This window comes from Petromyzon marinus, chromosome 6 (genome assembly GCF_048934315.1).
Source record: "Petromyzon marinus isolate PM22_M1 ecotype Great Lakes invasive population chromosome 6, UKy_Petmar_22M1.pri1.0, whole genome shotgun sequence".
Lineage (NCBI taxonomy): Eukaryota > Metazoa > Chordata > Hyperoartia > Petromyzontiformes > Petromyzontidae > Petromyzon > Petromyzon marinus.
Genome location: NC_133672.1, coordinates 3163900 through 3308078, shown reverse-complemented (window position 1 = coordinate 3308078; position 144179 = coordinate 3163900). Strand labels below are relative to the sequence as shown.

The following is a 144179-nucleotide window of genomic DNA, read 5'->3' as shown; positions in this document are numbered from 1 at the left end:
GGTTGAACATTAACCGATGGGAAGGGTGTACAGGTGCAGCCCTGTAATTTACTGCTTGCTCCCTGCACCGCAGAGGAAAACTCGGGAGGGGGGGGGGGACGATATTTGACCGGCTGTTCAACGGTAACCAGAATCAGAACTTTGTATTTATCCGAGAGGAATCCGATGGGCGACAAAGCTCTTTGTTCACGGATGTCCAGGTGGGGGAGCACCCCCATTTTACCCCACCTGTCGGTCGAAACACCTGTGGTGTTACCTGTTCGATGCCATGCCCTGGCTCGCCAGGAGAAGGCAGTACAGCGAGTGGACTCATCGCCATATATTTCCATCTGTACGGCGATTGGGTGTCGGCCCCTTCTCACGCTACGCTGCGGCCCCTTCCCCAGTCACAGTATAATGAACACACCTCATCATTAGTCGACTCGAAACATCTTACAATAGAAACCCAATTGAGGACCCCCCCTAAGAAAAGAAAAAAACAACCCATGCGACTTCGTGTGGCTCTCACGCGTGAATAAGTAACGGCTCTTATTATCGTGGACGACGTGGACACTTTCTCCATGAATGGAAAATGAACGAGAGTCCAGTTTGTGACTGGTGGTGGTGGTGCGACACCTTGGAACGTGCGACACATCAGCGAACGACTGCCTCCAATAGAATAATTCATCGGCGGTCTGAAACAAATCCACGCGGCCACTCCTGAATCAATCGAACAGGATATCAAAATCTCCACGTCGATTTGTAATCTGTTGCAATCCCCAAAAATGCCCATACGAAAGAATGTCATTGTCTATTTACACTTATACTGCCGGCTGAATTGACGAAGGTGGAGCAGGAGGAGGAAAGGGGGAATTGTTTAATCTTCAGCCGCCGGGAGATGGAATCGAACCCGGCAGGCGAAATTCTTCGCATTGCAAGCGCCCTGCGCTTCCGACGGTCAACGCCGCTCCTGGCAGCAACCCTCCCGCGCACGTCGCGATGGACGGTGGCGCTGCTGGTTGGTGGCGAGTTAGCGGCGGGGGGGGTCAGAGGTCAGGCGTCAGCACGCACGCTTGCCCAAGCGCTAAGCTGATTTTTCTCTCTCTCTCTCTCGCTCGCTCTTTTCTTATCGAGCCTTGGGCATCCGGGCGTACGCACGTAGTAGCAGAATCAGCAACAACACCTCTCATTGTACGTGTTGGGGGGGGGGGGCAATGAGAGATGAGGCTAGTGGGAGATTTGAGCCGCTCAGACAGAACGTCATAATTCATGAAGCCATTTAGGGACCTTGCAAGAGTAATCATTGCCTTTAGATGTGTAACAGGGGGTGGCGGGCTATGCTTAATGTATTTCTCAGCAGCAGCAGTTGAATGTAAACAACAACAACAGCAGCCACCGAATTAGAGTGAATCTGTTGCACGCGCGCGCGGACGCGGTGAGCGGAATCATTGGAAGAAGCGAAGCCGCGCGGTGTTTTACTGTCACGCTCTCCTCCTGTGGACGATGTTGCGGCGTTGAATCACCCGGTCGTGTGTCGCGGTGTCGCTTTTTTAGAAATGCAGAGCAGATGATTCGTTGTTGATTTGAAGCTTTCGTGACTGCAGGAAGACATACTCTTTGGCTCGTTCGGTAAATTCGCGTAGGTATAAAGAATGATAATGGAGCACGACGTTTCGATCGCAACACAAGCGACCGTCTTCACCTCACTTCTCTCTTTTTTATTTACCGAAAGAACCAAAGAGTATGATCCATTGTGTTGCTGTTTTGCCATTATCGGCCTATAGTTTAGAATGAGTACAGTCAGGCCAGTACCCACGTGTTTCAGCCGAAGGCAGTCTATGTTTACTTAGTTATTGATTTAATGTGGTATAGAATAATCTGTTAAAAGTTTTAACAAATGTTCAGACATGCACCGACTGACGCCCGTTACTCTTTGGTTCTATTCAGTAAAGTCACGTTGGTAAAAAATAAAACAACAAAAATCACGACGTCCAGAGCACAGTCCTCTGGACAGTCTGGTCCCTTCACCTGATGAAGGTCACTTGTGTTGTAGCCGAAACGTCGTGATTCTTGTTGTTTTATTTTTTACCTACGTGACTTCACCGAATAGAACCAAAGAGTATGGATCCTTGCAGTCACGAAAGCTTCAAATCTAGAATTGACGCCCATTAGTTATTTCTTTCTTCATTTACGAAAATAAGTACTCAGTGAGATGTATTAATTGACTTTTAAAGAAACAATAAGTAGCTGCGTACTTGCACATTTGTCATCGCCACGACTGAATCGTGAACAGCATCTGGCCAATCCACTGCTGGATGAACAAATGCACCTTCACCGTACTCCTCGTTCGGTTACCAGCGCCATTTCATTATCAGGACAGGGAGCGTTCGTGCGCTGCGTTCTATGCAAATCGAGCACGTTGTTTGAGGGCCCGGCTAGAAGGATTTTACAGTTGTTCGAGATGCTTCTGGTGTTGTGTTTAGGGTTTTACGTTTTTGTTATCGCATTAACTATATTTTTTTATTTGCATTCTGACCACAAGTATTGTGGTGAATGCAGTTTGGTGTTGTAACATCTTAACACCTGTTTTGTTGCCAGAAAAAAGGGGAAAACCTATTCTCATATTTTGGTACTGCCAAAGGAGGTCCCATGATGTAGATGCTCACCCCGAGCTCTCATTACTCTGATAGTGGCATTGTCTTTGTGCTGTGTGACGCCTTTTGGCGTCCTCTGATCTTACACTGTTTTGAGACGAGGCTCAAAAGAAAGCTGTCTCTGGTGTGGACCAATCAGTTTAAAAGGCAATGCATATGTTATCAGAGTACGTTTTTTAATTTGTATTCTGACCACAAGTAGTGTGGTCAATGCAGACATGATTCCTTGTAAAAGGTTTCAAATTGGTGTTTTAACATCGTAACACCTGTTTTGTTTGCCAGAAAACAGGGGAAACCCTATTCTCTTATATTCACCCCGTGAATACAACTCGCTAAGGTATTGTGCTCAATGGACAACACAGCAGTGGGGCAGTAGTTGGCACACTGCACCATGAACTCGCCACTAATGCTATCTTATTATATCCGTGGCCAGGATTCGAATCCTGGCGACGGATAACATCAGTAACGAGTTATTTAAAAACCTCTTCTGGGCATCCACCACTCACCAGTCCGCACTGACCAGCGTGGTGATGTATGCTCAAACGGTGCTCGTAAATGGATGAATGTAGCTATATTATAGTTTTTTTTGCTTCGTGTATTTACCTTTTTTTCAATTACATTGTATGTGTGCCATGGGTGTCAAGTGATGAAATGAAGACACGTCCATTCACAACTCTCGCAGAGAACACGAGAAGAGGCGCACGCGGATCAGTCAATATGTAATTTTACCCTTGTGTATACTGTACGATATTTACAGGTCAAAAGCAGCGTCACTTTTTAAGTCGTGTATTTACCATAAAATACATAAAGCCACGTTTTCGATGCGTCGGGACGCTGCCCGGGCGGGAATGTCAGCACACCGGACTTGCAATGCAGAGGTGGCTGGTTCCATTCGATCTCCCGGCCCCGGCAGTTGAAACAGTGGAGGGGCAAAGTTAAGTCTTCTCCACCCAGCAGTCCGACTGTAGAAATTGATTCGTCTACCGCCAGGTCGCGTGTGGTGGAGTAAATTGTGGGTACTCACCTCCAATTCCAAGACAGTTATAGCCACTGTAAAAAAAAAGAGTAGGCCAACATAACCCCGTCTAGAGAACCTCTCCAAAGCTCTCTCCAGTCGGGGCTCTTCCCGCCAGCATTGGCGCGAGCGAGCAGTTTCAGGGCTGCGCCTTTAACTTTATTTTGTTGACGCACCTGACGTGCAAACCTCACCTCTACCCTTCCGCTCCACGCCTCACCGCGTTGAATGCAGCACCTGCACACCCGTGATGTATTGTTTAATTGTGCAGATGGCACAGTATTGCAGACCAACTCATAAAACTAAAGTGTCACTCACTGCTCGTGCAAACTCCATGATCTCGCAACCCTTTTTATTTTAATAACGCGTGGAGATGCTTGCCTCTTCCTGCATCACACACACACACAAGTACAATTCACAGAGCTCGCTTTTATTGCTCTGATCATAGGCTGCATTTGGGTGCATTGCAGACTCGGTCCGCGGGCGTTCACGCACGATGCCAAAGTCTGATCTTTTCAAACGGAAAAATAGCTGTGAAATAACCAACCCTCCGAACAGGCCAGAGCCCACCCCGGCTGCAGCAGCAGCAGAAACCCAAAACCCGCAGGGGCTGAGTTCGATTCTAAGCACCAACGCACCCTTGTTAATTATCTCTGAGCTCATATGGAATATTGGAAAGGTCCGCCGGAACATGGTTTATTGAAGCGAGTTGCAAGCTATCTGTGCTTTTCGAGGGTCTAATGCATAATGGTCAGCATGCTGGACTTGCAATACAGAGGTCGGCGGTTCGATCTTCCGGCGCGGCAGCTGAAACAATGGTGCAACTTTGTTGGGATTCCCCCCTCCCAACCCAAACCCCCATTGCCGTCTCTGTCCACCCAGCAATTAGTCGCTCGGCAGGTCGCCTGTAGTTGGGTAAAGTGTTAGCATTCCCCACCTTTTCCAGGCCGTCTGCCGGTGTGGAAGACTAAACCAAACTTCCTCGAGAGGGGGTCTCTAGAGGCGTCCTCTAGGGAAGGCCCTTCCGACAGCAGTGACGTGAGCGAGACAGTTGTAGGGCTGCGCCTGTACCTCCTTTCCCCTTTTACAGCACACCACCAGAAACGCACGTGAAGCAGCATTCGTCATCAGATTATTAATATATAATACAGCTACAACGCCGTGGAATGTTATTTTTTTTATCAATTACATATAGTGCGTGACCAAAAGTACAGTTTTTTGCACATTTTTTATTAGATACAAAAATAATGATTCACGTCTTTGCGCACGATATATGTATGTACATATAACAACATAGAGAGGGAGATAATCCCCTCCATCCTCTTTCTGTCCCCCCAAATGAAACATTTTATCGTATTTTTTCTTTACACATCCCATCAGCCACGTCGAAACCGTCCCAGGGTTTTTCTTTTGCTGGCCCAATCTCTCCTGAAAATACGCTCAGTAACGTGTGTATGTTGAACTTCTTTCGCACCGTACGTAGCCAACCGTGCCAATCGGAGGTTCGCGGATAATGCTCTGCCAGAAAGCCGTGTGGTTGATGGGATGGGCAGAAACATCATCGTGTTTCTTCACGTCTTCATGCGGAGGAACAGATACGTGAAGAAGGAGGTGACGTACTGTTGGCGTATTTGTTTTTGTTTTTCAAATTAATAGCCACATATTTCATGCATGCAACAAATGTTGGAGCTCGCGTGACCAAAAGCTTTCATTAATTTGGCTATTGCTACCGTGACACGTGAGCACACGGTGGGAGGGTGGGTGGGTGATTGGGTGCCATAGAGAAAGGAGAGAGATACAGTCCAACACAATCTTTCCTCTTGCGATTGTGTCTCTTGCGATGCGCACTCACTGTCACTACGGCCCGACAGCCGCGCGAACTGCGCTAGGAACGGTCCCGAAACGTCAAGCTTTTTAAATATATTTGTACGAAAAAGTACCTACGGATATTGTCTGGTAAATGAAATCCATAACAAAGTTTTTTTTTTGGGGTGAAATCGCGTAAGTAAAAATGCGTCGTTAAAATCCGCCACCGCGCGACACAGCCAATCAGCAAGTTTTGTCATGTAAACAAAACGTGCCAATTAGTTAATACTTCAATAAAATACCAATTTTTCAGGATCTCGAGCGGGGGGAGGAGGGGGAGATGGTGGGGGGGGGTCCTTGTCCCCCAATCGCCCCCTCCCCCGGGGGTCATCCACAAGCGATGCTTGCAGCGCGCAGAGAGGAGAAAATCTCCGCTCGCTCGATGACTCACACCTGCCTTTTACGGCGGCCAAACGCGAGTCGCTCGGTAGCAATGTTGTTTCGAGCGTCGTGCTGTTATGAGAGGCGCACGAGATTGTTAAGAAGCCACTCGCTACAATGTTAAAATAAATAAATAAAATTTGTTTAAAACCCCGCCCGTGTGTTGTTATGGGAGCGCATACTTAAAATAATGGAAACAAACGGAATCGAATTTCCATTTTCTTCAACGACTGCAGCGCACAACGGCCGATACCGCAGCGCCGTGTTTGGACGAATGCGCTCGCTCGCCCGCCCAGCGGACTTGCGGTGGCCGTGAACTCGCAACTCAGGGCCCTAATAAAGCAACGAATAACGTGGGTCACAACCTAGCCACGCAGCAAAGGCAGCTCACACAGGCGCCTCACTTGGCACCTGCTCATAATCACCAGGTGTTCCACGCCGCCTCGTGCTACCTGCAACAGTGTAGGGAACCGTTCACACACACACGCGCGCGCACAAACAATTACAGTTGTGTTTCTTTCTGTGTGTCTGTGTTGTCTCTCTCTCTCTGCTTGTGTATCTGTCTGTGTGTCTCCGTGTCTGTGTTTTGTCTCTCTCTCAAATGTAGTTCTACCCGATGACGGTTGCTTGTGTTGCAATCGAAACGTCGTACTCTATTATTTAATTTGTTTTCTTTCTACGTGACATTGCCGAAAGAACCAAAGAGTACTATACAGGGAACCCCACTAAAATAAAAGTGGAGACAGTATACAGAAGACGATATTTTAATTCAACGCATCTTCGCGTCTACCACCAACCTCAACACGACTTATTTAATCTGATAACACCCTGCTGATACACTTTGTCCAACATAACCGCTCGTGATGCGATTACCGCCCTGCTAATGCGACCTATTGGTCAGCCGCTGTTCATCGAGCGCACGAGAAAAACAGTGCAGATAGCGACTCTATTTCCTCCTTCTCTATTCGTTGCCCTTTGAGAAATAGATTTTTAAACAACAAATAAACTACCTTTCGCTCCCCCGCCCCTCCCACCACTGCAAGGTCATCGTTGCAATAAAAGAGTTGGTAACCAACTGTCTGTGCAGCCGGGCTCACACTTTGGCTACGCAGGTACAAAGTCTCTCAAATTCGAATAAAACATGCACGGGTGAGAGCCATTGCACAATGTGTGCATAAACAAATATCATTATCCTCATTCTCAGCAACTCGATAAAGGCCTTCACAAGCTGTCACCAACTCTCACCATCATTCGATGTAACAATCCACCTTGTAGCTGCACACACGAGCTGATTTCACGGCTCCATCTCCTTTCGGACGATGTGTCCCCATGCCTCTGGCTGCCACTCCACTAATATTCTAATGACAGTCCATCATCACCCCCGCTCCCTCACCGTTCGAGCCGCAACGTGTCCTGTGCAAGGCCGCTGACTTCTCTACCAACAATGCAAAGGAAACGTCACATGTCAATAATAATACTAATAATACAGTCGCGTACCGAGTAGGAAGCGTGACTGTCACGTGTCCGTGTATTTTGATGGGGGGGGAGGGGGGTTCCCATTGTGACGTTCGAAACAATGGCCTCGGCACTGTGGCCATTGCACGTGCACATCAGTGCGTTTCAGTCTCGCTATTCAAGGGCAGTCAATGGGCCCGGGCCCCCATGCTGTCAACAAAAGCAGTCAATGAGATGATGTGAACAAAACACACACCAAAACAAGTGTTGTCAGTAGACAATGGTTCCGTTGTTTTTTTTTGTTGTTGCGCCAATTATCTTGACCTTGCTAAGTAGATTAACAAATGGTTAAAACGAATAACTTTGTAGAAATTCAATTCGATCTTCCATGGTGTGGAATGCTACTGCGGTGCAATGGTCAGTACGCCGGACTGGCAACGCAGAGGTCATCGGTGAACACAATAGCTTTACATGTGGGAGGAAGCCGGAGCATGCGAGGGGGAAACACTCTATCCCCATACGGACGGTGCGGCGGACCCACCAACCCTGGCTGCTGCCTCCGCAGTGCCGGATTACGGGCAGCCAGGTGCAGCGGCGTGGCCACCAAAGCGATCGCGAGACGCGAGGGTGTCCATTGCTTGGTGTGTCTCACGGGCGACTCGCCGTGCCCCGCTGGACGCTGGGGACAAGCGAATAGCGAAACGCGCCGAGTGAGCGAGAGGCACTGCTGCAGCAGCGGCGGCGGTGGTGGTGATGGTGACGACGATGATGACGATGATGATGATGACGATGATGACCACGACGATGATGACGACAACGACGATGATGACGATGATGATGATAACGACGATGATGATGACGGCGATTATTATGATGATATTATTTGCTTCTTTCGGTAAAGTCATGCAGATATAAATAAAAATAGAAAATAAAGTGAATGAAAATGAAAACAAAAACCACGACGTTTCGATCGCAACACAAGCGGTCGTCATCAGGAAAAGGGGGATGATGATGCATGCAACGTTATCTGCAGCCCTGCCTGCGCGCGCCTGCTCCACGCTCGTATTAACCATCGCAGACATCCAACCTTCGTCCCACTCTCATCCATTCAAATAATGAGAGAAGAACGGGGCTAGGGTGTAGTGCCGGGGAGGGGGGGGGGGTGATAAAAATCAATCAAAATTAATCACGGGGATGTTGTTTTTTTTTACTTCTCCGCCTCTCCCACACACCGGAGGCAATTACATCGAGAAGATACCATATACCGCGTGAGTCATGAAATTCGATGTCGTAACAGCACAGTGCAATTTTTGCGCATTAAACATTTACGGCATTCAACCGGCTGCCATTGCGGCTCCCACTTTAAACAGTCGGGAGATTGCAAAAGTGTGCGAATGAGGAGCACATTCATGCTGACATTTGACGCGCAGGTTTCTTCCCGCTGTAATGTGAGTGAGTGTGTTTGTGTGCGCGTGTGTGCGTGTGTGCGGGGGAGCGGTAGTGTAGCGGTTAGCGCGCTGCGTTACCAACCTGGCGACCCAGATTCGATTTCCGTTCACGGCCAACACCAGTCACGATTATTTGAGCCGGTCCTGGGCATCCCATAGGTCGACTCAGCCTCAAATGAGTACCTGGTGCGATGTAAACATCGCCACTAGGGAGACAAAGGCGGCCAGGCGTGGTGTTGGCCACCCACTCCCTCGTGTGCCGTGCCGGCCTTAAATAGGTGCTGCTCGCTTACAGCACTTGCCCAAACAGTCTGTTCAGGCTATACAGGTGATCTCTGTCTTATTGTGCGGGGGAGAAATTATATTTATTGCATTTTTTAAATCATCATCATCTGCCATGGTCAGTCCGCTGATGGATGAATATCTCTCAACGTTACCACCACTACCACCACCACAACTATTCACGATGAGTACATTGTAATAACCCATTGAATTTCAAAACAATAGAAAAACTAAAATCTGCCCTCGTGATAAGTGAATACTTGAACATGACGCAATGTGATGAATAAAAGACACAAGTTTTGCTGGCTGGCGAGAGGGCGGGCCATTGCCCGCTGGTGACGTCACCTCGCGCATTTACGTGATGACATCACCCAAATCCCTCCCCCCGCCCCCCTTTGTACGCATGTTACATTTATTTCGCACCGTACGTAGCCACCACTGCTAATCGGAGGTGCGGGCAAAGGTGTACGAAGCACGGACTTGATCTGTCCGCTAAATGTCCGTGTTGTAGTCCTCTTGGAACGTCGCTCGCATAGACACGAGGTGCCGTGACGCGAGGTTCCAGCACAGCCCCGGTGTGCGAGACAAGAGGGAGAGCCGCTGTCTCGTCACGTGCACACTGACTGCGGGAGTGGCACCGGTTAGAGAGAGAGGGGGGGGGGGGCGGTGAGAGCGGCGATTGTTTGCGAGCACCTGCTGCTGGAGAGCACAACAACGCCCTCGACACACTCACCCCAGCGAGGGGGGAGGTGTGGAGAGGTGGGGGGGGGGCTGCCACGTGGAGCTACGGCCAACGACCTCTGTGCTATCACCCGGACCCCGATGCAAGCTCCTACCGGGAATCAGTGCCCCGTTAAGTCAGCAGTTATTGCATTTTGGTCATGGTCGGGAATCGAACTTAGGTTAAGGGTCCATTGCGCCGCTCGCTAACCCACTTTTCCATCGAACCGCCCATTGCAAAGTCGTTTTGTGCGGATCCCAAATGCCATTTTACTTGATTACTTTCGTCCACCCAGGTCTCATCGTTGGCAAAAAATAAACCACCTGCTATCGTTTATAAAACACAATGATTAACGGAATGAAACCCTCTCTGTCCATCGCCCCGTTCGCGTGGTTGAGGCGGCACTGGCCGCGAGTCGACCAATGCAGACAACGGGAGTCTCGAATCCAGACGGGGAATTGACAGCGAGATTTAGCTAAAAGCGCGCCCCCCCTCCCCCCTCGAGCAGCGCAGGATTCGAGTCGAGCGGCAGCGCGAGGCACACCTCGAACGGCACTTGCCCCAACAGGCTACTACGGCTATCTGGGGGATCTTTGCCTTTGTATGTTGCTGCGTGTTGCGGTCGTAGTATTTTGTTTTTGCTTTCCAACGCCGGTTAAGCATGAGAAAGGTGACGATCAGCATGCGCGATGAGACAGTACACGCGTGCTGTGTTTGGATTGGCAAGTCAGACGGCCATAAAATTAACTGAAACAAGTCAACTGACTGCCCCAGTAAATGCTTGCCGTTGAACATTTGATCGCCTTATTTTGAATCTTGAGTTAAGGATTTCGTGACTGCAGGAATTCCTATTCTTTTGGGTCTTTCGGTAAAGTCACGTAGATAGGTTCAAAGAAAATAACAAAATAACAAACAAAAAACTCCGACGTATTGATCGCAACACAATCGGTCGTCATCTTTCCCTTTTTAGTTATTTTGTTAATTTCTTAGAACCTATCTACGTGACTTACCGAAAAACCCAAAGAATATGCCTTATTTTGATGGTATTTTTTTATTTTTTTGAACGTAGCAATAAGCACTTTTGTTTCAAATAGGATGAAGCATTTTTAAACCATTATTTGTTTATTAATGTTTATTTTTTTTGCCCAGTTTATATATTTTTTGTTGCTATGTTTACTCCAGGCATTATTTTTAAAGTTGTCATGCCATCATGAATTGTCCGTTCAACACTTTGTCCACACACTCTACTCCGATTAGCGCAGTTGACTACCTACGGTGCAAAAGGGGTTCAACGTACATGATAGCCCTTCTTTTTGTTGATGGGATCCGCAGTCAAACTGATATTTTAATTCTCACACTTGCAATGTCACCAAATTAAGCGCAGCAGACGACGCTTTCCCACCTGATGACGGACGCTTGTGTTGCGCCCGAAACGTCGTGATTTATTTTATTTTACACTTACGTGACTTTACCGAAAGAACCAAAGAGTATGAATTTTATAGTCACCATTTTTACGTACGGAGATTCTCTTTAGTGGCCCAGGCCGAGACCATCAACTCACGAATCTTGAGAATCCCGTTATATGAAAGGACGCTAGCCCACCTGGATTACATCCCAGGTGTCTTCGCAGTGCCAGGCTCAGCTCTCTGACCTCTCTTGAGACAACCCCGGGCCACCTCGCCCAGGTTCATTGATAACAGTCACTTTCAAACAACTCCAACGTTCCACGCCGATTACGGTATACGTGTGGATTGCACCCTGCCCTGTAGCGTGCACTTCACAAGGCTTCTCTTTGAACGAGTAGCGAACTGTCACCGAGGTGCGATGGTTATGATCAAAACAACCAGCAGAGACTCATCGCCACCAAAGCAATAACAACAGTGGGAAGGAAGTGGCTACATCTATGTGTGTGTGTGTATCCCCCCACCACGTGATAGCTGACAAGGTTGGCTTGTGCCATGGGACTGTGACTGCGTGTCGACACGAGCGGGCGTGATTCAGCCTGATCGTGACTGGCGCACTGTGAGCGGTGACACCCACAGCGTGCAGTGGGTGTCGTTGCTGATCTCAGTGTAGGGGGCTGTCGTTGACAAGTACTACTGAAGTTCTCATTTCACTCATCATCAGCAGCAGCAGTAGCAGTCACTGCTGCTTTGTTTGTTGTTGTTGTTATATAGTTTGTTTGTTGTTGTATAGTTTGTGTTATGGTCGAAACGTCGTGAGAATTTTTATTGTTTTATATATATTTTATTATTTTATTGTTTCCCTTCAACGTGACTTTACCGAAAGAGCTAAGAATATGAATTACTGCAGTCACGAAAGCTTTAAATCAAAAGTTATATTGTTTGTTTGTTGGTATATAGTGTGTTTGTTGTATAGTTTGTTTGTTGTTGTTATATTGTTTGTTGTTGTCATATTGTTTGTTGTTGTTATATAGTGTGTTGTTGTTTATGTTGTCCTCACGCACCACGGATCTCCCGTGTAAAATAGCCGGGCAACTGGTGCAACTGCATCGTCCGTGTAACAAACCAAATGAGCTCAATCTCAAACTATTTTGTCGATATTCTTGGTTCTTTCGGTAAAGTCACGTATGATGTAAATAATAAAATAATACTTTGTATTATTTAATAAAATGACACTTTGCATTATTTTATTATTTCCCTTCTACGTGACTTTACCGAAAGAACCAAGAATATGAATCCCTGCAGTCACGAAATTCTTTCAATCGATATTTTGTTTATTTTACCAGGTAAGGCCCACTGAGCTATGTAGCTCTTTTTTTCAGAAGCTACCTGGCCACAAGTGATAAGCTCACCAAAGTGGCTAATCACGTGGACATCTACAGCAGCCAAATACTCTAAACGCATGCTGATTCTAAATGTGGAGGGGAAAACCGGAGGACCCGGTGAAAAAAAATCTACGCGATCACGAGGAGAACGTACAAACTCCAAATGTGCAGGCATCAGAGTCGGGATCGATTCGACGACCTCCTGCGTACCAGGCGAGAGAAATAACATCTCGCCACCGTGACACCTTCAAAAACTCAAACTCGGCCATGTATGAGATGTTTACTTAAACCTTTCCCAAATCGAGTTGAGCGAATGTAATCGGAGGTGTCGGGAAAGGACAAGAAACTAAACACAAACAGCAGTTCTAAATAAAACAGTTTTTTTTTTATCTAAATTTAAAACTTCATAACTCCAGTTGCTTCCTAATACCGGAAAAGAGAGCGTTCCAGACGGCCGCAGAAGCACATCTGAAAGTGATACGAATCCGACGACTCGAGTTCGATTCCTGCTCACGAACAACACCAGTGACGATTATTTGAACCAGTGCTGGGCCTCGCGAGGTCGACTCAGCCTCAAATGATTACCTGTTGCAATGTGAAAACATTGCCACTAGGAAGACAAAGGCGGCCGAGAGTGGTGTCGGCCAGCCACCCCCTCGTGTGCCGTGCCAGCCTTCATAGGTGTTTGCTAACAGGACTTGCCCCAAAAGCTTGTTGAGGCTATAGGGGGATCTTTGTATTTGTCTTTCTGATGTTACGTCATGGGGAGTGCTGGTGTAGTAGTTTTCACAACCTACGCTACGAACCTAGCGACCGCCGCACAGACTTTCATAGCTGCTCGCTAACCACACTTGCTCCGGTAGCCGGAAACCACTGTATGGGTGATCTTTATATTGTCCTTGTGTGTACAAATACGTACACGTATACACACGTACAAGCTCGTACGTGTGTTCTTTCTGGCGCGATGGTGTTATAATTAAGGCGAGGAGGAGGAGTGGTGGGTGACCCAGCCCGGACTTACAAAAGCACAAAGCAGGGCCGAGCATCGGCGGCACTGGGGGCCTGGAATTTGGCACGCGGGCGCAACCCGGCTCCTGCTGCTGCTACTGGTGGTGGTGATGATGATGCCGGCTCCGTGTGGAGTTGAATACCCATTGAGTCAGAATTCGTGCACGCGGCGTGACCCAATAAGTCATGCCCGCTGGGGTTTTAAAAAATGTTCATTCACAGGAACTTAAAGGACATGTATGTATGCGCATGCTTTTGTTATAGTTGCAGCGTAATCTCTATCATTTTTCTCGAGACACTCGCGTCACAGTGGAACAAGGACCATCAATTTCATCCCGGTCAGAGGATTCATCAGCGGCCTGCGTAGGGCGGTGTCTGTCCTGGTTTTCCAAGGATCATCCTCTAGATGAGATCGTTGTCGAGGAAAATTTAGAAGTCTTCACCGGGACTTTTGTCAGTTGTGTAATAATTATTATAATTGTAATTCACCGCCTACGATACATGTTGTTCTCCGTCCTTCCGGTCATGACAGATATTTATTGTTTCCAAATTATATATGTCCTGGGGTTTTTTTGCACCTCTGTCTTGGCGATCTCAGTTAATCCCATCTCAAGGCATTACCCAAGTAAAACATTTTGACATGTAAATAAAAAACCCGCCCTGGACGGCGGTATCATTTACATGAGATGTCCCAAGTGGGGGACGTCCTATATGGGGCCGAACAGATGGAGAGGTGAGGGTCTCATATCTGGGCTGTACAATGAAAGGGGCGGAAGCACAGTCCAGCCAAGCAGAGCAATGCCCTTTCTGTGGTCTGCCATATGTCTTGCTACGGTACAAGGAAGGGCTTCTGTCAACGCGTTGGGATGTGTGCTTGCGTTCGCCAAATTAAACTAAATTTAAAATATTATTTTATTTTTACCAGGTAAGGCCCAGTGAGCTGTATAGCTCTTTTTTTAGAAGCGACCTGGCTACAAGTGATAGCTCAACGAAGTGGCTTATCATGTGAAAATGTACAGCCGCCAAATAATCTAATCGCGTGTTTCTAAATGTGGAGGGAAAACCCGAAGGATCCGGTGAAAAATCCACGCGACTACGGGGAGAGAGGCATGCAAACTCCACATATACAGCAGCAGACGTCAGGGTCAGTATCAAACCCACGACCTCCTGTGTATCTGGCGAGGTAATTAACATTTCGCCACCGATCGATGTTTCTTCGGCGTCTCTCTGGTTGCTGGGTTGTCCAACGCCACCGCTTGCGCATAGGGCTTCCACTGGAGGCCCCCTCTGGGGAGGTGATTTCACCTCTTCGTTCACGCTGGCCGAGATGTTTCGCAATAGGTGGGAGTGCCCACACTTTACCCCACCACACGCCCCCTGACAATCGACGAACTGCGGTGAACTCAGTCGCACTGCATCCGGGTGGCCAGAGGTCGGGGGGCAAGGATTAAAAAAAACTTGCCCCATTGTTTCAACATTTCCACTCGGGGGAGATGGAAGTGCGACTGGCGACCTCGGGATTGCAAGTTTCAACGTGCAAGGATGACAGTGATCAAGCAATAAAAGGTGATTGAGAAAACTTACAGCGGGCATCACTCATAGAGGAGGACTTGGCCACATCAAGTCAAAAGTAAAAATTGGCCGTGTTTCTTGCAGTCGTAATTTGTTTTTGCAAGTTTTATGCTTTATTGGCATCGTCATTAAACTTGAATCATCATCAGCCGTGATCAATCAACTGCTGGATGAAGGCCTCCCCAAATCCATCACCGTGCCTCACGGTCCTACAAAAGTGACAATCCATCTCGCTGCTACGACATTAACTAATCTATGGTCAAGCAAAAAAAATAATAAACCCTCGCGTACGATATATATCCTACTTTTGTTTTACACCACGAATACAAATCAGTGTTACATTCTGTTTAAATCTACCCCTGCTGCTGCAGACTGTGGGTCGGGGCGGGGTGGGGGAGGACTCATGAAATACGTGGCGGAACAATCGACCGCTCCGTCATACGTGGCGCAGTTCACTCAGCGGCGTGAAAAAGGCACAGCAATCATCTTGTGGCAGGTCAGGCTGTACAATAGATTACTACTACACCACCACCACCACCACCCCCCTGCCGCCCCTTCCTCTTTCTACAGACCGAGACCCACAGTACAAATCCCGCTCCCTTTTATTGTTGCCTGGAAACAGCTCCACTTGGGTGTTCCGACGTCCCTTCTTTTGCTCCCTTTTCTCTCTTTTGCTCCCTCTCCATTGCTCTCTCACTGCCTCGCTCTCTCTTTTGCACGCTCACTCGCTCTCTCCCTCTCTCTCACGTTTGCTCTCTCATTCTCCCTAGCTCCCTCTCCATTGCTCTCTCACTGCCTCGCTCTCCCTTTTGCACTCCCTAACCCGTGCACACACACACTCGCACATACACTCACATACATACACTCACACACTCTCACATACACACACTCACATACACATACACACACTCACATACACACACACACTTACACACACACACTCACACACGCACAGGCCACGTGCATCCATCATCACATTCCTCTACAGGGGAGCTCTACAACATTAATTCAAATGGTTCGCCGCGCTGTTTCCCACTTTAAACGACGTTGGTCGCCCTTCAGCTCAGGTCTAGACATTCACAGCAACAACAACAACAACAAACTTGCATTTTGATTATAACGTTTGAGTGTAAAAATACGAAAACATCTTTCGATAAATGATCAGTGGCTGCTGCGGCGGCGGCGGTGGTGGTGGTGATTAGTAAGGCGCGGTGTAGCAGTGGTAGTGTGAGCAGTAGTAAGACTCGTTCAATAGCGGAATGATTAATATCTATGATGATATCTATACAAAGTCATAGCCATGCGTGGCACATTTTGAAGATGTGCTCCGCCTACCAACGCACCCCCAATGTCTCTCTGAGCACGACGAATGCTGAATGATTGACGTGAAGGTAACGTGCATGTGGCGTGAGTGACGAGCAGTGATGGTAAAAACATAAGAATTTCACTCCATCAGCCGTAGGGAGTAAGATGATGATCATCACGACTTCATTTGTATCGTCACGCGTCTAATATGAATATACATCTTGAATTTTAGAAATGTTAATTTCGCTAATCTTTTTCTCTTACCAACGAGGCATGCTTATTACCGTTTTCTCTGGATTATCAGACGCTCTGGAAAGTAAGGCGCGCTCCAAACGTTTTTAACTGTGTTTAAATACACATGCACACCTAACAAGACGTAACTCCAGCCTTTTGATTGAAAATACAGAAGGACAAGTGCGTCGTATAATCCGGAAAATACGGTAAATGCCGTGTGAGTAGTTTGAGTGGTTGTGGATTGTTACATCGCGGGATCGCTAGAGATAGCGACGGCTTGGGGGAGACCTTTATCCAGCAGTGGATTGATCATGGCCGATGAATGCAGCGATGTGATTCGCGTGATTTACGTGCAAATCGCGCATGGCCGTTGCGTTTCACGGGAACGTGCATGCAGCCCATCACCACCACCATCACCACCATCACCACCATCATCCCTACCACCATCACCACCACCATCGCCACCACCATCACGACCACCACCATCACGACCACCATCACCACCACCATCCCTACCACCATCACCACCACCATCACCACCACCATCGCCACCACCACCACCATCGCCACCACCATCCCTATCACCATCACCACCACCATCACCACCACCATCACCACCATCACCACCACAATCCCTACCACCATCACCACCACCATCGCCACCACCATCACGACCACCACCATCACGACCACCGCCATCACCACCACCATCACCTCCACAATCACAACCACCATCAGCACCACCACCAGCATCACCACCATCGCCACCACCATCCCTACCACCATCACCACCACCATCACCACCATCACCACCACCATCCCTACCACCATCACCACCACCATCGCCACCACCATCACGACCACCACCATCACGACCACCGCCATCACCACCACCATCACCTCCACAATCACAACCACCATCAGCACCACCACCACCAGCATCACCACCAGTACCATCAGAATCACCACCACCAGCAGCATCACCGCCAGTACCATCAGCATCGCCACCAGCAGCATCACCACCAGCATCACCACCAGCATTACCACCACAACCAGCATCGTCGTCAGCATCAATGACACGCGGCTGATCGATGTATCTCGCAGACAAAGAGATCACACAGGTAGTGAACTCACTTTGAACGCTCTTTAATGAACAAGGAATTACAAGATCCGAGGGATCAGAATGGGATGAGGGCAAAGGGGGGGGGGGGGGATGAGGAAGAGGGGGTTGAGGGGGCGGGAGGGGGGGGATTTATCCCTCGTGTTGTCTCCATGGCGACACGACAGCCCCTGCGTCTTCACTTCTGCATCTCACATCTTGGGACAAGCACCCGTCCTGTGTTCGTAGCGGACCCACCACGTGACACCACTACACTCGGACCACCACCACCACCACCCAATGTCTTCAGAGCTGCTGTTTTGTGTTTTTAAATCCCTTGTCCTCCCTGCCGCTCCTCCGATTAGCACGGTCGGCTACGTACGGTGCGAAAGAAGTTCAACGTAAATACGCACACACAGACAGCAACCCAAGCAATGCAGTTCCATGCCCCTCACCCTCCCCCCCCTCCCATTTACCTCCCCCTATATCACGCCTCTCACCACCGCCCTCCCCACGTCTCGGCACAGTTGACATGCCTCTCGTTTCCTCCAGCTTTCAATTGCGTTTTCATGGACTGCTGTAAATGCATTCACGTTGAAGAAAAGGGGGCTCCTGGTGCCTTCACAGAACACCAGCTGTCTGCCCATATGGTTCAATAGAAACTACTTCATTGAAGATGTGCCCCCCCCCCCCCCCCCGTTCTCTCCTCTTCTCGCCCGCCGGGCCCTGTGGAGGGGGTATCACTTTGCGCTTTTCGTCGGGAGCGGACAATCGCGTTATTGGCCGATAATTAATTCAATCCCCATCAAAAGGCATTAGCGGTGGGCGCGGAGGCCCTTTGGAGCGAGCCGGGTTCGAAACGGCAATGCATAAAATGAGACCCGGCCGCGTCAGTGGCTTGCGATCCCTCGGAAAGGCCAAAGTTTGAAGTCCACGGCACTAAAATTGGTCTGTGGGGAGTGCGGGTGGGTGGGGTGGGTGGGTGAGGTGGGTGAGGTGGGTGGGGTGGGTGGGGGGGTAACAAGAGAACGATGTTCACGGGACGGGCGGTGGAGACGCATGCACACACTCTGACACACACACACACACTCTGACACATACACACACACACTGACACGCACACACACATATTCTGACACGCACACACACACTGACACATACACACACACACTCTGACACATACACACACACTGACACGCATACACACACACACTGACACACACATACTCTGACACGCACACACACACACTGACACACACACACACGCTCTGACACGCACACACACACACTCTGACACAAACACACACACACTGACACGCACACACACATACTCTGATACGCACACACACACACACACTGACACACACACACTCTGACACGCACACACGCACACTCTGACACGCACACACACACTCTGATACTTTTCAGTTTCAGTTTATTTATTTGGTATAGCCCTGTGAGTCATTCGGCTCTTGAATCGGGTGCAACCACAACAAACAAAAACACGAACAAGAAAAACATCTTAAAGTGACTATGTGACTGTGCAAACAGAAAATCCATAAAAAAACAGCAAAATATTCCTGAAAAAGCACCGTACACCAACGGTGTGTGCAAAAATTCCAGTGGGATGCAAGTCAAACAACAACAACCACAAGAAAACTAAGATTACGGCCATCAGTCTAACTCCGTACTACAACAAAACAAACCTGTCAAAACCAAAAAACTTTTCGAAATCACTAAAGAATAAAGCCATCATTGCAATGTAACAGTGATCATAGGGACTGTGACCGAATTTTTTTTACAATAAAGTACATAAATAACATGTAACACCAAACCCTAGAGCCATAGCTGGCTGCATGAGTTACTCCACAACAACAGAAGCATCAGTCGGAGTATCACATTTTTCAATGCACCTTTAATATCAGCATGCTAAATCAAAACACAGATAATACTTTGCAGCGTCATCCGGAGCGAAACATTTTATTTTACGCCAATGAATAGCAGTGGCAGCTAGGGGTGTACAACTCCTCTAGAGCAGTTTTGAGAGAAGATCTCATTGATAGCGATTCAAGTTGCAGTTTATTGGCAATAGCATTCCAGACCCTGGGGGCATCAATAGCAAAGGCCCTTCCCCCAGTTTTTGTACGGCAATAGGGAATGTGAAGCTGGTAAATGAACGAAGACCTGAGGTCAAATTTGTTCTTTGAAACAGAGAGGAGATCCAGCAGGTAGTCAGCGGATTTCTTTGTAAGTACATCGTGAATAAATACGATCTGGTGCACAAGCCGTCGAACATTAAGAGATGGTAAGTTTGACCCAATGTAGAGATCACAGTGGTGAGTCCTATATGGGCAGTTCAATGTAAATCTTAAGGCCGAGTGATAGATGGAATCAAGCTTCTTCAGTACAGTACTTGGGGCTGATTTATACACGATGTCACAGTAGCCAAGTAGAGGCAGTATGGTAGCTTTTATCAATTCCAAACGGGACATATGGGGGAAGCAGTGCTCGTGTCGATACAGAAAACCAATTTTTATTTTTGTCTTTTTACCAATATAATCAATGTGATCTTCAAAATTCAGTTTTGAATCCAGGATGACCCCAAGATACTTATAAATCTTGACTTGCTCTATTTGATAATTATTTAAGGAATGTAATTGGGGAAAAATAACTTCCTGCTTTAGTCCTGGTGAGAAGCATAGCACCTTGGTTTTGGAGGTATTCAGGACTAGTTTAAGAGAAACTAGCTGATGTTGTAGTTTGTTGAAATCACCATGGAGCTTAGCAATCACGTCATCCAGAGAGCGGCCAGCAGTAAGCAGTATCGTGTCATCTGCAAAAAGATTTACCCTGGAATGATCCAGGTCAGTGCCCAAGTCATTGACATAAAGAGAGAACAAAAGGGGGCCGAGGATGGAACCCTTTTGTTATCTTAACACTGTTTGACCTCCAACCATCTGTGAATACAGTTTGGGTGCGAGAAAAGAGGTAATTTTTTTAACCATTTTACTGCGTTTTCGGAAAATCCGAGGCAACTTAGTTTACTAAGCAGGGTGTTGTGGTCTACTGTATCAAAAGCTTTGGACAGGTCAAGAAAAAGACAGGCACTTATTATCAAGGCTACTGTAAATTTGATTCAGAGAGCCTAATGCAGCATATGTGGTGAGGTATTTTTTCGGAACCCAGATTGTTTTAGATGTAGTAGATTGTTGGTGGACATGAAACTGCTAATTTAATAGTTCAATAATTTTTCAAAATGTTTCATCAACGGGGACAAAATTGAGATAGGTCGGTAGTTATTTGGATCATCTTAAGGGCCCCCTTTGTGAAGTAGACGGACATAGGAATGTTTCCATTCGAGAGGAACTGATGCTCCTTTGATGGACAGGTTGAAAATATGGGATATAGGTTTGTATATTAGGTGACCAACAGTTAGTAGAGCAAAGACGGGAATACTATCTGCTCCGGTAGAGGAGGACCCTTTGAGGTAGGACAGTTGTTTCAGAACATTACTTTCGTGGATTGGCTGGAAACTAAATTCGTTGAATGTTTGGACAGGGGTGTAGAAATTTGCATGAGCAGGGGTGACTCCCAAAACATTATCAAAAAGATTACCAGCTTCAGAAAAATGAAGGTTAAAATTGTCAACCATTTTTTTGGGGATCTAAAATATATTCCCCATTTCGATTAAGCTCAACGGGCAGATTGTCTGTTTTGGATGCCTTTTCGATACATTTGATTGTTTTCCAGAAAATCCTGGCATTTCCATGTGATTCCAGGAGAGTGGAGAAAAAGTAGGCATTTTTTGCATGCCGCACACACACACTCTCTGATACGCACACACACACACACTCTGACACGCACACACGCACACACTCTGACACGCACACACGCACACACTCTGACACGCAGGGGAAAATACAAATCCTGACAACGTCGCCTTGCGTGCCAATCGAAGCATCAAACGCGAGCGCGACCGTAATCCGCCTCCCTCGTTCGCTCAGTGTTGGCCAACAAAGAGGAACAACCAGAGCGACTTTGGTGACGCCTCGATGCGGCACAAATTGGTCCCGTGCGCCGAGTGGAACCGATCTCGGAGCGACCCCCGACGGTCACGACGACGACGGAGGACGACCACGTGCATCAGAGACGCCGCCCCATTGTTGCCCTGCGCGTCACAAACAATGCGCACGCGCTGACACACACACACGTGTGTGTGTGTCAGCGTGTGCGTGCGCTCGTGTGTGTATGTGTGTGTGTCAGTGTGTCTGCACGTGTGAGTGTGCTCGTGTGCGTGCTCGTGTGTGTCAGTGTGTGCGTGTGTGTTTGCGCGTGTGTACTACGAACCCGGCGACCCGGGTTCGATTCCCACTCACGGTCGACAACAGTGACGATTATCTGAACCGGTCCTGGGCCTCCCCTAGGTCGGCTCAGCCTCAAATGAGTTCCCGGTGCGATGTGTAAACATCGCCACTGGGGAGACAAAGGCGGTCGGGCGTGGTGCTGGCCACCCACCCCCTCGTGTGCCGGGTCGGCCTTTATAGGTGCTAGTCGCTAACAGCGCTTTCCCCAACAGTCTGTTCAGGCTATACGCGGGATCTTTGTCTTTGTGTAAACCTGTGTGCGTGTGTGTGCGTGCGTGTACGCGCGTGCAACGGGTAGAGGAGGCTTTAGAAGGACGCTGCTGGGTAGTTGGAGGCAGTCGCCCCCCCAAAAGCAACGGAGCGCGGAGGAGCGACGCCCACAACAACGAGCGGAGCGCCGAGCGGTTAAAATAAAAAAAACTCAGCAAGTTGGCACAGGAGGGACGCATCTGCCAGTCACCTCAGTTCGCCAACTCGTGGCACCTCGGTCTGTCTCGTAACCTCCTACCACCGAACCTTTTACACTTCACGTGTCCTTTTAGTGCACCTAGCCTGGCACAAGCGCCGTGATGACGTTGACGAACGGCGGTTATCAGAGTATGTGTGCGCGTGTGTGTACGTGTGCGCGTGTGTGTTCGTGAGTGTTTGCACGTGTGTATACGTGAGTGTGTGTGCGTGTGTGTACGTGAGTGTGTGCGCGTGTGTATACGTGAGTGTGTGTGCGTGTGTGTACGTGAGTGTGTGCGCGTGTGTACGTGAGTGTGTGCGCGTGTGTGCGCGTGAGTGTGTGCGCGTGTGTGTACGTGAGTGTGTGCGCGTGTGTGTACGTGAGTGTGTGCGCGTGTGTGCGCGTGAGTGTGTGCGCGTGTGTGTACGTGAGTGTGTGCGCGTGTGTGTACGTGAGTGTGTGCGCGTTTGTGTACGCGTGAGTGTGTGTGCGTGTGTGTACGTGAGTGTGTGTGCGTGTGTGCACGTGAGTGTGTACGTGAGTGTGTACGCGTGAGTGTGTGTGTGTACGTGAGTGTGTGTGCGTGTGTGCGCGTGAGTGTGTGCGCGTGTGTGTACGTGAGTGTGTGCGTGTGTGTACGTGAGTGTGTACGCGTGAGTGTGCGCGTGAGTGTGTACGCGTGTGTGTACGCGTGTGTGTACGTGAGTGTGTGTACGTGAGTGTGTGTGCGTGTGTGTACGTGAGTGTGTGCGTGTGTGTACGTGAGTGTGTGTGCGTGTGTGTACGCGTGAGTGTGTGTGCGTGTGTGTACGTGAGTGTGTGCGTGTGTGTACGTGAGTGTGTACGCGTGAGTGTACGCGTGAGTGTGTGCGAATGCTGTGGCCTAGGGAGCAGCGCGCTGCTCTACGGACCCCGGCGACCCGAGTTCAATTCCCGCTCACGGCCACCACCAACACTCGTGACGATCATCTGAACCGGTCCTGGGCCTCCCCTAGGTCGGCTCAGCCTCAAATGAGTACCTGGTGCTGTGTGTGAACATCCCCACTTGGGGAACAGATACGGCATGGCGTGGTGCTGACCAACTCCCTCTAGCGTGGCGTTCCCGCCTTAATAGGTGCTCGCAAAACAACAACACTTGCCCCAGCACACCGTGGAGGCTACACGGGGGATCTTTGTCGGTCAGCGCCTCTGCCATGCGGTGTCTTTAAATAAATGTTCTCTTTCCGTCGATCAAAGCTCACGAGCTGCTGCTGCTGCTAAACCCACGATGTTGTTGTAGTCGCTGTCTGTATACACGCCGTGCTTTTATTCGCAATGGGAGTTGGCCTATAGCGTACAGAGCGATATTAATCTGCTCAGCCCTCAACATTTAATCATATGTTATGTTAGTATATCTGTATGTATGTATACATATGAGGCGTATGTTTGACCACATACATATGTAATATTCGTATACGCGTGTATACTATAGAGCATGTATATCAATTTATGAGGTGATCGACGCATATCTCTCCGTTATGTCTCTCCACGTGTGAATAAAACTTATGGTTTGTTTAGTCAGCCTATTTATTGGCTCTCCAGACAAATATTATCAAGCAAACGATGCTGTTGCGCTGGCAGTGGTGCACAATCACATGGGAACATCACAAAACCTAGACAATGTTCATCAATAACAACATTGCCTTAACATATAAAAAAAATACCGCGTTTCGGGCAACGGGCCTTCTTCACAAGCACACACACACACAGAGATGGAGAGGTATAATCGAGCAGGCATTGTCGAAGCCAGCTCACTCTCGAACGATTTCTCATCAGCAGTGTCGCGGCTTGTTGAACAAATGCAGTCAAAGGGCTGATGGGCTGACGGGCGTCTCTCTGCGTTCACGTCTGCGGACTTACAGGACGAGGTTCCGCTTGTGTTTGCACAGCAACACGCGAGGAGTTTGTGCTGGGCATTTATCGTCTGCCATTGAGCTGCGTTTACCGTAACATCCCCATGATCCGTTGGTGATCTGTTATATTTGTTTCCCCTCGCTCTCTGCCTTAGTAGTAGCAGTTGTAGTAGATGCGTTCTAAAAAAAAAGAGTGGCGCACAAAGCGAAACCGCACGAGGAGGCAGCAGCCCGCCGAGTAGCGCACACAACACAGACAGTACAGACAGTACACATGCAGTACACATACAGTACACACAGTACGCACACAGTACACACAGTGCAACCAGTACACACACAGTACACACACAGTACACATACAGTACACACACAGTACACACAATTCGCACACAGTACACACAGTGCAACCAGTACACACACAGTACACACGCAGTACACATATAGTACACATACAGTACAGACAGTACACATACAGTATACACACACAGTACACACAGTTCGCACACAGTACACACAGTGCAACCAGTATACACACAGTACACATACAGTGCACATACAGTACACACACAGTACACACAGTACACACACAGTACACACACAGTGCAACCAGTACACATAAAGTACACAACACAATGTTATCCCATTTCCGACCGCATAGCCGCACACGATTCACACCGTATATAGCGAATGTTGGGTAGAAACAGGTTAGCCGCATTTACGCGAAATCGCGAGGGAAACGCGCATTGGTATCTGACTGTTTGGATATTGTTTTTTTGTTGTTACATGATTCATGTTAGACGTCGGTGACTGCTGCGTGGCCAGTTTAATGTCTTGAAGAAAGCGCGAGAAATCTGCAAGGTGTCACCCACATACGGGCATGACTCTGCTTGTGACTGGGAGTCTTCAAGTGGTACCATTTGGTGAACACGCGGTGAGAACTCGCGACACCAGAATCGCGTCTCACCGGCAACATTTGCCTGGGCCACCAATGTGACAAAACCAAGCAACACAAATGAGTTTAACACGCAGGGGGCTTTCGCGACCAATATCATTCATAATACTGGGTTTTTTTGGGGGGGGGTTAGATCATATAAATATATAAATGTTGTGTCGTTAAACCCGCCACCACCCGACACAGCCAACTAGTAAAGGGTTTTAAATTTTGATGTAAAGCTTTCGTGACTGCAGTAATTCATATTCTTAGTTTTTTCGGTAAAGTCACGTTGAAGAGAAACAACAAAATAGTAAAGGGTTGTCACGTAAACAGAACGTGCCAATTCGTTACTAGTACAGCACGCCAGTGTGTTGGAGAGAAAAACCACAACATTTACAATCTGAGGACGACTTTTCGCCAGTAATTACAACTAGCATCATCAGGTGACAGCCAGATTTGTGTAAAAATTATCCTGGTCGTGATGGTGGTGGTGATGGTGGTGGTGATGCTGATAGTGGTGATGCTGACGGTGGTCGTGATGGTGGTGATTGTATTGGTGTTGGTGGTCGTGATGGTGGTGGTGATGGTTGTCGTGATGGTGGTGATGCTGATGGTGGTGATGCTGATGGTGGTGATGCTGATGGTGGTCGTGATGGTGATGATGGTGATGGTATTGGTGAGGGTGGTCGTGATGGTGGTGGTGATGGTGGTGGTGATGCTGATGGTGGTCGTGATGGTAGTCGTGATGGTGGTGATGGTATTGGTGAGGGTGGTCGTGATGGTGATGGTGGTGGTGATGCTGATGGTGGTGATGGTATTGGTGAGGGTGGTCGTGATGGTGGTGGTGATGGTGGTGATGATGGTGGTCGTGATGGTGATGGTGGTGGTGATGCTGATGGTGGTGATGGTATTGGTGAGGGTGGTCGTGATGGTGATGGTGGTCGTGATGGTGGTGGTGATGGTGGTGGTGATGGTGGTGCCTTCAAAACACCAGTGTGCGGTAGGCTTTGCTCTCCAACACATCGGTGTTGCTGTACTAGTAACGAATTGCCGTGTTCTGTTTACGTGACAACCCTCACAAATTGGCTATGTCGGGTGGTGGCGGGTTTAACGACACTTTTATATATGTTTATGCGACCTAACCCCAAATCGACAGCATTCAAGAACATCTTAGAGAGGACGCATTTTGGATTAATTCACTCGTAGCAGGGCGAGCCTAAAAGAGTTAATTAATTTAGTTGCGTGCTGAACAGTTACATATATAAGATCCCCATCATAAGTGGAACAAATCACTCGTAGCTATAATTGGTATTACTTTGTTATACGAATCATTCTCATACATTTGCAACGGATTAAAACGTTGCCTCGTGAAAATGAAGGGCGGTCAGTGAAAGTATATGCGTGCCAGATGCGATGTTTAATAGTTACACCAACCATATCTCATGCGATGTTTAAGCCTGTGCCTTATTTATTCATTTGTATAACAATAATAATAACTACGGTCACATTGTGTTAGTCATGGGGTGTGAATGACCATACTTCACCATGCTGTTCAGTGCTGGTGAAGTGGGGGATGGGTGGGGAGGGCGAGTCGAGCAACAGTGAGGATAACACTCGCCACTGATGTGAGCCGTGGCCTGGAGTGGAACTCGCGTGTAGCTGGATTCGTAGCGCGGTGGCCCTAACCGCAGCGCCACCGCTCTACCCTCCGTGTATGATGTCACCATCGTGTGATATTGCAGTGCATTGGTGCGGCGGGAGCTAACACTGAAATAGCAAAGTAATGCCGATGAGTGTGGGTCTATGAGTGCTAAATGCTGTTTATTTCGGACATACGTCCAAACGTTTCAGTGCCATCACGCGTATACAGTTTAGGTTAATGTATATGTCCGAATATCGTACGTTTATTAATCATAACAAAAAATCACGTACAGCTCCTTTGTCAAGCCCACGATGTGGCCGGTCATGGGGAGTGATTTGACCATACTTCACCACGCTGGTCTGGGCTTGATTGGGCAAGGAGAGGGAGGGGCCGAGGATTTAGGTTCGGATGTCAGCCGTGGCCACGAAATGCCCACAGTATCTGAACGATGATAAAAATGGACTCTGCAGATATTTAACAACAAAATCAATACACAAGTTAATAACACTGTCATTTAAATAAATACATTTATCGGTGACGTTTTGGGCAATGGCCCTTCCTCATGGCACATCATTTAAGACGATGTGCTATGAAGGTATTTGAAATGTTGTTATTATTATGCATAATACAACTTTTACTGACAAACTGGTGTGAGTATAATCCACGATATCGCCACAGGCGATATTGTAAAAATAAAACCACAAAGCGCTCTGAATCTTGAACCATGTCATCTGAAGACTTCTCTATCTTCAAACGGAAATAATGTTCACACGTGACAATAAAGACATCCTAAGGAGGCCTCGTGCACCCCACTGGAGAATACGACATTGAATACAAGATTACGGGCACTCGAATTATGTGGCCCTCGGGTGATAAAATCTGCAACCAAATTTTTTGCGTGAAAACGCGTGGCCCCATCGCAAGGCATCGCGTAGCCCGTAGCGTTACGAGAACCACGGTGCCTTGCACTCCGTGTCGGGCTGAAACGCACACGGGGAATATACCCGTCACCGAGTGAACGGGCGATGTAGATGACGTACGTTCCGATGACGTTCTCGGAGGGGCGAGAAGAAAAAAAGGAGATAGACATTTTGGGGGCACAATTGTAATCGACTAAATTATATGGTGCTATGAAGAAGAGCCTTTTGCCGAAACGTCGCCTGATATATACAGTGAGGGAAAAAAGTATTTGATCCCCAGCTGATTTTGGACGTTTGCCCACTGCAGATATGATCAGTCTGTAATTTTAATGGTAGGTTTATTTGAACAGTGAGAGACAGAATAACAACAAAAAAATGAAGAAAAACGCATGTCAAAATGTTATAAATTGATTTGCATTTTAATGAGGGAAATAAGTATTTGACTCCTCTACAAAACATGACTTAGTACTTGGTGGCAAACCCTTGTTGGCAATCACAGAGGTCAGACGTTTCTTGTAGTTGGCCACCAGGTTTGCACACATCTCAGGCGGGATTTTGTCCCACTCCTCTTTGCAGATTTTCTCCAAGTCATTAAGGTTTCGAGGCTGACGTTTGGCAACTCGAACCTTCAGCTCCCTCCACAGATTTTCTATGGGATTAAGGTCTGGAGACTGGCTAGGCCACTCCAGGACCTTAATGTGCTTCTTCTTGAGCCACTCCTTTGTTGCCTTGGCCATGTGTTTTGGGTCATTGTCATACTGGAATACCCATCCACGACCCATTTTCAATGCCCTGGCTGAGGGAAGGAGGTTCTCACCCAAGATTTGACGGTACATGGCCCCGTCCATCGTCCCTTTGATGCAGTGAAGTTGTCCTGTCCCCTTAGCAGACGGTACATGGCCCCGTCCATCGTCCCTTTGATGCAGTGAAGTTGTCCTGTCCCCTTAGCAGAAAAACACCCTCAAAGCATAATGTTTCCACCTCCATGTTTGACGGTGGGGATGGTGTTCTTGGGGTCATAGGCAGCATTCCTCCTCTTCCAAACACGGTGAGTTGAGTTGATGCTAAAGAGCTCCATTTTGGTATCATCTGACCACAACACTTTCACCCAGTTGTCCTCTGAATCATTCAGATGTTCATTGGCAAACTTCAGACGGGCATGTATATGTGCTTTCTTGAGCAGGGGGACCTTGCAGGCGCTGCAGGATTTCAGTCCTTCACGGCGTAGTGTGTTACCAATTGTTTTCTTGGTGACTATGGTCCCAGCTGCCTTGAGATCATTGACAAGATCCTCCCGTGTAGTTCTGGGCTGATACCTCACCGTTCTCATGATCATTGCAACTCCACGAGGTGAGACCTTGCATGGAGCCCCAGGCTGAGGGAGATTCACAGTTCTTTTGTGATTCTTCCATTTACGAATAATCGCACCAACTGTTGTCACCTTCTCACCAAGCTGCTTGGCAATGGTTTTGTAGCCTATTCCAGCCTTGTGTAGGTCTACAATCTTGTCCCTTACATCTTTGGAGAGCTCTTTGTTCTTGGCCATGGTGGAGAGTTTGGAATCTGATTGATTGATTGATTGCTTCTGTGGACAGGTGTCTTTTATATAGGTAACGAGCTGAGATTAGGAGCACACTCTTAAACACCTGGGAGCCAGAAATATTTCTGATTGAGATGGGGTCAAATACTTATTTCCTTCATAAAAATGCAAATCAATTTATACATTTTTTGGCATGCGTTTTTCTGGATTTTGTTGTTGTTATTCTGTATCTCACTGTTCCAATAAACCTACCATTAAAATTATAAACTGATCATTTCTTTGTCAGTGGGCAAAAGTACAAAATCAGCAGGAGATCAAAGACTTTTTTTCCTCACTGTATACATGTTTTCCTTTTAATATCAAAGCTTTTTTGTTGTTGTTGTTGTTGCTATTCACGGATGTGTTCCGTTGTTGTTGTGAATGTTGTTGTTATTTGCGCTTGTGCACCAGCAGCACCACAGGAGGTACTGTTAAATAATGTGTTGTAGACTGTTTCCTAGGCCTAAACAAATAAATTTCATCAAGGACTGCATACTGATGTACCCCCCCTGGTGAGACATTGCTTAACCAACACATACTTCACCTGGAATGGAACTTTCTACAAACAAACTGAGGGCGCCCCAAAAGGCTCCCCCCTATCTCCGGTTGTAGCCAACGTATTCATGGAAAAACTTGAAACTGACGCCATCCAGACTGCCACTCTACGCCCGACCTTATGGAAGAGGTACGTGGATGAAACTTTTGTCATCTGGCCACATGGCCAGCCTGCTCTAGACCAATTCCGCGACCACATCAATTCCATACACCCAGCCATCAGATTTACCATGGAGGTCGAAAAAGATGGCAAACTACCCTTTTTGGATGTCTTAATTAAAAGGAGACATGATGGTTCAATGAGCCACTCTGTCTACAGGAAAGCTACCCATACAGATGCTTACTTGAAACCGGATTCCCACCACCATCCATCCCAGAAGAACTCCCTCATCAAGACTCTATACCATAGAGCCCAATGCATTTCCGACCAGGAACACATTACCAGTGAACTCAAGCACGTACACCAGGCTCTCAGGGCGAATGGTTACTCCGACTACACAATCCGCAAAGCCATCACTCCAGTCATGAAGACGGATCCTCTTGTGGAGCCACTCAAAACCATCACTTTACCCTACATTGCAGGGGTCACTAAAAAGATCTCCAAAATCCTGAATAAACACAAGATCCAGGTCCGATTCAACACAGTACATAAAATCCGTGATCTGGTTCCATCTGTAAAAGATGCTGTTCCAGACATACAGTACCCAGGCGTTTACAAACTAAAGTGCCTCTGTGGTAGTAGCTACATTGGAGAAACCAAACGACATATCTCGGACCGCATCCGCGAACATAAAGCAGACTTGAAACACGGTAGAACGAACTCCTCTGCCGTGGCAGATCACTGTTATAATTCAGTGGGCTCACATGACATTTACTTCTCCAAGACGGAGGTTCTTTGCAAACCAACCGGCTACCATGAGAGATTCGTTCATGAGGTCATTCACATATACAAGCACAGAGACAATTTCAACCGAGAAGATGGATTCTGGCTTAGTAACCATTGGAAAGATGTTTTAAACCATTTCGGTTCTTAATTAATTGTATTTTACGATGACCTTCAGACCGCAGGTCTTTTGCTGGCATTGACTCTTAATACCTCTCACACCACGGTTAATGGTATGGTTTACAACATGGAGTATAATAGCGCCTCGCAGCTGTCTCTCTCCCCCTCCTCCGTTCCGACCATGGATGAACTCGTCCGTCTGAACGGGGCTCGTAGCTATCCGTGGTGCTGAAGTTGAGGGTAAGAATCCACCCATTTTTTCGCCATATAGCATTGTGATATATAACGACTTATTGTTGGTAGCTTAGCTGATTGGAGAATATATAGAGTTTATTGATAACATTGAGGTATATTCTTAGTTTTTTCGGTAAAGTCACGTTGAAGAGAAACAACAAAATAACAAAATATATATAAAACAATAAAAAATTCTCACGACGTTTCGACCATAACTCAAACGGTCATCATCAGGTGTGTCGGTTTGCATAAATTTATTTCGAAAACGGCATATTTATTTATATATATATAAAAAAAATAACGTTTGCGTCACGCGCAACGATTGGCAGTTTGCCCAGGACTAGTCCATCTATTTTTTGAAAAGAGGAGGGGGGAGACGAAATTTGTTTTTATGTATGCTGTCTGAAAGCCACTGTAAGCGTGAACAGACAGCATACATAAAAACAAATTTCGTCTCCCCCCTCCTCTTTTCAAAAAATAGATGGACTAGTCCTGGGCAAACTGCCAATCGTTGCGCGTGACGCAAACGTTATTTTTTTATATATATATATAAATAAATGTGCCGTTTTCAAAATAAATTTATGCAAACCGACACACCTGATGATGACCGTTTGAGTTATGGTCGAAACGTCGTGAGAATTTTTTATTGTTTTATATATATTTTGTTATTTTGTTGTTTCTCTTCAACGTGACTTTACCGAAAAAACTAAGAATATGAATTACTGCAGTCACGAAAGCTTTAAATCAAAACATTGAGGTAGTTTATATTTTAGTTTTTATTGGTTTACTATATGGTATTCATTATATAGTGTAGTGTATACCCAGTTACTGTTAATAGCTCAGCTTATTGAAGAATATATTGAGTACATTTATTATATTGATGTAATTTAGACTTAGGTTTTTTCACATCGGTTTACTATATGATAGTCGAGTTGTTGCAGCCCCTTTGGCGTACATGTACTAGGTGCCTCTGTAGATGTGTAGGCTTTGACTTTAACATAGCTATTTCTATGACCAGTCACAAGCTAATCCCTCAGTTATTTCAATGCTAAATTCTCTTGTTTTGATTTATACTAGGTGCCTCTGTGGATGTGTAGGTTTTGACTTTAACATAGCCATTTCTGTGACCAGTCACAAGCTAATCACTCAGCTATTTCAATGCTAAATTCTCCTGTTTGATTTGTACTAGGTGCCTCTGTGGATGTGTAGGCTTTGGCTTTAACATAGCCATTTCTGTGACCAGTCACAAGCTAATCACTCAGCTATTTCAATGCTAAATTTTCCTGTTTGATATGTAAACCCCTTTGTCAAGGTGCCTCACTTCACTAAACCAGCTTAAAAGACGCTACGAATCTTAACGTTCAGTGAAGCTCTGTCGTCCCGACAGGTCTGTTCTTTTCACCTGAAAGCCACTTGTGTTGTGGCCGAAACGTCGTGAGAATTTTATCGTGTTATTTTATTATTTTTTTATTTTATTCTCATTCTACGTGACTTTACCGAAAGAACCAAAGAAGATGGAACCTAAACAAATAGATGACCGGCACGAAGTGATGCAAATTCCATTGATGTTATCGAACGGCTAGAAAGACGACACGTACCACACATTATCTAGCTTATGCTTATAATTGCAAAACCATATATTGTATTTTTTGAGTCCAGACGTTGATTGGAGTGAATTATATTATGTACGGTAGGGTTCTATACGTTACGTTATTACGAATAGCTTTTTTTTGTTAAAGCCCGGCCGCGAAGGCAATAAAAAACGTAAATAAATGACTAGGTAGATAAATAAGCAGCGAAGTAAATAAATAATGCGTTGGTAAATAGATAGAAATAGATGCGCCATCCCCATCATCGCCGGGTGAGCCCTCCAGCGCTAGGTGTGACGCTAAAGCCAATAAAGAGCGCGCAAACAGCCACCGCTCCCCGCGACTGTTCACTGGCGCACGCGTGCAGCGATAGGAACACATCCACGTGCCAGCACATACACGCGACATATTATGACAACATTGTGACAGGCAGATCTCTCGCACCGATAGCGCAGCCGAGCAATGATTTCACGTCAGTTACCAGTGTTACCAAATACCATCGAGGGGGGCGTGGGGTGACAGTAGCCGTGCCTGCACGTTCAGTTGTGCGATCCTCGTGTCGTTTCGCGACTGAACGAAACTGCGCCGCTCTACGGCTACTAGCATCGTGTGGAATAGCAACTTCAATGGCTATCCTAACATGCTGTGCTGATGTTGGTTTCGTCAATGACCGATACGAGTATTAGTTAAGTCAAGGTCTGTACTAATATACGATACCAATATTAGTAAGTCAAGGTCTGCACTCATATAATATACTGATGTTGGTATAGTCAATGGCAGAACCAATATACTTTACTAATATTGTAGGAGCATTGTCAATGTGTATACTAATGCCCAATACTAATATTGGTAAAGTCAATGAGTAGGCGGTGGGAAAGTAAGGGCTGGTGGAGAGTGTCCCCTCCCTTCCCAACAAAGATAAAGGTATAGCTCCCCCGTGTAGCCTCTAACAGGCTGTTTGGGACAAGTGCTCTCAGCGAGCACCTATTAGCGTAAAGTTGCTACGGTGCGCGGACCGTTTGTCTCCCCATAATTAATGTTTACACACCGCACCAGTTACTTACTTAATGCTGAGCCAATTTATGGGAGGTACAGAACCTATTCGGATATCACTCGCCACGAGACGTTGTTGACCTTGGCCGGGAATCGAGCTCACATCCCTGCAGTGTGCTGACGACTACGCCACCACTCCCCAACAAAACAAAGACTCCCTCGTGTTGCCCTTAACAGACTGTTGGGGCACATGCTGCTAGCGGTCACCTATGAAAGCCGGCATAGCACACGGAGGGGTAGGTGTCCGACACCACGCCCGGCCGCCTTTGTCTCCCCAGTGCTGATGTTTACAAACCGCACCATGCACTAATTTGAGGCAGAGTTGACCTAGGGGAGGCCCAGGACCGGTTCAAATAATCGTCACTGGCGTTGGTGGCCGCGAGCGGGAATCCAACTCAGGTCGCCGGGTTCGTAGCGTGGCGCGCTAACCGCTACACCACCGCTCCCAAACACACACACACACAAACGCCCACACACACGTACGCACACATCCAGAGAGAAAGGGGGGGGGGGCTACGCATCCCCTAAATAATCTGCAGCGTCGCCCTTTGTCTTTCCGCGTGAATTGCGGGGGGAACCTGCGTGTCCTGCGTGTGCTGTTTGCACAGTCGAGTGTTAACATGCCGTGCAAAAACACAAGGTAAACGAGACACTCTCCACGCCGAGCTAAAGATTTGCTCCAACGGACTGGAAGAATGGACTGCAGTGAGAAGCGACACAAACACTCTCGCACTCACACACGCGCGCTCACTCACGCACTCACGTACGCTCTCACTCACATGCACGCTCACTCACATGCACGCTCACTCACGCATGCTCACGCACGCACAGACAGATACAACAAATCCTCACATCGCCTTTGCAGACTGTTGGGGTAAGTGCTGTTAGCAAGCACCTTACACGGTACACGAAGGGGTGGGTGCCCAGAATCACACCCGACCGCCTTTGTCTCCCCAGTGGCGATGTTTACACACCAGATACTCATTTGAGGCTGAGTCGACCTCAAAGAGGCCCAGGACCGGTTCAGATGATCGTCACCGGTGTTGACCGTGAGCCGGAATCGAACTCGGACGGCCGGGTTCGGAGATCAGCGAGCTAACCTCTACCGCTCCCCACTCATGCACGCACATTCACACTCATGCACGCACGCACACTCACTCACGTACACGCACACTCACACCCACGCACACACTCGCACGCACGCACACTCATTCACTCACACCCAAACACACACACGCACGCTCACTCATGCACGCACACCCACACGCATGCACGCACGGCAGGCACACTCACACCCACACTCACGCACACACACTCACACACACCCACACACACTCACACACACCCACACGCACACACACACACTCACATACACACGCACGCCCACACGCATGCACGCACGGCAGGCACACTCACGCACACACACACACACTCACATACACACGCACACCCACACTCACGCACACACCCACACACACTCACATACACACGCACACTCGTGGACGCGCGCGCGCCTGCGGAGCTGTCAGGCCTGGAGAGGCTGCGCTGTAATTGAGGCTCGCGGGTGATTGCCTCGCGTTATGGCCGCGCCACTTGACTTGCGAGCAGCGCCTGGGGGGTCCTTGACCGCTTCACGGTGAAATTCCTCCAGCAGCCGACAACAAGGCAGGGTGCATTACACACGCGCAACAAGGCTGCGCGTGCGTACGCGCGTGTATATACACAAGGCTGCGCGTGCGTACGCTGCCTTGTGTATATACACATACTGCCTTGTTGCGCGTGTGCGCACGTTCACATAAGTACACGTGCACGCATGCATACACACAGACACGCGCATACGCGTGCACGTGCGCGCGCTCATGCACACACAAAGATCTTTCACAGATTTTGATTTAAAGCTTTCGTTACTGCAGGGATTCGTATTCTTTGTTCTTTCGGTAAAGTCACGTAGAAGGGAAACAATAAAATAATAAAAATATAAAACAATAAATTCTCACGACGTTTCTAATGCAACACAAGCAGTCATCATCAGGTGTGAAAACCACAGCAAGAAAATTTGAAAAAAGTGGCGGTTTTTTAACGTTAGCACCACGGAGAGCGATTTGTCAAATCACGGATCGCTCTCCGTGGTGCTAACGTTAAAAAACCGCCACTTTTTTCAAATTTTCTTGCTGTGCTTTTCACACCTGATGATGACTGCTTGTGTTGCATTCGAAACGTCGTGAGAATGTATTGTTTTATATTTTTATGATTTAATTGTTTCCCTTCTACGTGACTTTACCGAAAGAACCAACAATATATATCTTTCACAGACTATTGGAGAAAATGCTGTTAGCGAGCACATGGGAATGCACGGCACACATCGGGGGTGGGTGGCTGGTCAGAACCACGCACGGCCGCCTTTATCTTCCCAATTCTGAATGTTTCAGACAGCGCGCTAACCACTATTCTACCGCTCCCCACATATATACACACGCACGCGTACACACACACACGCACACGTACACACACGTACGCATGAACACGCGCACACATACACGTACACACGTGTGCGTTCACACATACAAGTACACATACATAGATGCACGCGTACACATACGCACGTACATATATATATACACGCGCACACGTTTATATGGACTTCCAGTTACACAGTTCAAATGTGGGTAGCAAATTGTTATTGCATGCACTAGTAGTAGTATTATTATACGTGCAAATTAGTTGTGCTGTGATTGTCGGGTGGCACTGAACCAAATATACCAATGCAGGAGGCTGCTTTTATAAATTGAATATAAAAGTTTTCGAGAATGAGCGAGTATTTCCTGCGTAAATGATTGACATTATCGATTATTTTAGATTTTCATAAGAAAAAGAATGTCGTCATATCTTTCACTCCACTGCTGGATAATGGCCTCCCCGCAGCCGGTCGTGTTTGACCATGCTTCAGTGTATAAGCGGGTCGCTGAGGGTGGGTGGGTGGGTCAGCATCGGTTCAACTGCCACTCACCATTGCCGTTCGCCGTGGCTGCTTTAACGTCGCAGTGCGCTGACCGATGCGCCACCGCTCCCCCTGTGACTGTCGCTGTCACGATGACCGCGGCACGCACATCGCCCGTTGGTTCTCAACGTTTTGACGATGCGCGCGCACACGTTAGAGACTCGTCTCCGATCACATACACGGCGGATATATTCGCAATCATATATATTTTTTTAAATATATATAATATTACCTATAGGCGGTCTATAGATTTCAGCAAATGAATCGGCGTGCACATTTATTTACGTTTTTTTTGGGTTCTTCTCAAATCGGGAATCGCTACCACGTTGTCGTCAGACGAGCGTGCTGAATGTCGCGTCGCAGACGCGACGCGACTACCGCGGAGGTGATTAAACCGCTCGCAAATTGAGAAGCCTCTGGCATTTCCTATATTAAAAACATGCACGCGCATCTAATTAGAGTCCCCCACCCCCCACACGCCCCACGCCAGGGGCGTGAAGAGGGCAACTTCACGATACGCATCAAGACGCACGCCTCTTCCAAGTGTCATTTATTTCGATTGTGCTCGCGTCGCACGTAGATTATCTCCGCATCAATAATTATTACCGGACGATAATTGATTATTTTTTTACATGTATCCGTTCTTTCCCTGTCTTTATCTGCGTCTGTTTTCCTTCCGCCGCACCTCCGATTAGCACGGTTGGCTACGTACGGTGCGAAAGGAGTCCAACATGCATACATATATATGGATAGACACCAAAACGCGAAAATGTATATATTAAACGTTACATACATATAGATCCAATGATTATGCAATGTGTGGCAATGTTACACTGTGTGCTTACTGTCAAACTCCAGCACTTAGTGCGTGAATCTGTGGACGTACCTTGATTGGGAATTGAACTCGCGACGATCGTCTCGGGAGAGAGCGAGGGAGAGATAGAGGAGAGAGATAGAGGAGAGAGATAGAGGAGAGAGGAGAGAGATAGAGGAGAGAGATAGAGGGGAGAGATAGAGGAGAGAGATAGAGGAGAGAGATAGAGGAGAGAGATAGAGGAGAGAGATAGAGGAGAGAGAGATAGAGGAGAGAGGAGAGAGATAGTGGAGAGAGATAGAGGAGAGAAAGATAGAGAGGAGAGAGATGAGAGAGAGAAGAGCGATAGAGGAGAGAGATAGAGAGGAGAGAGATAGAGAGGAGAGAGATAGAGAGCAGAGAGAGGAGAGAGATAGAGAGGAGAGATATAGAGAGATGAGAGAGAGAGAAGAGAGATAGAGAGGAGTGAGAGAGAGAGGAGAGAGATAGAGGAGAGAGAGCAACGCTAAGAGCCTGCGGTCGCTACAGCCAGCAGCGAGCATCCATCCCCTCCCGACCACGCACGAGCACAACCGTAATGAATGAAGAAGACAAATCATTCCGTCGTATCGCGCTGAGCAGACTGTTGGGGCACATGCTCTAAAGCCAGCACGGCACACGTTTGGGGGTCCCTAACGCCACGCCCGACCGCCTTTGTCTCCCAAGTGCTGACGTTTAAGCACAACGCAGCTGGTTCTCGTTTAAATGACGAGGTGACCGACGGGTTAGGCTTTGGACCGGTTCAAAGTTTCGCCCCTGGTGTTGATAGCGCGGTGCGCTAACCGTAGCACTACCGCTCCCCACCACCACCACCGCCACCAACAACAAAAACATGCACAACCTGCCACTATCAACACATTCAAAATCAAAGTACTGTACGACCCTAAACAACAACAACAACAAACGAATGGAACAGAAATACGTAAAGCTGGAGAGAGATGAGCGCGGATCCGGCGACGCGCGGCCGCTGCGACGAGCTCCCACGGCGGGAGCCTCCAGCGGGCGAGTGGCGCGCGGCCGATATGCACGGCACATTTTGAACCACCCACTCTTGTTTACCGACTTTGTTTATTCTTTATGTCACGAGGTTTTTATTTATATTGCCACCGTGCGGCTTGTATATAATCTGCGGCGCACAAAGAACCGTGATTTGGAAGGGCGATTCTGTGTCCGGGCCGAACCCAATTTTTGCCACTTTGATTTGCGCAGCGGCACACACAACACGCGCACGCGCACACATGGCAATACGCAGTAATTATATAGGCAATACTTCCCTACACGTGCATGAGTAACTAAATTAATATATAATGCCGGGGGGGGGGGTTGGGGGAGAGGGGAGCGTGTATAGGTGGTACATATATATGAACAAAGGCCAACCGCGGTTATTTCTTGACACGTTTCATTACAAAGCGTCACCCGGGGCACGCGGAGTACACGCGGCGCTCTGCCGCCACAATCCCCGCTCGCTCCTCGTGGCTCGCCTGCACGGAACGCGCTCGTCGACTGCCCATACACGCAGGCGCGCGCACACACCCACACACACACACAAAGATCCCCCGTATAACCATAACAGACTGTTGGGACAAGTGCGTTTAGAGAGCCGCTGTGAAGGCCGGAACGGCACACGAGGGTGGAGGGGTGGTGGCCAACACTACGCTGGGCCGCCTTTGTCTCCCGAGTGGCGAAGTTCGCACCAGGTACTCATTTAAGGCTGAGTCGACCGGGGGGGGGGGAGGGTAGGACCGGTTCAGATAATCGTCACTGGTGTTGATGACCGTGAGCGGAAATCAAACTCGGGTCGTAGGGTTTGTAGCGCAGCGCGCTAACCGCTACACCACCGATCCCAGCAGACACAAACATAGGAATTCATTCGCTTGGTGGAGAGAGAGCGAGATGAGCGAGCGACAGAGGGAGGGAGAGCGAGCGAGAAAGATTTGATTAGCTCTTTTGGTTGTATGCGTCGGGCCCATTTCTTTGAGGTCGCTGTGTGCGAGCGTGCTCTCTCATCGGGGGTGCTTTGTGCGCAAATGAAACGCGTTTCACGGTCGCCTCCCCCTGCCGCACCACGTGTGTGTCCAGGCCGCCTACCCTGCCACACCACGTGTGTGTCCAGGCCGCCTACCCCAGGCGCACCACGTGTGTGTCCAGGCCGCCTACCCTGCCGCACCACGTGTGTGTCCAGGCCGCCTACCCTGCCGCACCACGTGTGTGTCCAGGCCGCCTCCCCCTGCCGCACCACGTGTGTGTCCAGGCCGGGGTGGCCACAGTTCCGAGGGCCCGTGCTGTACCGCCGCCCGAGACAATGCGCGGCACCACGAGACCCCGATGAGCGGCGTGTCGCGCCCTGCGGGGAGTGCGTCCCACGGCAATTGTCCGGATAGCCGCTCCCCCCCCCCACGTCGTGCTCGCTGTTACCCCCCCCCCACCACCCCACACCGCCAAAGCCCGAAACAGCTTTCGTGTGAACCCGACAAGATGTTCGGCCCAGGGGATCGGCATTGTGCAGGCGCGGCGATGTGGCGACACCGCTCGCCCGGGGTTTGGTGCGCGCGACCCGCGCGTCTTTTATTTTTTGTCGGCGCCTTTCTTGGTTCCTCGCTCTCGCTTTCATCTTCGCGTTTCACCGCGGGGTATCGTGTTACTATTATTATTCTCGTTGTTATTCTTATTATTATTCTTGTCATTATTCCACACGTTTTAGAGTGATCCTGCGTCGGGCAGCGGTGCCCATGCACATATAACAAAACCAAAACAAACTCAACATCAACCTCGCAAAAGGAATATATATGTTTAGAGTACTGGATGTAGCAGGCGATTTGTCGGGCAATTATCCCTATTTTTAATAGAATGATCGTAAATAAAGATTTTTGGATGTTCTTATCGTTGTGTGTTGAGATGTTCGTGTGTGTCTACATATATGTGTGGGTATATAAGGAGCGGATGGGCATTGGTTAGCGCGGTGCACTAAAAGCCCGACGACCCAAGTTCGATTCCCGCTCATGACCAACATCAATGACGTTTATTTGAACCGGTCCGGGGCCTCCCCTAGGTCTACTCAGCCTTAAATTAGTACCCGGTGCGGTGTGTGTCAACATCGCCACTGGGGAGACAAAGGCGGCCGGGCGTGGTATTGGCCACGCACCCACCCCCTCGTGTGCCTTGCCGGCCTTCATACGTTCTCGCTGACACTTGGCCCAACACTCTGTGAAGGCTATACGGGGGATATTTGTCTTTGTATGTACTATGCGCCTTGGTGGATTCGTACATCGCAAATACAGCACTCGTGCACGGCGCATCTCGCCGCTATTCCGGTCTCACGCATGACGGTGGCGGCACTACGCATGACTGGTGAATTACATATTTCCAAGATATTCATATTTTCAACAAGAAGCATCTGAAACCCATTATCAATGTAATAAGTTGTACGCCAGCTGGAACATCCATGCGTACGCACATCGCTTTACCCGCCTCGGGTACAATATCTGTGCGCACGCAGGACACACCAACACACGTGCATTCTACACAGACACTGTGCAGTCTACACAGACACTGTGCAGTCTACACATACACGTGCAGTCTACACAGACGCGTGCAGTCTACACAGACATTGTGCAGTCTGCACAGACGCTGTGCAGTCTACACAGACACGTGCATTCTACACAGACACTGTGCAGTCTACACAGACACTGTGCAGTCTACACAGACACGTGCAGTCTACACAGACACTGTGCATTCTACACAGACACTGTGCGGTCTACACAAACACTGTGCAGTCTACACAGACACTGTGCATTCTACACAGACACTGTGCAGTCTACACAGACACGTGCAGTCTACACAGACGCCGTGCATTCTACAGACACTGTGCAGTCTACACAAACACTGTGCAGTCTACACAGACACGTGCAGTCTACACAGACACGTGCAGTCTGCACAGACACTGTGCAGTCTACACAGACACTGTGCAGTCTACACAGACACGTGCAGTCTACACAGACACTGTGCAGTCTGCACAGACACTGTGCAGTCTACACAGACACTGTGCAGTCTACACAGACACGTGCAGTTTACACAGACACGTGCAGTCTACACAGACACTGTGCAGTATGCACGGACACTGTGCAGTCTACACAGACACGTGCAGTCTACACAGACACGTGCAGTCTACACAGACACTGTGCAGTCTGCACGGACACTGTGCAGTCTACACAGACACGTGCAGTCTACACAGACACGTGCAGTCTACACACACAGTGTGTGTGTAGACTGCACAGACACAGTGCAGTCTACCCACACACTGTGCAGTCTACACAGACACGTGCAGTCTACACAGACACGTGCAGTCTACACAGACACGTGCAGTCTACACAGATACTGTGCAGTCTACACAGACACTGTGCAGTCTATACAGACACGTGCAGTCTATAGACACGTGCAGTCTACACAGACACGTGCAGTCATCTTCGCTAACGTTGTTGCCATATCCGTCATATATCAACATTGAAGGAAGCCTCACTCTTGCTGATGAGATACCAAGGTGTCGGAACCGGTGCGGAGTTTTTGCTCGCCGTGAAATCAACGCCGCTGATCGCATGCACCCCACCACCACCCCCACCAACCAGCGAAGGCCGCGTGTGAGCTGCTGCTGCTGCCGCTGATGTGCTGCGTCAAGTTCCACGGTTGCGTAGTTTTATTGTGTTTCACGCGGAGAGACGGATACGTGAAGGCGACATTCACGGTCCGCTCACGTTACTTCGTTACGTACCGAATTAGGCCACCGATAAGAATAATGAACAGCCCGTTGCAAATCTACTTGTAAATTTCGTTTTACATGTAAACAAAATTAGCTCACTTTTAACCGCTGCGTTCTAACGAGTGTTAATTTGCGAACGTTAATTCACGCCAAGCGAGTCGAACCGTTCAACGTCAATCGCCGTACAGTTCCCGGCTTCGACGGCGAAGATCGCAGCTGCAGAAGGAGTGTCCCCGTATGTGCATGTCATAGTGTGGCGAACTTCTGGCGCACCCTACGTAGTCCACCGGGCTCATCGAAGTTTGCGGGGGCAGGACAACAAACGAATCACAACAATTCTCAAGAAATTCGCTTTCGACGTAAGAGTGCATTGCTCCAGTGGCTTCCCAATATCGGAGGGAAGAGCGTTCCAGACGGCCGCAGAAGCGCATCTGAAAGCGCCACGCGATGCGGTGACCGTCCTTGTTCAACGGTTCGCCAAAAGCCGTTCTGCTTTTGGCGAACCCGTGGACGTCTCACTCTTTAACGTCGTTTCGCAAATACGTCGTCACTTTGTTGACGCCACTGCCTGAACCTCGCACTTACGTCGCTGACCGCATCGTCCGTCCTTTCTTGTATGCGTCGCCTCAACCTTCGCCTCGTCCACCTACTCTGTACATTGCTGTAAATTGATTTACGTCGTTTCGATATTCGTCGTCGCAGCTTTCAGCAACGCATAGCCGACGTATCAATACAACAAACAGCCAGCGTTCAATTCCCGGCCATGGCTTGACACGAGTTGCGAGTGATATGACAAACGATCCCTGTGTCACCATTCACCAAACGGCACTGTGACCAGCGTGGTGAAGCATGGCCAACCAACACAGCTGGAGGGGGAGGACACCTTCATCCAGCAGTTGATTAACAATGGGCTGTTCATTATTATGAATATTCGGCATATGTGCCATGCACACGTTCGTGTAGCTTTTTATGTTAGAATGCGTACGATACTAAAAATAACATATAACAACGTAAAATATATATAAAATAAGTGACCACTTTACATTATTATATTTCAATGTACGAAAGTTTTCTCCAACACAAATTCACTTATCCTGTCTTCATTACCTGTACTTCAGAATCTGAATATTCATCAACACCGGAGGAATCCAATGAGCTATAAAGCTCTTTTTCACATATGCTCAGTAGGAACGGGTCAGAATGTTTCAACAACAAACAATACAAAAACAACGATAACAGTCCAAAGTACAGGAAGCTTCAGGTGGTGATCCACACGCATTGCCAAGATTTAGCATCAAGTAAGAATGCAATGATGGGCACCACTCTTCCTGTCGCTGCAGATAAATATACCAACGTCAAGTGATGATGCCTTGCGGCAGCTTGGTCCATGCTATTATCTTCTCACGTGCGGCGTTTCGATCACGTGAACCCGACGTAAATAGTGAAGAGACGCACGTGTAATATCAATCTAAACAAACACAAATACCCCCCCCCCCTCCACCTTTCGTTACCCGTATGTGCAAGTGATTCCATTGTCTTGGAAAACAATGGGATAGCATGTTGTCTGCGATTTGCGTGGCGTATATGTCTGGACTTTCAAACTGCGTGGGCGCGGCATCGTTTTATTCACCATTTTTGCCCGACATCCTCAACCCACTGCCGACGAAACCCACATTTCTTCACCACGCTGGTCGGCGAGGATTGATGGAACGGCAGGGTGCCGTGCAGGCACCGGTGCTGACATCACTTGCCGCTCACCGATATCAGCAGTCGGCTTGGGCTCAAACTCGGGTTTGGCTTGGGTGCCTATAGCGCAGCTCGCCAACAAACTGGGCCACCATAAAACCGTCGGACTATCTTTTTAAAGCAATGCGCCGGGCGGGTGATGGTGGTGATGGTGGTGGAGCGACGACACACGTGTACACACGCATCGCGAACGTGTCAGTCTGCGCGCATGTACAGAGACACGGTAACATTGTGTTCATATCAACAGCATGTTTCATTTATTTGCATATAAGATTAAACCAATAGGAACGCCACTTGTCTTCGCTGCGCGCTAATCAACACATTTATATATATACACACACATCGCAACGATTTTCAACGAAATTAAATAATGTGTTCATCCAGTGCTGGACTTAGACCATCTTATAAATAACGCACGCACACGGAAAAAAAAGCAACAGAACAAAATAAAGAAATAAAAACACACGCGCGTGTGTGTGTGTGTGCGCGTGGTGTGTGTAAGAGTTTCACTATCCGAGGCTCGCGTGAACTGAACGCGACGGGAGATATCGCCGTTTAGACGCAGAGTCGTGTACAATGGTAACAACGCGGGCACGCGCATTGTTGTTACCCGCTCGATAAATTAGCGGCTCTCCTTGAGATTATTGCCTGTTCGCAAAGTTAAAGTAACAAAGGTGGCGTTCATCCGTCGAACCCCATCGCACGATGTTGGCAGTCCGGAGCGCGTCGTTTGACGTCATTGTTGTTGCTTGTTTGTACATTATAAGATTGTGTGTAGAGAGAAAGAGAGAGAAGACAAAAACCCCATCACTACATGCCTATTATACACGGTCAAAGAGAACACACGTTCGCGTTTCCACGCACGCGCGCGCGCACGCACGCGCTGCACGCGCGCAATGTCGTTTCAAGTCGTTCACAGCGTGCGAAACGTGGAAACCCGGAGGGACACACGCGCGTCGCCGTGCGTCTCCACGCGTGCGTGTGAATGTACAAGATGCAGTATAGACATGCCGCAGGAATAGACAGGGGGGGGGGGGGGCGTGGATGGACCAAATATTTATTTTTGAGCTAAAATGCAAATACTTTTCGCATGTATACCAGAATATGTATATATATGTATTGTGTCAAAGTTGGATTTTCTCATAAGATTGCGTATTTCCATCATGCACGCTTGGGAGAGGTGACTGCTACATTTTTATTTTACCACTCTCCATCTCTCGCTCCCTCTTGTTTTCTTTAATTGCGTAAAACGGGAGATCGTTCATTTGGGGGGTGGGGAGCAGTGGGGAGGGGAGCAGGTGAGGGTGGGTGGAAGGGAGGGGGGGCCTTTACGAGGAATTCATGATGGGTCTGGAATACACACCTTGGTAGTACGCCGTCTCATTGGACATCGAGGACGGCTCGAGCGCCGATTTCACGGACATGGAGCCCAGCGAGAGGCTATTGCCCATGCTGCCGCCGTAGCCGTGCGGGTACTGCTGCATGGCCTGCTCATAGGCTTTGAGGTCCATTTTGTGGTGGTGGCTCTGCTGCTCGGACGACATGAGATTGGTGATGGAGAACGGGTGGTTGAAGGAGTAACGCGGGTCCGCCTTCAAGTGGGCCGCCGTCTCGGCTGACGTTACGTGCACGAGATGCGCCGCGTGCGACAGCATCGACTGCGCTTGGGACGCGGGCGACGGGGAACCATCGGCCCCCGGGTGTCCTCCTATCACGTGCTGATGCTGCTGCTGATGCTGTTGCTGTTGCTGCTGCTGGTGTTTCATGTCCGCTATGCCGGATTTCATCTGCTCCATGCTGGGCGGGCTGTCGCTGTCGTGAACGCCGATCGAGTCGTCCACGTGCGCGCCGTCGACGCTCGAGTGTCTCGAGTTCGTGGCGTCCTGCGCCGACTTGGGACCCATCTTCCTGTCGCACTTGAAGCGCTTCTGCCGGCGCAGGTAGCAGCCGTTCTCGAACATGTTGCCCGAGTCCGGGTGGAGCGCCCAGAAGGAGCCCTTGCCCGGCTTGTCGGGCGAGCGCGGCACCTTGACGAAGCAGTCGTTGAAGGAGAGCGAGTGCCGGATGGAGTTCTGCCAGCGCTGCTGGTTCTGCCGGTAGAAGGGGAAGAGGTCCATGATCCACTGGTAGATCTCGTTGAGCGTCATCATCTTGTTGGGCGCCTGCTGGATGGCCATGGTGATGAGAGAGATGTACGAGTACGGCGGCTTGGCGTGCGTGTAGCTGCGCCGGTAGCTCTTGGGGTCCCGCGCACGGTTCAGGTTGCCCTGCGCGTACGACATCTGGCTCATGGTGGCCGGGCTCATGGCGCCGTACGCCGCCGAGTAGCTGTTGATGGAGCCGCCCTGGGCCCCCATGGGGCTCATGCTGGCCCCCATGGCTGGGATTCCCCCGGCCGAGCCCATGGCGCCGCCCGGCCCGGCCATGCTGGACAGGGAGCCGGCGCCCATCGCCGTGTTCACGTAGCCCATATTGGGCGAGCCCGCGCTCAGGTTTGCCGAGGAGCTGAGCGAGCTCACGCCGCTCATGTAGCCGTTCATGCCGCCCATGCCCATCCCGTTGTTCATGCTGCTCACCGTGGGGTACACCTTGGAACAGGAAAACATAGCGGCAGCGGAGGCACAGGGATTATTCACGTGCTTTGCGTGCGCGCGCGTTGTGCCGTGCGTACGGCCAACTATTTATTCGGGGCACAGTGAATCGAGAGCGAGAGCGCGACTAACGAAGTGCCCCCCCCCCCACCCCCTGTCAGTGGCTACGAGGCAGCGGTTGAAAGAACGAGAGGAGTCAGGGGTGGCTGTGCGGCGTCGAAACGAGCGGTGATGTCGCTTCGCTTGCTCGCTGCTGCTGCTGTTGCTGCTGCCCGGGCGAGCGGGCAGGCGGGCAGGCGGCCTGGAGCGGCGAGTGGAGACCGTGAGAATGAGGGTGCCTGCAGAGTGTCGTCATTAGGGGAGTGTGGGCGGGGGCCCCCCACCAACAACACCACCTAGCGCCCCCCCCCCCACATCAACTCACCACCGCCATCCTCCCCGTCCCCCCCTCCCCAACCATCGTGGTACTTTTAACGTGGGCAAAATGTATCCCAGAGAAACTAAGAGCGTACTGAGCAACGTGTGGCTCGGTGTGCGAGTGTGGGACTGCAGTGGCACAAAGGCACCCCGTGGTTCTGTGCAGTTCAACACGTTAAATAAATTAGCTCACACACACGCGCGCACAGGTGCATACATACATATACCTACACGCGTGTGTGTGTGTACATATATAACCCGGCCTTTGTGTACACTGAGCAGCGGATACCATTCATTTACAAAGGGCCACGAAGTTTACTTCAGCAAATCGCCAAATATCAAAAGAATTTCGTTTGAAGCCAATACCACCGCTGGCTGCACGTGTTTAAATGCGCCACGGTTAGATAATCAATCTGTTAAGGCGTGAATGCGAATGAATGAGCCATGCGCATCGCCGCTCTCCCGAAAGACAGCACGCAGCTCCAACGAACGAGCGCCGCGCTACGTCTCTTACCTCGTTGTCACCGAGGAATGAATCGCCCTCCCGTAACAACAGAAAAAAAGGCCCACAGCGAGACGCAATTTTCGCCAGTTGGCCAATTCGTCACCGCTCCGCGTACCTCGTTTAGACAATCGCGGACCGTGTCAGCTATCGTCTCCGCGGGTTACCTTCGCGGCAACAAGAAATTCCCCCCCAACCCCTCCACCGTCGAGAGGAGAACAAACGCCAAGTCACCGACCAAGTGTGGGATCGCAATTTTCCAATCACATCGTCAAATCGCGCTTTCCAATTGTCGCCAGCCGAGCGACAGTGCAACGCAACACGTTTTCACGCGAGCACGCACGCACGCACGCAAGGGCGGACGCTCGCTCATTCACTCGCTCACTCACCTCCGACGTGTCCATGTAGTAGCTGTTCCAGTCTGTCACCTCGTGTCCTTCCATTTTCACTGATCCTAGAAGACTCGGGGCTAGGTGCATGGCCGGGGGCTTAGATAATGGTGTGAAACAATATCCTCGCTTTTTTTGGACGGGGGGGGGGGGGAGGTTCGTTGTTCTTTGCGCTGCTGCTGCTGCTGCTCTTCTTTCTTCCGTAATAAAGAACGAATAAATAACAGATCACTGCCCAACCACCCCCCCACCCCCCTTTGGCTCGCCTGCTCGCGTCGCCTCCCCCGCTCACGTGGCGAGAGAGAGGCACACGACTCTCGTCTGCACCTGAGGAGCGCCGTGCGAACTGAGCTGCTGCTGCTGCTGCTGCGCGTGTGCGTGCCGCTCGCTGTCTGCTCGCTGCCTGTTGGCTGCCACCGCTGCCGCTGCTGCCTGTCGCGGATACCCTCGCACGTCGAATGCCGCTCGCGGAGGCGCGCGCGCGCGCGTGGTGGTGGTGGTGGTGGGATGGAGTGGCGCGCATGGGCGTGTGGGGCAGCGTTTAAAACGACGCCCGCTCCCTTTCCCTGGATGCGCCCTTACCCCCTCGTCGCGCGCGCCTCTCTCTCGCCGATTTGAATAATCAGCTCACACCTATAGGGCGAAGCCGCCGCCGCTGCTGCTGCGTCTAATGTTGCTGCAACTGCTGCTGCTGCTGTCTTACACGGGGTGTACCACACTCATTGTGTAGCTGCTCTAAACCAGGCCCGACGCTCGAACACAATGAGCGCTTTTGCAATATTACGCTAGATCCTAATCTCGTAATTACTACTTATACACATCCACTCGATTGTTAGACTGTCGCTCGCCACTGCCCCAGGCTACTTGGTACTTTGTGAGCGTGTGCGTGCGTGTTTAACACGTGTGCGCGCGCGCGTGTGTGTGTGTAATTGAAGGTGCCTCGCTATCAGCACTTGTTTCAACAACCTGAAAGGGTTATACGGGGGATCTTTGTCTTTGTGTAACTAAATTTGTTTAGTAGCGCTGACGGCTGTCCCGTGCGTCTGTTCGCGAGTGTGCGCAGTTTAATTGAATTTGTGGATAATCTATAGTGAATCTAAAGTTATAGATTACCCACAAAAAAACGTAGCAAGAGAGATGGGTGTGCTCTTTGTTAGTTGACCATCCGTTAGCAACTCGAGTAATTCACGACACACTCGCTTTGTTATAATCCGACGCGCTATGGAATTAAGTCTGAGACCTATGTAATACAAACATCCACTGCGTGAGCATGATCAGCACACTTCAGCCATCCATCCGTTTCAATCCCTCTCGGGTATATTGAATTCTTAATGATACATATAATCGATCCACTGCTGGATGGAGATTTTCATCACAACCCCCCCTCCCCAACGCCGGATTTGTTTGGCCATACTTCACCATGCTGCTCGGTTGGTGCAATGAGGGCCACACGGTTGGTGAAGTCTTAACTCGCCACTGATGCTAGCCGGGAATTTAACGAAGCGCAGTGCGAGAACCGTTGCCCCAATCGCTGTGTATTCACATTGTGTAAGCTATAGATTTTACGACGCCGACAAAGACAACCCCCGTGTAGCCTTAACAGACTGTTGGGGCAAGTGCTGTAAGCGAGTGGCACCCTATGAAGGCCAGACCTGCACACGAGGGGAGTGGGTGACCGGCACCACGCCCGGACCGCCTTTGTCTCCCTAGTGGCGATTGTTAACACAACGCACCGGGTACTCGTTTGAGGCTGAGTCGACCATTTTTAGACAGACAACACGCACCAGTAATTTGTCAATCAAAGGCCCAGCGAAACACACCGTGAGATTCGTTGCTGTGGTCTCCGTTGATGACCACACGACATTGTACAGCAGAAATGCACATCCCCATTTTAAATCGACTGCTGGATGAAGGCATCGCCATACTATCGCTCGACATTATTTGGGGGGATTCGCATAAATACATTAAATAAATATATCAAGTTTGACCCCGATTTATATCTCCCCCTTTATCGTCGTTTTACAAATGCGTCGTCACTTTATTGAACACCGCCACCCGATTTGCGTCGCCTCAACCCCACACTTACGTCGCTGACAGCAAGCATCGTCGTCCGTCCTGTCTCGTTATGCGTCGCCTCTCAGCCTTCACCACCTACTACTACCCTGTAAATCGCTTTGATTCGCGTCGTTTCTAAATTCGTCGTAGCACATTTCAGGAACGCATCCCCGACCTAACCCGGTGTATGAATGGATTGCTTTTTTTGTCGAATGACGGTTACGTGAGACGTAGGTAGATGATCTTCATGGAACTCGCCTCAATCTAGCGGGGCCCGTGACGAAGCGCGTCTTAAGACTCCACGACCCTTTCCTAGAATACAAACAAATAGCTCGGCACATTCGTCATTAACACTGCCTGGCAAAAAAAAGGAAATCATTTTCGACGTGGCGGGAAATAATAGACGGGTCTGCTGTGTTTACACACCGTTACGTTGGAGGCGTATAACGAGCAAATGGACAGACGTGGCGAGATAACTCTGCAACGCTGCCGGTGCTGCTGAAGCGATAATAATTTGGCCACGTGTGCTCATCACGTGACCACATTTCTTAATTGGCTGTGTCGGGTGGAGGAAGGTTTACGACATACACATTTTAATTTACGCGATCTGACCCCCCCCCTCACCCCCCCCCCCCCTTAAAAAAACCCCAACTATGAATCATAACGTTCGTCGCCAAACTTCCTGCTATGTATTAGATACGGGTGATCAGTATAAACTGATATCGATATGCGTTTTCAATCTATGCACACAAAGACACCTCCAAGAACATCGGCCGCTTAACGTCGAGAGCACGTCCACAAAGGAGATGGAGCGAGATGAAAGGAATGGGCTCGTGTGCGGGTACTCAGGCGCAATGTCATCACGTCTCCAAGATAGCGAGAAATGATGAAGGATTTGGGATGCCTTCATCTAGCAGCAGATGGACCATTGCTGATGCTGATGATAGGCTAATGATACAATTTAATTACAATGTTTGTTCTACGGGCAAAGGCGCAGCCCTGCGATTGCTCGCTCACGCCACTGCTGGTGGAAGGGGCTTCCACTCGAAGGGGCTCTGGAGAGCCCTATAAGAGGACATTTGGCCTACCACTCCGAGTTTGGCTCGACGTCTTGGAAGAGGTGGTGGGAGTACCAACACTTTACCCCACCACACACGACTCCCCAACTACTATCGTGTCCCCCTACACCCCCCCGCTCCCCCCCCCCCCCTTTAAAATTAACATTTCAGCCAGCAAAGTTCACGCTTTTATAAGCCACGCATCCCTTTGTGCGATGGCGAAATGGGAAAATAGTTCGCATTGAGATTCGGGCGCCTCTGGTAACAATCCCAGGTCCCTCCGTCTCGCGCTGACGAGCCGCCTTTGAACCCTTCAACACGCCGTGGATTTTTTTGTTGTTGATTTTTGTTGTTGTTGTTGTTGCGAGGTTTGCCGTCCGTGGGCTGCCGCGGCAGCCTGAGCCAGTCAACCACTGTATTGCAAAGGCACCGCCAACGCCGCACCTCCGGCGAGCACGGGTGGCTACGCACGGTGCGAAAGAAGTTCAACGTGTATACATTCGTATGCGCGCAGAGTTATTGTTCAGATGTATTTGTTTCATTGTTGTTGTGCCAGTTGCACTGAGATCTTGCAACGAACATCGTCGTGATCGTCTTCATCATCAGCAGTAGCGGACATGATCAATCCACTGCTGGATGAAGGCCTCCCCCAAACCGACGCCATCTCTCACGATCCTGCGATACAACAATCCCTCCAGCTACCTGCACACGTGAACTGATTCCATCACTCCATCTCCTCGGTGCATGCCCTCTTTCGCCAATGTGTTGAGTCACGCGTCTGAACTTTTTGTTCAGGCGTATCCTGCATTGGAATATTTGGCCACGTCCAATAGGTTTCAACCCATTGCCGATTCATTCTTACACCGCCGAAGGCATGGCCACAGCCATGTCGGCCGTGTAAGTGTATTTAACCATGCTTCACCGTGCAGATCTGTGTGGGTTAGTGAAGCAATTCTGATATACCACTCCCAGCTGATGTTAAGCGTGGTCGCCTCGCTTCGTGGCACATTGCGCTAACCATTGCGCCACCGCTGCCCCCAATTCAGCCGCACGATGATGGCGCACGCCGCTGATCCAGCACTGTGGAGACAGCGAGGGGTTGGTGGATCACAGAAATGCTGTGAATCTCCTGTCACGTGGGGGTCTTGGAGCCGTAGCCTGGCTCGCCACGAGAAGGCGGTACAGAAATTGTGGACCCCCCCCACCGCCTGTCCCATCTGTAGTAGATAGAGGAGGAGTCGGCAATCTGCGGCGCTTTAAGGCCCGCTTCGCGACCTTCTAAACGTGCATTGGCGGCTCTTGAAATATTGAGGGGTTTTTTACCGAATTGGGAAAAAATGGCTCATTTTGTTATTTTGATTGCCAACCCCCGAGATAGAGTGTTTCCCCCTCGCACGTGTGAGTGTTCTTCGGGCGCGCTCCGGTTCCCTCCCACTTTAACATATAGGGGACCGCAGAGCTTAGCAAATTGTTGGCACCAGGCTCATTACGTAGCGGTCTTCCAACTTCCTCTTCTGCACCTCGGAATCGCCCCCTCCTCTCACAGCAAATATCGTGCGGGCGGCGCGTTACGCATTGAAAGTATTATTTATATTAATTATGGTGCATGAGGGAGATATGGAGTGTGTGTGTGTGTACACACGCGCACACGCGCGTGCAATTCAAATGTTTGTTGCAGATGTAAGTTTAATATGCTGTATAGAAAAATAAACATTTAAAAACATTCCAGCACAGAGTTACTTTATAAGGCGGCGAGTGGTAACGATGAAGGCAGCGGTAATGATATTACGTTTTAAATTAATTTGTGTTTATTCCCCACTGTTCAACCGATCTCTCAACATTTGTATTTAAATTTGAACGCAAATAGCACGTGTGCTGCGCCCTTGTAACCAAAATAGTTTGTACGCATCGCTGTTTGTCGTTGATGATTATCTATGCCGAGGGTTATTATACTTGCAAAGGACAAATTATTGCACACGTAAAGCACAGATACACGTGCACTCGTATGCATATATACAAACACACGTGCGCCTACCATTATACGCATATAAACACGCCCTTACACACACAGCTACACACAAAGACAAATACAGTATCCCGTCCCCCAGCAGCCGTAAACAGCAGAGCTGTCGGACCAAGTGCTGCTAGCGAGCACTTATGAAAGAAAGCCAACACGGCACACGAAGCGTGTGGCTAGAACCACGCCAGGCCGCCTTTGTTTCCCCCGGGCTGATGTTTACACATCGCACCGGGCACTCGTTGGAGGCTGACTCGACCTCGGGGAGGCCAAGTAGCGGTTCAGGTAAATCGTCGCTAATTATTGGCCACAAGCGGGGATCGAACCTGGGAGGTCAGCTTCGTTGCCTCGTGTCCTAACCCACTGCACCTTCGCTCCCCACAAAGACACCGTACCCATCAGACGAACGAATCGAACGCGCATTTTAATACGCAGCTATATACATAGCTTTTGTTATAAAATAACGTAACGCATATGAACAACACAAATTTAACAGCCTTCAGATTATACTCATACAAAGACACAAACGCATAATACCCTGTGCATAAACAACACAAATCTCACTGCCCTACGACATTCCGCAGCTTATAGACGCACATGTAAATTCAAAAATAACGAAGACAAACACATACATACGCAACAAAGTAAAGGACAAATATCCCCCGTATAGCATAGCCTCAACAGACTGTAGGGGCAAGTGCTGTTAGCGAGCACCTATGAAGGCCGGAACGGTGGCCAGCACCACGCCCGGCCGCCTTTGTCTCTCTCGCGGCAACGTTTGCACACCGTATCCAGGTACTCGTTTGAGGCTGAGTCGGCCTAGGCGAGGCCCAGGACCGCTTCAGATAATCATCACCGGTGTTGGCCGTGAGCAGGAATCGAACTCGGGTCGCCGGGTTCGTAGCGCAGCGCGGCAACTGCTGCACCACCACTCCCCCCCCCCCCCCAATAACACCGCACACAATGGGGGGGGGTCTCACCTGTTACCCCCCCCCCCCCCGAGTAGTTAACACGCAAACAAATACCGCGTTCGCCTTCGTTTATCCCCAACGAACGTGCACACTCCGCTTATCAAGCCTGGGAAGTTGGCGGTGGTGGTTACTTTGACCGGGGTTCGCAGTGGAGGTGAGAGGCGCAGTTTTATTGTTGACGGTCGAAGTCGCTGGCTGGCTGGCTGGGGTTTGAGACAAATCAACATCATTAATCCGGGACGAGCGGTCGGGGCTATGCGTCTGTCCTCCGCAGTAATCGTCTGCTGATGGGATTAATTTTAATGGATGTTATCTTTGGCTAAGGGGCGCCTTAAGTGGACGGGAGTTTACGCTGAGGCAACAATGCTGGCCACGGCCTGGCTTGGGTATACAACGCGCACGTCCACGACTCCTCTTGGCCTCGTGTACGTCGTGTTTGCTGCGCGCGCGTGTGTGTGATGAGTGTGTGTGTGATGAGTGTGTGATGAGTGTGTGTGTGATGAGTGTGTGTGTGATGAGTGTGTGATGAGTGTGTGTGTGATGAGTGTGTGTGTGATGAGTGTGTGTGTGATGATGTGTGTGTGTGTGATGAGTGTGTGTGATGAGTGTGTGTGTGTGATGAGTGTGTGTGTGATGAGTGTGTGTGTGTGATGATGTGTGTGTGTGATGAGTGTGTGATGAGTGTGTGTGTGTGATGAGTGTGTGTGTGTGATGAGTGTGTGTGTGATGAGTGTGTGTGTGATGTGTGTGTGTGCGTGATGAGTGTGTGTGTGAGATGTGTGATGAATGTGTGTGTGTGATGAGTGTGTGTGATGTGTGATGAGTGTGTGTGTGTGATGAGTGTGTGTGATAAGTGTGTGTGTGTGTGATGAGTGTGTGTGTGATGAGTGTGTGTGTGAGATGTGTGTGATGAATGTGTGTGTGTGATGAGTGTGTGTGATGTGTGATGAGTGTGTGTGTGTGATGAGTGTGTGTGATGAGTGTGTGTGTGTGATGAGTGTGTGTGATGAGTGTGTGTGTGATGTGTGTGTGTGTGATGAGTGTGTGTGTGTGATGAGTGTGTGTGATGAGTGTGTGTGTGATGAGTGTGTGTGTGTGTGATGAGTGTGTGTGTGATGAGTGTGTGTGTGATGAGTGTGTGTAATGAGTGTGTGTGTGATGAGTGTGTGTGTGTGATGAGTGTGTGATGAGTGTGTGTGTGATGAGTGTGTGTGTGTAATTAGTGTGTGTGATGTGTGTGTGTGATGAGTGTGTGTGTGATGAGTGTGTGTGTGATGAGTGTGTGTGTGTGATGAGAGTGTGTGTGTGATGAGTGTGTGTGTGTGTGATGAGTGTGTGTGTGTGATGAGTGTGTGTGAAATGCGTGTTTGTGTATGTGATGAGTGTGTGTGTGTTTGATGTGTGTGTGTTGATGAGTGTGTGTGATAAGTGTGTGTGTTTGATGAGTGTGTGTGTGTGAGATGAGTGTATGTGTGATGACTGTGTGTTTGTGTGTGACGAGTGTGTATTTGATGAGTGGCGGACATGTTTACTCCCACGTCTGATATACAGAGAGGTCGTGAGTTCAATCCCGACCCTGACGCCTGTATATGTATATTTGGAGTTTGAATGTTTTCCCGCTGTTCGCGTGGATTTTTCTCCGGGTCCGGATTTTACCCTCCACATTTATAATTAATCAACATGCGGCTGCTATACATGTACACATGAAGACAAGACACCCCGTTGAGCTATCATTTGTGGCCAGGTCGCTTCTGTAAAAAAAAAATGCTATATATTTCAGTGGGCCTTTCCTATATTAAAATTAAAAAAAGTTGTAAAACAAAAGTGATAGATAATGCGAGATCATCCACACCCACAGCGAGAGCACCGCGCACGTTCTCGAGTAGAGAGCGCCCTCTATATGCAATGAACGAAACTCCGTTCTGTGTCTCCAGATTACAAAAGCTAAAATCAATTGGAGTCACCGCCCTATTGGCTCTCCAGACCGGTGTGATCATGCGAACAAAACTCTGCACGGGTTTCGACCTTCTGGATCTCATCAGCGGAGTCAGGCTTGTTAAACGAACGCATAATTGGCTCTAGTAACCGATACGTGTGGCCTTTTGGGTGGAGCGGTGGCAGAGTGGTTAGCTCGCTGCGTCGTGAACCCCGCTACCTGCCACGGCTAACATTGAGCTATATAATTTGTGGCCAGGTCGCTTCTGAAAAAGAAGCTAATAGCTCAGTGGGCTTTAACTGGTAAAAATATAAACAAATATACATGCATTTTACTTGTGATTTACTTACCTTTCCTATACTTTGCACTCATATCGCGTTTTCGTATTGTTTGTTGCTGTAACTTTCTGTCCCGACCCTACTGGACATCTGTGAAAAAGAGCTTTATAGCTCATCGGATTCCTCCAGTATAAATAAAAATTCTGATTCTGAACATCACTGGCGAGTGAGATCAGAACCTGTCCCGCCTTCCCACCCATTCTCCCCCTTCTCCACCAACACGCACTGTCCACCGTCGTGAAATATGGTGACAGATAATATAAAAACATCCCACGATCGTCATGACCTTCATCTATCAGTAGATTGAGAACGGCTGCATCGAGTCCACGTCTTTTGTTCGCGTTGTTTCGGATTCATCGTCACACTTTTGCAGAGGCAGAAGGGAAGGGCGACCCCCCCTCCGCCCGCCCGCTCCGTGAGTGAATCCAATTAGCCGCGCATATTCGGGGGAGGCGCGAATTGGACAACGTTGCACCTCGGACTATGCCTCGTTCGAACGAGCGTAGAGTCCTCCGGTGAGAATCACCGACGCGTCACCCTGCAACGTCGCACGGTCTCCGCTCGCTTCCCACGTCGTTCTGACAGCAACTTCGCTCGATTAAAATTAACCTTTTAGACGCTCGTCTATAACAACTGCGTTTCTCATGCCTGTTGCTGGCCGCTTGGCGTCTTAGATAGATAGACACGTGCCGGAAGGTAACTTTGATCTCAATAGAAGTCCCGTAGCTTGCAAATGTTAATTTAACGCGTGGGCTTTCGTCATCTTGCTCTATTTAAGACCAGAATTGTGAGGACGTCTTCACAATAATGGCAAATCGCCTGACGAAGCTGGTTGCAATCACCAGAGTATTACATTTAGTGAGCTTACTCGCCATCACACCGATGTGCTGAAGTAATAGCTAATTGGCACGTTTTGTTCACGTAACAAACCTTACTAGTTGGCTGTGTCGGGTGGTGGCGGGTTAACGACACATTCACATTTACGCGATCTAGCCCAAAAACAACCCTTTATTTTGATCATGTTAACTAAACAATGCTTCACTTCAATATTGACTGGCCGTTAACAAAGCACGACTGTGGAAGATTACAAGAGCCGAGATTTAAAGCTTTCGTGACTGCAAGTATCCATGCTATTTGGTTCTATTCGGTAAAGTCACATAGGTAAAAACAACAAAAATCACGACGTTTCGGCCACAACACAAGTGGCCTTCATCAGGTGAAGGGACCAGACTGTCTAGAGGACAGCGCTGGAGTGAACACAGCCAAGCTCAGACCGCGACCTTTAAGCTGTGTGAGAGGAAACAGAGCGCCTTGACAAAGGAATTAGGTTCTTTGCAAACCCACGGATTTTTATCAGAAATTTGTTCACGAGGCAATTCAGATTTACAAACACAGACACAATTTCAACCGAGAGGATGGTTTCAAATTAAGCAACCATTGGAAAGATGTTCTGAATCAAACCAAACATTAAACTAATTTTCAATAGTACAGTATATTTTTTCAAGTAGTGGTATCCCAAACTTTCGCAGCTGCTTGAATTCCCTTTTCACACCATCAATATGTAAACTCCCCCCTCCCCCCCTCGCCTACCTGCACATGTTCACCCCCTCTACACCGTTCATCATGCTAAGTCCGCCAATTAAATGCTAATTTTTATGCTAATTCCTTTGTCAAGGCGCTCTGTTTCCTCTCACACAGCTTAAAGGTCGCGGTCTGAGCTTGGCTGTGTTCACTCCAGCGCTGTCCTCTAGACAGTCTGGTCCCTTCACCTGATGAAGGCCACTTGTGTTGTGGCAGAAACGTCGTGATTTTTGTTGCTTTATTTTTTACCTACGTGACTTTACCGAATAGAACCAAAGAGTATTACAAGAGCCGTCGTTTCAGGCGATTACCCTTGTCATGAGTGCATCCATATTTCAACTGGGCACATCGTTCTGTATGACACACTTTGGGACCGCAACGGATAGGAGCGGCGGCCTTCTCTCGCTCTGTGTTGGCTTTAGCGTCACACTCCACGGCAGGACGATCACCACGGTTCAACGATTGCGGAGGTCAATATAGTTTAAGTGCTTTGCAGGAGACAACAGATCGATTTAGAACTACGTGTGCAACCAATGCACGTTCTGTGGTGTCCCGATGTGTACGTTATCGGATGGGGTTTGAGTCGCTGCATGCGTCTCGACTCGGTACTATTAGATGTAAAGGCTCCCTCGAACATCGTTGTAATTTACAACAGACACTCGTTCATGATCGCCTATACGTCTTGCGTGTATAATTCCCATCCCCTTTTGGCGATCAATTGTCGTTGGTCGTGGCGAGGAAGGAAGGAGGGAGGGAGTTATTTGAACATACTTCACCACGTGGGTCACTGCAGGGTGGTGAAGGACAGGCGGACCGGTTCAGCTCCTCCTCCACTGATGTTCGCCGTGCGTCGAAAATCGAACTCAGGTAGGGCAGTGCGCGGATCACCGCGCCACCGCTCACCTCGCATCTCGTTGGTTCTGATTTTGGGTTCGTACCGCTAACCAGTGCGCCACCGCTCCCACCGAAACACACGTACATATATATATATCTTTTTTATTTTTAGCGGAACAAAGTCTGGAGCAGGCGTCCCACAAGTCTCCTCTTCCCCGGCTTAATGTTCACAATCTGCACGGCTCTTTTCACTGCGGCATTGTCCGTCTCGGGCTCCAGATTATTCCGCGATGTCAATACGGGACCACACGCGGGTGTGTTTACTCCCCCCCCCCCCCCCCCAAAGTACTCTCCCCCCTCCCCTCCACGAGACAGCAGCCACCACCTAAGCGGGCACACACGATGAATATGCATGTTGAACTTCTTTCGCGCCGTACGTAGCCAGCCGTGCGAATCGGTGATGCGATAACCGGGCGATTCGCCTCCTTCCCATACAAAATTTACGGAATTTATTTTATAAAAAAAATATATAAGAAAACGCATCCCATCACTTGTCCCTCGACCTTTCGGGAGCGGTGCAACGATGTCGGCAGCGTTTGGTTGAACACAATGATCAGACACACGCTGTGTCAGGGCTCACTTGAAGCAATGCTCGTGAACTGGCAGATGTTCGTATGCAAGGGCCCGCTCTGTTGGACGTGGGTCCGAGGTTCGACGCAAAGCGACAGATAATACGCAACACACAACAGCATCATTAGCGCGCTTGCGGCGAATGTAAAGGGGAAAATGACTTAGCAGAAAGTACCCCTCCTCCTGTTGCGTAACAAAACATATTTGGGATTTTTTTTTGTTTTCAACGTGGAGAGAAATACGGGAATAATGCGTTAATTGTTTTGTGTTTAACGACGCAGCGATGTGTGCGTGTCATAAAGTGCTTAATGTCACATGTTGTGTTCCCTGGACCATGCAGTTGAGATATGACTCGCCACCGATGTGAGCAGTGGCCGGGAATCGAACTCAGCTGGCGACGACCACCCCCTTATTCTCTTCTCTTAAATAACCGGCGCTGACCTACGTGATGAAGTATGGTCAAATAACCCACAAGACCCGCACGGCGCGGATAGCCCCGCATCTAAGCCAGCAGTTGTTCATATCCGTATTTTTGTTTATTTTACTTTGATAACCATATGTATAGTTTTGAATTAAAAGATACAAATTACTACAAATTGCACAATGCACGTATCTTCAAGTCAGGCCATGTATAAGAGGGGGTATAATAATAGTTTTCAACTTAATAGAAAAAAAATAGTTTTCGAATGCACACATAATATAATATCGTCGCTAAGGGAAAATATGGAATTAAATCTGAACAGTGTAGAGATGTATGCTTGGAATTTCATTGAAACACTGAAAAGAGCGTAAAACGCATGAGTTAGAAAACACAAGATAAAACAAATAAATCATCATGTTATAAATATTTGTTTAAACTTCAACACATTCGTCAATTACATTGCCTTAAAGAGAAAAAAATATATAACGTATATATCTATGATATTAAGTGGGCTTGGTATGACGGATGATGATCTTAGAGTAACCACGGAGTGGAGGCCGATGTGATCGTCTGCTCGAGAAGATGGATCGATGAAATCCATCTCGTGTGACCGTGTCACGTGGAGGATTGTTGGGGAGGCCTTCATCCAGCAGTAGATTGATGATGGTGATGATGATCATGATATAATTTCCTACGCACAGTCTCAAACCTCTATATACCATTTAGGTAAGGTATCATGTGCGGTACATATTTGCAAACAAATATCTCACCTTTCACTGTTAGACGAAGCGTTCAGTCATTAAAATGTATTAAAACAAATTACTGTATAACCTTTCACTGGTAGATAATGGGGGTTGTGTAACCATACTTCACCACAGCTGGTGTGTTGCGTATTTTTGAATTCGGTCGGGGACTAAGACCGCTTCAGCTATCTACCACTCGTCATCAATGTGACTCGTAGCCGGTGATTGAACACGGTCGGTTTTCATAGCGCGATGCGCTAATCACTTGCGCCACCGCTCCTTTCAATTAAACCATCGGTAATATATGCATTGGGCAGGACACAAACCTTACGCGACGGGATGCGTCCCACGCCGCGTGAGGCCACGTGGAGCTACACGCGCGCACCTCCGACGAGAGTACGATTGGCTACGTACGGCGCGAAAGAAATTCAACACAGTACACACAAAGACAAAGACAAAGATCCCCTTTAATGCCTTAACAGACTGTTGGGGCAAGTGCCGCTAGCGAGCGCCTACGAAGGCCGGCACGGCACACCAGGGGGTGGCCAGCACGACGCCCGGCCGCCTTTGCCTCCCCATTGGCGATGTTTGCACACCGCACCGGGTACTCATTTGAGGCTAAGTCGACCTAGAGGAGGACCACGAACCGATTCCGATAATCTTTACTGGTGTTCGCTGTGAGCGGGAATCGAACTCGGGTCCCTGGGTTCAAAGCGCTCACCGCTACGCTACCGCTCCATAACATTCATACACACGACACATGGCGATGCGGGAATCGTTGTTGTGTTTCTTTTCCAGTCGTTGCTTGTCCTCTCCGTGCTGCCCTGCCTTTGCTGTCTGCTCCTTGTTCCGTTGTGTTCGTGCCATCTGTCTCGGATGGATTGCGATTCACACGATGTTTTGTTCTTCCTCTCGCTCTGTCTCGTTCAGTTATATTTTTCGTTCGTTCGTTTCGTTTCTCGTTCGGTCTGTGTCGTTTGCAACGATTATTTTGTCGCGTCTCTGCTGTTCATCTCGCTCACGCTTGTCACCTTTGTACCGTCTGTCTCGTTTTTTGTCTAATTTTCACTGTTTACCTCGTTCGTTCTCGACCTGCGCTGTCTCGTCGTACGTATGTATGTTGATCTGCCAGTCATCTCAGTCAGTCGACCCATGGCACCTGGGTCTGTCCCGTGACCTGTCAGCGAGCCTTCGACACTTCACTTGGCCTCAACGTGCACCTGGCCTGGCACATGCGCCGTGGTTATGTCACCGTCACTTCTTGGCGAATGTGGGTTATTGGTATGAGATCATTTCGATGCATTGAGATTATTTATATAATTTTGGTGATATATATAATGAAATGGTGGGCCACTTTGTTGAGCTATCATTTGTAGCCAGGTCGCTTCTGAAAATAAGTTCACACCTCAGTGGGCTTTGCCTGGTAGGATGGTGATGGTTTCGTGTTGTATTTCTGTTTGTGTTTGGGTGATTCGTTTACCTTGCTTGTACTTTGCACTCCTATCGTGTTTGTGTACTGTTTGTTGTTGTAACGTTCTTACCCCGTGCCACTAATGGACAAAAAAGAGCTTCTTAGCTCATCGGATTCCCCCTGTATAAATACATAGTCGGATTCTGAACATCGTTCGCACAGTACGTAGCCAATAGTACGTAGCCAAAGTTGGAGGAGCGAGAAAAGGACAACAAACGTTGGTGTATGAGGCGGTCCATAAATGACGTCACGCGATTTTGGACGATTTTTGGCCCCTTTCGTCACACGGCGTCACAAAAAGTCAAACCCCCCCTCAAATATGGCGTCGCAAAGCTCTGCCCCCCCCTCCCAAAAATATAAAACACGCTTCAAATCGCTTTAAACTTTTGTTATTGTAGTGCGTATTTAATGTGCCGCAGCACTCTGATGTTGTAGATAAGTCTATTTAATTTCTCAAACCACCCCCCCCCCCTCGTCACACATCGTCACAAATGTCTGAATCCCCCCCCCCCCCAGATGCGTGACGTCATTTATGGACGGCCCCTATCTCGTTTGTTCTGTTTCAGGACTCATATTCGTTGCAATCATTATCCTAGTTTTCATTAACTGTGAATCGAAATATGTTTAACTCGTGAGAACTGAAGAGGCCAGGATAGCCGCATGTGCAAGGGTGACCTGCATGGGTCCTTCAACATTAGCACAGCAAAACGAATCACGTAAACACACATCTGGGAGGGACGAGAAACCCCCCAAAGCAAGCATAACAGAACAATGGAAAAGCACAGGGTTTAAACAACACGGGGAATTAATACTCTTTGGTTCTATTCGGTAAAGTCACTTAAAAAACAACAAAAAAACTACAAAAAATAAAAAAGTAAAAAAATCACGACGTTTCGGCCACAACACAAGTGGCCTTCATCAGGTGAAGGGAGCAGACTGTCTAGAGGACAGCGCTGGAGTGAACACAGCCAAGCTCAGACCGCGACCTTTATGCTGTGTGAGAGAAATTAAGGTGCCTTGACAAAGGAATTAGCATAAAAAATAGCATTTAATTGGCGGACTTAGCATGATGAACGATGTACAGGGGGGGGGGGAGCAAGTGCAGACCGGTGAGGGGGGGAATTTACATATTGATGGTGTGAAAAGGGAATTTGAGCAGCTGCGAAAGTTTGGGATACCACTACTTGAAAAAATATACTGTACTATTGAAAATTAGTTTAATGTTTGGTTTGATTCAGAACTTCTTTCCAATGGTTGCTTAATTTGAAACCATCCTCTCGGTTGAAATTGTGTCTGTGTTTGTAAATCTGAATTGCCTCGTGAACAAATCTCTGATAAAAACCCGTGGGTTTGCAAAGAACCTTGGTATCGGAGAAAATTATATCGTGATCACCCACAGTGTTGTAACAGTGATCAGCTACGGCAGAAGAATTCGTTCTGCCGTGTTTCAAATCTAATTTGTGCTCGCGAATTCGGTCAGAGACATGTCGTTTCGTCTCCCCGATATAGCAGTCACCACAGGTGCAGATCAATTTGTAAACTCCGGGGTACTGTAAGTCAGGAATGACATCCTTCACGGAAGAGATCAGGTCACGGATTTTGTGTACTGTATTGAACCGGACCAGTATCTTGTGTTTGTTTAGAACTTTGGAGATCTTTTTAGTAACGCCTGCTATATATGGTAATATGATGGTTTTGATCGGAGTATCAAGTGGCTGTTTCTGTATTGTTTGACAAATAAAGTACAAAAAAAAATAAAGCAAGTCTGGATCATAATGTTTATTTATACTGGAGGAATCCGATAAGCTATAAAGCTCTTTTTTTTACAGATCTCCGGTAGGGGCGGGTCAGAACGATGCAACAACACACAATGCTAGAACACGATATGAGTATTAAATATAGGAAAGGTAAACAAATTACTTATATACAAATAAAACTAAACTTTTTTCATCTTACCAGGTAAAGCCCATTGAGCCATTAGCTTATTTTTAAGTGAAATCGGAGCAAATGCAACTTTACACTACAAACCGAAAACGGAATTTAACATTTACATAAAATTAAGTCGAAGTTGGTCATGTTCCAACGTCGACACTACGTTGGCACTAACCATCAACGATATTATTCGCTCCTTACACACGTGGCGTCCTCGACGCTTGCCATGACGTCACACACGGAGGCGTCGACGTGATGGCGAAGACGTCACCGGGTAGTGTAGCGGGTAGCGGCTTCTGCTCTCCGAACCCGGTGCGCCGAGGTCGATTCCCACTCACGGCCAACACCGGTGACGATTATCTGGTGTGGTTTGGTAAAAAAAAAAAAATCGCCACCAGGAAGACAAAGGCGGCCGGGCGTGGTGCTGGCCAACCAACCCCCTCGTGTACCGTGCCACTGCTGACTTCAATAGGTGCCGCTCGCTCACAGCACTTGCCCCAACAGTCTGCCGAAGCTATACTGGGGGGGGTGAGATCTTCGCCTTTGCGATGTCCGTGTCGACGTCACCGCGCTGCGCGCGACAACGTCACCGCGCTGCGCGTGATGACGCCATCGCGTCGGGACGTCACCGCCCGCTGATTGTTGCTGTTACCGTGGCAACGGCCGCTTCCCGACTTTGACAGCTCGGCTCGTCTCGGCTCGCAAGTTCAAACATAAAAAATATATATATTTTTTGCAAATGGAATTCAATTCGAAGCTTGTTACCGAGTGCGTGTTGTTTTGCGACTCAAGGAGCGATTGATGAAGGGCCGCACGACGCCGACTCACGGTCACGCGACGGTGAGCGACTCGCGTTGCCGCCTTCTGGATTATAAGACGCACCCCTCACGACGCCGGAACAGACAAGAAACGTGTCGAACGCCGTTTTGTCTGGATTATAAGACGTTATTCCCCCCCCCCCCCCAGACTAATTTTAAAGAAATGTCGTAGGTGCTGTCGATGAGATCCGTCACAGGTGCGTCTTATAATCCGGTAGGCGTGCGCAGGCGCGCGTGCGCGTGACTAAATGTGTATCACTTAAATTCAACAACCTTGCAAAAGATTTGGAGTGCGTCTTACTATCCGTAGCGTCTTATAGAGTAATCATCATTTGAACTTGTATTCACTCTCGAACAGAGTGAGAGAGAGAGGATCAGAATATGTATACTGGAGGAATCCGATGAGCTGTAAAGCTCTTTTTCAACACATGTCCAGTAGGAGACTCAGAGGTGCGAGGAGGAACCAACAGACACGGGGCAAAAGCATCAGCAACAAGTATTATTGTCAAAGCTTCGTTGCCTTCTATACATGAAGACGCTCGCAGCTAATTAATGGGTCAAAATATTATAAACATGTGGGAGGAAACCGGCCTAAATCTTATTCTCGATAATGGCTCACACTCATGATTTCTAAACTATAAACTGTTTAACTATTAACTTTCTTTTTGTTTTTACCAGGTAAGGCCCACTGAGCTAATTTTTCCGAAGCGACCTGGCCACAATTAATAGCTCAACGAAGTGGCTTATTATGTAGAAATGTATAGCAGCCAAATACTCTTAACGCATGTTTATAAATGGAGGGCCCGGATACAAATCCACGCGACCACGGGGAGAGGTAACATGCAAACTCCAAATATACAGCAGGCGTCAGGGTCGGGATCGAACTCAGACCTCCTGCATGCCAGGCGAGGTGGTTAACATCTCGCCACCGTGTAGGCCCGATCCTGGCCCACCACCTCCAAACCGCACCGACCAGTGTGGTGAAGTATGGTCAAACAACTTCTCGCGACCGATGTGGCATAGGGAAGCCTTCATCAATGGATTAATAAAGGATGAAAATATGAGAATAGGTTTTCTCCTTTTTTTCTGGCAACAAAACAGCTGTGTTAAGATGTTATAACACCAAACTGAAACCTTTTACAAGGAATCATGTCTGCATTAACCACAATACTTGTGATCAGAATGCAAACAAAAAACATACTCTGATAATATATGCAATGTCTTTGAAACTGATTGAAAAGGCATCCTCTGGTCTAACACCGTTTTGAGACTAGGCTCAAAAGAAAGGTGGCTATGGTGTGGCCCAATCAGTTTCAAAGAAAATGCATATACTATCAGAGTATGGTTTTTGGTTTGCATTCTGACCTCAAGTATTGTGGTTAATGCAGACATGATTCCTTGTAAAAGGTTTCAGTTTGGTGTTTTGACATCTTAACACAACTGTTTTGTTGCCAGAAAAAAAGGGGAAAACCTATTCTAATATTTTGGTACTGGCAAAGGAGGTCCCATGATGAAAAGTATTGTTTGATCTTACAGTGCCTGATATTATTTTAACAAGATGAGTACTCATCCAGGTTCATTATAATTTATATTGCTTGAAAAGACCCCGATACACTTAGCTATTGTATATAATCTCAAAATGTTGTTTTTTGGCTCTTGTAAAATATGATCTACCATAGCCCTCAATTTTGCTTTTTAGACTATGTTCTACAATATACAAATAGCTATTATAATTTCTTGTAAAAATTACCAGGTGGCTGATACAGGAATTTAACTTTTTAATTCCATGCAAACTATTTGACAGTGAGCCCACGACATTCTCGCCTGTTTGTCCCACTTCGAAAGTGTTTATATATGCAACTTGTGATTTTTCACATTTTACAGGATTCACCACTACTTAAATATGGCATCGAACAATCAGCGGAGCGATCGCGCGTGTGGTCAAAGCGGGGAAGAAGATTGTCTGCAGAGCAAACCACGGCGCAGCGTGCAGACAGAACCGCTTTCAGCTGCGCAGACGCCCAGGTTTTTCCCAGAACTTGAACCTTCTCCGCAGCTCCTTCGTAGCCAAACCAGACTTTCCAGTGTCTCATCCCACGGCCGCGTTAACAAAGTTGAATTTTCAGGTTTTCAAAATAAAATTGTTTTAACCGAGTGTGCACTGCGTACAAAAAGTGAACCCGCTGGATCGTGTGATTTACGCATCCCTAAAGAGAATGCTGTCAGAATGTGTAAGTCACCTGTGGATGGCGCAGCCATTCCCAGAATAAATAAAGATGGGAATGTAGATAAGACACAAGAGAGAAAACGTGGGAAATGGTCATCAACACCATCTATCCCTGATATTCATGGTAAACGTGATGAAGAAATGGTGCCAAATGTGCTTGTGCCCTCGTGCCAAAAACCTGTTATAGCACATTTTGCTGGGACTGCTACTCAGATTGTCATAAATGCCAGAGCCAAGCCAACTGTAAATTCATCTTCTCAAGCATTTGCTAAATCTACTGTGCCACAACTACAGAGTTCCACAGGAAGGACAACACCTGGAGCTACCACAAAATCTGCTTTACAGAATAAAAAACATAATTTTGGATCCAAAAACAATGACGGTGAAAGTTGTGATAAAATACCTAAATCATGCTCTCTGGACAGAAATAAGCCAAATGATCAACAACAAAAGGAAGATGGTTCGCGTTGGCTTTTGCAAGAAGATGCACAATTAATACATAGGGACAAATGTGCTGTGACCAAAACATATGAAATAATGGCTTCCCAAAAGTCAGCTGCGGAGCTGTTGAAAGAGGCTAAAGAGATCGCTAAACCTGACGCTCCAAAAATGTTTGAGAAACATATTAAGGATGAAGATGGTGGAAAGGGAGATCTACCACCGCATCCTGCACCATTCGTGCTACACTCGCCAAACCTGTCTGACAAGGTCACGTTAAATAACAGGAATATGTGTAGGGAAGAATTCTGTATTGACACGCATCAGATGACTAAAGTTAATGAAGGAGTGATGCAAACCTCCATGCCCAAATTTGATCAGGTCAGTAGATATATTATTACTATGATATTAAACATTTCATCACCATGTCACACCAATGTGTACCCTGCATTAAAATTAAATGCAATATTGTCAAGTATTTTTTTTCTTCTGCTGCCTCTATCCTGGCACCTGCAGACATTGTGAAAGGTGCCTAGTAAGTGTGAATTATTATTATCTTAAAGAATTGTAATAATGAATTGTGTACTTCCATTGTCGCGTTATACATTCAACACCATATAGCTAGAACAAAAACATACTGTTTCATTAATCTTTTGATGATGCAAAGTTCATGTTTACTGAAACATTGCCGCACTTTGTCCCATGCGATACATTTTAAATAGGACTCCTTAAGCATACAGAAACGTGCAGAAAACAAGAAAAATCAAGCAGATGGTAGTTCATCAATTTGTGGCAGCGGAAACAAAGCGCCAGTTTTTGTCACATGCTTGCCAGACGCTGCGTCAGAAATGAAAGTTTGTGCAGTGACAAATAACATTTTCAAGGTCTCTTCGAAGTCCCAGTCAATCCTTGATTCCAGTCACAATAATCACGGAAAACGAACTGTTGATTTGGCTAATGAAAGAGAAGATGCCATGCTTCCCGATCAGGTATTTCATGGATTCCAGCAAACAGGTTAGGCGAGGTCAGGGTGAAATTTTGTGCAAACTGAATCCAAATGTATATCGATTAAGGGAAATAAGTAGATGACCTGACATTTTGTTGTTCAGATGACCGTTCGATGCGTTAGCAAGCAAGAATTGATGGCTGTGAAATGCAGAAAGGCGACTGTTTGCCTTTCCTTAATTAACTATCTCATTACCCAGTCTAAATTCCTCCACCCAAGTATTTGGAGGCGTGCACCCAGGACCTGACAGTCCTTGGTGACAGATTACTTTGTAAAATGTTTGAACAACTTGCAAAGAGTGGTTTCGACACAAAAAGGTAAAAAAAAGCTGAATGCATTCTTATTCCAGGGTAACAGATTGATTTGGAAGTGATCCTGCCATGACAATAAATCCATTGTTTTTGTTACAGCACTACCATACGTCATGATTAATGTTAGTAGTCTTTGGTCATATTCACATCAATACATTTATGTCATAGGGTATATGTCAAAAAGTGTTAAGATGTGTTTTACAACTTTATTTCTAACTTATGGTGGGCTCAGAAACTTGTATGTGGTGTACATTAACTTTAAGTGTCATTATGTTTGTCCAGATTTCTCCTGCCAACTTTTTTCAAGTACAAAGAATAAAGCAACAAATTGTTAAAAGGAAACTTGGTGGCTCAGAGAACAGTAAACTGTTTGCGGATAAGCCTCTGTACAACCTGCCTGCAAAGGCAGCTACTGATAAGTGGGATATTTTCTGTTTTCTTTTGTGGATATGTGTGTGTGTTATTATTATTAGTTGCACGTTGACAGCATGATGTGTAAATGAAAACAACTAAGAAATGTGTTCATGAAATCATACAAAAACACAATTGTTAGTTTATGTTATGAGTGCTCTATGTTAAAACATCCCAATCAAGTGACGTTCATGTATGGCCCATGCCAACAATAGCATAGCATAGTGGTGCCCTGGTGCCAGAAATGAAATGGTGCCCCCTGTCCAATTTCACCACTCTTTGTAACCCGGCACTTGTGCCCCTCCGGCCTGTGGGCCCCACCATCCCATGGGCCTCAATGCAGATGCACCGCCTGCGCACTCAATAGCTTTGCCACTCTTCATGTATCTCATATTTTTTATAATTGACACCTGTGCTGTCCTGTGAAGATGGGTGCCACGGTGCCGAGATGTGAACTACCTCGCCTGGTATACAGGAGGTCGTGGGTTCGATCCCAACCCTGATGCCTGTATATTTGGAGTTTGCGTGTTCTCCCCGTAGTCGCGTGGATTTTTTTCTGGGTCCTCCGGTTTTTCCCTCCACATTTAGAATCAACATCACACGTTTAGAATATTTGGCTGCTATAAATTTCTACATGATAAGCCACTTCGTTGAGCAATCACTTGTGGCCAGGTCGCTTCTGAAAAGTAGATATACAGCTCAGTGGGCCTTACCTGGTAAAAAAATATAGTTTTAACCATGGCCTGTTGATGGTGTTTTTTGTGAGGACATCCTCTCTTGGAGAGTTTTATTTTTTCCTGGGACCATTCATGTGTCTCTGTTGATAATCAACTCTTTACAAAGCCTTTGTGTTATTACGCCAACACAACTCTGGAACAAAGATCCTAATTACGTCCTGTTGTCATGATAATATAGAGTTAATTCTATTAGTATATGTGCTTTACTATACACCGTCTCTTTCTGTGAACTTAGCCACCATTGATAACCACATTTGACACCTGTGTAATAACTGTATAGTTTGTGTTTACGGGCTCATCGTTTGAATTTTTTTCATGATAATTTGACACATGGTACACATATATTCTTTAAGAACTATAATATGGTTTTGTGTTTTGACAGGGAGGTTGGTGCTTGCAGCATCCACTATTTCTGCACTGGAAACCTAAGCAATGTTGTTCCTCCAAGGTTGCAGCAGTTTTCCAGGTTTTGTCATGCACCCAGCAAGTACCCACCTTCCTGGAGTAAATTAGCTGAAGAAAGTTTCAATTCGGAAACGGCAAGGTACCTAAATTACTCATGACACAAATAACAAAGCTACTTTTAATCTCTATGTTGTTGATGGTGGTGCAGTGGTTATCATGCTGTGTTAACAACCCGGTACCCTGGGTTTGAACCCTGGCTGCAGATAACACCGGTGCCAAGTGGGACCTGAACCTTTTCTGAGGTTTATCCGAGGTTGACTCAGCCTTAAATGACTACCTGGTGCAGTGAGCAAACATCAACAAATAGGAGACAAAGGTGTGGGTGCTAGCCACAACAACCCTTTGTGGATAGTAGTGACGTTAATATATGCTTGCTAACAGCCCCTACCCCCCCCCCCCTCGTCAGGCTGTATAGCTATATGGGGGATCTTTTATGCGTGAATGTGTGTACTATGTATTTGTGTTTATATACTGTATGTGTTTGTGTCGGTATGTGTTTAATGTGTATATGTGCGTATGTGGATGTAAGTAAAAGTGTATGTGTCTGGATATAACTTTTGAGGATTGGTAGCGCAGAGGTTGGTGCACTGTGCTACAGTGCACCAACCCATTGACCTCAGTTTGTTTCCTGGCCATAGCTAATATCAGTGGCGAGTGCAATCTGAACTGGTCCTGAGTCACCCATAGGTCAATTCAACCTTAAATCAGTATCTGGTGGGGTGTGTAAACATCACACTATGGGGAGACAAAGACGGCCACGTGTGGTGCTGGCCATACAAAAGGTACCTAAATTACTCATGGCACAAATAGCAAAGCTACTTTTGATTTAAAGCTTTCGTGACTGCAGGGATTCATATTCTTGGTTCTTTCGGTAAAGTCACGTAGAAGGGAAACAATAAAATAATAAAATATACAACAATAAAATTCTCACGACGTTTCGACTGCAACAAAAGCAATCATCATCAGGTGCAAAAACCACAGCAAGAATTTTTTTTCAAATTTTCTTGCTGTGGTTTTTTCAAATTTTCTTGCTGTGGTTTTCACAGTTCCTATGATCAATGTTACATTGTTTTTATAGCTTTATTTTGGTGATTTCGAAAACGTTTTGGTTTAGCCATATTTGTTTGTTGTTGTACAGAGTTAGACTGATAACTTTAATCTAAATTTCTTATGGTTATTGTTTGACCTGCATCCCACTGGGATTTTTGCACACAGCGTTGATATACGGTGCTTTTTCTGGAAGACTTTGCTGTTTTTTCCTGGACTTTTTTCTGTTGCACGTAGTCACTTTAAGATGTTTCTTGTTCATGTTTTTGTTTGTTGCGGTTGCACCCGATTCAAGAGCCGAATGGCTCACAGGGCTATACCTGATAAATGAAACTGAAAACTGAACTGAAACCCCCATGTATGCTGTGCCAGTCTACGAGGAGCTCATTAAGATGAGTTGCCCCAACAGTGTATAAAAGTCTCTATTTGGGGTATTTGTTTTCTATAACATGTGTGTTTAACAATACACAACAATGAGCAATTTTTCACCACTGGTTACTAATATTTATGTAATTAACAGAATGTGTTCTGAATCAGAGTTTTGCAAATTTAACGTATTGACATAATAATAATGTAGTAGAACTTTCACACCGTAGCTAGCCAGATGTGCCCTAATCGGAGATGGTGCCTTGCAGATCGGCATCAAATAGGTACATTATTGTTGTTTTAAAATGTATTTCAGGACTCTCGAGCAAGGTGTCAGCCTTACAGAAGTATTAGCTTCTGAGAAAGACTGTCTACCTGTTATGCCAACATCATGTCCTTCAAGTCTAGAGGAATGGCGGAGAGTCGCAGAGATCTGCGTACAAAGTCCTCAGTTTTGTGTGGTTGGGAAGCAGGTAAGTTTATGGCATTCATGTCATTCCGAACTTTTATTTCCCATCGTGTGTGTAAATACATATACACCCGTTTACGCTCATTCATTTAATTCCCCGATGCTTTATAATGTGCACCTGTGCTATTCAAGAGCCTTGGTGTACTATGTAATAAAGACCCTTGGTTGCTTTTTAATGCCAGGTGCCACTGAAGATAGATGTTTCAAGGTTGTTCTGGAATCCTTCGCCTCCTAAGTTTGCTTGCCCTACCTCTTACTTCAAACAGCTTATTTGTCCCATATACCAGGTAAGATTTTCTTTGTTGGTTATGTGCAAATTTAAACTGCGGTCATATAAAAAAAATAGGTTTTATTCGATGTCTGTGGAGAAAAATTGCATCCTCTAACTGAAAAAAGCAGTTGATGCTTTAAAGTTCCCTTTTTCATGTCCTTAAAAAAATTACTAGAATGCCATCTTATGTACTCTGTAGGTGTGTTTGAGCTGGCTGGGGTGGCCAAGAGGTCAAGAGTGCTGAGCTAACAGGGCTGAGAGCCGGGGTTCAAATTCAGACAGCTAGCGCCTGTAATGCAATCGGTTCTTAAGTGTAGTGCGTTCATGGGCTTAGACTGGCCGGTCACCAATGACTGCACTAATAAAAACTATAATTTTTACATTTACTCCATTTCAGCATTGAGAATTTAAAATATTGTTTTGAATATCATGCCACAGATGTCAATCTCTGTCCGGATCATTTGTAAATGTCCTGCCCCCTACTGTGACATTGGTCAATATATGGAATCTCAGAAGTAGCTCTGTAGTGTCCTATTTAATGAGCTGTTTCCTAACACAAATGGCTATGTCGTTGCATGACATGACACCGATGGCAAAATTACAACAGTACTCTTTTTAAATAATACGTTTTCTATTTGTGATCCTGCCAGTAACCATGTCTCCCTTCTGCTAGGCTCGCAGTTGCAATATAAGAATTATACCATTATACATTTACTAAAATAACTACATTATATCGAATGTATAAGAACATTTTGAGAATAAGGAATGAAAAAGTAGAACTTGATTTCTAGCCTAATTTTTAAGTTCCATTTTCATATGATCTTTTAATCAATGCATTGGTTTCAGATGTATTTTTAATACAGTACAGTATAATGTAATAAGTGTGAGTGCATACGGTACCTTTAATATATTCTCTCTTATGTGTGCCGTGCTGTGTATAAATATGTATTGAATATGTGTGAATAACACAACATAATTTACAGCTATTATCAATCCACTGCTTGATGAGGACCTCCCCTTGCTGTATCAGTCATGGGGGTTGGTGGTCCATGCTTCACCACACTAACTAGTCAGTGTGGCTTTGTGAAGGTACCCAGGATCAGTTAAACTATCACTCACCGCTGATAATAGCCATAGCTGGGAATCAAACGTAGGTCACCGGGTTCATAGTTCAGTGCGTGAGTCACTGTCTCACCCACCGCTCCACCATGTGTGTATTTAAAAATAATAAATGACTTGGGAAGGAGGTGGGGGATGATTTCAAACTGTCAGGCTTTCTTTAGGTATTATAATTAAGTATAGAAAAACGATGAATTTCACCAATTGACTGATAATGTCATTTCATCTTACGGGGCATTATACAACTGTGAAACAACGTTTCTGTTACGAGCAGACTGATCTGTTGAAAACAATGGCCGATACAGAGGCACTTCCTGCTGAAATGGATAATGAAGGCGATGATGATGATGATGAAGAAGAAGAGATGAGAGAATGTCTTGAAGAGAGAGATCACACCGTGAGTCGCAGAATTCTATTAATAACCATCTTTATTTTTTATGACTGTGTATTGAATACATATTTAAATGTAATCTTGGTAAAACATCCAACATAGGACATACATGAAAAAAAAGCTGCAGCTTTACACACTTTATTTTTCACACATTTCAAAACACAACGATGCACTTTTACTCAAACCATACGCTGCACAAAAGTGTAAATGTGTCACAATTATATATATTGCACGTCACTTGCAGTAAATACTCTGTTAAAAAGATCATTCGCTTTTTGCTGGTTAATAATTGGCGACCTGGAATTGAATAGGGTCGTGTGTTATCTCGGACTTATGGATCAGAGCCAGCCTTGGGCAGACCCGGGCCATTGCGGTCACTCTGTGACCTCGTGGTGACCTGCGCAAGCCCTGGCGGGGCACGGAGCCAGGTACATGCCCCCCCCCCCACACTGAACACAGGCCATTGTTCTGCAAGGTTTAGCCCTCTTGACGAGCTTTCAACACCGGCTTGGCCACACACTTTATTTACCACCGCAGGCCAGCTCTTGTGTGTACCCACATGTGTTTGCACTTGGGGTGTAGCCGTACTACAGATGAAAAGGTGTAGTGTAAAAAAAAATAACTGCGTATATATGTTCTCACCTTGGGATTGTTTTTCTTTCAAGTGGAACATTTTTAAACAAATACTGTACAGCCGAATGTAATAATACGTGTGGCGAAGTCTTCAAAATGGTGACCTGTATGAAAAATAATATTGTTACAAGTCGAGATGTTCTTTGTATTCTGCCTATTTTTACAAATGCTGAGGTTTTACATTAGGCTATTTAAATTATTGACACTGATATTTTTTACATTCTCAGCAATTTGTGAATCTTCATAAATTATTACTGAGACAAAGTGCGTGCATGTGTAGGTAATGTCCAACTCTGTCTGTTTAAAGATAAAGTATGTGCTTTTGTTATTGAGAGCAAAACAAATTCAGCACGATTTCTAAACAACTTCTAGTGTGTGTGTGTCTCATTTACTGGAGATGTGCATGTTAATATCTATCTCTGACAAACTGCCCCAAAATTGGTTATCTATAGCAGGTGCATTAATATGTTTTGCATGTTTGTATAAATATTTACTGTGTTTAGCATAACTGCATGTTGCTGTTAATATAGCAACTTTTTACAGGGTGACGTGTCATATGTGCATCGTTATGAACGTCCGCTTGCATTAAAATAGCTCGCATTTTATTTCTAAATTGAGGAATGTAGCCAGTGGAGTCCCATTATGGAATCCCGAGTTCATTTTCATGAGTGGTTTAGTTTCCTTAGTTCATACTGTTTTGAAATAAAACTGTCAATGCAATTTTTAACATCACGTAAAAAAACAAAGACAAAATGTAGTGCAATTGGCTGCCTCTAATTTGATACGTTCCTGTCAAACAGTGCATTAATATCATTTGTTTTTTTGTTGCTTTATTACAGCAAGAAGTTTGGGAAACATGTTCAAGTGAAAAATGCGATGATCCAAGACTTTTAAATTGGCATGTGCATTCTGTAGTCGAGAAGGTAAACCACATGTTAAAACCAAGGAAATGCATATCTGAGCCATCTTTAAATCACGAAGATTCTGACTTTAATTTGAAAGCACCTTCTGACTTCAGGACTTGCATGGATGAACTGGAAGCTCACAAAGCGATGATAAAATTTGCTGCCAAAGAACTTAAAGATGCTTCTGCAAAAAGTTGTGATCAAACAGAAGTGTGTGTTAAGCCAAGGCAAAAAATTGCCAAACTAACTCCAGCTGAAAAGGCCAGAGAAGCAGGTCTAAAATATGTCCATTACCCAAAGAAAAAAAAGAAAAAAAGACATTCACTCCACCCAGACAAGCTCGAAGCTGTCTTGGATCAGCTCCAGTTACCCCCAAGGCTCTTGACACGGTATTATGTGTGCCTTTACATAAACACTTCTATGGCGTTGCACGGAATACCGTACACACTTCATATTAGATATTATCCTTCCGACTGAAGTTTTCGAGATGTATTTTTTTTTCGTGTGCGGTTCCTAAAGTGTGTCATTTACAACAAACAATTCCATCTGCTTTGTTATTGCAGGTGTTGTTCAGATCCTCATCTGCAGAGCCCACGTGGGAAGCCACCCTCGTGGGTTTTACACAGCGTTCATCGTGACCGCCGCAGACCAAGCCTTCCACGTTGTTTGGATTTTGGGAGCTTTGCAGACAATCAGGGAAGATTCCCAGAAGATGAAAGTCCTCGGGAGTGGGTCCGAGACATTTGGAACCGCTGGTTTGATGAAGTGTTTCCTCCAACACCAAAGCCCAGCAACAACTTATTGCATGCATCCACAGGGACCAATTCGGAGGCGTTAGGTGTATCAGCAGTAGATAAGACAGATGTTGAAATTCGTGATGCTAGTGCTGCGCCTGCTGTTGTGAACATGGGTTTTGCAGAGCTGAAGCCAGGGAAGGAGGATCTTGAAGCAGAAGGTGAACGCCTCTCTGGTCTCATTGAGGCTCAAGGACAGCCCTCGTCATTCCATTTTTGTCGCAGGGGAGCTGTCTACAGAAAGCTTGGGCGGCTTGATTTGGCAAAGTCAGATTTAGATACAGTAAGTTGTATGCAGTTTTATCCATTGCATTTTTTCTCTTTTCACCGACATGTATGCATTGTAATTAAATTCTGAAACGGCTTCGCGGTTCAGCCTGCCGTGAAATCATTTATTTCCTCCGTTTCCTACTCCATTAAGAACCATCGCCTGTGTGCGTGTAAAATTTGACCGTATAATTGGTTTTCAACATGGGAAAAGTATGACTTTACATAATTTCCATAACACACACAGTAATAATAGGACGATACATGTATTCCTCATCAAGAAATATTTTGCTCACTGTCATTAAAAATGTTGACTTCAGGCCATCAACAAGGAAGTGATGCTGCTGGACGCGTACTGGCATCGTCACTTTATTCACCTGCTGCAAGACAATCCACGTGCTGCACTAGATGACCTGAACTTCATCCTCAAACATAACCAGACACGTGCAGGTATTACCCTACGACTCACTAATCACATATCATACCTACATACAGTGAGGGAAAAAAGTATTTGATTCCCTGCTGATCTTGTACGTTTGCCCACTGACAAAGAAATGATCAGTCTATAATTTTAATGGTAGGTTTATTTGAACAGGGAGAGACAGAATAACAACAACAAAATCCAGAAAAACGCATGTCAAAAATGTTATAAATTTATTTGCATTTTAATGAGGGAAATAAGTATTTGACCCCCTCTCAATCAGAAAGATGTCTGGCTCCCAGGTGTCTTTTATACAGGTAACGAGCTGAGATTAGGAGCACACTCTTAAAGGGAGTGTTCCTAATCTCAGCTTGTTACCTGTATAAAAGACACCTGTCCACAGAAGCAATCAATCAATCATATTCCAAACTCTCCACCATGGCCAAGACCAAAGAGCTCTCCAAGGATGTCAGGGACAAGATTGTAGACCTACACAAGGCTGGAATGGGCTACAAGACCATTGCCAAGCAGCTTGTTTAGAAGGTGACAACAGTTGGTGCGATTATTCGCAAATGGAACAAACACAAAAGAACTGTCAATCTCCCTCGGCCTGTGGCTCCATTCAAGATCTCACCTCGTGGAGTTGTAATGAGCATGTCAATGATCTCAAGGCAGCTGGGACCATAGTCACCAAGAAAACAATTGGTAACACACTACGCCGTGAAGGACTGAAATCCTGCAGCGCCCGCAAGGTCGCCCTGCTCAAGAAAGCACATATACATGCCCGTCTGAAGTTTGCCAATGAACATCTGAATGATTCAGAGGACAACTGGGTGAAAGTGTTGTGGTCAGGTGAGACCAAAATGGAGCTCTTTGGCATCAACTCAACTCGCCGTGTTTGGAGGAGGAGGAATGCTGCCTATGACCCCAGGAACACCATCCCCACCGTCAAACATGTAGGTGGAAACATTATGCTTTGGGGGTGTTTTTCTGCTAAGGGGACAGGACAACTTCACCGCATCAAAGGGTCGATGGACGGGGCCATGTACCGTCAAGTCTTGGGTGAGAATCTCTTTCCCTCAGCCAGGGCATTGAAAATGGGTCGTGGATGGGTATTCCAGCATGACAATGACCCAAAGCACACGGCCAAAGCAACATAGGAGTGGCTCAAGAAGAAGCACATTAAGGTCCTGGAGTGGCCTAGCCAGTCCCCATACCTAAATCCCATAGAAAATCTGTGGAGGGAGCTGAAGGTTCGAGTTGCCAAACGTCAGCCTCGAAGCCTTAATGACTTGGAGAAGATCTGCAAAGAGGAGTGGGACAAAATCGCTCATGAGATGTGTGCAAACCTGGTGGCCAACTGCAAGAAACGTCTGACCTCTGTGATTGCCAACAAGGGTTTTGCCACCAAGTACTAAGTCATGTTTTGCAGAGGGGTCAAATACTTATTTCCCTCATTAAAATGCAAATCAATTCATAACATTTTTGACATGCGTTTTTCTGTCTTTTTTTGTTGTTATTCTGTCTTTCACTGTTCAAATAAACCTACCATTAAAATTATAGACTGATCATTTCTTTGTCAGTGGGCAAACGTACAAAATCAGCAGGGGATCAAATACTTTTTTCCCTCACTGTACACACGTATTTCACAAGACAACATGATACAGTAAAGGTACAACGTCACGTATGCAACTCACATATCCGCCTTGACCGATTCACCGGCCAAACTCAGTGCATGATGTTACTGTCATTTTCTATACACGTTCACAACTCGCTTCTAATCTATAGTAGTACATTTTCCCATGTTTAACAAGTAGTTTGTGCTATATTTTTGGTCCAGGAACCTATATATGCCTACGGTCATTTTCTACATATATTCATATATCCATCTATTACTCAGTTCGCAGTGAGTCAGATGATATGCGACATTGTACTCGACTCATTTCAGTAATAAAAGCTAAGTGTTGCGCGACCAATCCGTTGCAATGTCTGTAAAGCACGTCACATTTCAGAGCTCTGCAAATGTGAAGGCAATTAACTGCTGGTTCTGTCCTGTATTTCACAAAGATGCATATAGATCCCGGGCAGAAATATACAGCAGTCTTGGAGACATTGACATGGCTCTGTGCAATTACAGCCAGGCTATAAAGAACAACTCTGAGGATTATGAGAGTTACTTTCGACGTGCGGAAGCCAATCAGCGGAGGGGGGATATGCAACTGGCTATGCAGGATTATGCTCAGGTGCTGTATGTTTTAAATATAAATCTTTGGCATATGAACATTGCACACGTATGTTCTAGGTCATTATTCATAACGACACCCTCATTAAGATTGGTTAAAAAGCTAAATATGTTTATACGTAAGGATTGAGCAACTGATATTTAGAGATTATTACGTATTGTACGATGTTTAAAGGTACACGCACATTTATTCGTGGTTGTTTTTATAATTAATTTTATGTTTCACTGCAATGTAATAAGGCACGATTAAAATCTTTCTATTTCATATGCATATTGTACAAGTGATATTTAGATTATTTTCCCATGCTTATGTCTATATTCAAATAGCCCTGCTGTGTGCTTCCTATTGTACAAATGCACTGACAACGGGAATTAAATGTTTAACTTACATTATTGCAAAGTAATTTAAATTCAGGTACTGCATTGCCTCCAAATGTACTGCAGTATTTTATTTAAATTGGAGAATACATCTTAACTCTGAAAAATGTCACCTCCAGGCTGCCCGTATCAACGCAAGCCAGGTGGAAGCGTTGATAAGGTGTGGAAGATTTCACTTGAAGCAAAGAGATTGGGCTGCTGCCATCCAGGACTTTACAACTTTGATTGATCGAGAGCCTAACAATGCACTGCATCGGTAACTAGTGCGCCTATAATGATTCATTTCGATAGTCCATTCGTTTTTGTCATTTTTACATTGCATAGGTATTAAGTTCTTAATTGTTTCTCGTTATTGTGCAGTATTGTTTGCCTTATAAGCCGTAATGTAACATTAGCATGTAATTTGCATATGGTTTTCATTCATTGTAATTGATGTATTCGAATACAAATTATACATTGTCTGTATCGCGAGCATACAGAATTGATTTAAATCAATGAATTGATGCATCCTTACATTCCCAGGTAATTCTCTACAGCAACCATTATATAATTAAAACATACTTTCTCAAAGCCATTTTTATGTTGGCCAATCATATATTGCATATTTGTGCTACAATTTGTACAAATAAAGCACATATTTGGAGAGAGGTGGCAAATTGGTTATAACCTGTACTGAACCTACCTTCCTGAGCTCAATTTCCAGCCACAGCTCAAACCAATCGGCACTGATCAGTGTGATCACATAGAGTTAACAAACCCCATACCCTACACGACATGGGGAGGCCTTCAACCAGCAATGGCTTAACGAAGGGCTTTAAATTCTATTTTATTATTTCCAGTACACATCGAGGAATAGCGTATGCCAGTGTGAATTGCTACAAGGAGGCAATCAAAGACTTTACGTTGAGCATCCGCTTGGACCCGAAGAACTGGATCGGCTTCTACCATCGAGGGTGCCTCCTGCGTGAAGCTCTCCCGACAAAGGCTCTGCAGGACCTCAGCATCTCAGGTGTGATGTCATTGAAAGCTATTGACCAGCAAGAGACCTCACACCGGCAAGATCACACATGCAGGAAATCATAACACTAAAACTAAACAAACTGAACTTTTTTTTATTATACTTGGTAAGGCCGACTGAGCTATATGGCTGTTTTTCAGAAGCGACCTAGCCACAGATGATAGCTCAACAAAGTGGCTTTTGTGAAAAGTTATAGTAGCCAAATACTTTAAACGCACGTTTCTACATGTGGAGGAAAAAAGCAGAGGACCCGGAGAAAAATCCACATGACCACGGGGAGACACATGCGAACCCATGACCTCTTGTATACCAGGCGAGGTAGTTAACATCTCGCCACTGTGGCACCCCTAACACATCATCCAAATAGTCTGTCCTACCTTCAAGATCCTCCATGGACGACTCGCTCCTACATACTGTGTCCCCTTTTCATCTCACCCTCTTCCACGCAACTCTGCTCCAGCAACCAAGCTCCAGTCAACCTTTGCTCAGTGGGAGGTCGCTCAGTCTCCCCTGCTGCCCCCATCATCTCGAACTCCCTTCCCCCAGCCATTTGTGCTCTCGACTCCCTGCCCTTGTGCTGGACTAAAGATATTTGTTCTCTGCCTATGAATGACTGCCTTGTCCAATTTGTAAATTGTATTGTACTTTGCTTTGTTTTTAGTGCAGATGTAAGTTCAGATAGGATATGTTAATCATTTAACCTTCCTTCATTTATCTACAAGGTTATTCGATTCAGTTTGAATATGTACAGTGTGTGCACTTGCATTTGGATTAATCATAATTTTATTTACATGTTTGCAACGTGCATTTACAACTTGTGTTTGTGCATAGGGTGCCTTGGTGGCGAGATCTTAACTCCCTCGCCTGGTATGCAGGAAGTCGTGGGTTTCATCGCGACCCTGACGCTTGTACGTTTAGAGTATTCATGTTCTCCCCGTTGTCGCATGGATTTTTCTTCCAGCCCTCCTGTTTTCCCTCCACATTTAGAATCAACATGCGTTTAGAGTTTTTGGCTACTATACACTTCCACACAATGGTAAGTCACTTCGTTGAGCTATCATGTGTGACCAGGTCGCTTCTGAAAAAGAGGTCAGTGGGCCTTACCTGGTCAAAATAAAATATAGTTTAGTTTATATGAACTTAGATCGCAATCAAGTAACATTGCTTTCTTACCAGCTTTGAATACTTTACTTTTCTTTGTGGTCCTTGTTTCTGCAGTCCTCTTGAACAACCGGGCAGACAATATGCTGGCTTTCCTGCACCGTGGGATGCTGTACGCCCAGATGGGAAGGTGGACAGAAGCAATCTGTGACTTTGAGATTGTACAGCAGATGGACAGGTTGGTGTGTTTCATCAATTCACCGTTAGCCTTTCAGCATTGCTTAGTATTCCATTTCCATGTTCCTGGTACCATTTGTGAGAAATAATACATTGAAAGACAAGTGTGTGGCTTATGCAATAATGAATCCTAGTCAATAGGTCTAATGGGTCATGTGATCGCATGCCCCTGTACCTTAGCAGCAGATAGCAGTTTTGTCAACATACCACGAAGTGCATCTTAAGTAGTACTGGGTATTTTTTTAGCACGTAGCATTGCATCCATTTATTGATTCAAATCGATTCGTATTCTCACGATGCCTTCACAGAGCTAGAATTGTGCGTGTAAGAATCGGTTATTTTTTATTATTACGTGTAATTTGTTCGCATAAACCCTGCAGCTACGTGAGGCTATACATGCACCAGATTATATTTATTTTACTATTCCTAAATTTGATCTCGACCACGAATTGTGGCACTTAATTGAATCACCAAAAGGGAATAATTGTAAGATGCCTCTGCGTGGCATCTGCAGCTGTGTGCAAGAGTTTAAATAATGCAACGGACTGGTTTCAAAGTATGCTATCATCAAGACTCCGATAACATAATCCACTCATAATAAGATATGTGTCTATAAGCTGACCATATTTACTTTGGGCATTTAAAAAAAAAAGGGAATATTGAAATGAATGGAATGACCTTTGTATTAGCATCCCACACGTAAGTGATTTTCACGTACACATTTCCATTCTGTTTAATGTGTAAAGATCATCTTGAACTACATTATATTATTAAGTAAATATATGCATACATTCTTCAGTTCTAAAACGAATAATAGCTGTGGAGTCTAGATCGTGCAACGCTAATTTTTTTTGTACTGATTTAAACATTTACCTTTATGATATATTTGCTTCTAATTTTGTTTTGTTCCACGGTAATATTGTCACCTAACGGCTGCTCCTTGTGGGTGATGAATGGAAGGACTGTGGCCCTAGCCCACATGAACCTAGGACTGATCCTGCTGACGGTGAAGAAGCAATACCATGCGGCCGTGAAGTGTTTTACTGCGGCCTTGAAGACCTTGCCTACCTGCATCCGCGCCTACGTGCATCGGGCTGAGGCATACCATAAGGTTGGTCGAAGCTGCTGCCACACGCTTTTTTTGGTGTTCATGGGGAGAGGCAGTGGGTTTCGCGTTGCTGGGCACACGGGCCTTTGCCACGCTCTTCTACTCTCTGTGTGTTAATTCCACCAGGTCAATCACGGTCTTTGAAACGAGGTGATAACCATGGAAATGCAATATCTCTTTCCAATTTGAATCTGAATCCAAGATCAGTTGTGAGTGATCTCCCCCAAATTAGAGAGTGTTGAAACATAGAACAAAGTAAAACAATCAAAGCAGAACTTAATTTAATGTATAATCTTCCGATAAATAAGTTACTCTATTTGTAACATGTTGTATGAAGATGTTGTGTAAGTGAATAATGTTTTAAATTCCCCAACAAATGTCACCAATGATGTGTATATGTATCGCGCTGATGCAAATTTAAAGTTTACTGCATGTGGTTACCACGTTGCATTGATTGGCAACTGGGTGGAATGCTGTTGCTCTGTATAATGAACTAGGACTGAATGCATTGGTTGGTAGCTAAGGATGATCTGCAAATACCACTATCTATAGTAACAAAAGGGACCAGAATCAATGAGAAGACACCCAAAACAAACGCAAGCAAGACATCAAAGATCACCACACTGAAGGCTTCACAATGGGTCAAAGAACAGTTGCTAAGAATTCTGAGGCCACCCACCAGTTTCGTTCATTATTCAACTCAAAACATATATATAAATATTATAAAGATTTTCACACTTACTGTAAGGTAAAAAATATATACATATATTATTTTGTGTTTGCTGTTGTTGAATATCCTGGGATATGGTTTGTTATAATTATTATGCATGATGCCACCATTATATTGCATGATGCCACCATTATAAATTAAATGGTCACCTTTTTATCTTAATATGCATTAATTTTATTTTGCTGTCAGGAATTTTGGAAAGCAATGGTGAATTTGGGCTGAAATAACCAAGTATTTTTATATACAAATAAAACACTGCAATTTCAGTGATTGTATTACTCTGAAATGCCGATCAATGCAACATTTTTTTAAATCTCTTTCCGTTTCAATTTTTTTACAAAGTAATGTTCAATTGTCAAACGTGTTTACATTTTCTAACAGGTTGGCGACCTCCACAGCGCCCTCTGTGATGTGACCAAGGCGATCCACCTGGAGCCAACCTCGTTCCACCTCTACCTGATGAGGTGAGACGCTCCACGGGGCAAATCCTCTGCCAGGCCGGAACATTGCTGCCATTTTTAGCTTTTGCGGGAGGTCAGCTTTTTGCCAAAGAGTTTCAGGATTTCATTTGCTTTGTGCATTTGCTGGCAGCTTACAATTGGATTAAGTTTCTCCCAGGCCAGACCCTGATTTGTCTTCTCAGCGTTCCGACAGAAAAATGTCCAAAGGCCAGGATAATGATCTGATCGGAGCTGTTGATGAGCGGCGCTTGGTGGCAAAGTGCACGGCCTGGGAGTGAGCTTGTGTCAAATGTTTTTGGTTGCTAAGTTACGGGGATGTGTTAACTTCCAATATTGACAGTTTTTTCATGTTAAAATTGTATTTTTAAAACTATTACTACTCACGGCAATATTTCATGCTATATACATGTTCACAGTAAATGCATAGAGTTTATTGTTTAAATATTAAATCCGTACTTGTATACAATAGCAATAGCTCAATTGTCCATTTCTTCAACAGTGCATCGATGGTGATTGATTTTTTGTGCAATGGGAAAAATTTGTTGATAAGCAAATGTATATCATACATTTGATCATATTAGCCTTTTCTTACGTGAAGTCACTCTAAATTGTAATTGTTATAATAATTTACAGCCCTTCATCAAACCATTGCCAGATGAAAGGTCTCCCCACGTTGTCAGGCATGGTGTTTTTATCTTTAACATGTAGGCTTTCGCGACCAATATCATCCATAATAGAGGTTTTTGGGTTAGATCACGTAAATATATTAATGTGTCGTTAAAACCCGCCACCACCCGACACAGCCAAAACAGCCAACTAGTTTACGTGACAACCCTTACGAGTTGGCTGTGTCGGGTGGTGGCGAGTTTTAACGACACATTTATATATTTACGCGATCTAACCCAAAAAACACTATTATGGGTGTTTTTATCTTGTTTATCAGAAGTATTTTATTGAAGTCAGATGGGGTTGAATATGGGAATACGAGAGGGCTAAAGGGAAAATGGAGTAACACCACCAAGCGAGTTGTGTACATATGTATGTTGAATTTCTTTCGTACCGTGCGTAGCCAACGGAGGAGATAGGGTCCCACGCAGGGGGTGAACGTTATGAGTGGGAGAGACGCAGTGGAGGGTGATGCTTTGAGGAAAGTGTTGTTGGGGAGGCAAATGAGGGTGCGAGGGAGACATATGGGCCTTTTCACCACACTTGACCACGTTGGACAGTAGTGCGGGTTGGTGATGGGGACGGCGAGATCCCGTTTAGATATTGCTCTCGCCACTGACGTTAGCCGCAGCTGGAAACTGGACTCGTGTTGCCAGGCTTATAACGAAAGTGCGTGAACCCGCTGCTTCACTGCTCAATTGTAGCATGCAACATTGAATTGACAGTGCGTTTTATAACAATGTGGGTGTAGTGGTGGCGCAATGGTGAGCACGCTGTGTCATGAACCCGGCAACTTGGGCTTGATTACCAGCCACGGCAAACATCATTAGTTCGTGACAACTGAACCAGTCATGGGCCCCTGCTCTCTTCACTGACCTGCACTGACCAGCGTGGTGATGTATGGATGATTAAACAACTTCTGTGACTTACTAGGCACGACAAAACGTTAATCCAGCAGTGGATTGGAAAAATGGCTGTACATGTATAACAATGGGATTTGTGTCCTTCATACAGCTGCCATGCGAAGGCCACGTAATTGTGATGTTGTAATTTTGGAATCAAAGACTAATGTGGAATCAAAGGCAATCATGTTTCATGGATGATAAGACCTATATCGGCCTTTGCTTCATTTGTCATTTTTGGGATAGAAGAGTCGAGGTCTGCCACACTTGTCATGGAGACGCCCACCCCAGCATGGGATTGATGCATCCCTACCCCCTTTCTACCCTACCACTCCTATCCCCCCCCCCATCTCTCTCTCTTCCCCTACCATTGCAACAAAGGGCCCCCTGCCTGGCGTGCACAATGAAGCTTTAATCTCTGTTTACCTTTCCCTCCCTCTCCTCGTGCGGGTCCCTCTCTCACACGGATTCCATTTCTTGCTGCTGTCCATCAGCTCTGACGATGCACAATGGCCAACATTGGCTACCCCCCTCCACCCATCGCAAGACAATCGGCAGATTAACACCTTGCGCGTCTCCCCCGGGGAACGGGCCCTGAGCCTGAGCACAATAAAAGGGGTCTCCGAGAGCTCTGTTTAATGCTCGCATCTCCCTTCCTTAACTCCTGCTGCCACCCAGGGAAGAGCAAACAACATTAGCATTTAAGGCACAGAAAAAAAAGCAGTAATTGGACACTATGGTATTAGTATTGGATTATCACTCGCTACCTTTTAAAGCCATTCTTTTGCAACCGTGTCTTTTTTTTCTTGAGCCCATAAAATATTAACATCATCTATGCAACAACGTTGATGATGTAGAGTATTCGTGTGTTTATAATGTCATTAACTCATCAGCATTCTAAATATTTTGGCTTCAGGACTAATGGAATGTATGTGTACATTTATGCGGGGATGTCTAGAATTACACCTATTGCTCTACATTTTGTTCGATGTATAGCATGATTATTTTGAAATTGCACGAATAAAAAACGGTCACTTAAACTCGTATTAATCATCATAAGTGTTCTGCTGGAAAATGTATTCCATAGAAGCATGGCAGAGCAACTTTTGTATACAACTGTTGTATGCAATGTGGTAGGTATCTGAGATTGTTCTCCGTACTTATGCATATTATAAGTTTCACAAAATATTAAAGTAAACAATGGCTTTCATTTTTGTTAATGTGATTGATTCATATAGTCACTATCTTCAAAATAAATATGGTATGGTAATGTGCAGTATTCAAAACAGAGAGGGCTGTATTCATTTTGACAGAAATTCAGTTTTTCCAGCACTGTATTTCATCATAAATAGCCAAACGTTTTCCAGCATAAATCACTAACATATTAATCAGAGGACAATGTACAGCTGTTTTTTTTAAATAACATTTCCAAAGAAAATATGAAATTAAATGTAGATATGAGCAAACATTTAACTAATTACTGTCATAGTATATAATAAATGTATTATATACACAAACAGCATATAATTTAAGGACCTTTTTTTGTCAGTTGAGAATATATATTTTTAATTATACGGTCAAGCGATTGGGTCCATGTGTGCCTGACTTTGAGAAAAGTATGTCATTTAAATTTCCGTTTAAAGCTATCGTGACTGCAGGGATTCATATTCTTGGTTCTTTCGGTAAAGTCACGTAGAATAAATTTTATTGTTTTTATTATTTCCATTCTACGTGACTTTACCGAAAGAACCAAGAATATGTCATTTAACAAATATTTAACTTTTGTAAACAAAAATTATCCTATCATTAGAGACGTTACACTCCTAAAATCCATTCATTACGTGATTAGGACGTGGCAGAAAGGGCCATCCAATGGCAATTCAACGCAATGTGCCTGCATTTCGTATTTTCTTCTGCAGAGGGCAGTATCTATATGAAATGAACAACAAGACACTGGCTGTCTTTTGCCTGCGCCACGTTTTAAAAATGAGTCAAGGTGAGGTTACACGCACACACACTTCTAACATACATGTAAACAAATGCATGAGTAAATATGGAACTTTAAAAAGCAGATTTATTGATGCAATTTGCGTTGGCTCTGACCCATATCGACCTTGAATATACAAATCACTACACTTTTATATGAACGGTGAATTTACATTTTATCGGTATATTACATTAAATTATTAATATATCTATGAATAGTTTCACTGGTATATAGTAAGTCTATACTAAGGATAAAGGAGCTAAAGATATATTTTTTATGGCTATCCTTGTTATGTGACCATTGTATATTCACATACGTTATTTTATGACACATTTGTTGCATACATTCAATGTGATATGTCATATTCAGCATAAAGTGTAACCTTTATCGTGAATCCTAGATATATATTTCATGTTGACAAACAAAAGCTCAACATAATATCTGGTATAATAGAAAAAAATGTCATAAATTCCATATTGAATACAAAAATACGCCATAATAATGCATGCGACTTGTACATGTTTCAAATGTAAACATTGCCATAAAAGTAAAAGCTTGGTGAGTATTGGTTTAGAGTCAGAGATGGAATATAGGACATAGAATAGGTGATAAAGTGCAGGGTTTAAAACAAACATAATGAAAGACATTCAGAATAATTGGAACAAAGTCAAGGCTGCAGTTTTCTGATTTTGCAATGTTCTAATTTACATACGAAACGTATGTAAATTGATTTGTTATTCATCTTAGAAATCCCAGAAAGTTAAATTATTGCAAGATTTTTCTATCAGTCTTTCCATTCACCCATTGTCTTTGCATGAACAATTGTGCTCATTTACACATTTTTGTCAAAAGCATTGAATTTTTGTTAAGGCATTTTAGTATGCGAAGTAGACTTGCAATGCAAATTTGGTGTATATTGGGAAATGAATGTGATGTGATAAACTGTCAATCACCATAACATAGATAGTGTTAAATGCAATTCAAATATAATTTGAACATATTTAGATGCAATGTGTTTCAGTTGTGTCAGATGACATCACGATTGGTTGCAGCAATATATTTCAGGAATCAATAATTTTGTGCCTTATTTTCACAGACTCGTTTAAAATGTTTACAACTTTTTAGTTTGCGTCAACATTCTAAATGTCACATTGCCATATTATTGGCATATAATGTCAGAATCAGAAAATGTATTTATACTGGAGGAATCCGATGAGCTTTCAAGCTCTTTTTTCACAGATGTCAAGATAATGTACCGTACACCAAAAGAGCATTGCTTATTGCACACGCGATTCGATCTATCGTGGCTTTTAACAAATCGATATCAATCTATGAATCAATGCCATTTCTTAATTTGTTTATTCATATTTGATTTTGCTTGGTTGTTGGGTTTTAAATTGCTTGGTATGTACGTACGTGTGTTGGGCTTCTTTCGCGCCGTGTGTAGCCAATCGTGTATATGGGATTTGATTCTTATATTTAATTAATGTACAGCGTTGTGGGATGACGTTGGCATGAATGACGCTATTTAAAATGTAAGTATTATTATGCGCAAAGAGTATGCAGTCTTTCTTAGATTGACATTAAATATAAATTTGCACAAAATAAACTATAGAGGGCAGTATTAAGCTTTATGTAGAATTAAAACTTCAAGTTCGAGAGTGCTTATCTGAGTCGTGCGAATTAATGCTGGATGTTTGTACGCAACTTATGCTAATGTATTGGCACCATCTGTCAGAGTTGGGCTTGTGCTCAATGCAGCAGGCGATCATCCAGTCCTTTCTAAAGGACCATCAGCAGGCCATCGCGTGTCTGGCTGGCATGTGCAGCATGCAGCCGCAGGTCACCACGCTTGCTTTGCTCGGCAGCATTCAGATGAAGGCCGAGCAGTTCCAGGTAATAACATGCCATTTCAGAGAGGGAGAGACATATTTTGCATAAATACACAGGACGCAGTATTTCAGTTGATGTCTTTCATCATTTAATTTTCTCTGATTTTGCCAAATGAAATTAGAAAGACCGAGAAACCAAACATGTGTTTAGATAAACAATACACCATAATTAGACATCGCAGACAGAATGTTCACTTCATGTATTATAAATTATGGGGTATAAAAGGTTTTATAAGTAAAAAAAATCACACTTTCCAACAGTGGATTTATCCTTTGCAGTAAGTATAAGGATGGCTCGTGTTAAATCACATTCAAAGGTGCATTTTTTGTCCTTTTCTACGTACCACAATGCCACAATTATATAAAGGTACATGCATATATCATTGTAAAATCACTTTGCATGTATGTAGTATGTATGTTGAACTTCTTTCGCACTGTACGTAGCCAACCACGCTAATCTGAGGTGTGGGGGAAGGACAAATTAAACACAAAAAAGAAATGAGTTTCTAATCTAGACACAAAAGTGCATATCTTGAGTGGCTTCCTAACATAGGGAGGGAAAGCATTCCAGACGGCCACGGAAGTGCAACTGAAAGCACGCGATGCAGTGACTGTCTTTTGTTCGATGGCTAGCCAAAAGCCGCTGCGAGGATGACCAAAATTTGCATGATGCTTTACGCTCCTTGACGAGATTAGCCAGGTATTGTGGTTAATTTGTGGCAAGCACTTTGTGTGTATACCGTAAGTAAAAGCTTACAGCATAAGGCAATTAGCCAGGTGGTGCAAACTCACCGTACTCGCTGACACGCCGTGAACATTAAAATGTGTCCTCACATTGCGGAACAATTTGAGTGGGAGCATTAACATTTGTATGACTCATTCAGCAAGAAGTTACATCCACCTTGCATTTTGCTTCCCCTGAGCTTCTGCACTTTGTTGCATTACATAGGAAAAGAGAGCATAGCATTAAATTATCGAGTGTTATCTTGGAAACAAAGTCTGTAAAGCATATATCATGACATCGGTAGGGTAACAAAAGGAGGAAAAATGAATGTATTCATCATACCACGAGATAGGCTTCACAATACAGCATATAACATGCATGCCACGTTTCTATAAATCACAAATTAGCCAAATATTAATTTTATATATCGATAGCTTTGTAGTGCACACACGCACACACGTTGTGTTCTATTGGCGAACTAGATTGCATCGCCTTCTCAGAATCAGAATACTTTATTTATCCTTAGAAATCCGATGAGCTATTAAGCTCTTTTTCACACATGTCTCAGTAACATCAAGCTACTGGTGGTTGCAATAGCCCCCATGAGCCAAGGACGTTGGATGCTACCACCGCGGGTGGCAAATGCTACAAGTATCCACCTTGAGAAATATCCACCATTCACAGTATACACTGAGAGTTGACTCACTAGGGTTTGTACTCTCTGTTTTATAGACACTTTATATTTTCATATTTCTTGGATGCTTCATATCACAGTTTATTTTTCAAATCCATATTCTCTATCAAATATACCTTGGCACCCTTTTTAGATTAAAACATTTCGATAAAAAGCTACCACCGTGAACTCGCCATCATATATATGATTCTAGGAATAAGATGCTTAAAGAAAATATGTTTTAGAAATTGCCACACTGGGTGGTACCAATACAGTAATCACTGAGTTGTGTATCATCCCGGCATCATTTCCATCTCCATACAACTCGAGGATATGCAATTCCCCATGGATGAATAACCATACAATTGAGTTTAGAGTGTCATATTTATAGATTTAAATAGGTGTTGCTTAAAATCGCAGCAACGACAGAGGCAGTAAATGTGCTTCCACTATTGTGGTGGATTACATTGAACACTTCCATTTTATCCCCATATCTACGAAGCAAAAACTCAACACATGCATCAGTAACCCTGTCCTTAACGCATAACAATATATAATAATAAGTAATGTTTGAGGCACCTAGTCCTTCTTCATCGCACATAGGTTCTGTGAGCTATAGATTCTACGTATGTGTTATAGGTTCTATGTGCTATTACCCAAAATACCACTTATATATTTTTGCTTCAAGGCATCACTGCCAATGCAGTATCAACAAAAACATTGTGGATGTGTATCATCATCATGGGACCTCCTTTGCCAGTACCAAAATATAAGAATAGGTTTTCCCCTTTTTCTGGCAACAAAACAGGTGTTAAGATGTTAAAACACCAAACTGAAACCTTTTACAAGGAATCATGTCTGCATTAACCACAATACTTGTGGTCAGAATGCAAACAAAAAACATACTCTGATAATATAAGCATTGTCTTTGAAACTGATTGGTCCACACCAGATACAGCTTTCTTTTGAGCCTAGTCTCAAAACGGTGTTAGACCAGAGGACGCCAAGAGGCGTACAGCACAAAGACAATGCACTATCAGAGTAATGAGAGCTCTCATTATAATTCGGCTAATTTGACTTATCATACCCAGTGCTGCTTACCCACATTCATAATATCCTGGGAATGTGACATGACCCGCTTTTCAAAATCATGCAATGGATAGGTATTCCTACCCATGACTACGGTATTATTGTTGGTTACACATAACGTTAACAATACTAGATTTTGGTAGAAAACGCCCTCATAGTAATTTATAAGCATTGAATCTCGGTGGGCTTTCTGCAAGTGTATTGGAGTAATATTTTTTTTGTAACTAATTTCAAATCATAAATTAATGTCGTGTCCATGTTTATCTTGGACACATCTTACTTACATTTTCTAGAATATGATCAAATATCACATTGAGAATTAAGTTGCTGAGGTCAGCAAATAGGTTTGCTAAATAAGTTAATATGATATTTAGCTTCACGACTGACATACCCAGCAGTGTACTTTACGCTGTATTACACCCAACCCACGCCTGGGTACTTTGACTTTCATTTACAAAAAGATAACTGAGTGTGGTTTGGGAAAAAATATACATACAATTGTATACACATGATTCAAGCCCTGTAATGTAAAACAGCCCACCTGCATAGATGAATCAAATGGAGGTTGAGGAAAAGGTGGATGCAATTTATAAAGTTGGCTTGGATCATTTTTACTGCTGTTGGTAATTACACCGTTGACATTTTAATTACATTATTGACCTTAAAATGTAATAGGCCCAAACCCTGCATTGACTGTACATTATCATTTTCCACTGCCTTTCTTGATAACACATTTTCAATTACTGTTCATAAATATTTTTCAATATTGCACCTTTCTGTAATGCATAATGTATAAAATACACAACTATTAGTTTCGAATGCTGATACACCAAATGCATATACCACATTCCATAAACTGCCACAATTAATAGTTTGAATCATTCATTATGATGAACATTCAAGAGTGCTTTCATAAAATGTGTTAAATTCCTTTCATGTTTTGTTGCAGGAGGCAAAAATGAGCTTTGAGCAAGCACTACACTTGAGCAACTCAGTCAACAAAGACCAGCAGCCAGCTGATGCCGCAAGGGCCAACATTTATTTCCTTTTGGGGCTGTGTCTAATAGAGCAATCTAACTTCAAAGAGGTATCAATTTTAACTCAATGTCATCAAAATTGTCCATAACAGATTTTGTTTAATCGTTGCTGTATAATGCGTTGATTGTGTATGGATGTATGTTGAATTCTTTTGCACCGTACGTAGCCTACCCTGCTAATCGGAGTTGCGGGGGAAGGACAACAAACTAAACACAAAAATCAGTTCTCAAGAATTTAATTTTCAATCTAGATTTAAAAGTGCGTAGCTCCAGTGGCTTCCTAATGTAGGAAGGAAGGGCATTTCAGACAGCCGCAGCAATGCATCTGAAAGCGTGCGATGCAGTGGCCGTCTTTGTTCGATGGCTAGCTATCAAATGCCGCGGGAAATTTGTAACTTTTAAAAGCCTTGGTGGCCTGCCACCAATGACCTCTGATTTACCACAGCAGGAAGTTATGAAATAATTCCGGAAATAGGCTTGGAAATCTCTATTCTCCAATAAGCGTCACCAAGACATCCTCCCACCTGCTTCCTGTGTTGCCGCAAGCAAATGGGACAGACCTGTAATTCAGGCTGTATGTTCTGATGTTCACTATTTAGCATGAACATGTCAGTGTCGAACCCCCACGCTTGCTCACTGCATGAGGCCATTGCATGATTACTTACATTAGTTACTGTTGGCGCTTAATTTCTCACTCGATATATTCCGGAACACTGCTAGGCTGTCTTGGGGTAGGGATTAGTGGCATAAGGCACTACCACTAAAATACAAGATGTGCCTATCCATAACAATCCTATAATAATGTGCCATAATTAGATGCACAGACGCACCCTTGTTGTCAAGTGTGCTAACGAAAAGGGCGAGATGGATGTGGTGTCTCAAAATAATTCCTTGCCACGGTGTTCTGGACTGTTTGGCTGAAATTAAGCATTGGATGCTGTGATCATTTATTGAATGCAAGTTTCCTTGTGCATATATTTGGGGGATTTTTTGTGTTCATGCATAAACATGCGTTGTTTAACATTTAATTTAATCTCATGCTCATTTTTAAATTTACTCATTACCCTATACACACATAAGGGCAATCTAAATGCAAATACAGTTCATCTAAAATTGTTCCAATGAAATACATGACTGCTGAATACTTTATCAGTTTATTTGTGTTTAATTGTTATATTTTTACGAATGTGGTGACAAAATATATTTGTATTCCACGGTAATATGTTGAAATAATAATATTGCACGTGAAGGGTTGTTATCTTTTATGAAAGACAATCCTATAATAATAACCTTATTTATGCAAAGTGCCAAAAATTATTTTAAGCCATTAAAAAGTAATCATAGTTCCATATGGGATGACACTTTTTTAGATGTTTATTGAATCCTATGCCCCAGGCTTCTTAACATTCATACTGGTTGCACTGTGTTTTTGTTAAAGGCTTTGAAGGCATTCAGCGCTGTTCTGCATATCGTGCCAAAGCACCAAGAGGCCTTGTACAAGCGAGGCATCTGTCGCTTGAGGTTGCAGGATTCTTCAGGATTATTGGACATCAACCAGACATTGGCTCTCAACCCACACCATATTCAGGTAATAAAAGAGAATGTTACAGAAGTATTATGTTGAAGTTGCCATTGCTTAGTTATATTGTGAAGTTGGTTTTGACGGGTACAAATATTCTCTAAACTCCTAAAAACAAACACGTCAATATTCGAACAACGATGCTCAAGCACCTAACTTAGCTTGTCGAAAAAGCAGAGTGGGTATGGCATTGACGTGAATTACAATTATTATATTGTACACTATATTCCTATAATCCTATACACCTATAAGGGTTTTACTAGCAAAGTTGTCTTTTGTACACATTGGTCTATGTAAAATGATAGTATTTGCCAAATGAGGAATGTTTACATTTGTACTTGTGTGCTACTTGCCAGTGCACAGTATTAAGCTATTGATAGTTTTGTTTCACCCACCATAATCAAAGCACATCTTTACATATTTATTGACCACATTGAGATGCATTGGGACCAACCAAACATTTAATACAGTGGCCAAGTATATCACTAGAGATATTGTTTTCTTCAAAAATGGTTGAAATAGTGGTTTCAACCGAGTAAACTGTGTCTCAATACCAGCCGTAGCTAATATATATCCAAACAAGTCCTGGGCTCCCCCCCTTCACCAACCCACATTAACTAGTGTGGTGAAGTATGGTCAAACGTGGAACGTCGAGGTCTTCATCCAGCATGTGGATTTGACAAAAGGGCTGCAAATTATTTATATTAATGTTTTGTGTATTAAAATAGTAATGTCCCACTGTGTAAGATATACATTCCAAAATCTTGACAATGACCGAAGGGACTTTGCTAGTGTTGTGTGCTACATTGTAAGACGATCTTGTTTGCAGGCGTATCTGACCCGTGCAGCATACTATGGCATGAAGGGAAGATTTACAAAGGCCATCATGAACTGTAATGAAGTGCTGAAGATACAGCCCAGCTGTGTGAGAGCATTCCTGTATCGTGGGTCACTTAAATATTACATCAAGGTATGTGCTTTTTTTCTTCATTGTATCGATTGAGTAAGATCATTCACGTGTATTCCAATAGCTTATCACCATTTTTGGCTAACTATCGAACAAAGATGATTACTGCATCGCACGCTTTCAGATGCGCTTCTGCGGCCATCTGGAATGTTCTTCCTTCCGATATTAGGAAGCCACTGGAGCTATGCACTTTTACATCTAGATTGAAAACTAATTTCTTTAAAACCTCCGATTAGCATGGTTGGCTACATAAGGTGGAAAAGAAGTTCAACATACAAACATACCATTAAAATCTGTTAACAATCTTGACATGTAAATAGTGAACATTTGAAAAGTTGTAAATTACAAATATTGTCCCTGCATTGTATTACGCTAAGCTAAGACATTTCAATACCAAGTATTGTTAGAAGGTGTGAAATGTCATGTATAAGCTTATCGTTGCTAAATTAAAATTTACTCTGTGCAGAAATATGATGTCTCAAAGCACAACAGTTTCTGCACACACGTATACAGTATGTGGAAAGTCAGCCTATGCAACACATATTTTTGTATATTCTGATAGAAAAAAGTGTCAAAATAAAATAAAAAAAATACGACAAATTTGTCAGAAACAGTTATTCTTCCTCAATTGTTGAATATAACACCCTGTATATACTGTATAATTGTGTGCAGAGGCCAGAATATAAACAACAAAATATATAGGCTGACTTTCCACATGTATTTATTTTCATGGAAACACAGTTCTACATGAAATAAAGTTAGCTTTATGTAGAGTGTATGTGTGTATATATACCGTATTCTCTGTATTATAAGATGCTCCGGACAGTAAAACGCACCCCTATCAATTGCCCGTGTGTCGATTAAGTTTTACAAATCTGGTCACACTCGCACCAAATTATGAAATTCACTGCCTACTTTTGCTTTCAAATTAAGGGGGGGGGGGGGGGGAAGTGCTTCTTACAATCCGGATAATAAGGCGTATAATACCTTGTTTTGTAAGGAAATATTTAAGGTGTGTGACCTCAATAAGTCTATCGCCGCCGCCACCACCGCCACAGGCATACAAGCTAGCAGTGGAAGACCTTAGCTCTGCCATCTACCTGGATGGCAGCTGCTCACTGGCCTTGTACAACCGTGCTATCTGCTATCAAGAGCTTCATGAGACTGACAAGGTACCAAAAAAAGGGACATCATTGCGTTACGATGCTCCTGAGTGTATTTGCTGCTTGGGCGTGTTTCATTAATATTTTGCACACGTGTATTCTTCAGGGCACACAGTATGGTGGATCGCCTAGTAGTCTCGCATCAATCAGCCGGATAGTGGTTTGGGTGAGAAATTGAGTCCTTAAAGTTAATATCCACCGCATTGACTGCAGGAGCACACCAGACCTTCCACCTCAGCCAAGACCTTGCTGGTACAGCAGCATGCTAGTCAGTTTGTTAGCCATGAGCAATGTTTTATCCATGTGTGCACAAGGTAATTAATTCCCTATTTATAGAAAAATGACAGCATTGCAAAGTGTGATATTTGGTGCTTACCAATAATTTACTTTAAAAAAATATGCAGATAAAAGAAGGGCATTATGTAATACTGATGTCATCTCCTATTGCAGTACATTTGAATGCAGCAGATGTAATTTTTATAGTTTTGTTTTCTGTGTTTATTACATTATCTCTTAATGTACGAGTAATGCGTATATAGTGCCGTTAGTAGAATAATTGCACCCTCTTTCACATTTAACAGTGTTCTTAGGACGTACTTGTCTTAGTCATACTGAAACAAATACATCTCATAATATTGTATTCTGCCTTGGGAAATATGCCCGTGTTTTTTTTATTCTAATAGCTAATATGTAAAATGTATAATCCCTGATAGCATTCAGGCAGAACCAATCCCCGTTTATCATTGGTAGCATTTGATAAAAAAATAAATCCAACCCAGTAATTGCATCGTTGATACATGGACTCAATCAGCAACATGATATGCCAACAAGAAGGGAGTTGAAAAATTACCCCAGATAACAGTTGCAGATATAATTTAAATATATGGTATTCGTTTTCAATGCATATTGTGATTATCATTCAATGTACTGGACAATGTTTGTCCGGATTGCTAATCTCAACACATTCATATGCTGTATAACCAAATGATTGATTACGAAAATAATCATATCGACTGCGTAATATTATGCTCAACAAATGTCATTGTAATTTAGTAAAAGTGAGCTTAACTGGATTTTGAAGGGTAAGAAACCCATACTTTCCAACGCATATATTGGCTGGTCAGAAAAATTTAGTTTCGCAAACTCACAATGCCTTCTGCCCTGAATGGTCGGTAGTACCAGACGAAATTGTCACTCTAAATGTGAACGTGGAGAAAATAAGTGACTGACATTGTTGAAAGAAAATCTTGCAGTATATTACTTTTTTTTCATTGGAATGTCCTATATGCATGTGTGACCTCTGCCTCAAGGTCTTCTTTAAGCTTTTGTTTTCTCCCGATGCAGGCTGTGAAGGATTACAGCACCATTGCCTTGCTTGGAAAGCAAAATGACTTGTGCAGAAAAGTGATGACAAATCGAGGATTGCTATACTTTGACAGAGGAGACTATCAAAATGCACAGCAGGTACTGTGATTGCGAAGAAAATGAGCACAGCACTTTCTTATTTAATCTATAATCAGAAATGTATCATGCTCAACAAAGGATCTTTATGCTAAAAGTAAAACTTTTCTTCATTGCATGGTGCCTTTCAGGCCAATGTCATTACCCGAAAACCAAGATTGTGGTATAATTTTATATTTTAATTGACTTGAGCTTTAGCATCATGACAGATTTGTTTTACTCTGTCAAAAAGGAATATAATTCATGCATTCTCAGAGTTAAGCAAGATAAACGACCATTACATTGATGCGGTTGCACATGTATAAGAGTGACACTCTAACAAAAGTCGAACATATTTTTTTATCATGTACAAATGTGTGTTGAATTAAGCAGGCTACACTATTTAGGATCTACAATGCCAAACACAATTAAATTACCTCTTTCCGAAAATCTTTGAAACCAGTTTACAATTCTAGCAGACACTAATGCGATTTTTCTTATAAATTGTACACTTTTTGAAATTATTTTTTACAACAATTGAACCTTATGGCGAGACCCCGGGATCCCGAATAAACGGAAGTCAAGATCATAATTAATTAATTTATGGCGACTCCGTCCCACCGCGCACATAAACGCCGCGACTCACCTGGCGCGAATCATTCTATTGTCATGTCGTCCAAGCGCAGCGAGGACGAATGTGCAGAAGAAACAAAACTTTTAAACTGTGATTAGCGTATCGTGTAGAGCTCGTCGAGAGGAATAGATTGACGTGTCGTTCGCCTTCAACAGACATAAAATGACGTCGCAACGCAGTTTATGCGAGAGCCGGGGGCTTATGGGACCCCGGGGTCCCGCCATGACGTTCAATTGACGCATCAGACTGGCGGCTCCATTGATGTCAGGTTACAATTGTCAAATATTACCAGCCACAATCCCTACCGCTATGTGTCACACTCCAGATGGTGGCTGGGAAATATGAGAAAACAAAAAATGTGATGCTGCATCCCTCCCACACAGAGTCAACATACCTCTCAAAAGGTCAATGTAAATATTGTAGAACATTGGTTCTAAATATGCGTAGTTGTTTTGGAAGCCTGGAACATTGCAGGGTATTTAATAGTATTATGAACATGGCACTCCTTGTGTGACAATGTGGGTTTTGTATTTGTCAATTACAAGGGTAAAGCATATTTATTCGTGACTAGTTTTACAATTGAATTCCTCGCCATGTGAATTAATGAAGATCTTCCCAAGCCATCCCCATCTGTCACGGTCACGCTATATGCAAGGATCAGCACACGAGCTGATCTCATCACTGAATCTTTGTATATATGTATGTTGAACTTATTTTGCACTATACATAGGCAACCGTGATAATCAGAGGTGCGGGGCAAGGACAGCAAACTAAACGAAAAAAAGCAGCATTCAATCTATATTATAAAAGTGCATAGCTCCAGTGGCTTCCTAATATCGGAATGGAGGGTGTTCCAGACGGATAGATCATGGCTGATGATAATTAATTGATGTAAACATTACTGGCTTGTTAATATAGATACATACAATATTATGCATATCTGTTGAATAGAGAGCTCAGATCGGAGAAATTAGAAAACACCTGCTAACAGATAATGTGCCTTATGTAAATAGGCTAAATAATATTAACATCAGATTAAATGGTAGCGTTTCCTTTAACACTTTATTACAGGATTGTGTACACACGCATTCATAGCGTTTGTAAGATTGTTGATGTGTGTGTCTGCTTGTGTTCTGTTTAAGAAAAACATACCAGTGCATGCTGGTGTTTGATTCTGCGACTATTTTATTTCTTTCTTCCCCTGGCCTCCATCTCTGGTGATGCTCTTCCCACCTCACTCATCCCTCACTGCTGCAGGAAACAATACCTGTGACTTCATCACGTCTTGATCCAACCACTGTAACTCTCCTCTGACCTGCCCAAATCCCTCACCTCCATATTCCAAATGATCCTAATTAATACCACCACATTTTTCAGCCACGTCTCTAATTAAGACCACATCAATGCCCGATCCTCAGATGCATCCAGTGGCTGCAAATACAGCCATTCAGTCCATTGCAAGATCACCATCGCTGTGGTTAGTCATCCCCACAGACTCGCTCCTGCCAACGCGCCTTGCTCCAGTCCCCTCCAAATGCTGTCTGCCTGACAATCAACGCCTTCTACCAGGCCCCTAGTCCAGGGGTCGGCAACCTGCGGCTCCCGAGCCGCATGCTGGCTCTTTGGCTCTGCCCCATTACGGACAGCCATAACAACAACAAAACTTTGAATCAGAATATGTTTGTCGTCTTCTGTATACCTGCTGTGTGTGTACAAGTAGCTGTCGCGTGTGATGTTGCTCTCGAACTATTTTGGTCAAAGACAAAGACCAAAAAAATAATGGTTCTTCTTCTTTGAAAGATTGCCGACCCCAGCCCTAGTCAATGTCTGGTCAATGAGAAATTATTCCTTCTGTATTCTTTGGATCTTTCAGTAACGTCACGTAAATAGGTTCAAATTAATAAAAAAACTAAGATGTTTCGATCACAACACAAGCGATCATCATGAGGAGGAAGAAAGAGAGGGAAAACTGCTGTGGCAGGCTCTTTTAAAGGTTTACAATAGGTGATACCTAGATGGCATCTGTCTCAAAATTTTCCATGAAAACATTGGCTACAACCAGAGATAAGGGAGAACCCATTGGGGTGCCTTCAACTTGTTTGTAAAATGTTCCATTCCAGGTGAAGTATGTATTGGTGAGGCAGTGTCTAACCAGGGCCGGTACATCAGCATTCAATCCTTGTTGGACTAAATATTCAATGATTGCAATGGTGTCGGGCACAGGAACTTTGGTGAACAAAGAAACTACATCGAAACTAACGAGCAAATCACCTGGAGATGTTGAGATGTCCTTAATTAAGGATCCCAAGTGAGCTGAGTTAAGTACAGATGAGGTGGTCTTACATCACTAGCCCTGCCCACGTCGTTTATGACGCTTGGGCTACACCCATTTTAAACCTTTAAAACAGTCTGCCTCAGCAGCTTCCCCCTCTTTCTTTCTCCTGATGACGATCGCTCGTGTTGTAATCGAAACGTCTTAGTATTTTGTTTATTTATTTTTTATTTATTTTGAACCTATCTACGTGACTTTACCGAAAGACCCAAAGAATATGAATTCCTACAGTCACGAAAGCTTTAAGTCAAGATTTATTCCTTCTGTGTTTCCCTCTTGAATCTTTGTGCTGCCAATGCCTGTGTTCAAGTGTAGGCTCTAGAGTGCCCTCTTTTCCTCTGCCTGTGATTGATTGTCCCTTCTCTACGAATGCACTTTCATCATCCTGCTGTCTTATTTCAAATGATTGAAGCACTTTCTCTAAATGATGAGAGAACTCACGTGCAGAAAACTGCGTGCAGGCTAGGCAAAATAAGGGTAATACCACAACCACAAGGAATCATTTCTAGACAGCAAAAAATACGTTTGTCGCGATTGGATATCCGCTCCCATCATGCCTTGCATGTCGCGTTACCGCACCATGCTGCACGTGCAATGCACACAGCTGTGTTAGACCACTAACTCAAATAAAAAAATGAAAATAATTTTCGACATGAAGAGGGCAGTTAAAGCTGTTCTGTATACCCGTACCCATTTCATCATCATTATGAATGATCAGTACAGTACAGCCATCTCCAGCTACCTTGTGGACAAGCCCAGCCTCATCACTAAGGACAGCTTGGCATTTACATCCCCTCGCCTTCTCCCCTCTGAAATAATCTCACCATAGCATGTATGTCTTGAGATGCGGTGACATTGGCATGCTTTATACATAAACATTCCATCGTATCGATATTGCATGGAACAAAGACGGTCACTGCATCACGCTTCTTTCAGATGCGCTTCGGCGGCCGTCTGGAACGTGCTTCCTTCCGATATTAGAAAGCCACTGGAGCTTTGTAATTTTAAATAATCTAGAACTGCTTTTTGTGTTAAATTTGTTGTCCTTCCCCCGCACCTCCGGTTAGCACAGTTGGCCAAGTACCGTGCTGTGCAAAATAAATTTAACATAGACGTTAATGATTTAAAGCTTTTGTTACTGCAGGGATTCATATTCTTGGTTCTTTCGGTAAAGACACGTAGAAAGGGAAACAATAAAATAACAATAATATAAAATAATAAAATTCTCACGACGTTTCGACTGCAACACAAGCAATCGTCATCAGGTGTGAAAACCACAGCAAGAAAATTAGAAAAAAGTGGCGGTTATTTTTAACGTTAGCACCACGGAGAGAGATTTGACAGTTTGTTCAGATGGACGAGTCCATCTATGTTCGGAAAAGAGGAGGGGGAGACGAAAATGATGGATGCGGTCTGAATGCCACCGTAAGAGTGAACAATCAATTAAGACCCGAAATGGTTTATCAAATCCTTCCAATGATTGCTAAGCCATAATCCATCTTCTCAGTTGAAATTGTCTCTGTGTTTCTATATGTGGATAGCCTCATGAACGAATCTCTCATGGTAGCCAGATGGCTTGACATGAAATCACATGTAAAGTTCACCGCAAGATTGTGAAAGCTAACTTCGAATTTAAGGTGATTATTGTTGTCGGAGGTTGAGTGACGAAGATGACTTCATGCAGATATAGATGAATGTCATGACACCAGCAATACGTTTAAATAATCACTCACATCTCTGCCTTGATACAGGATTTTTATGCAGCCAGCAAGATCAGTCCTACAGACCCCAAACTGCTCCAGGCATTGGGAATCTGCTATCACAGGTTAGTTGCATAACTGTGATATATGTGCACCTTCATCCTGACTATATATTCTAGCCTTTTGCCTGTCCATGGACGGGTGTATTTCATTAAATCTGAAACTTGCAAGCGAAAAGCAGACCGCGATGTGATATTCACTGCATTAATGCGTGTGCAATTTGTAAGGGCGCAGTGACACAGACCTATTTCATTTTAAAGTTATAATCCCTTGCTCATGATGACGTCCTTTTTACTTTGATGTCTCAATAGCGTTACGGAGATAGCTTGACGTGAGGGTTCTGCCTTTGTAGAGAGGGTTGTAAGTTGACGCCGAGGAGGGGGGAGGAGGCGCCTTGCCCCCCCATGTGGAGTGACGTCACCCGTTAATTATTATGAATGGGGGGGGGGGGTGGCCATTTGAAGGACGTCACCAGCTCATTATTAATGAGGGGGGCTGTTCAATGTGGAGCGACGTCACTTGCGCATGATTATTAGTGAGGGGGGGGGGGAGTACTCCATATTGAGTGATGGCACCCGCTCATGATTATTAATGAGGAGGGGTGGGGGTGTCCATTTGGAGGATGTCACCTGCTCATGAATATTAATGAGGGGGGCTGGTCGATGTGGAATGACGTCACGAGCGTTAAGGATGGACATTCCTGGGTGATTATAGTAGGTATAAGATACAAACACTATTTGTAAATGTCAAGGAGGTCACCAATTCTTGTGCCCTTATTGCTGCTGCTGCTGCTGCTGTTGTCAGCCTGTAACTCGTAGGCTTTCGCGACTGATATTATTCATTTTTCAAAATTCTGGGCAAAAAACCTGATGAAGCTGGTTGTAATCACCAGTCAAACGTCGTACTCAAATTGTTAATGTTGTGGGATTTACTCGCAAACACACCAGTGTGCTAAAGTAATAACTCATTTACACATTTTGTTTACGTGACAACCCTTGCTAATTGGCTGTGTCGGGTGGCGGTGGTGGGTTAATGGCACATTTTTATTTACGTGATCTAACCCAAAATAAAACCTTTATTATAAGCCTGTAACTTCCCACTGCTGGGCAGATGCCAACCCCAAGCGAAGAGTCCTTTATAACTGCTGCCCAGTAAGTGGCCTCGAATTTTTTTTAAATTTCTTCTCGCTGCCACCTATTTCCCATGCCATCCTCTGCTTCCCTTGGCACGTCTCGCTGCCCGCTGTTATTAAGCAGCAAAACCCTTTTCGTCCCAAGGCTCGGCCGCGTGAAAGAAGCCGTCGCTGCATTTGGCGAAGCCACGAAGGCAGACCCCTTCTACGTGAGCGCGTACGTTGGGCGCGGCAACGCCCTCATGAACTACGGCCACGCGCCCGGCACCAGGGCGGCTCAGCGAGACTACCTCCGAGCGCTGCGCCTCAACCCGCTGAGCGCCCACGCCAGGGTTAACCTGGCCTACAGCCTTCAGGTTGGAACGAAGCAAGATTCGGAGCCGTCATGTTGGTTTTACAATTCTTCTTTTTGTATTGGCTGATGTAGCTGCAGAACAACGACTGCAATTTCACGTTCAGGTGGTCCATACGAAAGAAGAAGGTTAACAATAGCTCATTATCATCAATACTTACGTGTTGATTACAACCAACAATCCACTTCTGGTTGAGGGCCTCCCCATGCCACAGTAGTCGTGGGAGTTATTTGACTGTGCTTGTTAAAGGTACGAACATTTATATTTCTGCACTCCCCACTACATAGCCCTACAGCAACCTTTTACAAACTTTTTATCCAAGCACTATCCAGGCTCAACCAAAAATAGTGCTTAAAGAACATAGGCAAAGTCGTAATCCGAGACCTCAGATGGAGAAATTGTATTTTATTTTATGGGCATCTTGCGACGGTACAGCTTTTGTTATACGGTACAGATCTTAGTTACAATCATGGTTACATTGGTCGTGATACAAACAGCGAGTATCGGTAGGTGTGCATTACATGTTATCGGTGGAGTGGGTTCTAATCAAGCGCACACCAAGACTGGGAGGCAACACGTTTATACTCTAACACAACCAACACTATTCAACGTTCCAAGGTTAACTATGTACATTTCGAGCGACTATGTACATTACAGGTTAACGACATAAGGTGGTGGCCACCGTTCCTAACCACCTAACCATTTAAACATATTCTCTATATGGTTGAACTGAAAAGCGAAGATCCGAGAAGACGACTTCTTCCCGGGTTGAACAGCCACGCTTCCTCTAGGGGCTCGGCTTTTATTTCCTGTGGCGTGACCAAGCTCCGCTTCTGGTCACGCCCCCCTTCTCGATCCTTCGCGAAGACTCTGGGTCCACATCACGTGGCCTGCTCGCCCCCTTCTGGGGGCCCCCGTGCCCCCTCGTCCAGTCACGTGCTCATTCAGAGTGTCATGCCCTGATCTGACCTCCGTGACATCCAGAATCTGCCCCCTAGTGAGCCCCTTGTGTATAGTACACCCACTGTAGCCATAGAACGGCCCATTTATGTCGTTGAAAACGTACAAAAAACGAGACGTTAATTCATAACCAGGTGAGTGCTCATTGAGACTAAAAGTCTATTGTTAATGTCTCTTCTAATAATGCACAATAGCACTTATTTTTCTAAATATTGTGATAAATTATGGATTTTTATTAACCTCTTTTTTCTGATGTTTTAAAGAAAGCTGTGTACCCCATCAGCTCTTGCCAAGTTGTTTCACGCCACATTTTGATAATTAGAAATGGTATGCACTATTTCTGTAGGCGTATTGTACTTTTTAAAACACCATAAACCACCAAAATACCAGATAAATTATAGCTAAATTCTAGAAAATTGGAATATGCTAATGCTCTACAAACCATATCACTATAGCTGATAAAATATAATTGCAAAAAGGAATTATTCAAGCTTTACTACCAGGCAGTCAATGAAAAAGTTGAGAAATATTTTACATCCAACAATGTTCGAGCATATTGTGAGAGTCTTGGAATGTCACTTTTTAAATCACAATAACAATGTAAAGCTCATATAGGATTTTACCAGCATTGTGTATGAGCATAACTGCAGTATAGATAATCCGTACTTAAATTGTCCAAAATTAGCAGCACACCGACCTAGAAATCATTTTACATAAGAATCTAAAAGCTACCCCCTGTTTCTTTGCAGGCAAATGGAAGGTTTCAGAAGGCTTGGAATCATTTCACAACAGCAATTGAGCTGGACACACGATGCGCTGAAGCATTTGAGGGCCGTGCAGTTGTAAACCTCCAGATGAACAGCACGTTTGCCGCACTGCAAGACATCAATGCAGCCGTGAAGGTGGAAGTTTGCCATTCCTCATATGGATTGTACATCACCTTTGACACATTGAACTCAGAAGCATAAGCTCGTGGTGATTTTTAGAACTTAGGATGTTTGAAAAGTTTTAAGAGGTTGCTAAAAGTAATGCGTCTGCAATACATATGTTTTATCAGTCACCGTCATCAAGGTATTGCAAATTAATTATATACTATAATGAGCCAAGAATGTCGTAGGTAGGTTATTTCAACCTTTCTACGTGACTTTGCCGAAAGACCCACAGAATAATCATGAACAGGTTACGTCCTCCACATGGACCCCCCCCCCTCATTAATAATCATGAGCATGTGACGTCACTCCACATCGAACAGCCCCCCTCATTAATAATCATGAACAGGTGACATCCTCCAAATGGACACCCCCGCCATTAATAATAATTAGCGGCTGACGTCACTCCACATGGGGGGGGGGGCGAGGCGCCTCCTCCCCCTCCTCGGCGTCAACTCACAACCCTCACTACAAAGGCAGAACCCTCACGTCACGTGATCTCCGTAACGCTGTTGAGACATCGAAGTAAAAAGGACGTCGTGATGAACAAGGGATTATAACCTTTACATGAAATAAGCCTGTGTCACCGCGGCCTTACTAATTGCACACAAATTGATGCAATGAATATATCACGTCGCGGTCTGATTTTCGCTTGCAAGTTTCAGATTTACTGCAATACACCCGTCCTTAGACGGGCAAAATGCTAGTACTGTATATATTATATGCACATGTGAAGAAATAAGTGCCGTGCATATGGGCTTTCAAAATAAGTCAGTCGTTAAATAGATGTAATGTGTTGCGTTACATTATAATAACTAATGGGTTGTTATAAAGCATGTATGGTATGCCCTCTCTAAACACAATGAAACCAACAATTTTTATAAACCTATTGCTTATGATCATGATTGCAGCAACAGCTTATATATTTATTAACAAGTTAAGGATGCAGCTTTGAAAAATAATGTAGTTTGCATTACAATAAAAGTACCATATTTAATGAGCTCGTAAATTATTTTATACAATCCTTTGCCTATATCAAAATCAGTATGACTCAGGGGGAGCACGCCTTTTGTTGCCAAAAAAATAACTTGGACACGTGTGCTTCAATGGTCATCGCAACTGACCCGGGCAATACGCGCGTGTGCGCGGTTTCACGCCCCTCCCGAACGGACACCATGCAGCTGGGGAAGTCGGCCGAGGTGCTGACAAACCGCGGCGCGATCCACCAGTGTTCAGGCGATGTGGTGAGCGCGATGCGCGACTACCAGGCTGCCATCGTCGCCGATCCCAACTACGCCCTCGCGTACTACAACGCCGCCAACGTGTACCTGCACGGCCGCCAGCTGACGCAGGTGGTCTTGACGCTGCAAACGAGGCGCCCTTTTGTTACGTTCCCGCGCCGGAGCTCGACGACAATCTCAGTGTTTCAAGTAACAGAGGGCTCACTTGTGTCTTGACCAGACGGCCGAACAACATTGCCTTGGCCATTTGACCCATTGTTGTGAATGGAGACGGGACAGCAACGACAACAACAACAAAAAACATGAATCATTCGTCCAAAAGTTGATTTCAGAATGAGAATAAACGTGGTTGGAATGGAAAATTTTCAGTTTGCAAGGAGGCTTTGTTCTGCCGTGAAGTTTTAGTGAATACACACTCAGTATATCAGAGAATAAAGAAGAGAATAATAATAAAATAGCTATTATGGAACACCTCGAGAATTTGAACATCTAATTGGAGTGATTGTAAATTGCAAAGAACTGCACACCCTTGTACATAATGTACCAATTATCACAATTTTGGGCGACCAATATTTCCTCTTAATAGAATAATGATGTGCTGCCCTTTTTCATTGAATGCCGGATGAAGTCCTCCCCACACTATCGTTCATGGGGATTGTTTTAACCATACCTCAGAGTCCCAATTCAGATCAAATTTACCACCGATGTTAGCCATGGAAAGTCGTGTCGCTGGCTACGTAGTACGGTGCGCTCACCGCTGCACCACCACTTGCCACTTTCAATATAGTGCATACTGAATATGATCAATTACATTATACGTATGTGCATTAACCAAACATGCGCACCTCTGATTAGCACCACGGTTTGGCTACGTACGGTGCGAAAGAAGTTTAACAATACGTGCAAAACATGCAAATAAATATACTTTGAGTATATATGTATTGTCGTTGAAACTGTTTGGTCTACACCAGAAACAGCCTTCTATATGACTTTAGAATCTTGGTACTGGCAAAAAGGGTCCCATAGATAAGTTTGTTAAATCCCCCCCCCCCCCCCCCGGTTCAGTGGTATGCGGGTACACCACAGACGATTATCAGTTCACAATGTGGTGGGATAAACTGTGAGTAATCCCAACTCTTTCAAGATGTCAGGCCAGTGTAGAAGAGTAGGCCAAATACAGCGCTGCAACCTTTACCTTTTATTTGTCCACGTATTTGAACTTGATGAAAACAAGTTTTTTGCAGACAGTTCATGTCGTCGTGACCAACCACTACTGTCGTAATATTAAAAGAAATGTATTTCGTTTGCAAAAATAATTATATTAAAGACAAGCACATCACAATCAAGTTGTTTAAAAAAAACGTATTACGGATAGAAGTACCTTAACTAAAGTACGTTGTCTAAAATTAGAATTGTAATTGTAAAAAAATGAGTTGTACCAGTAAATAAAATCAATTGAATAAAAAAAAATGATTGCCATTTATAGGTTGTTGTTGTTAATGTCCATGTGTTTTTTAAAGCTGCTATTCATATTGTACAATAGATACGAGATATGCCTGCAGATGGGACATCTTAAATTTGGCATTTTTTTTCAATTGAGGGTGGCGTCCATGGTGCAGTGGTTGTCATACTGCGCTACGAACCTGTTAGCCTGAGTTCGCCGTAGCTAACATCGGTGGCAAGTAATATTTTTAATCAATCCAAGGTCCCCCTGGACCAATACTCAAGCTGGTGAAGTATGGCCTAACAACCCCCATAACTGAAAGTCTTGGGGAAGCATTCATCCAGCGTCGGATTGACACTGCTGTAAATATACATAAGTTAGTGATGAAGGATGGCTATGGTGGGTTAGAGTGGAGGTTTGAGCTCCCACACCTCCGATCAGCACAGTTGGATACGTACGGTGTAAAAGAAGTTAAACATATATACGTATAAGCCTTAACCAATGAAGCAGGCTCATTCAATTTCGGTACAATTCCCCATTACTGCTATGGTGGAACACATCCGAGCATTGATTGATACTTCAAAGTTAATTTAAGTAAAACACATGTTAACGGCCTGCTGTTTTTTATTATATTAATTGTACATCAACATATGACATCTGGTATATGCCTCGCATTGACTTGATGCACAAGCACAGCGTATGATGACCCATCCTGTGCTAATGTTCCCCTGTAGTAATTTAACCTGTGTGTGTGTGAGACCTTCACCTCTGCAGGCACTAGATTACTATGACCGGGTGGTGGAACTGGATCCGATGGATGAATGTGCCATCCTGAATCGGGCCATCGTCCGCTCGCTGAGCGGCGATGCCACGGGAGCTCTGGCTGACTTTTGCAAGGCCGCCACGCTAAGCCCACAAACGTCATACATCTACTTCAATCGTGCAAACCTTCACTCTATGCTCGGTCAGTACAAACGAGCGGAAGCAGACTACACTGAAGGTAAGATTCCGCAGCCAGAAAAGAAAGCCATTCCACTGCTGTTCAGTGTTTTATTCACACTTCTGTGGACCTCTGTATTATTTATTAAGATTGTGAGTGAAATCGTTATTTCATAGTCTTAGCTCTTTCGGTAAAGTCACGTTGAAGGGAAACAATAAAATAATAAAATATATATAAAACAATGAAAAAAATTCTCACGACATTTCGACCATAACACAAACGGTCGTCATCAGGTGTGTCGGTTTGCATTAATTTACTTATTTTTAAACGATGTATTTATTTATTTATTTTAAAAAACCCGACAGCGCCTCGTGCAGCGATTTGGCAGTTTATTTAGAAGGACTAGTCCATCTATGTTCTGAAAAGAGGAGGGGGGAGACGAAAAATTAATGTATGCTGTCTGAAAGCCACTGTAAGCGTGAACAATCAATTAAGACCTGAAATGGTTTATCAAATCTTTCCAATGATTGCTAAGCCAGAATCCATCTTCTCGGTTGAAATTGTCTCTGTGCTTGTATATGTGGATAGCCTCATGAAGGAATCTCTCATGGTAGCCAGATGGCTTACAAAGAACCTCTGTCTTGGAAAAGTCAATGTCATGTGAGCCTACTGAATTATAACAATGATCTGCCACGGCCGAGGTGTTGGTCCTACCGTGTTTAAGGTCTGCTTTGTGTTCACGAATGCGGTCCGAGACATGGCGTTTGGTTTCTCCAATGTAACTACTACCACAGAGGCAACTTAGTTTGTAGACACCAGGGTACTGTATGTCCGGAATCACATATTTTACAGACGGAACCAGATCAAGGATTTTATGTAATGTGTTGAAACGGACCTGGATCTTGTGTTTATTCAAGATTTTGGAGATTTTTTTTGTGATCCCCGCAATGTAGGGTAAAGTGATGGTTTTGAAAGGCTCCTCAAGAGGGTCCTTCTTCATGGTTTGAGTGATAGCTTTGCGGATTGTATAGTCAGAGTAACCATTAGCCTTAAGTGCTTGGTGTACGTGCTTGAGTTCACTGCCTATGTGTTCCTGGTCGGATATGCATTGGGCTCTATGATACAGAGTCTTGATGAGAGAATTCTTCTGTGATGGATGGTGGTGGGAATCCGGTTTCAGATAAGCATCCGTATGGGTAGCTTTCCTGTAGACAGAGTGGCTCATTGAACCATCAGGTCTCTTTTTAATTAGGACATCCAAAAAAGGTAGCTTGCCATCTTTTTCGACTTCCATGGTAAATCTGATGGCTTGGTGTATGGAATTGATATGGTCGAAGAATTGGTCTAGAGAAGGCCGGCCATGTGGCCAGATGACAAAAGTGTCATCCACGTACCTCTTCCATAAGGTTGGGCGCAGAGTGGCAGTCTGGATGGCGTCAGTCTCAAATTTCTCCATGAAAACGTTAGCTATAACCGGAGATGGGGGGGGGGCCATTGGAGTGCCCTCAGTTTGTTTGTAGAAAGTTCCATTCCAAGTGAAGTATGTATTGGTTAAACAGTGTCTCACCAGGGGGGGTACCTCATTGTTTAGTCCTTGATGAACCAAGTCTTCAATGATTGCGATGGTGTCAGGTACAGGAACCTTGGTGAATAAGGAAACTACATCAAAACTGACAAGCAGGTCGTCTGGGGACAGGGAAATACCCTTGATTGTCGATACCAGGTGAGTATAATTTTGTACCGCAGAGGTGGTTTTTCCAGTGAAAGGACGCAGGATTTCAGACAAAAAACGAGCCAGTTTGTAGGTGGGGGAGTTGATAGTAGAGACGATGGGACGAAGGGGTGTATCTACTTTATGTATTTTTGGTAAGCCGTATAATCTTGGTGGCCTGGCAGCAGAAGGTTTCAACGAAAACTGTTTAGATTGATCAATTAATGCGGTTGAATCAGAAATTATTTTGTTGGATTGTGTGACGAGGCTGTTGGTGGGATCTCTTTTTATTTTTGTATAACTACCATCGTCGAGTAATTCTTTAATTTTGTTGTTGTATTCTATTTTATCCATGATGACAGTAGCATTGCCCTTGTCAGCTGAGAGGACTACAATATCATCCCTCTTTTTTAATTTATATTATTCAAAACGCTCATCTTTGCTGAGGTTGCTAGCTGGCATCTTAGCGTTTTTGAGGGTTGAAGCGATTTCAGATCTTGCTACGTCTGCAGCGATGTGACCCAGGTCCCTGAGAGCAACATCTACTTGGGCAATTATATCATTAACTGGTATGTGTTTAGGTGTGACTGCAAAGTTTAGACCTTTAGCTAAAACGGATTTCAAACCATCGGAAATAGAACTGTTACTGCGATTAATTACGACTTTGTTAACGTCTAACTTTTTGGTGTGTGGGTCCGGTCTTTTGTTGAAGAGGAGGTTAAATTTGGAAATCAGGTTGTCCTTACATTTGGTCGACATAGTAGCAGCTGAAGAGGCAGTCATATTGTCTACATGTTCCCAATCCGATGTGGACATTGTTGCCGTCAATGATAAGTGTGATTTGTAGAGTGTCTTGTCTAACTGATCTAGTTCGGTGCGTATAAGTCTGATTTTTTCTGAGATTAGAGCTAAGCTAGTTTTGAAAAGAATTCGTTTCGCATTAGAAGAAGTTACAGCAGCAGAAGTCAGTGTAAATGCGATTGTTATTACCCCAGTCGCGGCATCTCTTCAGAAAGGTGAGAGACTCGATCAGCTGAGCCTTCTTATCCCGGAGTTTGTTGAAGGATCTTAAAGTTACGTGGAAACCCTCCCCGTAGAGGCAGTTAAATTTAGATTTAAAGCTTTCGTGACTGCAGTAATTTATATTCTTAGCTCTTTCGGTAAAGTCACGTTGAAGGGAAACAATAAAATAATAAAATATATATAAAACAAAAATTGTCACGACGTTTCGACCAGACTTATATGCACCGAACTAGATCAGTTAGACAAGACACTCTACAAATCACACTTATCATTGGTGGCAACAATGTCCACATCGGATTGGGAACATGTAGACAATATGACTGCCTCTTCAGCTGCTACTATGTCGACCAAATGTAAGGACAACCTGATTTCCAAATTTAACCTCCTCTTCAACAAAAGACCGGACCCACACACCAAAAAGTTAGACGTTAACAAAGTCGTATTTAATCGCAGTAACAGTTCTATTTCCGATGGTTTGAAATCCGTTTTAGCTAAAGGTCTAAACTTTGCAGTCACACCTAAACACATACCAGTTAATGATATAATTGCCCAAGTAGACGTTGCTCTCAGGGGCCTGGGTTACATCGCTGCAGATGTAGCAAGATCTGAAATCGCTTCAACCCTCAAAAACGCTAAGATGCCAGCTAGCAACCTCAGCAAAGATGAGCGTTTTGAATTATATAAATTAAAAAAGATGGATGATATTGTAGTCCTCTCAGCTGACAAGGGCAATGCTTCTGTCATCATGGATAGAATAGAATACAACAACAAAATTAAAGAATTACTCGACGATAGTTATACAAAACTTAAAAGAGATCCCACCAACAGCCTCGTCACACAATCCAACAAAATAATTTCTGATTCTACCGCATTAATTGATCAATCTAAACAGTTTTCGTTGAAACCTTCTGCTGCCAGGCCACCAAAATTATACGGCTTACCAAAAATACATAAAGTAGATACACCTCTTCGTCCCATAGTCTCTACTATCAGCTCCCCCACCTACAAACTGGCTCGTTTTTTGTCTGAAATCCTGCGTCCTTTCACAGGAAAAACCACCTCTGCGGTACAAAATTCTACTCACCTGGTATCGACAATCAAGGGTATTTCCCTGTCCCCAGACGACCTGCTTGTCAGTTTTGATGTAGTTTCCTTATTCACCAAGGTTCCTGTACCTGACACCATCGCAATCATTGAAGACTTGGTTCATCAAGGACTAAACACTGAGGTACCCCCCCTGGTGAGACACTGTTTAACCAATACATACTTCACTTGGAATGGAACTTTCTACAAACAAACTGAGGGCACTCCAATGGGCTCCCCCCTATCTCCGGTTATAGCTAACATTTTCATGGAGAAATTTGAGACTGACGCCATCCAGACTGCCACTCTGCGCCCAACCTTATGGAAGAGGTACGTGGATGACACTTTTGTCATCTGGCCACATGGCCGGCCTACTCTAGACCAATTCTTCGACCACATCAATTCCATACACCCAGCCATCAGATTTACCATGGAAGTCGAAAAAGATGGCAAGCTACCTTTTTTGGATGTCCTAATTAAAAAGAGACCTGATGGTTCAATGAGCCACTCTGTCTACAGGAAAGCTACCCATACGGATGCTTATCTGAAACCGGATTCCCACCACCATCCATCACAGAAGAATTCTCTAATCAAGACTCTGTATCATAGAGCCCAATGCATATCCGACCAGGAACACATAGGCAGTGAACTCAAGCACGTACACCAAGCACTTAAGGCTAATGGTTACTCCGACTATACAATCCTCAAAGCTATCACTCAAACCATGAAGAAGGACCCTCTTGAGGAGCCTTTCAAAACCATCACTTTACCCTACATTGCGGGGATCACAAAAAAGATCTCCAAAATCTTGAATAAACACAAGATCCAGGTCCGTTTCAACACATTACATAAAATCCGTGATCTGGTTCCGTCTGTAAAAGATGTGATTCCAGACATACAGTACCCTGGTGTCTACAAACTAAGTTGCCTCTGTGGTAGTAGTTACATTGGAGAAACCAAACGCCATGTCTCGGACCGCATTCGTGAACACAAAGCAGACCTTAAACACGGTAGGACCAACACCTCGGCCGTAGCAGATCATTGTTATAATTCAGTAGGCTCACATGACATTGACTTTTCCAAGACAGAGGTTCTTTGTAAGCCATCTGGCTACCATGAGAGATTCGTTCATGAGGCTATCCACATATACAAGCACAGAGACAATTTCAACTGAGAAGATGGATTCTGGGTTAGCAATCATTGGAAAGATTTGATAAACCATTTCAGGTCTTAATTGATTGTTCACGCTTACAGTGGCTTTCAGACAGCATACATTAATTTTTCGTCTCCCCCCTCCTCTTTTCAGAACATAGATGGACGAGTCCTTCTAAATAAACTGTCAAATCGCTGCGCGTGGCGCTGACGGTTTTCATAAATAAATAAATAAATCGCTTACAAATTAATTAATTAATGCAAACCGACACACCTAATGACGACCGTTTGTGTTATGGTCGCAACGTCGTGAAAATTTTTTATTGTTTTATATATATTTTTATTATTTTATTGTTTCCCTTCAACGTGACTTTACCGAAAGAGCTAAGAATATGAATTACTGCAGTCACGAAAGTTTTAAATCAAAATCGTTATTTCAGTAAACAACTTTGAAAGCCACTTTAAAAGCTACCTCACTCCATGCGAGTGTTTCAAACATTGCTCATAGTCGTCTGTTCTATGAAAGTCCTTGAACCATCAAGCGGGCTGACGATGCAGGAAGGTGAAACACACTGAAGAGACAAATATTGGCTGCAGCAAGCTTTTAAGAATCATGGCTGCATGTATAACTCAAAATAAGTGTCTTGAACAAGCAAGAGATGTGAATTCTGTGCTCCCATCAGTTTTACAATGACAATATGGAAGTTATATTCTATGTTAAATACGCTTAACTAGTAATATCCTCACTGACGAGTCACTGATTTCCTGCTCTTATATGGGTTTCTCTTGAAAAATAAATATTTTAACTGAGTGTCAATTCACATGTTTGAGAATGAAGAAAGCTTTAGTTTGCAAAGACAAAATGTCTATGGATGTAACCTTGCTCTCGGCGATATAAATGTATTCATTGGCCTATTGATGGGACACAGCCATAACATCACCATACATAATGTAGACATTTAGGAGGGAAGATAGGGGCATAAATAAAATCTGTGCGTTGTATAAACATTGTGGCTTTCAAAATGTGTTTATTCGAATATAGCTCATGTATTGTAAATGTTAACACTGTTGTGTTGAATTTCGATTTAAAGCTTTCGTGACTGCAAGGATTCATCTTCTTGGTTCTTTCGGTAAAGTCACGTAGAATGAGAATAAAACAATAAAACAAAATAAGACAATAAAATTCTCACGACGTTTCGGCCACAACACAAGTAGCCTTCTTCAGGTGAAGGAACAGAACTGTCGGGACGACAGCGCTTCAATGAACGCTGCTAAGATTCGCAGCGTCTTTTAAACTAATCTCCCAGTTACATGCTAATTTCTGACTTTAACACCCTGCTGATCCAACACTTTAACACAGCTATTTCAATGCTAAATTCTCCTGTTTGATATGTAAACTCCTTTGTCAAGGCGCTTTACCTCTCCCACCTAGCTTAAAAGACGCTGCGAATCTCAGCAGCGTTCATTGAAGCGCTGTCGTCCCGACAGTTCTGTTCCTTCACCTGAAGAAGGCTACTTGTGTTGTGGCCCGAAACGTCGTGAGAATTTCATCGTCTTATTTTGTTGTATTGTTTTATTCTCATTCTACGTGACTTTACCGAAAGAACCAAGAAGACTGTTGTGTTGATTTAAATTAAAGTCCTTACAAATGAAATAAGAATTTGTAGTCCTTTGTCAGGCCACTGCTGAATGAAGGCCTCCCATTCAGTGGAATTAATGGCTTTGCCCTTGTGTTACAGCTCTGACCCTTCAGCCGCACGATGCAGTTACCTACTTGTGCAGGGCAGAAGTCCGTGGCAAGCTGGGGGAAAAGGAGGATGCGATATCCGATTATAGACGTGCGGTGGAGATACAGACGGGGAGAAAAGAGTCACTGGAAATGTGATTCTTCTTCTTTTTTTTGACATTGACAGTGATCACAAGTTGAAGCCTATAGAAACTTGTTACTGGGATTTGACCCAGATGGTGACACGTCTTTAAAGTCCTTCAAAAAAAAGAACAGAACCACCCCCCCTCGAAAGAAAATCAATTATCATCCCTGTGGGAAAACACAGAATCTCATTGGACCAGTAAATTACCTTGAACCTTTGATCTTAAGCCATAATTTATACGGATACACCTGGAGATAGATACACGTGTCTGTGTAGAATTGCTTTGAAAGCAAAGTAAGCTTTATTGACATTAATTCCATATACCAGTACGTTCAGGACATCACCTTCAAGTATTTCTAATTCACATCAATGTAACATTTGACATGTTATATTTATATTTTATAATTTGCTTTCATTAAAGAAGGCCTTACTACATTAAAATGGCATCTACATGTAATACTAAAGACCGAAATCACTTTTATTTACACTGGTGTAACATTTGCACAATAACATACGTCAAAACATGTCAAATACTAAACATTGTTATAAGACCATTGTAGTTGCTAAGTTAATGTTTATTGCCAAAGAGGCGTATTGTCATTAAATGTAAAAAAAAAGCAACTCTTACGAGAAAACTGTATTTCACATTACGCTCTCAGTTTGTTCACTTTTCTAGCATAATTACCCTTGATTGCCATCGTGCCTCTATATATAGAGAGTATGTAGTTTTCACTCTGCATTAAATGCTCATTTCATTTTAAATATCCAATTTTTTCTCGTAAATTTGCTTTACCCACTGACATTTCGCAACTCAAGGTGCAGCTTAATTGGAAGTGGTTCATTTTAGTCCAAGGGTGACCCTTGTTTCATTTCGGTAATTTACAGTTTTATTTGCAGTGTTAAATAAACGCTTATTTGTGCACAGTAAGTTTAGTGTTATGGCTAATTTGGTTAGAATGCGTGCAATTATATTGTTTGTACACATAAGGTCACTAAAAGGGTATTACCTCAAATTGGCTATTAAGCATGAATTTAAATGAGTGGAAATGAGACTTTGATATTAATTTGTTATTTCAAATTATTTGACTTGAAAAATCTAACTGCTTTATAAAATGTACAGTTGTGAGTACATTAGCGTTCACAAGCTGGTGGTTAAGGAGGGCTGAGGTTTCCTGAATTGCAACTATTATGACAATAGGTTTTTCCCCTTTTTTCTGGCAGCAAAACAGGTGTTAAGATATTAAAGCACCAAACTGAAACCTTTTTTTACGAGGAATCATGTCTGCATTAACCACAATACTTGTGGTCAGAATGCGAACAAAAACACTGATAATACGTATGTGCATTGTCCTTCAAACTGATTGGTCCACACCAGAGACATCTTTTTTTTTGAGCCTCGTCCTCTGGTCTAACACCGTTTGAGACGAGGCTCAAAAGAAAGCTGTCTCTGGTGTGGACCAATCAGTGTTAAGGACAATGCATATATTATCAGTGTGTTTTTTTGTTTGCATTCTGACCACAAGTATTGTGGTTAATGTAGACATGATTCCTTGTAAAAGGTTTCAGTTTGGTGTTTAACATCTTAACACCTGTTTGTTGCCAGAAAAAAGGGGAAAATCTATTCTCATATTTTGGTACTGGCAAAGGAGGTCCCATAATTCAACTATTCTATTTAAAGCTGTCATGTATTTAATTAAATATAAATATAGGTGTAATTCCGTTTTAAGACTGTGTCAATGAGGAAGTTGGTGAGTTTTTCTGACTTCTCTTTGTAGATCATTGCCGAAGCAGTCCCATTATTATTATTATAAATTCATCTTCATTGCAGAGAGGACTTGTCTATTCCACAAACCTAAAATCGGTAGGTCTTTATTTCATGATGATATTTAAATGTCGAATACATTTTATCGATGTTTAATACGCAATTTAATCAACCACGTTAAATGAGAGACTGGTTAGTCCCAAGTGTCTTGGTTTGGCATCGCACTTGCAGTAAGTAAAAATGTCACGTACGTCTTCATCAGTTCATTGAGACAAGGATCGTCAATTTACGTGACTTGTGGCGACACGTGGGTGGTGGCTAACACCGATCTGCAGAGCCCTTTGTCACTGCACTGCTCTATAGAGGCCTCCCCCCCCCCCCCCCCATGCTATGTCGACCATGCAGACTGTTTGACCATACTTCACCATTCTGGTTAGTGCCGGTTTGTGAAGGGTTAGTACCATGGCCCTCGTGTCGTGTACTCAACCGCAGAGAACTGAGCCCTAGTTTGAGAAAAGAGTCACCACTATCGACTCATCATTACCCAACTGAGCATCAATCCACCAACTAATATCGCAGGAACTTTAAAATCTACGCCGCTGCCTTGGCTTCTTGCAGTCCAATGTCTCGCCACCGGATGTTCACTGTGATGCTGCAAGACTCCGTGAACTGCACCGACCAGAAGTGCACTCAAACCTGCCCCTCAACAATGATCGGAACAACAATCCCGCATCTATGACTGAGATCCAGAATTGGGCCTGTTTGGAAACACGCGGCACAAACTCCGCGTGACGCGAATTTCAACAGCATGGGGGTTAAAGCACTGTGCCCAACTAACACCGGATCAACAAGCACACCACCAACGCACTGCCTGGCTTACACAACACGCAGCTCATCAGCGAGCCCACCACTAACACACTGACTTACACAACACACAGCTCATCAGCGAGCCCACCATCAAAACACTTCCCGGCTTCCATCTTCCACAGAAGCAATGGACAGTGCTTAAAAACTAAAAAAGATGTGGATACCTGAGAGGTGGAAACGAAACACGCTCCAGTGTACTACTGCAGCTGCAAACACCAACCACATACCGTATAGACCTTCGCACTACCCCAAGCACACATTTGAAGGCAATGTGTATCTGAAATTCACCAATTGTCAAACAAAGCAAATGAGTGGCTTAAGTACTCAGAACTCTAATCTGTAATCGTTGCTTTTCATTGGTCATACGAAGCCATCATCAGTGACATAATGTCTATTTTGTGTTGGGTGTTGCTCGGGTGAGCTCGCAAACTCAGCAATGGAACGGCGAGAGAAGTGGCATCCAAACCGTGGGCCTGCTGGTCACGGTTGTCTCCGCAAGGCCACGCGAAAAGGTCCACGAAACTGCCGTCGGTCGTAAGATTTAGAGTCGCTTTAATTTGTTAATGGTGCACGATGGACAGGCAAACGAATTGTGAGGGTTGCCTGCGAGCGGTCTGCGGGGCGCAGAGTGGTTGGGCTGGAGTATTGTTACTCACAACCTGCCTTTGCCATGCCAGTGATGTTTTTTTCACTCATTGTGCAATTGGTACATTGCATCATCGTCTTGCGTATTTTCACATGCCCACCACGGCAATCTACAAGCTGCGAGGGGAAGCGTACGGCCTAAATCTAACAAATATAATTAAATCTGAACATTTAATATGGATTTCAGTTGTGAAATGTATTGCAAATGAAGTAAATTAATTCATCTTGTCATGGTTCATGGAGACAAATCTTAGCAATTTACATTTTCCTCACATCGTATGGGTCCTTTAAAAGCCCAGCTGGCGAGTGTGGAATTCAATCGTTTTAATATCCCAAGTGTGTTACACCCAGCATTTCACATATAGATTATGAAACTGATGCCGTGTGCTATATAAATGTCAGTCTTAAAACAAAGAACTGATAATGACATTTCCTTAAGTGTATTGAAATATTTGCAGTGAAAATACAGTTTGTTCCATGAGGTTAATCGTCCCATTAAATCCCACGTATGTAACATTCGGATGCGTCTGTATCAAACATTTGTAAAGTACCGGGGATTCATTTAAATGTTATTCTACTGCATGAAAGGTGATCATTGTGCCCAGCGTCCATGCTGAGCCAGAGCACAGATTTTAGCTCAACCCATAATCAAGTTATAGCACCCAAACGTTCCAAACCAAGATCGTGGCAGCCAGATGTCAATGGCTTTACTTCCTGAATGTGATGTGAATGCCATTAAACCGCTTGTATGATATCTGTCTCTCTCTCTCTCTCTTTGGTATTGATATGGACTGAGTAGCAACTAAAAATCGATGCCTTAGTTGGGGACTTGTATGATTACGACAGTATTCATGTTCCTATTACTTTTAATGTTAGATGAAAGTATTGCAGCCCATTGCAAAAGCATTCTGTCACGACGACGACGACACCTTGCACATTAACAAATTATAATTTGAATTACCTTCAGACAATCACTCTACTTTGCTGCAGTTGATGGTGTGACATTCGACAAGTAAATTAAATAAAAGCTTTACACCTGGCAGAGAGAGGGTGCATTATCTGACGTGCTTATTACACGTTTCATACTTAAATGGTAAGAGTGCGTGCATCCTATCAACATCTCATCAGCGCTAGCCCACACGTATGTCTGTCTGCACCACACATGCTTTGACGCCACACACAGCCTGCATGCGTTACACTGGATGGAGACCGCATTGTGCTTTCAGATGCGCTTCTGCGTCCGTCTGGAACGCTCTTCTTTCCGACTGGAAGCCACTGGAGCTATGCACTTTTAAATCATCATCTAGATTTTTTTTCAAACTTTTTTCTTAAGAACTGCTTTTTGCCTTTAGTTTGTTGTCCTTCCCCCTCACACTCCAATTAGCGCGGTCGGCTATGTGCGGTGTAAAAGAAGTTCAACGTACATACATAGACTGCTGCCAAGCTGAGTGTACGGGTTGGCAGCGTGCAGCATGCCCTGAATTTACCCTTCGGATCGTTGTGCGCGCGCAATGCATCGCTCAGCACGTGTCATCGTGTGTGGGGTAGGGGGGAGGTTAACAGCAGCACCAAGACTGAGCAATCCAAATAAGTGTCCTTGACCTTGGCATTCAACGTTGGCCTAATTTACAAAGGAAAAAAAAGGGAAGGATATCGTAAAAGTATTTTCACGGCAGAATACTTATTTTCAGCCAAGTGTTTACACGAGTGCCTTGGCTATACTTGATTAGGGGGGGGGGGGAAGTCGAGTGATTAGGCCTTTACTCCCGAGACTACACAAAGTTAAACGCACGGGCTCCACACCCAGGATGGACACGTCGCAAAAACGCAAAGTTTCACTGACTTAGAAACTGTTATAGCTAAGTACGATTCAGACTTTCGGATTTGCAGTTTGATAAGTGAACGTTTTGATAATACACATAGCAACACGAGCATTGAAGTATATAGACGTACATTGAAGTTAAACGAATAAATACTAAGTACCTGAACATAAAGTTAGTGTACATCATCCGTGCCTCCATAGGTTCATACAAATATATATTTAGGCTGCTTTCGGGACAACTCAAATGTTCATGCAAATTGTTTTAATTCTCATGCAGTCGATACGGCTGTGGCTAAATGTCAACTACCTCGTTTAGTATACAGGAGGTCGTGGGTTCGATCCCGAGTTTGCACGTTTCTCTCCCGTTGGTCACGATATTTTTTTTTCCAGGGCCTCCGGTTTTTCCCTACACATTTTTTGAATCAACGTCACGCGTTTAGAGAGTTCTTGGCCGCTATAAATTCCGACGTGATAAGCCACTTCGTTGATCTATCATTTGTGATTGCCAGGTCGCTTCTTGAAAAAGAGCTACGTAGATCGGTAGGCCTTACCCGGTCAAATAAGTGTTTAAAATGTTTATTTAAGGCCTCGACACAGAGGCGTTGTTTCTCTGTGTACCTGTGTGTGTGTCTGTCTCTGTGTGTCTCTGTGTTATCTCTATCTGCTTGTGCGTCTGTCTCTGTGTATCCGTGTCTGTGTTTTGTCCCTCTCAAATTTAGCAATCTTTGGAAGAACGTAATCAACCAGGTAGGGTGTTGACTGTTATGTTAGCAGACTCTCTGTGTTGTATTGCATTATCTTTCTAAGTTTACTAGGTTTGTTTTCTCAATCAATTTGTACCTGATGATGATTGCTTGTGTTGCAATCAAAACGTCGTACGCTATTATTTAATTTACTTTTTTCTTTCTACGTGACTTTACCGAAAGAACCAAAGAGTATACAGTCAGTGTTGAATGTTTAGGATATCAGGTGATTTCCTGATTTTAAAAAAAAATGTGTCGCGCAATTTGTTTCTATTCTAATCTCCGCAAAACTTCCTGCTCACGACTCCGCTGTACGAGTCCTGTCTCTCTCTCTCTCCACTGATCGCGGATCGATCGTTTAAAGCCCACAATGCCGCAAAACACGAGTTCGATTTTTTATTATGACGGACATCACCAGTGCTAATTGATATCTTGACGCAGTCCGGGCCTCCCCATGTTCGACTCAACCTCAAACGCGTCGGTATTTGAGCACATCAGCATCATCATCAGCGGCAGCGCTTGGGAGGCAGCGGCGGGATGATGATCACGTTCAGCGCGCCCTGTTGTATAAGGCACAATAAAGTAATTAGTTATTTGCCCTGACTTAAATGCCAACGTCCCAGTTAAGGTAATCCGTACAGCCCGCCCTTCAGACCGCACCAACAACCCAATACAGCGTTTAGTCCACAATAGTAACAACAACGTAACACCGACACCAACAGTAACTACATGTAGTACAATACAACAACAAAAAGAGTGAGAGAAATTATTGTTGCCAGTGGCAACTCGAGCAAGATACCTTGGAGATGGCGTGCTCGTCATTTCCGCGCATGTGCCGCGCGGCAAATAAAGACCGAGGTGGGGGGGGTGGTGGTGGTGGTGTGGGGTGGTGGTGGTGGCCGCGCACCTGAGAACCGCGGACGACGGCTCGTGGACGGCAGCGCTCCCCAACACCCTGGGGTGCACGCCGCCGCCTCTGCCGCCTCCGCCGCTTTCGAGTGTCCAGGGTCCGGGCGTCGCTGGCCGCTCGCTCACTCGCACGCGACGACAGCGCACCGGGCGGAGACTTGGAGGACCACGCAGGGACGCACAACGGAGAGACGACGTCCGAGGAGGGGGACCCGAGCGAGCGAGCGAGCGGTGGCTGGCCGCGAGGTGCGCACGCGAGAGCCGTAGCGGGAAGGGGAAGGAACGCACGTGGCCGTGTGTGTGTGTGCGTGTGTGTGCCCGTGTGTGTGTGCGTGTGTGCCCGTGTGTGTGTGCGTGTGTGCCCGTGTGTGTGTGCCCGTGTGTGTGTGCCCGTGTGTGTGTGCGTGTGTGCCCGTGTGTGTGTGCCCGTGTGTGTGTGTGTGCCCGTGGGGAGCGGTGGTGTAGCGGTTAGCGCCACGCTGCGCTATAAACCCGGCGACGCGGGTTCGATTCCCGCTCACGGCCAACACCAGTGACGATTATCTGAACCGGTCCTGGGCCTCCCCTAGGTCGACTCAGCCTCAAATGAGTACCTTGTGCGGTGTGTAAACATCGCCACTGGGGAGACAAAGTCGGTCGGGCGTGGTGCTGGCCACCCACCCCCTCGTGTACCGTTCCGGCCTTCATAGGTGCTCGCTAACAGCACTTGCCCCTACAGTCTGTTAAGGCTATACGGGGGATCTGTGTGTGCCCGTGTGTGTGCCCGTGTGTGCGTGTGGCCGTATGTGTGTGCTCTGGATCCCGCCACAGCCTTTTGCGCGCCACGGTTAATTGAAGGCGCGTTGCAGCGCGGCGCATTGCCTTAATCAATTTCCAGTTTTTTTTGTGTTTAATTGTCGGTGTGTTCATTCACTCGATTGCGTGTGTGTGTGCGCGTGCGTGTGTGCGTGCGTGTGCGCTTAGACAAGACACGAGTTTTGGTTATTCAGCACCCATCGGAGGATTTATTTAATGCTGGGGGGGGGGGTTGGGGTTAGTCCGCAGAGAAAGAGAGAGGAGAGCGCGAGACACAGCCTCGGCTCGCTCGTAAGCAGCGGAGGGCGATGGTGCCACGGACTTTGACAAACATGAGTTCGGCGAACGTCACGAGTCACGGCTACAACGACACGGACGGCGACGCCAGCACCGTGGTCATCCCCTTCATCTACGCGGTCGTGTGCTTCGTGGGACTCCTGGGCAACTCCATGGTCATCTACGTGATTTTCCGCTACGCCAAGATGAAGACGGCCACCAACATCTACATCCTCAACCTGGCCATCGCCGACGAGCTCTTCATGCTCAGCGTGCCCTTCCTGGCCACGTCCGCGGCCATGCACCACTGGCCTTTCGGCTCGCTGCTCTGTCGCCTCGTGCTCAGCGTGGACGGCATCAACATGTTCACGAGCATCTTCTGCCTCACGGTGCTCAGCGTCGACCGCTACGTGTCCGTGGTGCACCCCATCAAGGCGGCGCGCTACCGGAGGCCGAGCATCGCCAAGATGACCAACGTGTGCGTGTGGGGTCTGTCGCTCGTGGTCATTCTGCCCATCATCATCTTCGCCGACACCGAGACAAGCGACGACGACGCGACCGACTCGGGCCGCGTGGTGTGCAACCTCATGTGGCCTCACGCCAACTGGTCGGTGGCATTCGTCATCTACGTGTTCCTCGTGGGCTTCCTCGTGCCCGTGGTGGCCATCTGCCTCTGCTACCTGCTCATCATCGTCAAGATGCGCGTCGTCGCCCTCAAGGCGGGCTGGCAGCAGCGGCGCAGGTCCGAGCGCAAGATCACTCGCCTCGTCGTGATGGTGGTCACCGTGTTCGTCATTTGCTGGATGCCCTTCTACGTCATCCAGATCCTCTACGTCTTCGGCGTGCCCACGGACCCCACGGTTACGCAGCTCTTCGTGGTGCTCAGCTACGCCAACAGCTGCGCCAACCCCATCCTCTACGGCTTCCTCTCGGACAACTTCAAGCGCTCCTTCCAGAGGACGATCTGCTTGCGCTGGATGGACGGCGGCATGGAGGAGCCGGTCGATTACTACGCCACGGCGCTCAAGAGCAAAGCCTTCAGCCGCAACGACCTGAGCCTGCCCGAGGCGGTGGAGGCGAACAACGCCGTCTATCGCAACGGGACGTGCGCTTCCCGCACCACCACGCTGTGAACTCTGGGGGGGGGGGGGGTGCGCGCCTCTCGGTGCCGCGGACTCACGGAGTTGCGGTGGAGGAGGGGGGGGGGCTGTGGGATGGGGAAGGGGTCGGCCCCGTGGCAGCTCCCCACACGGTACCCTCATTCAGCATCAACGTGGACAGCAGCGGGGCTGGTGACGCACATTTTACTGATACAATCCCTACCTCCCAGCGTTTTCGAGTTGATGTGGGGGGGGGGGGGGGGTTGGTGGATCACGCTAGGAGCATCGCAATGTCGTCGTGAGAATGCGCCCCCCTCGTGGCACCAAAAGCATTGGGTCGAGGTGCGCCCACTGTCGGCTGCAGCGGAGTAAGTAGTCCGCTGAGAGACCGCGTTGCTCGTGGCGTGGACTGCGAGACGCCCTCACCCGCCGCGCGACAGCACCCAGTGGGCGTCTCGAGCTGACGACCAAACCGAGGGGTCTTCCTCCTAGTGAGGTCTCGAGTGCGGCTGCTATGTTGGGGGAAAGCAGTTTATAATTGTTACAAGTGGTCTAGGATTGTGCCTATATATATGGCCCCATCCACGACCGAGACAGACGAAGAGAGAGAGAGAGCGAGGTTTATAGCCATTCTATGATCTGCCTTTGCCGATTGCAAATCACCCCGTTCCACGCATCGTAGGGTGAGTCCGCAGGGCTTAAACGCAAGGGCGAATTTATGCGCGCAGCCTGGATTGGTTTCCTTTTGCTCAAGCACGGAGACGTTGTCAATTCTTTAAGTTACACGTGCCGCAATTGTGGGGGCACGTGTCGCGCTGTTCGAGACGCGGTCCCTGAGTGAGCAACAGGGGGGGCTCGGCTCGTGCGTGGGCCCCAAGCACCATCGACGGCTCCTCGTGAAGTTAAAAGCAAGGCAGCGACGCTTATTGTAAACCACCTCTTGTTGTTGAATTGTTGTTGGGTTTTTTTTTGTTGTTGTTGGTACCGATCCCACGAAGTGGCCCCCATTAATGCTCCGCCTGCTCACTGGCTCGGAGTCCCACGCACGGCCGCTCACGCGCGCATTCTGTTCGATGTGTTGCGGGGTTCTTTTTTTTGTGTTTTACTGCGGGACGACACGGAAGTCTATGTTACGTGCTGCGTGTGGGGTTTTTTTTTTGGAGGTTTACGGCGCAAAAGTCTCCGCTGCGTCGCACAATGCCATTTGCTTGGTGAACGTGTGTCGAGTGCCCGAAATAAACTGCGATTCAGGCTGCTCGTGTTGCGATCTCTCTGTCTGGTCTGGCGGGATCGGCGCACACGTGGAACGCAGCGTGGGGTTGGCGGATCACGGTGTGAAGGAGAGGGTTTGCAGTAGTACAGGGTGCTTAGAAAAAATGTTAACACTTATATGGGGCTATCTGTTTTTTCATGGAAAAAGAACGGATAATACACTGTAACATGTTAACAAATGTAAAGTTAATAGCTTCAAAAAGTCAGAGAGTCTCCACTTGGTCGCCATCGTTGTCAACACGTGGCCTGGAATCTTCTCCAGGTGGTCTCCAGAGCCCAAAGACAAATTTCTCGTGGCATTGTTGCAAATTCTCTGAAGTGTTGCAATTTTTTTGTTAAACACCATATACTACTCCGTAGGGGTTTTTCGCGGCCCTGCTGTGTGGCCACACGGCATATCGTTCGGCACGATATCCGAAACCTCGCTCCACGTGCTCGGAACGTTTCTTCTTCGGGAACTGAAGAAGCTCCCCGTTAGTGGAGCTAAACGTCGAACATCTTACCCAACAACACGCGGTAACAACCCAGGGGGGGGGGGGGGGGGGGGTTGGTGGTTCACGCTCACATCAACCAGCGACGCGACACTCTCAATGCACGGGGCTACGGGGTGGTCATGAGGTAGGAGTACAACGAGTGGATCCATCACCTGCCCGGGCGATTCCTCGAATGCGCGGTGTTTGTCCAGGTACCCAGGTCAACATTTCCCACGTGGAGTCAGAACGCTCACACATCCTATGGACTCATCCTGAGATTCGGCGAGGCTTTTCCCGTGCTCGGCTATCAGCATTAAACGTCACACGCTACTGTTAAAAGAAGCAGCGCATTTACAGTGATCTCAGCCGCCCCGTGGGTCCTACGTCGCGCAAGGGTGTGGCGTGCGACGTTGAGATGGGGTGAAGCCGGATTGATAACCGCTCAAAAAAACAGCACCCCCACCCCGCACGGTATGCACGGAGCCGTCACATCTATTTACTGTTGTTATGATACCAAGGTAAGGCCCACTGAGCTGTATGGCTCTTGTTCGGAAACGACTTGGCCATCGCAGATGATCGCGCGACGAAATGGCTCGTCATGTGGACACTTACAGTGAGGGAAAAAAGTATTTGATCCCCTGCTGATTTTGTACGTTTGCCCACTGACAAATAAAAGCTCAGTCTATAATTGTAATGGTAGGTTTATTTGAACAGTGAGAGACAGAATAACAACAACAAAATCCAGAAAAACGCATGTCAAAAATGTTATAAATTGATTTGCATTTTAATGAGGGAAATAAGTATTTGACCCCTCTGCAAAACATGATAGTACTTGGTGGCAAAACCCTTGTTGGCAATCACAGAGGTCAGACGTTTCTTGTAGTTGGCCACCAGGTTTGCACACATCTCAGGAGGGATTTTGTCCCACTCCTCTTTGCAGATCTTCTCCAAGTTATTAAGGTTTCGAGGCTAACGTTTGGCAACTCGAACCTTCAGCTCCCTCCACAGATTTTCTATGGGATTGAGGTCTGGAGACTGGCTAGACCACTCCAGGACCTTAATGTGGTTCTTCTTGAGCCACTCCTTTGTTGCCTTGGCCGTGTGTTTTGGGTCATTGTCATGCTGGAATACCCATCCACGACCCATTTTCAATGCCCTGGCTGAGGGAAGGAGGTTCTCACCCAAGATTTGACGGTACATGGCCCCGTCCATCGTCCCTTTGATGCGGTGAAGTTGTCCTTTCCCCTTAGCAGAAAAAACACCCCCAAAGCATAATGTTTCCACCTCCATGTTTGACGGTGGGGAATGTGTTCTTGGGGTCATAGGCAGCATTCCTCCTCCTCCAAACACGGCGAGTTGAGTGGATGCCAAAGAGCTCCATTTTGGTTTCATCTGACCACAACACTTTCACCCAGTTGTCCTCTGAATCATTCAGATGTTCATTGGCAAACTTCAGACGGGCATGTAAATGTGCTTTCTTGAGCAGGGGGACCTTGCAGGCGCTGCAGGATTTCAGTCCTTCACGGCGTAGTGTGTTACCAATTGTTTTCTTGGTGACTATGGTCCCAGCTGTCTTGAGATCTTCCCGTGTAGTTCTGGGTTGATTCCTCACCGTTCTCATGATCATTGCAACTCCACGAGGTGAGATCTTGCATGGAGCCCCAGGACGAGGGAGATTGACAGTTCTTTTGTGTTTCTTCCATTTGCGAATAATCGCACCAACTGTTGTCACCTTCTCACCAAGCTGCTTGGCAATGGTCTTGTAGCCCATTCCAGCCTTGTGTAGGTCTGCAATCTTGTCCCTGACATCCTTGGAGAGCTCTTTGGTCTTGGCCATGGTAGAGAGTTCGGAATCTGATTGATTGATTGCTTCTGTGGACAGGTGCCTTTATACAGGTAACAAGCTGAGATTAGGAGCACTCTCTTTAAGAGTGTGTTCCTAATCCCAGCTCGAAACCTGTATAAAAGACTCCTGGGAGCCAGAAATCTTTCTTATTGAGAGGGGGTCAAATGCTTATTTCCCTAATTAAAATGCAAATCAATTTATAATATTTTTGACATGCGTTTTTCTGGATTTTGTTGTTGTTATTCTGTCTCTCACTGTTTAAATAAACCTACCATTAACATTATAGACTGATCATTTCTTTGTCAGTGGGCAAACGTACAAAATCAGCAGGGGATCAAATGCTGTTTTTTCCCTCACTGTACATGGTGTCTTACTGTCCACGTTCGCATTGCAGAGGGACAAGTTCGTGAGACAAGTTCGTGAGACAAGTTCGATCAGTGGCGCCGTCATCCACAAATACAAAAAAAAGTTTCCCCATATCTAGACTCGCAATGCGGCGAGCAAGAGGAAGTGTCCGATGCCGAGCACCTAGAGGTGGAAATCCAGCCCCGGCACGTCTCTCGGAACGTTGTACAAAGTAATGGATGGAGCCAAAACGAGGGATGACAAGGTTCTCTTCGAGATAAATAAAAAAAACACAGCACAGCTGATGCCTCTGAACGACTGCTCACCGTTAAAGCCCAAACCACCGCAGTGCATTGCGGGCTCCCGCTGACCGCAAAGCTGGGATGCTAAACTAAAGGTTCGGTACCGTCACAACATTGCGCAACAGCTGTCAGCACCGGTTATTAGGGGGGGGGGGGGGGAAACGATTAATCATTGACCCAGAAGATACACACAGCACTGCATTACATGCGGCTGTGTGCCCTACGCCGAGTTGGCCAGAGCGGGAGAGAGGGAGGTGGTAAGCGCGCGTGTTCAAGGGAAGTTCCGGAGACGGATCAGATGGTCACAGGGGCAGTGCGCTCGCTGTCTTCAGGGGACGCGTGTGAGGGCGGAGGGCACACAGGGCAGGGGTGGCGGCGGGGGTGGTGCTTGGTCAAAGGGAACGTCTCGCGCAAAATCAGCGATTGCCGGCCACGGGCGTCCAGAGACCGCGCGATTGAGGTGGAAGTAAGAAGCACTCGGAGAGAACAGACCGTTGTTTAACTAAATCGCTGCTCAGCACCGCGTTATCGGCAATGCGTGTAACGCTTAAAGCTACACCGCAATCGACGTTCGATTGCACACCAGCGGAGCCAACGCGGCTGACGGCCGTGTAACCCGGCGAGGAAATCGTCGGAGCAACACGAATCAACAGCAACAACGCAAAGCAAATATCCAAAAAAGCACATCGGGCACACATTTCAAAACGCGCTTTTAAAATAATATATTTTTTGTTGGGCGGACAACAATTTACGTAAATAATTGACTTGTTAAACAGAAAGCAGGAAGCTTAACCTGTGCTTAAACTGGATCATCTTAATGACAGTCGATGCCCTCAGCCCGATCAGCAATTAATGCTGCAACAACAACAGCAGCAACAAGAAATCCCATCACATTAAATTTGGTGCTGCGCTTAATTTTACTGAAATCCACCTTTGAGAATTAAAACCATGGGTGTTGTGCCACGGGCATTGCTCTCATAAGGCAGAGCGGGTGGGAAAGTGCTTCCATCTACAGCGTGGTCCAGATGTCTTGTGGCCCCAAATTAATGGACCCCGAACATGAGATTTTCCCTTGTGCGTATTCATTTCTATTTCCACACCCATTTGTATGCAACTAAAATAAAGTTTTAGAGAATTAAATGGGGGGGGGGGGGGAGGGGTCACAATATATCTGGATCACCTTGTACCGTGCGGACCAGAGGTCACTATTAATCTATCTCCTTATTTAACCAGGGAAGCCACACCGAGTCGTGGGATGGGTTTTTCTCGGCTCCTGCATTGGAATGATTGACCAACACCAATCACATTTCACGTCCTTCGTCTTTTAAGCTGTGGGAGGAAACCGGAGAACCCGGAGGAAAACCCAATAACAGCACATGTGGAGGTAGAAACGGCGTCAGAGTCGGAGATTGAAGCCAGCAGTTCGGCGCAAGTGGTTCGCACTTACGTCACCCTTGCGCCTGTCTCAATGGATCGCAAGAGGTAATTCTGTGATATCTGCTCCCGTGGGTCGTGATCTTCCACGGGGGGGGGGGGGGGGTGGTAGCGGGAGGGGTGGCACGTGTTCGAGAGGCACGTGTTCGAGAGGCACGTGTTCGAGAGGCACGTGTTCGAGAGGCACGTGTTCGAGAGGCACGTGTTCGAGAGGCACGTGTTCGAGAGGCACGTGTTCGAGAGGCACGTGTTCGAGAGGCACGTGTTCGAGAGGCACGTGTTCGAGAGGCACGTGTTCGAGAGGCACGTGTTCGAGAGGCACGTGTTCGAGAGGCACGTGTTCGAGAGGCACGTGTTCGAGAGGCACGTGTTCGAGAGGCACGTGTTCGAGAGGCACGTGTTCGAGAGGCACGTGTTCGAGAGGCACGTGTTCGAGAGGCACGTGTTCGAGAGGCACGTGTTCGAGAGGCACGTGTTCGAGAGGCACGTGTTCGAGAGGCACGTGTTCGAGAGGCACGTGTTCGAGAGGCACGTGTTCGAGAGGCACGTGTTCGAGAGGCACGTGTTCGAGAGGCACGTGTTCGAGAGGCACGTGTTCGAGAGGCACGTGTTCGAGAGGCACGTGTTCGAGAGGCACGTGTTCGAGAGGCACGTGTTCGAGAGGCACGTGTTCGAGAGGCACGTGTTCGAGAGGCACGTGGGCACGTGTTCGAGAGGCACGTGGGCACGTGTGCGGGGAAGCGATACAACACGGGGTGGGTCCTACTCCAGTGGCTGCGGTCCTGCGCCAGTCACGGTAGCAGCTGCAGCAGCACGTGTCCCTCCGTGATGGGCGCTGCGTGGTGGCGGTGCAAATGCGAAAGTGAGCAGCGCGCTGTTCACTGCGTTACGATTGATCCCATTAACACCCCGCTCCTATCCCCGGCACCTCCGATTAGCACGGCTGGCTACGTACGGTGCGAAAGAAGTTCATCACACCCCTTCCCGCCTGGACCCCCCCCCCCGCACACAGCTGCTTCAGTCTCATCACAGATGCCGGTGACGCACTTTTTGATTAGCGAACGTTTTACCCATTAAATAATTAACAGGCAAGGTACATAATATCTACGTTCGCGTAATTAGTGATTATTCACTGAAGTCGAGGTATGGAGAGCTTTGGTGTAAAGTGAGGACACGTTTCGTGTGGCTAGCAGGGCCCCATTCTTTTCCAGCCCTTCCCAAATCCGCCAATGAAGAAAGTCTTCCAACCCCACCACGCCGTGTGTGGGGTCATGGATGGAGTTTATTTGGGTTTGTTGTCCATACTTCACCGCGCCGGTCGATGCCGAGGGGGAACGGGGTGGGGAGGAGCGGGATGGGTCTTTTTTTTCGCGTGGATATTCACACGTTGTGGTCAATCACGAGTCGGTGTTATTTGAAAACTCGCTTCCCACTCCCCTCGCCATAGAAACGTGGAATTCCCACCACTTGCTGAGAATAGAAAAAATAAAACAAATCCACGATTACCGACTCGCACTCACGTGTGAAGAGCGAGTAACTTCCATAATTTATGTATTTTAACCCAAACACGAACAGTTCCTCCTACGTAACTCTGGTCTCAAACGAGATATTACATTTTTTTTATTTAAAGCTTTCGTGACTGCAGGGATTCATATTCTTGGTTCTTTCGGTAAAGTCACTTTACCGAAAGAACCAAGAATGTGAGATAATACATCTTAAAGGGGCGCCTTTGCGCGGTTAAATAAAGGTCATCGAGCGCAATTTTACAGGCACATGCGCTGCTCGGTCGAGTGCGGCATAGCGCATGGCTATAATGGCCTTAATGGCTCGAGACACCGTTAGGCAAACGTGCAGAAGCAGCAACAACCTTGCACGCGTTTCATAACGAGGAGAGCGCACTGCGCGTGTTGTGCTTTTAATCAATTTGTCGGAGTGGAGAGGGGGAGGTGGGTGGCGGTGGAGAGGGGGAGGTGGGTGGCGGTGGAGAGGAGGAGGTTGGTGGTGGTGGGTGGGTGGTGGCGGGTTGTCGTGGGTGCTGGTGGGTGCTGTGAATGAGATATAACGCGCACGAGCACGTGCGATGCTCTTCCTATTGCCACACCGCGTTACGCATTTATAGTGCTGATAAAGGGGCCGGTGGGGTGAGGGGGGGGAGATGGGAGGGCGTGGAGGAGGCCTTGCCATTGCCATTCGTAGCGGACAGAATTCGCGCGTCGTTGCTATGGCACTTGTCGCAAACAGCGCCGCTCGCCTTGCGCTCTGTCACTCTGCTGCTGACGCCGTTACGGCCGCTGATGCTGCGACGAGCGACAGCACGGCGAGAAAACTGCTCGGCCGTGGCCCCTGGGTGAACTCCGGAGGGTAGAGGAACCAGCGAGAGACGCGATCGGGCGCGAATTTCGCACGTCCCCGGCATTCTGCTCGGGAGGAAGCAAACCGCGCAATCGCGATAGCTCTGAATTGGCTTGGGCTAAGCACGCGGACAACTGATGTGCACCGATGGGTCCCGTATTTATCCCACGTTCATCCCGGGCAACGCACCGGGGAAGGTTGGGGGGTGGGGGGGACGAGTCGATGAGTGGTCGCCCCGTGTCGTGACTGAAGAGCGATCGCTGAGTGTAATCGCAGAGCACTTGCATTCGAGTTTTTTGAAAGCGCGTTTCAGTATTTTTGCAATTTCGCCGCATCGCCCCTTGACGCTGACGACGGAGAAGCCCCGCGCGACTCCCTTCTCGGTCGACGGGGAAAATCGTCGGAATGGCCCAGCTCTCGTTTTTCTTCGGGGCAATTTTCGCGGGAGACGGTCGTAGTAATTCCCATTCGTTCAACAATTGCAGCCGCTTGTCACTGTGAAGCATCGCGAGCACGCCGATTAACAATAATAAACACCCCCACCGCAAAATTGGACCCCTGCCTCCTCCTCCCCCCCCACCGTATACGTGAGTCGTGCGCCTTGCACGCTGCTCCAGCAGCGTCTGGTGCTCAGATTCAGTTTTTTTGTGGAAATGCAGTTTGCACCGATTGCTTTGTATGGTAACATTCGGCACGTGAAGTCAGAGCTTAGCTGAATGATACTATTTTGTTTTTGGTACATAATTTCATTTCGCCGGTCGATGAAGGTCTTTCCCCATCCGCTGTGTTGATCGTGGAAGACGCTCGACCGTACTTCTTCCACGCTGGTCAGTGCTGTGAGTGACAGGAGAAGATGGGTGACCGGTGTAGATATCACGCGCCAATGATTTTAGCCGCGACCGGGAGTTCAACTCGGGTGGCGGAGATTATGGCGCGTAGTTCCACCCCCAGTGCAACCTTACCGATTGATTGACGTACTTATTTGAGCTCCTTTGCCAATCTACTGTTGGATGAAGGCCTCGTCACGCAGTGGTGGTCGTGAGAGTCATTTTTCTTTAACCATGCTTCACCACGCTGGTGCGGATACCTGATACCCAAATGGAAAATGAAAAACGCAGCAGTGGTGTTCGACTGCGGTCATCCAGGACAGAGACCGTACAGCGTGTAACGACGCAATGCCCCGATCCACCAACACGAAGGAGACGTAACAGCGATGCACCACTCCGTTGCTCCTAACCCGGTTGTCTGGGATTGACCACCTGAATGTGACATCGGAGTCGTTGCTCTGCGTCTACATCAGCAGCCGTACAAAGACAAAAGACCACACTGGTCAATGCGGGTTGATGAACAAGCGGGTTGGGAGGAAGGGCAAGCATGACCGTTTCAGCTTCCCTTCGTCACTGATGTTTCATCGTGGCCGGGAATGGAATTCACATCTCTGCGCTCAAAGCGCAGTGCGCTATTGATTGACGTACAGCTTTAAACGTGTGTGTGTATATATTCTAGATTTGAAGCTTTCGTGACTGCAAGGATCCATACTCTATGGTTCTATTCGGTAAAGTCACGTAGGTAAAAAATTGAAACAACAAAATCACGACGTTTCGGCCACAACACAAGCGGCCTTCATCAGGTGAAGGGACCAACCTGTCCAGCAGACAGCGTTGAAGTGAAGAAAGCCAAGCGCTGGTTGCCTCCCTTTAAGCTGTGAGGGGGCAAACAGCAAACGCCCTGACAAAGGTAATTAGCATGAAACGCACCACTGACAAAGCTTGGAATTAGCACAAGATGATAATATACCACCCTGGGAGTTTGGAATACCACTACTAGAATAAATATACTGTACCATTGAAATTTAGATTTGAAGCTTTCGTGCCTGCAAGGATCCATACTCATTGGTTGAATTAGGTAATGTCACGTAGGTAAAAAATAAAGCAACAAAAATCACGACCTTGGAAGTTTGGAGTGCCACTATTTGAAATAAATATACTGTACCATTGAAAATAGTTTAATGTTTGGTTCGATTTAGAACATCTTTCCAATGGTTGCTCAATTTGAAACCATCTTCTCGGTTGAAATTGTGTCTGTGTTTGTAGATCTGAATTGCCTCGTGGACAAATCTCTGATGATAACCCGTCGGTTTGCAAAGGACCTTGGTATCGGAGAAAATTATATCGTGATCACCCACAGCGTTGAAACAATGATCAGCTACGGCAGAAGAATTCGTTCTGCCGTGTTTCAAATCTGATTTGTGCTCGCGAATTCAGTCAGAGACATGTCGTTTCGTCTCCCCGATATAGCAATCACCACAAGTGCAGCTCAATTTGTCAAACCCAGGACCTTGGTATCGGAGAAAATTATATCGTGATCACCCACAGCGTTGAAACAGTACCCCGGGGTTTACAAATTGAGCTGCACTTGTGGTGATTGCTATATCGGGGAAACGAAACGACATGTCTCTGACCGAATTCGCGAGCACAAATCAGATTTGAAACACAGCAGAACGAATTCTTCTGCCATAGTTGATCATTGTTTCAACGCTGTGGGTGATCACGATATAATTTTCTCCGATACCAAGGTCCTTTGCAAACCGACAGGTTATCATCAGAGATTTGTCCACGAGGCGATTCAGATTTACAAACACAGACACAATTTCAACCGAGAAGATGCTTTCAAATTAAGCAACCATTGGAAAGATGTTCTAAATCGAACCAAACATTAAACTAATTTCAATGGTACAGTATATTTATTTCAAATAATGGCACACCAAACTTCTAAGGTCGTGATTTTTGTTGCTTTATGTTTTACCTACGTGACTTTACCTAATAGAACCAATGAGTATGGATCCTTGCAGGCACGAAAGCTTCAAATCTAAATTTCAATGGTACAGTATATTCATTCTAGTAGGGGTATTCCAAACTCCCAGGATGGTGTATTATCATCTTGTGCTAATTCCAAGCTTTATCAGTGGTGCGTTTCATGCTAATTACCTTTGTCAGGGCGTTTGCTGTTTGCCCCTCACAGCTTAAAAGGAGGCGACCAGCGCTTGGCTTTCTTCACTCCAACGCTGTCCGCTGGACAGGTTGGTCCCTTCACCTGATGAAGGCCGCTTGTGTTGTGGCCGAAACGTCGTGATTTTGTTGTTTTAATTTTTTACCTACGTGACTTTACCGAATAGAACCAAAGAGTACATATATACACGAGTTGGCTGTGACAGATGAAGTGGGGTGAACAGACGGGTCCTCTGCCGGGCCTGCAAGGTATTGCGAGTTTTTTTTGTTATCCCACCATGGTCCAAGGGTCTGAATGTATTTCACCTCGAGGTGTTATTATCTGACCCGGGGCCACGCCGGGAAACCCCACGTGCTGTCACGGGGAGGTATGGATGCTATAATAGCCCGTGGCACCCTACAGACGCGTATGGGGTTCAAACTGCTGGCTGTTGAAGGGAAAAAAAAGCAATTCTTACTCTGCGTTGGAAAAAAATATACGCAAACGTAACTTAACGGTCAGCGATTTGATTATTAAAGGCCCAAATTTGTCATAATTTGCCATATATGTTTCATACGTGTACATGTTATGTGTATACTGTGAATACATACAGCCGTTGGCTCATACCAGAAGCTGTTTTGTCACATACACATATTGACGTATAGACCAGGGCGACTAAGTGGCTCATGTAAATTTTATCGATGTTCCAACAGGGCTAGAAAATTGACATCTGGCAGGGTCAGTGTGACGGCGTTCTGCATGGCTCTAAAACCTGTGCTGCAATCGTACACAAACGTGGGCTCTGCGATGGCCATACCCTGCGAACCAGTTTGTTCGCCTCCTGTGGAGTGTGACACTAAAGCCAAGACAAAGGTGGGCAAATCTTGTTACCAGTAACTGGTGTGATATGGAACCGTAGAGTAAATCCATTGTGGTCTGCGCTCCTTCAACAGAGGAACAGTAATACGGCACGAACTCTCTCTCTCTCATGAAACCTTTTCGTCGTGGCCCGCACACCTCTCTCAACATTGGCGTCTAGCTCCTGAACATATTGCTGGACGCAGGAATAAGTGTCATTTATTTTTGCATACCAATGGGTGTGAAAATAGCAATGAATGCCCAAATGGGGAAACAATGTAGTGGTCAATTAATTGGGAGTCATGAGCCATCTGACCCACCCTGTACTATTGTAAACTAAACTCTTGTTTTATCTTACTTGGTAAGGCCCACTGAGCTATGCAGCTGTTTTTTTTCAGAAGCGACCTGGCCAAAACTGATAGCTCATGAAAGTGGCTTATCACGTGGCAATTGATATCGACCAAATACTCTAAGCGCATGTTTCTAAATGCGGAGGGGAAAACCGGAGGATCTGGAGAAAATCCACGCGACCACTCCCAATACACAGGAATCAGGGTCGGGATCGAACCCACGACCTCCTTGCATGCCGGGAGGTCGTGGGTTCGATCCAAACCGGTGTCTTATCTCTACCGCTTTTGATCATCATCATCATCAGCAGCCATGGTCTATCCACTGCTTGATAATAAAAAAGAAGGTTGCTGAAGCTCGATCCATGCCTCGAGGTCACGCGATGCAGCGATCCACCGCGCTCCCACACACAGCCGACCCCATTGCTCTCTCTCCGTATTTCTTGCACTTTCGGGCAACGTGCATTTTACTTGATGCAGTATGGTCCCGTTACATAACGTATATTACGCATTTTTTGTCCCGTAGCGAACCCTAAAAAACATGTTTTGTTGGAATCCAGAAGCTTTCGATATTTTGTACATGTAATTAATAGATATCTGGGAGGTGAATGTTAACTATTGATGTAAAGATCACACGCGAAGTAATTGGTGATATGGATTCACTGCGTGCGCGTTAGTCGCGGCGGCGGCGGTGGTGGTGGTCACATTTACAAATTTGAAAGAAAAAGGAGAGAAAAAAATGCCTTCAAAGAAGTGCGCGCGTGAGTGCGTGTGATGGGCAATGAATCCCCGAGACTGGAATCACCGGCTCGGGATTGGCCTGAAGTTTACGCAATACGAATCTTTCTTTAAACTGCATGAGGAATCCAACGAGCGATGAAGCTCTCTTTTCACAGATATCCAGTAGGGGCGGGTCAGAACGTTACAATAGCGGGACAGACCATTTGCTTATCGTTACAGCTCGCAGCGTTCATTTGCTTGGTTCATTTTATTACGTAGACTATCACGACCAATAATCATATCTCGAATCACTGTTGCAGGTTATGTTTTGTAGATCATCGCGCAGTGTGCAATGTCCATTTTATATTTTTTAGAGCCCCTTCACCACCCGACACGGTCAATCAAATCTAGTTGTCACGTGGGTTACAATCCTGGTTTTTGAGTAAAAAAATAAATGAGCGTTTGACAGTGACGCGTTTCGAACCGGTTGCTTTCCCCTCCTGCCATACGAAAGCAGAAGTCGCGTGGACAAAAGATGCCCATGGATTTGTTGACAATCGAGAAACCTAACTCAGAGCTGGGGGGTAGCCAACCCCAGCTCGGGAGGGGTGGATCAGTTACCTACAGCGCAGTGCCCATAGCAAGGGGCAAGTGTAATGGAGCAACCTACTCCGAGCTGGGGGGTAACCAACCCCTAGAGGGGGGGAGTCGATCAGTTGCCCCCTCCCCGCCATCCAACGATCTCTGCAGATGTTGACGGGCACGTGGGAGTCGAGTAACTCACTCTGAGCTAGATTTAATTCATCTTATTAAATAACACATCGCCGAATTCATCATGGCAGGAAACAAACTCTCGCCATTTAGACCAAACCAGATGATCGTTTATTGTAACACTGTCACACCACCAATCTTTTCCATCAACCCGCATCACCAATTCCTCGTTTCTAATACCCCATAATGCAAACCAATCATCCTATGAACCAATGAACGCTTCACTAGAATCACACTAGCACTACCACGCGAACATTATGTCACGAAACATCGTAAAGTAATTAATTAAAACCTCTTTGCTAACCCTGTCAATCAGAAGCAATCAACCAGCAATCAACTCTTCATTAATTAATTATCAAACCAGACCACGTGCACGGCTGTCCTGATGACGACTTAGGCGTGCGGCTGTGGACATTCCACGACATTGGCTTGCTCTGGATAACGCGAAACGTCGTACAGACATTGGCAACATTTTTTTGCGTGCCCAAGTCGCCCGCTGTCTCCTTGTTTTAGCGGAAGTGGAATATCTCGTCCAGCTAGCTGGATTGTGAATGTGGCCAGCAAAAAGTTGCCGCTCGCCAATGCGATTTCGTGTTACTCTGCATGATGTCCAACGTTTCGCTGCACGTGCTGGTAAGCTAATTTAGAATTATTATTTTTACGTGAGAAAGTTCCCAGCACGTTAGAGCGAAACCGTCGGAACTTCACGTCGAGCAACATTTCTGTACAAGCCGAAAACTGCTCGGGAGAGCTGAGCACGCGGTTGAAATTTTATTCGAAATGCTCCCCAATGCTGCTGTGTAGGCCACCTCGGGGTAAGGCACTATCGAGAGCACATAAGCTACTCCTCCATAATAAACAATCTGATATTATTTGTTACCCTATATTGCTATAATCGTATTCGCAAATAAAATAACTACCGTGCAAGGCTAGGTTAGGGGCGAGCAACCCAAATAACAAGAAGAGCCGGGATTTTTTCGAATTCTGTAAAAAAAATATTTTAAGACCAGACAATGTTTCGATTTAAAGCTTTCGTGACTGCAAGGATTCATCTTCTTTGGTTCTTTCGGTAAAGTCACGTAGAATGAGAATAAAATAATAAATTGATAAAATAAAATAACACAATAAAATTCTCACGACGTTTCGGCCACAACACAAGTAGCCTTCTTCAGGTGAAGTAACAGAACTGTCGGGACGACAGCTCTTCAATGAACGCTGCTAAGAGCGTTCGCTCCAGCGCTGTCCTCCAGACAGTCTCGTCCCTTCACCTGATGAAGGCCGCTTGTGTTGTGGCCGAAACGTCGTGAGAATTTTATTGTGTTATTTTATTTTATCAATTTATTATTTTATTCTCATTCTACGTGACATTACCGAAAGAACCAAAGAAGACCCGACAATGCATTTGAATACGAGGCTGTGATTGACGTGGGGAGCGGTAGTGTAGCGGTTAGCGCTCTGCGCTACGAACCTGGAGACCGGAGTTCAATTCCTGCTCAAGGCCAAGACCAGTGACGATTATCTGAACTGGTCCTGTGTCTCCCCTAGGTCGACTCAGCCTCGTGAGTACCTGTTGCAGTGTGTAAACATTGCTACTCGGGCGTGATGCTGGCCACCCACCCCCTCGTGTGCCGTGCCAGCCTTCATAGGTACTCTAACATTTGCCCTTAAAGTCCGATAAGGCTGTCCTTGACGTAAATCTGTGTGAAAGCGACCTGGTCTGTTACTCGACACGAAGCTTCTGGTCTTCACGGGCATGCTCTCCCCTTTCTATGCTTGCGAAACGTGGACCCCCACCCCCGAGAGAAACATCATCGCCGGCAATAAACATTTAGGCTGACCTGCCTACGATCCATCCTGGGTTTAACCAGGCTGGAGTGTGTGAGGAGCTCACACATCTTTGAAAAATCTGGACAAAGTCCTATTGGTGAGCTCCTCCGGCAGGCAACGCTGCGTTGGTGTTGGGTCATGTAACCCGCATGCCCAGCCACCACGTGCCTAAACAGCTTTTACTGGTAGGAAACGTAATGGACTGGAAGCCCAACCGGGATTAATTCACAGGAGGCAGGGGATTAATTGTGTATGTCTGTGGATGTCTGTCCACGTGTACCCGGACACCCGGATATATAAAAACATCGAACATCTAGCGCCCATTTATACTGGTACTGGTAGGAAACGTAGTGGACTGGAAGCCCAACCGGGATTAATTCTCACAGGAGGCAGGGGATTAATTGTGGATGTCTGTGGATGTCTGTCCACGTGTATCCGGACATTCGGATATTTAAAAAAATGGGAGGGGTGGGGCTGGGTGGAGAGGGGCTGGTCACCCCGTGGTGCCCTTATAAAACTCAACGTTTAACCTACTCACGCCGGCTTGCGACCGCCCTCACAGTCGGGCATATTTGCGGAATACACCACGCCGCTGTTGACCCTGACCACTGACCGAGCAACCAACGTTCCTACCAGCCCCCTCCGCAGGAATGTGTTTATTCGGCCAGATATAGGGGGCTAAACTGGCGCGGTACGGGCTAGATAAGATATGGAGTGATGTGGTATAAGAGGATTTGGAACGGAGTGTACTCGCCTATGACTGGTACGAGCGGTATCAAGATCGGCCTCTGTGGAGGAGGCTCGTGAAGGACGCTGCTACTGGGCAGTTGGAGGTAGTCGCCCTACAGCAACAACGCAGGGCAGAGGAGCGACGCTCACAACGAGTGGAGAGCCGGGTGACTTAAACACAGCAAATTGGCACAGTAGGGGCCACAGGTAGTGCATCGGCCAGTCATCTCGGTTGGTCAACCCACACATAGCCTGTCACGAGCGCCGTGGTGAAGTCACCGCCACTTGGTGGCGAACGGCGGTTGTTGTTGGTGTTGGTGTTGCCAAGCCGCATGCGGCTCCGGAGCCCGCAGGTTGCCGACCCCTGGGCTAGATGGATGAGGCGTGGTGCTAATGTCATTCCGGGGAGCAACGGCGACCGCGTGCCCCTGGTGCTGCAGAGCTGCCTTCGACAAAGAGAAGAAGGCACCGTCACGGCCGGATTCCCGCTGTTGGATGCATCTCTAACACTGGGACCACTCTGTGCATTTTCTTTTTTGTTGAGAGCGGGGGAGGTCTGTGCGGGGCAAGCTTGGGGTGGAGGTGACGGCTCTTGCGATTCATTTCCCCCCATCACTGCTCTTCCTCCCCCGCTATCTACCCACTTCATAAGACACGCCGACCCCCCCCCCACCCCCCATAACAGCACCAACGCAAACACGCACGCTGCCTCCAGAAAGCGCTGCGAGATGAAATGCTGCGGCGTTAATTGAAAAATACCTCAACGCGGCTGAAATGCCCGAGTGTTGGTGCCGCGGGTGGGAGAATTTAGACGCTGGGGGGCACATAGAAGTTCCGTACAACAACAGGCGTCGCTCCGCAAGCGGACTGTACCAGTCCGGTGTAAGCGTGGATAGTCGCGCGCCATACACACGGAGCACTTTGCCAGGCCCCCAGAAATGCCCATGCTTGGCTCTCTATCAAGAGTCGCGTGGCATTCCGTCGTGATTTGGTCATAGGCAGGAGATTACACACCTCGCTAGAAATTACCCTCCCATTATGGCCGCGCACAAAAGAAATATCCCCCGCATAGCCTGAAGAGTCTGTTAGGGCAGGTGCTGTTAGCTAGCAGCACCTGTGAAGGTCGGCACGGCAAAACGATCGGGTGGGTGGCCAGCACCACACGCCCGGTCGCCTTCGTCTTCTGAGTGGCGATGTTTACACACCGCACCCAGGTACTGATTTGAGGCTGAGGCGACCTAGGGGGGGAAGGCCCGGGACCGGTTCAGATACTCGTCATCGGTGTTGGCCGCGAGCGGGAATCGAACCCGGGAGGGCCAGGTTCGTAGCGCAGCTCAGCGTTAACCGCTACACTACCGCTTCCCCCATACACACGCATACACACAGACACGCGCGTTGTCTCCACATACACCGGACGAGCCATGCAGGTATCGTGAGCCTTTGCAAACGCGGGATTTTCAATGAAGATGTCGCCGGTTTGACCTCCCGGCACTGCAGTTAAAACATTGGGCACATTTGATTTTTTTAAATTCCGCTGTCCACCCAGGCAGAAAAAAATGTGTAGACCGAAGTCGCTGGGCAGGTCGGCGTGTGGCGGAGCAAAGTGTGGCCACTCCCGCCTCTTCCAAGACATCTTCCCAGCGTGGACGAGTAGGTAAAGAGAAATACCCTCCCAGAAGAGCTCT

The 144179-nt window shown here is 45.8% G+C and overlaps 3 protein-coding genes across 9 annotated transcripts; 2 read left to right on the top strand and 1 right to left on the bottom strand.

Moving 5' to 3' along the window:
• Positions 1–44599: 44599 nt before the first annotated feature.
• On the bottom strand, positions 44600–49024 carry LOC116939652 (forkhead box protein A2). The gene is made up of 2 exons (XM_032948335.2): positions 48270–49024; positions 44600–46958 (listed from the first exon to the last, which is right to left on the bottom strand). Exons 1-2 carry the CDS (start codon positions 48357–48359, stop codon positions 45699–45701), a joined length of 1350 nt encoding a protein of 449 aa, XP_032804226.1. The 5' UTR covers positions 48360–49024; the 3' UTR covers positions 44600–45698.
• A 15850-nt stretch (positions 49025–64874) lies between these two features.
• TTC6 (tetratricopeptide repeat domain 6) lies at positions 64875–121627 on the top strand. 6 transcript variants are annotated; one of them, XM_032948337.2, is made up of 32 exons: positions 64876–65096; positions 66959–68120; positions 68462–68728; positions 69339–69475; positions 70587–70748; positions 72399–72555; positions 72734–72838; positions 74216–74338; positions 74644–74760; positions 75805–76259; positions 76434–76947; positions 77252–77381; positions 79420–79595; positions 80092–80228; positions 80812–80981; positions 82209–82329; positions 83289–83439; positions 84548–84630; positions 88115–88191; positions 89921–90078; positions 93510–93647; positions 95036–95185; positions 96006–96146; positions 97202–97315; positions 98651–98770; positions 103464–103537; positions 104750–104960; positions 106667–106819; positions 108028–108198; positions 110306–110531; positions 117180–117321; positions 119692–121627. In XM_032948337.2, exons 2-32 carry the CDS (start codon positions 66978–66980, stop codon positions 119810–119812), a joined length of 6144 nt encoding a protein of 2047 aa, XP_032804228.1. In that variant the 5' UTR covers positions 64876–65096; positions 66959–66977; the 3' UTR covers positions 119813–121627. The 6 variants fall into 6 exon arrangements, with proteins under 6 accessions (XP_032804229.1, XP_032804228.1, XP_075920133.1 ...); XM_032948338.2 differs by lacking the exon at positions 68462–68728 and having other exon boundaries at positions 64875–65096; XM_076064018.1 differs by lacking the exon at positions 68462–68728 and having other exon boundaries at positions 66959–67099.
• A 2419-nt stretch (positions 121628–124046) lies between these two features.
• On the top strand, positions 124047–127485 carry LOC116939655 (somatostatin receptor type 1-like). Of its 2 annotated transcripts, none has more exons than XM_032948343.2 (2): positions 124047–124305; positions 125097–127485. In XM_032948343.2, the coding sequence occupies exon 2, from the start codon at positions 125163–125165 to the stop codon at positions 126261–126263; it is 1101 nt and encodes a 366-aa protein (XP_032804234.1). In that variant the 5' UTR covers positions 124047–124305; positions 125097–125162; the 3' UTR covers positions 126264–127485. The 2 variants fall into 2 exon arrangements, with proteins under 2 accessions (XP_032804234.1, XP_032804233.1); XM_032948342.2 differs by having other exon boundaries at positions 125023–127485.
• Positions 127486–144179: the final 16694 nt, after the last annotated feature.

Excerpts from the sequence above, each read along its gene's own strand:
- LOC116939652 (XM_032948335.2), bottom strand. The coding sequence starts at position 48,359 with ATGCACCTAGCCCCGAGTCTTCTAGGATCAGTGAAAATGGAAGGACAC. Across the intron at positions 46,959-48,269 it reads ACTACATGGACACGTCGGAG|GTGTACCCCACGGTGAGCAG; the intron begins GTGAGTGAGCGA and ends TCCTGTTCCAAG.
- TTC6 (XM_032948337.2), top strand. The coding sequence starts at position 66,978 with ATGGCATCGAACAATCAGCGGAGCGATCGCGCGTGTGGTCAAAGCGGG. Across the intron at positions 72,839-74,215 it reads TTATTTGTCCCATATACCAG|ACTGATCTGTTGAAAACAAT; the intron begins GTAAGATTTTCT and ends TGTTACGAGCAG. Across the intron at positions 76,948-77,251 it reads CAAAGTCAGATTTAGATACA|GCCATCAACAAGGAAGTGAT; the intron begins GTAAGTTGTATG and ends TGTTGACTTCAG.
- LOC116939655 (XM_032948343.2), top strand. The coding sequence starts at position 125,163 with ATGGTGCCACGGACTTTGACAAACATGAGTTCGGCGAACGTCACGAGT.